At 42.7% G+C, this 144,179-nt stretch overlaps 2 protein-coding genes, 1 long non-coding RNA gene and 1 other non-coding gene across 9 annotated transcripts; 3 read left to right on the top strand and 1 right to left on the bottom strand.

Moving 5' to 3' along the window:
- The first annotated feature begins 5,630 nt into the window (after nt 1-5,630).
- NSMAF (neutral sphingomyelinase activation associated factor) lies at nt 5,631-74,043 on the top strand. Of its 5 annotated transcripts, none has more exons than XM_086336896.1 (31): nt 5,631-5,717; nt 24,693-24,782; nt 30,497-30,575; nt 30,674-30,741; nt 30,824-30,860; nt 37,545-37,595; nt 40,391-40,462; nt 40,747-40,794; nt 40,898-40,950; nt 46,383-46,512; nt 49,127-49,198; nt 51,117-51,225; nt 53,305-53,481; nt 55,098-55,177; nt 55,706-55,796; nt 55,893-55,956; nt 57,197-57,248; nt 57,348-57,468; nt 58,214-58,345; nt 59,062-59,104; nt 59,864-60,027; nt 61,554-61,662; nt 63,360-63,418; nt 65,862-65,929; nt 66,749-66,816; nt 67,397-67,520; nt 68,799-68,882; nt 69,680-69,830; nt 70,444-70,546; nt 70,662-70,771; nt 71,911-74,043. In XM_086336896.1, the coding sequence occupies exons 7-31, from the start codon at nt 40,394-40,396 to the stop codon at nt 72,003-72,005; spliced, it is 2,376 nt and encodes a 791-aa protein (XP_086193022.1). In that variant the 5' UTR covers nt 5,631-5,717; nt 24,693-24,782; nt 30,497-30,575; nt 30,674-30,741; nt 30,824-30,860; nt 37,545-37,595; nt 40,391-40,393; the 3' UTR covers nt 72,006-74,043. The 5 variants fall into 5 exon arrangements, 4 of the variants coding, with proteins under 4 accessions (XP_086193022.1, XP_086193021.1, XP_086193024.1 ...); XM_086336895.1 differs by lacking the exon at nt 5,631-5,717 and adding an exon at nt 6,060-6,452; XR_015140834.1 differs by lacking the exon at nt 5,631-5,717 and adding an exon at nt 6,194-6,452 and having other exon boundaries at nt 67,397-68,082; nt 68,503-68,882; nt 71,911-72,597.
- SDCBP (syndecan binding protein) lies at nt 73,136-107,843 on the bottom strand. Of its 2 annotated transcripts, none has more exons than XM_086336900.1 (9): nt 107,442-107,843; nt 91,769-91,834; nt 84,668-84,746; nt 83,292-83,401; nt 80,465-80,623; nt 78,727-78,902; nt 76,011-76,182; nt 75,267-75,358; nt 73,136-74,234 (listed from the first exon to the last, which is right to left on the bottom strand). In XM_086336900.1, the coding sequence occupies exons 1-9, from the start codon at nt 107,610-107,612 to the stop codon at nt 74,180-74,182; spliced, it is 1,080 nt and encodes a 359-aa protein (XP_086193026.1). In that variant the 5' UTR covers nt 107,613-107,843; the 3' UTR covers nt 73,136-74,179. The 2 variants fall into 2 exon arrangements, with proteins under 2 accessions (XP_086193026.1, XP_086193025.1); XM_086336899.1 differs by having other exon boundaries at nt 80,465-80,626.
- On the top strand, nt 74,654-76,291 carry LOC147359470 (uncharacterized). The gene is made up of 2 exons (XR_015140836.1): nt 74,654-74,799; nt 75,015-76,291. It is a non-coding gene; the product is annotated as an uncharacterized LOC147359470 (long non-coding RNA).
- A 32,813-nt stretch (nt 107,844-140,656) lies between the features above and the next one.
- LOC147359471 (U1 spliceosomal RNA) lies at nt 140,657-140,820 on the top strand. The gene has a single exon (XR_015141400.1). It is a non-coding gene; the product is annotated as a U1 spliceosomal RNA (small nuclear RNA).
- Nucleotides 140,821-144,179: the final 3,359 nt, after the last annotated feature.

Below are 144,179 nucleotides of genomic sequence, written 5' to 3' on the forward strand. Positions count from 1 at the left end.
GCTGCCATTTCCTTCTCCAATGCATGAAAGTGAAAAGTGAAAGTGAAGTCGCTCAGTCATGTCCGACTGTTAGCGACCCCATGGACTGCAGCCCACCAAGCTCCTCTGTCCATGGGATTTTCCAGGCAAGAGTACTGGAGTGGGGTGTCATTGCCTTCTCTGCAGAATTGCCACTAGAAATGTATAATTGCAAAGAAAGTAGATTTGACTCAGGCAGACACGGGATCAGATCTTGTCACTGTCACTTATCAACTGGCATTGTTACTTACTATTGGACATATTATTAAACTGCATAAAGCTTTAGCTGTTCTCTTCCAAAGAATGGAAATTATAGAACAGTCTAGAGATTTGCCAAGAAGGAAGTCAAATAGTTCCTCTGGAGTGGCAGGTGACAGCTGCTAGATGGGCTTGGCAAATGCCTCTAGATTTAGCAGGTACGGGGACAGTGTACTCATATGGATTTGGAGAGTGTGTCACTTACCAGGGAGCAGGCAACATGAGCCACTTGACCCTCACGTCCCACTGGAGCGATGAGGCGGTCAGTGGATGTGGACACACCGTGGTCCTGCATCATAGCTCAGGAATTCGCATCTTTGGAAATCCCCAGCCTTCTCCAGGAAAGTGAAAGTTGCTCAGTCTTGTCTGACTTTTTGTGACCCCATGGACTATAACCCACCAGCCTCCTCTGTCCCTGGGGATTCTCCAAGCAAGACTACTGGAGTGGGTTGCCATTCCCTCCTCCAGGGAATCTTCCCACCCAGGGCTCGAACCCAAGTCTCCTGCATTGCAGGAAGATTCTTTACTGTCTGAGCCACCAGGGAAGCCACAGCCTTATTCAGAGGCTGCTGGCAAACCTGCGCCCTCTGTCCTCTGGAGAGAACTATTACATTAATTATCCTGAGAGGTCGGCAAGTCTTCCCTGGGGCAGGGAGGGTGTGGTCCTCATCATCCCCAGGGTGTCTCTGGGCAGAGGATACTCTTGATCTCTACTCTCCTAGAATGGAAATAAATCTGAGCAAATTGACTGATGATGCCTAACACGGAGAAATGTAAAAGATTTGTGGAGAATTAGCTCCCAACGGGATTGAAGAATAAAATGCATGCAAAGTACTCAGCATCGTGTTTTCTACAAAGTAATTGCATCATAAATTCAGATAGCAATAATATTGACAATTACAATGATGAGGCAACACAGTGGGGGAAAAACAAGGCTTATTTTCTTTAAACCTGGCATCTCATGCCTCTTAGAGGGGAAACTGCTTATTGGGGGAAAGGTGCTGATAAGTGCTTGCAGTAAAATGTGAGCACACCACTCTCCCACCTGAGGTTGCATATTTGCTGATGCCAGGATGAAGAGAAGGGCAGGGGGTGGGGGTGGGGGGAGGTGGAGGTGCTGCTGTCTTTAAGACTGGGAAGAAATTTGTTCTAAAGCCAAGTTTCTCAGAGTGGTCTCTAGACAAGCATCAGTACTACCTGGGGGCTCAGGACTCTCGGTTCCCACCTCAGATCTGTGTGCTCAGTCACAGTCATGTCTGACTCTTTGCGACCTCATGGACTGTAGGCTCCTCTGTCCTTGGGATTTCCCAGGCAGGAATACTGGAGTGCGTTGCCATGCCCTTTTCCAGGGGGTCTTCCCGACCCAGGGATCCAACCCGCATCTCCCATGTCTCCCACTTTGCAGGAGGATTTTTCACCTGATTAGCCATTGGGGAACCCATCTAGTAGATCAGAAACACCAGGGTGGGGCCAGCAATCTGTGTTTCTAACAAGACCCCAGAGGATCCTGGGGCCGGACACTTTAGCCCTAGAAAGGCTGTGGGGTGGGAGAGGGGTAAGGAATTTGTAAGCCTGGACTCTTTGTGGAAGAAAAATGTGAGGGCTCCTCAGTGGTGGTAGACTTAAAACAGCTAAGAAAATATTCATAGTTTTTTTTTTTTTTTTTTTAATGTTTACTTATTTGGCTGCACTAAAGGAGATCAGCCCTGGGATTTCTTTGGAAGGTATGATGCTAAAGCTGAAACTCCAGTACTTTGGCCACCTCATGCGAAGAGTTGACTCATTGGAAAAGACTCTGATGCTGGGAGGGATTGGGGGCAGGAGGAGAAGGGGATAACAGAGGATGAGATGGCTGGATGGCATCACTGACTCGATGGACGTGAGTCTGAGTGAACTCCGGGAGTTGGTGATGGACAGGGAGGCCTGGCGTGCTGCGATTCATGGGGTCGCAAAGACTCAGACATGACTGAGCGACTGAACTGAACTGAACTGAAGTCTTAGCTATGGCATTCAAACTCTTAGTTGCTGCATATGGTATCTAGTTCCCTGAACAGGGATCGAGCCCAGGGTTTCTAACATGGGTTTTTAACAGCAGTTTGCACTGATGTTACTGCTGCCAGGATTCACAACTCTCCATTAACGTGGTGGGGAGGCAGGCAGATAAAATGCTCCCGTGGTGAAAGCAAAGACACATGTCAAGAAGCAGGATCTCAGGAGGCAGAGAGAGTCATGATGATGGAAGCCCTCAGAGAAAGGAAGCGACATGTTGGAAAGGGTGTTGAATTCTGTGAGCTTTGAGCCAATTTTATCTATAAATCAGTGGGCTGGAGTGGGCTTCCCCGGTTGCTCGGATGGTAAAGAATCCGCCTGCAATGCAGGAGACCTGAGTTCAATCCCTGGGTCAGGAAGATATCCCCTGGAGAAGGGACTGGCTACCCAGTCCAATATTCTTCCCTGGAGAATCCCATGGACAGAGGAGCCTGGCAGGCTATATAGTTCATGGGGTCGCAGAGTCAGACACGACTGAGAAACATTCTCACATGAGCTAGAAGAGAGAGAATCAGCTTACACATGGGCCATGGTAATAACATTTCAGTAATCAGATCATTCCCACAGAGATCTTGAGTACTGGTAAGGGAATACCAAGGAAGGATAAGAATAATTTTTCCAAAAAAAAAAAAGAATAATTTTTCCTTAAGAAAAATAAGGATTATTCTTCTTTAAGAATTGCAGGCAGATTCTTTACCAACTGAGCTACAAGGGAAGCCCTTTTAAGAATAAGGCTGAAGTCTAATGAGTGTGATACCACCCTGTTTAATTGAATCCTTTCTGTGATGAGACATAAAGAACCTGAGCTTCAGAAATCCGATGTTCTAAATTTCCTTGCTTCCCGGGTGGCTCAGATGGTTAAGAATCTGCCTGCAATGCAGGAGACCTGGCTTTGATCTCTGGGTCAGGAAGATCCCTTAGAGAACAAAATGGCAACCCACTCCAGTATTCTTGCCTGGAGAATCCCATGGACCGAAGAGCCTGACGCCAGTCCATGGGGTCACAAAAAGGCAGACACAACTTAGCGACTAAACAACAACAACACAGAGTGGAAACAGAAGTCCAGGTGGGGCAGACTGAAGACAGGCAGGGTGAGAAAGCACCCCGGGAGGCAAATGTTTCCAGAAGTCTGGCTAAGAATGGGGAGACGGAAGGAGATGCGGGGTAAGGGGAACATCGTTCGAAACTATATATTTGGATGGGAATGACTTAGTGAGGGAGAAAAAGACAAAGCAAGAGAGAAAGAGGGAAGAGAGAAGGGATAATTACAGAGGCTAAGCTGACTGAGTGGGAAGAGGAGGCTGATGTTGGGAAAATGCACTTGGAAATGGCAGAACGAAGTGAAGGGCACAGGTGTTGGGGGGCTGGTGGTTTGGGGTGGAAGGAGGAGGAGGGAACCACCCCCCCGCCCCCACAGTCCTTTCTTCATTATCAAGGAACACAACCGCCATAACAGCAGAAGCGTATCTGAGCTGTTGTTCAAGAAAGTCTTTTTGAGAGAGTTTTTTCCCTTCTCCTGTTAAAGGTAAGCTGGGAAGTGAAAAATCTCAGAGTGGATAGCTGTAAATGCAAGTCTTTATCTGCTGGCTGGCAGCTGCCTTCCCAGGGAGAGCAGGAGATAGACGCCCTCAACTTCCTGATGATATTTCAAATGGCTTTCGAGTCCTTTAGGAAGCCAATCCTGGGTTGTGGGAGACACATCTCAAGGTTTCAGAGAAAGAATTCACAGCTGTAAGCCCTTTTTGTAAATGCCCTAAGAAACAGCAGTCAGGGCCCATGTCAGATGTTGGCTATGTATGTACTCAATTGTGTCTGACTCTTTGTGACCCCCAACTGTAGCCTGCCAGGCTCCTCTGTCCAAGATATTCTCCAACAAGAATACTGGAGTGGGTAGCCATTTCCTCCTTCAGGGGATCTTCCCTACCGAGGGATCGAACCCACTTCTGCATTGCAGGCAGATTCTTAACCACTGAGCCACCAGGGAAGCCCCAGGTGTTGGCTACAATAAATAGTAAATCCTCTGGGAAGCCTTAAGCCTCCTCAGATAGGCACTTCAGGGGAGCTGGGGATACCCAGGGATGAGGCCTGGGTAGTCAGAAACTGCTTCTGTTTGTACAGGTCTTCTACTGTGGCAGGCAAAATCATATGTGCTGAAGAGGAACTCAAAAGCCTCTTGAGGAAAGTGAAAGAGGAGAGTGAAAAAGTTGGCTTAAAGCTCAACATTCAGAAAACGAAGATCATGGCATCTGGTCCCACCACTTCATGGCAAATAGATGGGGAAACAGTGGAAACAGTGTCAGACTTTATTTTTCTGGGCTCCAAAATCACTACAGATGGTGACTGCAGCCATGAAATTAAAAGACGCTTACTCCTTGGAAGGAAAGTTATGACCAACCTAGATAGCATATTCAAAAGCAGAGACATTACTTTGCCAACAAAGGTTCGTCTAGTCAAGGCTATGGTTTTTCCTGTGGTCATGTATGGATGTGAGAGTTGGACTGTGAAGAAAGCTGAGCACTGAAGAATTGATGCTTTTGAACTGTGGTGTTGGAGAAGACTCTTGAGAGTCCCTTGGACTGCTAGGAGATCCAACCAGTCCATTCTGAAGGAGACCAGCCCTGGGATTTCTTTGGAAAGAATGATGCTAAAGCTGAAACTCCAGTACTTTGGCCACCTCATGTGAAGACTTGACTCATTGGAAAAGACTCTGATGCTGGGAGGGATTGGGGGCAGGAGGAGAAGGGGACGACAGAGGATGAGATGGCTGGATGACATCACTGACTCGATGGACATGAGTCTGAGTGAACTCCAGGAGTTGGTGATGGACAGGGAGGCCTGGCGTGCTGCGATTCATGGGGTCGCAAAGAGTCAGACACGACTGAGCGACTGATCTGATCTGATCTGATCTGATCTGAGAGTCTGTGGTTTTCTAGGCCAAGGCCTGGTGGAGAGGAAGGCTCAAAGTGGCAAGGCTGGAGTTCGCTCCGGCAGGGAATCTTTGTCACTCTCCATCAGCAGGGTCACATCAGTCGCTAATGTTTAACTGAATGAAGTAAACTTGCAAGCTGTTTTCTGGCCTTTTTTCCAGCCGAGGTGACTCTCTTCTGAACTCAGAGCATCTATTTCTAGACCAAGTGGGTTTCAGGGAAGAGTGTTCATAGGCAAAATGTGGGCTGTGGGAGGAAGGGTGTTTGCCTTTCTTCTCATTGTTTGGTGGTGAGGGAAGAGGGAAGTCCCGTGGGCAGCCAGAAGTTAGCATCGTCCCCCTGATCCGGGGGCCTTATCCGGGTAGCAGAGCTCAGCTGCACTGGCTTCATCCTGAGGAGGAGCTAGGACTCTGCTCTGCACCGTGTTGGACTGCTTTCCCTTCGTCTCTGCTTCCCTCTGCCCTGGTTAGTAACTGCATGAAGCTGCCCTTGGGAACTCAGGGAAGGCCTAGGAGACTAAAGCATTTTTCTTCAAACATAAACAGGGACCCAGAAAGGCTTTTGTAGCCAGGAGCCACCCTGCCCCCTCCCTCCAGGGTCCTGCTGGATTTCAGCTGCACGAATAGTTGGACATATCTGTGAATATACTAAAAACCACTGATTGGTACACTCTAAATGGCTGAATTGTTTCGCGTGTAAGTTGCATCTCAAACACAGCTGTTAGCAAAAAGAGAATCATGTGACTAGTTATTTCAATTAAAGACTCAAATGTTATTTAGAACCTCCGTGGCCCACACGCTGACTTAGTTCAGGGTGGGCTTCCGTCTTCATGAGGAAAAGCAGTGAAATGGAGCCGCGGGGCGGCGATTTGGGGCGGAGGGACGGACCCCAGGCCGGGCCCTGGGTCCTGGGCGCCTCGGGCGAGCGCCCGCCCCTCCTCCGACCTGAGTCACGGCCGAGGCCGCACGCGGCGGGGATGCGGCGCTGAGCGCGGGCTCGGGACTCCAGGCCGCAGGCGCGCTCTCCTCGTGGGGCCCGCAGGCCCGCTGTGCCCGGCCCGCCTCCCGGGCTCCCAACCTCTCGGCCGGCGGCGGCGGCGCCGCGGAACCCGAGCTGGAGCCGCGCGCCCCGCCCGCCCTCCATGGCGTTCACCCGGAAGAGGCAGCGCGAGCAGCAGCTGCAGCTCTACTCCAGGGAGAGGTGAGCGCCCGCCGGGGAGCGCAGAGGCCGGGCCGCCGCCGGGACCGCGGAGCAGGAGCGGGTGCCGGGCCGGGCCCATCCCGCGCCGGAACCCCAAGCCCGGGCGGCCACGCGGGTCCCGCCGCCGCGGCCCGGCTCACCCGGAAGGGGTCAGGGGTCGGAGGGTGGGTGGGAGCGGGGTGTAAGCGGGCTCGGCGGGCCCTCTTCCCCCGGTCCCGGGCATCGGATCTCCGCACTCGGTCCCGGGCTGTTCGCTCGGGCGACACCGCGCGGGTTGGCGACCACCCGCCCGCGGGGCAGACGCAGGTGCTCCCATCCCAAGTTCAGCCCCAAAGCATATGCCCGGGCCGCTCTCTGCCCTCCTGGGCCGGGAGAGAGCCTCAAAGAGCGGCCTTATTCAGAGAAAAGCCGGCGTCCAGCTCCCCCGCGCCCCAGACGTCCTCCGCCGAGCAGTGGACCTTCTTATGAGTGCTTGTGAAAGCGCATCCCGGGGGGATTCGGGGTCCCGCGGGCGGAGGCTGAAATGGTCTCAGAGCAGTTAGGATTCAGAGTTTCTGATCCTCGGTTTCTCCAAGGGAAGCCCTTTATAAGCTCACTTCTGCTGTAAGCCAGTTTCCAGTGTATTTCGTGTGACGGAAACAGCTTGCTGGTCCCAGGTGCCGACAGAAACTGGGAATGAATCGTTTTACACGTATTTTGGTCGTGGAGCCGTAAGTGCTGCCAGCTTGTCACGTTGTGTGATCAGTGGAGACCCACAAAACATTATACATGAAATACAAGTGCAGGCGTTAAGGGTTACCTGTTCTTGCAGCATCCATGCTTCTTTTTCTAGAGATTGACTGGACCCGGTGCAACCATTCATACCTCTTTCCAATTGCTAATTTCCACCCGCCTCTGCCTGGGTGTCCGGAGGCTGAAATTCTATTTTCCACTGTAGGGAAGAAGACATACCAAAAGCTGTATCTTGGATGGGGCTTCCAAGAACGATTTTGGTGGCATCATTAGGTTTTATCCACAGAAAGGCTTGTTTATTGAATAATAATAACTGGATCCTCAATAAAGGAACTCACTCTCATAAGAGGCTGTTCTGACTTCCCCTTTGAATGCTTGTTTCATGTGGCGACAGCTTGAATAGTTTCTTTGTTCAGTGCCAACCACATTAAGACTGGGTATTCTGTATTAAATAGATGAATGTTCAAATTTACATTGTAAGAACTTTGAAACACTTGAATTGCCATCGTGTTCTATGATCTAAGAGTCATTTGTAACAATTCCAGGGGCCTCTTTGATATACAGGGAAACCTGTTTTCTGCCAGTTACTTCCATGGCAGTAATTTGTGTTTAATTTGGTTAGCTGGTACAGCTCTGCAGTATCACACAAATCTTTAAAGTCTGCACTGGCATTTCTCTGTATAATCCGCTTTGTTGCTATCCATTGATCACGCAGCATGACAGGTTAGCTGCGCTCTCTGTAGCTCGAACAACCAAAATACTTATTATTCATTAGTCAGGAGGTGGCAACTGTTCTTGAGCATCGGTAATGTGAAAAAGTCAGTGCCACAGTTTTTTCACTTGCCTCTTACTTACCGACTACCTAAATTCTCTAGTGCTCTGCTCTGTGGCTTTGCAACCTTGGCTTGATGGGCACACTAACCAGGATGGTTTCTTAGAATAGCAGTTTGAAGGACAGGAATATCTCACAATCAAGCAGTCTCTTTCTAAATCTTGGAATTCTTTCTGAAAGACAAGAGTGTTTTAAACCAGCTTTATTGAACTACTGATTTACTTGTGGCTGCACAGATTTTCTTAGCTTATCTCTTTGTAGCAATAAACACCATTTAGCAAGATGATTGATAGAGGTCATTGACTTGGACACACCCAAGAGAACTGCTACTTTCCTTGGAGCTGTTTCAGAGATCACCCCTGAAAAGTCCTCACTCTTCAGAGCTGCGATTTCATGGGTCCCTCTGATGCTGCTTAAGAGAGTTTAGGTTGCTGCTATTCAGCTACTCAATAATGACCCGGAAAGGGGAAACTTGAAGTTAGCTTTTATTTCTCTTAGTATAAAGTTAATGCTGATACTTTTAGAGAAAGTGGTATTTCTACAAAAGTAGAAGCAGAGAGGCAGTTGGGAAATTCTTAGATTGGTGGCTTAGACCAATGTGATGGCAGAAGAAATGGAGAAAAGTGGATGGATTTTAGATGTTTTTAGGAGGGAGAATCGATAAGCCTTGTTGGGATGGACTGCATGTAAGAGGTAACAGAGGGAGAATTCTAGCTTAGAGTTGTCTGGTAAAATACAGGACGCCCAGTTAAATTCGAATTTCAGGTGAACAGTGAAAAATCTTCCAGTATGTCGCATGTGATATGTGGTACATACTTGTACGAAAAAATTTTTGTAACTTATCTGAAGTTCCAACTTAACTGTTGTCCTGTATTTTTACTTGCTAAACAGCAGTCCCACTCTCAGGTTTCCGGTTTAAACAGCGGTAGAGTGGTATCAATTATTGATGATGCTTTAAAGTAAAGCTTTGGGTAGTTTTCACTATTAGAAAACAAAGAGCTAATTGGCTATTCAAACTAAATACTCTGTTCTTCTGGTTAAGACTTAGATGGAAGAAACCATATTGATCTCACTGGTGTTCTGAAATGTCCTTTGCATGTGTTAATGAAGATAAATGTAAAAATCTAAAGACAGTTCACATGTCTTGGAATTGTTGGGAATGGTAGATGTGTATAGTGGGTTAACATACGAGGGAATTCTACAAACTACCACTATTTAGATATTTCTATTTCAGGATTTCAGTTCAGTTCAGTTGCTCAGTTGTGTCCGACTCTTTGCAATCCCATGAACCACAGCATGCCAGGCCTCCCTGTCCATCGCCAACTCCCAGAGTTCACTCAAACTCATGTCCATCCAGTTGGTCATGCCATCCAACCATCTCATCCTCTGTCGTCCCCTTCTCCTCCTGCCCTCAATCTTTCCCAGCATCAGGGTCTTTTCAAATGAGTCAGCTCTTCGCATCAGGTGGCCAAAGTATTGGAGTAGCAGTTTTAGCATCAGTCCTTCCAATGAACACCCAGGACTGATCTCCTTTAGGATGGAGTAAGCTAATTGTTACATATTTTTTATCTTCAGGTCTAGGAGTGGTGTGGTGGGACCACAGCTATTTTCTTTTAAGGTGATAGAGAAATTGAGACAGTTGAGGCTTGTCCCTACTGGGAGAGAGTCAGTTTTCTGTCTACAGTTTCAGAACAAATTACTTAGCTATGGCTTGAAAGCTGTCCTTCCAGGCTAAAACATGACGATCATGAATACTATATTGGGCTCACAAATTACATTCATCATTTTACAGGCATATCTCAGATTTCAGCTTTGCTTCAAACATTCTATCTGTGCATAATTCTCTTGGTTATGCTGATGTTAAATTTCTTGCCTGATATAAAATCTGTTACTTAATATGTTTGTCAGTGTGTCTGTATTTGTTATACTAAAAATAATTGCTGAGAGGGAAAACTGATTTGTTATAGTCTGGTTTAATCATTCATTTTAAAGACTGTTCATCCTGTTCCTTTCATACCTCTGTGGAGTTTGCCAGGTGTCGAAAATAAACTCAGAATCAGCACTCAATTAGCCACCAGGAACACTGATGGGCTGAGAGAAATTGACATAACTATGATGTAAAGAAATAGGATTTATTTTTCTTACATAACCAAAAAACAGAGTAAAAATAAATGTTGCAAATTTTTTGGTTAACTTAAAATTTACATTGGCTTTACTGGAAATACCTGTCACCTTATTCCCTTCTTACTGTCTCAATTTAACTTCTTCCAAAGTGGCTACCATTTAAAAAGACACCAGAATCTACACACAAATGGATTTTGAGTGTGTTTGCTGTATGGTTTTTTAAATGATGTAAAATGGAAATGATCATTTAATGAATTCATTGCTTTTTTTCCCCTAAATACTGTTGTGGTATCATTTTTTACTCATCAGATATTTAACATTTCCAACTTCAGATTTTCCAACTTCATAAGATTTTTAAATTATCTTCTTTTAATTTGTTAATCTGTGCTCAGTGAATAAGGTCTGTATAATAGTTTGAAATTTTGTATTATAACAATATGTAGTCAGTTTTCACAAATATTCAATAGGATGTTGAAGATAGATTTATATTAATATTGTTACAATATCCTGTGTATGTATTAACATTAAGCTTATTAATTGTTTAGATCTTTTATTTCCTTAATGAATTATTTTTCTGATTGAGAGAGGGTTCATGATGCTAAGTTCATTTTGTATTTCTATCAACTTCACTGTAACTATTTTCAGGGTATGTTATTAAGTCTACTTAACCTTAGAATTGATGTCTTAGCAAATTAAGTTTTTCATCAACATACAATGAACTCCATCTAGTAATAATTTTTTTCTATTTTGTCTGCTATTAATATAGCTATATTTTCTTTGGGTTGTTTGCATTATATATGTTTTCATTCTTTTACTTTCATCTTTTCTTATCCTTAGATTTTAAGCTTATTTCTTGTAGTTTGTAGTTGAACTTTTTATTCTTTCTGATATTTCTTCACAGATTGGCCCACTTATATTTGTTAATATTGCAGATATATTTGGAATCATTTTTACTTTTTTATCTTATTTTTTCCTTTTCTTGGATTAACTAGCAAGATCCCTTTGTTCCCTTTCATTTTTCCTGAAGAATGTGGAAGTTATATATTCTGTTTCTGGTTTTTCTAGTGCTTTTCCTTGAAATTTTAACATTTATGTTTAACTTAAGGTCTGCCAAAGCCTTTGACTGTGTGGATCACAATAAACTGTGGAAAATTCTGAAAGAGATGGGAATACCAGACCACCTGACCTGCCTCTTGAGAAATCTGTATGCAGGTCGGGAAGCAACAGTGAGAACTGGACATGGAACAACAGACTGGTTCCAAATAGGAAAAGGAATACGTCAAGGCTGTATATCGTCACCCTGCTTATTTAACTTACATGCAGAGTACATCATGAGAAACGCTGGGCTGGAAGAAGCACAAGCTGGAATCAAGATTTCTGGGAGAAATATCAATAACCTCAGATATGCAGATAACACCACCCTTATGGCAGAAAGTAAAGAGGAACTAAAAAGCCTCTTGATGAAAGTGAAAGAGGAGAGTGAAAAAGCTGGCTTAAAGCTCAACATTCAGAAAACTAAGGTCACTGAGCGACTGAACTGAACTAAGGTCTGAGGCCAATCATTCTCTTTACTCTCCTTCCTAACAATATAAGGACCTTGGGACACTTAGCTCCTTTTGTCCCATTTTAAATTATAGTCTGCTATTGTCCAGTATTTGCAATCTATATTTTAATCAGACAGTATCATTGTCTCATTAATACATGTATAGTTTACATGCATATCTTTCATTGTCTTGGCATTCCTTCTTGCATGTGTCTTCCCTACAGAATTTTCTCTCTCCTGAAGAATGTCCTTGAGGAGTTCCCCTGATGATGGGGGTCTGATGATAGTAAAGTATGTTTGTTTTTGTCTGCCTGAACATGTCCCTATATGGCCCTTGTTTTGAAAATCAATTTTGCTGGTTGTTTAATTCTCTCAGCATTTTGAAGATCCTGTAATATGCATGCGACTTGTTGGAGCAACACTGGATGGGGGAGAGAAGACCCAACAAAGTACAGATAGATCAGTAACCTGTGTGCCCTGCCCTCTGGGTGTGGCTCTTAGCCCCCAGCAGGGTCAGGCTTCACACTTCAGGAGGAGCCTGGGCCCCGTGGGGTGACTGAGGGCCAGGATACAGAGGGGTTGTTATGCTGTGATGGAGCCTTGCTCTCCAGGTCCCATGCAACTTTAGTGCCATGGGTTGGCCTGGCCCCTCCCCTGGCTTGCTCAGGGGCTGTCTCAGCCTGGAACTTGAGTCTGCATGACACAGTGGATGAGGGCAGGGTCTGTGTATCTGTAAACATGGTTAGGGGCTTGCCAGCACTTTCTCTGGCATGATTAAGACACTGGGGTCCAAGCCTTGTTGACCCAGACTGTTGCCATAACACAAGACTGAACAGGTTTCCATGGAGCTTTGTAGGGGGCCACCTTCTATTTGGGGAGATTAGCCTGCAACACACCCCTGTTGTTCAAGTCTCATTGTTAGGAATCTGCCCTTTCTCTGGCTGCTTGTAAGGTCTTTTCTTTGTACTGTTTTGCTGTTTGTCTGCATAGACGCTTCCTTCGGTTCATCTCTGCTAGTTGGGGCTCCTCAAGCTGAAATAGTTTTGGAAAATTTGTAGCTAGATCTTCAGCTCAGGAAATATTGCTTCTTGTCACTCCTTAAGCCCCTGATCTCTCATAACAACTGTTTCATATGTATCTTGATTTTTCTGTGTTGCATGTAGTTTATTTAAATCCATCTTACCACTTACTTTTTCACTAGTTGCCTAATTTGCACTAAGGTTTTAATTTCACTTTCTTTTTTTTTTTTTTCCTGTTTTTGGCTTCCCTGTGTGGCTTATGGGATCTTAGTTCCCCAACCAGTGGTTGAACTCAGGCCCTTCCTTGGCAGTAAAAGTGCCGAGTCCTAACCACTGGACACCCAAGGAATTAACTAATTTCACTTACTATATTTTTAAATTCCTAATTTCATTTGGTTCACTTACAGCTGCCTTGATCATTTTTTTATAAAAGTCTGATCTTTTGTGTTTTTGATGTCCTATTTTCTTTAATTCTTGTAATGATCAGGCTTCCCCTGGTGGCTCAGATGGTAAAGTGACGTGAAGTCGCTCAGTCGTATCCGACTCTCTGCGACCCCATGGACTGTAGCCTACCGGGCTCCTTGGTCCATAGGATTTTCCAGGCAAGAGTACTGGAGTGGGTTCCCATTTCCTTCTCCAGGGGATCTTCCCCACCCAGGGATCTAACCCGGATCTCCTGCATTGTAGGCAGACGCTTTACCGTCTGAGCTACCAGGGAAGCCCGTCAGATGGTAAAGAATCTGCCTATAATGCAGGAGACCCAGGTTCAATCCCTGGCTTGGAAAGTTCCTCTGGAGAAGGAAATGGCAACCCACTCCAGTATTCTTGCCTAGGAAACTCCATGAAGAGAGGAGCCTGGTGGGCTACAGTTTGTGGGGTTGCAGAGTCAGACACGACTGAGAAACTAAGCACTATTCTTGTAATGAACAGATGCAGAAAATAAATTAACTGTAGACTTTACAGGTTTGACTAGTGGTCTGCTGCTTGTACTGACCTTCATTTAGTCATTTTACTTCTTCATTTGTTTAATGGTTTTCAATGGTGGCCTCTTTGAATTTATTCTTGGAGATCTCGGTTTAATGAGTGTTTTTCCAGAAAGTGTTTGCATGTGTATGTGCCTGGGATTGGGGGACACAGAACTGGTCTTGTTTGCTCTGAGTGTTACTGGGCTAAGTAGGTAGTGTGAATTCTAACCCTAATACGTGTTAAGGCAGGCTTGTAGTCTCAGGCTGTAAAGGAGACTTACTATGTCCCCTGCCTGGGGCCAAGGTCCTGCAGTATCCCTCTGGGAAGATACGGTGGGTGGTTTTTTATTTTCACCCTCAGTTCAGTCGCTCAGTCGTGTCCAACTCTTTGCGACCCCATGAACTGCAGCACGCCAGGCTTCCCTGTCCAGGCTCCCCACTATCTCCAGATCTTGTTCAAACTCATGTCCATCAAGTCGGTGATGCCATCCAACCATCTCATCCTCTCTCATCCCCTTCTCCTCCTGCCTTCAATCTTTCCCAGCATCAGGGTCTTTTCAAATGAGTCAGTTCTTCGCATCAGATGGACAAAGTATTGGAGTTTCAGCTTCAGTATCAATCCTTCCAATGAATATGAATAGGGTTGCCTGGTTTGCTCTCCTTGCAGTCTAAGGGACTCTCAACAGCCTTCTCCAAAATAACAGTTCAAAAGCATCAATTCTTCAGCGCTCAAGTTTCTTTATGATCCAACTCTCACATCCATACATGACCACTGGAAAAACCATAGCCTTGACTAGATGGACCTTTGTTGGCCAAGTAATGTCTCTGCTTTTTAATATGCTGTCTAGGTTGGTCATTGGAGAAGGCGATGGCACCCCACTCCAGTACTCTTGCCTGGAAAATCCCATGGATGGAGGAGCCTGGTAGGCTACAGTCCATGGGGTTGCTAAGAGTCGGACACGACTGAGCGACTTCACTTTCACTTTTCACTTTCATGCATTGGAGAAGGAAATGGCATCCCACTCCAGTATTCTTGCCTGGAGAATTCCAGGGACGGGGAGCCTGGTGGGCTGCTGTCTATGGGGTTGCACAGAGTCGGACACGACTGAAGTGACTTAGCAGCAGCAGCAGCAGGTTGGTCATAGCTGTTCTTCCAGGGGGTAAGCGTCTTTTAATTTCATGGCTGCAATCACCATCTGCAGTGATTTTGGAGCCCCCCAAAAATAAAGTCTCTCACTGTTTTCATGGCAAATAGATAGGGAAACAATTGAGTGATGGGACCGGATGCCATGATCTTAATTTTTTGAATGTTGAGTTTTAAGCCAGCTTTTTCACTCTCTTTCACTTTCATCAAGAGACGTTTTAGTTCTTCATTTCTTCCATAAGGGTGGCATCATCTGTGTATCTGAGGTTATTGATATTTCTTCTGGCAGTCTTGATTCCAGCTTGTGTTCCGTCGAGCACGGCATTTTGCATGATATACTCTGCATATAAGTTAAATAAGCAGGGTGACAATATACAGCCTTGACGTACTCCTTTCCCAATTTGGAACCAGTCTGTTGTTCCGTGTCTGGTTCTAACTGTTGCTTCTTGACCTGCATACAGATTTCTCAGGAGGCAGGTAAGGTGGTCTAGTATTCCCATTTCTTGAAGAATTTTCCATAGCTGGTTGTGATCTACACAGTCAAAGGCTTTCACGTAATCAATAAAACAGATGTTTTTCTGGTATTCTCTTGCTTTTTCTGTGATCTAACGGAAGTTCACCCCTAGAGGCTGTTACTTTAGGGACCCTAGCTTTTTCTGCTCCTTCCCTCTCCCCATCTCAGTTCCCTCCTGAATTCAGGCTCTGCTGCTCAGACAGTTGGGAAAAGCCTCCTCCAGTGCCTTGCTGACTTCTTGGTTTCTCTCTTCCAAGACCTTCCCTTACTTTTCCATCACCTCAGCCAAGCATGTGAAGTTTTCAGTAATCCAGCAGTTTTAGAGGCTCTGTATTGAGATTGTTTCTTTGAAAATTTAATCTGCCATGATGCCCAAAATGGAATTCCTGCTGATTCTTTAAACTCAAGTTTATTTAATTAATCTATAAACCCACTGGTACTTCCCTGGTGGCTCAGACACTGGTTAAGAAAGGACTTTTGAGGTCATCTAAGCTGTGGCTCCCTACCCCTCACTTTATAGTTGGAGGCCTGAGAAAGCAAAGTGGTTTGACCAAGAGTCCAGTAGCCAAGACATGGCTGTGCTGAGCCTAAAACAAATGTCCTCTGATCCAGCCCGGCCCCCTTTCCACTGCAGCATGCTGCTCCTGTTTTACATCCTGGGTCAGTGCTTGTTTTTATCGTATCTTTGACATTTAGAACAATTCAAGAATGCTCCAAGCCTGGTTCATGGAGACTTAGTACCTTGTTACACTAAGTGTGGTCTTTGGCTATCCCATCAGCTCTGTCTGGGAGCCTATTAGCAAATGCAGAATCTCAGGCTCCTATCAGATCTTCTGCATCAGAATCTGCATGTTAACAAGATCCCCGGGTAATTAAAGCATGAGAAGCCCTGCTGGAGATAACAGTAATCAAGCATTCATCTGGATTTCCTGTTGTTTGTTCCTTCAAACTGTCTCTACCTTTATCTTCTCGATGGTGTAGAGAACCCTCCTGGAAGCTTGCTCCCAGGGCTGTGACTCTTGGTGAAGAAACTGAAAGACCTTGAGAAACACAGGTTTAGTGCTCATTCTAGATTAGACAGATTATTTATAAACCGAAGAGGAAGTTGTCACCCATCTGCAGCATAAACTCCCTGTGAAGTCATCTAATGCTAATCTAATCTCTTTTGACAGGGTTCTGACTGGTGGGTTGGGAAAATGGAGTAGATTCGGTTCAGCTGAATTTTGGCAGAGAGTAAGCTTTCGTTTTGTGTTAATAGCAGAATTGGGAAAGGAGAAATTGACGTTCATAGAGTTAGGTGGAGTAAGATTCATTTTTTCAGAGGTTGCTGTCAAATGTACATTATTGGGGGCACATTTCTAACAGTGGGTCACAGAACTGTGTTCTCATCCTTGTCCGTTCAACGTTTTCTTCATTTCATTCCTTTCATTCATTTCATTCCCTGCAGTGGAATCACAGAGCCCTAACCACTGGATCACCAGGGAGTTCCCCTTAATTTCATATTTTGTTTCAGAGGCCATTTTAAGACGTGCTCAAGTTAGTTAAACCAGCTCTCCAGGTAGGTAGTGGAGTCCCTACAGTCTGGCTAAATCCAAGGATCGTGTTGAGGTATTCAGAGTAAAGATGGAAATAGAGGACAGCCGGCTGTGAACACACTCCTGACGTGAGCTGGCACATTTTCCCTTCTCTCAATCTCCTCAGCATCTCCAGCCTAGAAAATCGACTGACTGGCAAAATCTTTGGGCTCCATTCTAAACACTGTTTGTCAGTGGAGTGTTGAACAATCATTGAGCAGCTGTGAATGCAGCCTAGCTCTGAGGGCTGCCCACAGTGAACTTGTTTACATTGTTGGTTAAGTGTTGAGCAGGATGCTTTATGAGGATGGGCCAGAATCTTTCTCAGGAAAGTTCAGTTGCCGAATGAGTCAATTTATCTACAGAAAATGCCACTACAGCTCTGTAAACATGGATTGAACTAAGGAATACCCAGGAGCAGGACCCAGGGTCTCCTAAAGAAAGAATTTATAGTCTGTTATACTGATATAACACTATGGCTGAGATCATAAAATTATAAAAGGGTTTTTAGGTTCTCTTAAAGCATGGAAACTTTTACTCCATGGAATGCAGTTTGAAAATCATTGTTCAAAAACACAGTGTAAATTTATGGTAATAATTTTTACATACAAAAATTCTCAAGCAGGTATAATTGAACATTTCAGTACAAAGGAAATAACTCTGAAAGGTTTCTTAATCCTTTAATTTTGAATAATGCGATTGAGTTATATTCCTTCATTATGTGTTTTACATTTCTTACAAAATAGGCATATTGGTACATTAAGGAGGATATAAATTATTCACCAAAATAATGCCTTTAGTTCTATAGTACCTGATGTGATTATTTTGGCCAAAAAACCCACATACTTCAACAAAATAAAAAAAAAATTTAAAAACCCTTTTATAAAAAAAAGCACCTAAGATTTACTATTTTTTTACTTAAGTATTTACAGTTTTAAGTCACAGTATAGTAGTATTAAGTATGTTCACGTGTTGGGTGGCAAATCTCTAGAACTTTCAGTTCAGTTCAGTCACTCAGTCGTGTCTGACTCTTTGCAACCCCATGAATCGCAGCACGCCAGGCCTCCCTGTCCATCACCAACTCCCGGAGTTCACCCAAACTCATATCTAGAACTTTCAAATCTTGCAAAACCGAAGCTCTGTCCTTCCCCCAGCTCCTGGCAACCATTTTGTTTTCTCTTAGTAGGAGTTTGACTGCTCTTAGATACTTAGATAAGTGGAACAATGTGGTATTTGTCTTTTTGGGACTGATCTATTTCACCTGCAGCAGTGCCTTCAGGGTTCCTGCATGTTGTAGCATGTGACAAGACTTCCTTCTTTTTTTTTAAGGCTGAAAAATATTTTACTGTATGTATATGCCTCATTTTCTTTATCCACCCATCCATCAACAGATACTTAGATTGCTTCTATCTCTTGGCTGTTGTGAATAACGCTGCAGTGAACATGGGTATGCAAATATCTCTGATACGTTTTCAGTGCTTTTGGATATATATTCAGAAGTGTGACTGTTGGGTCATAGGGTAGTTCTGTTTTTATTTTTTAAATGTTATTGGAATATAGTTGATTTACAGTGTTGTATTAGTTTCAAGTGTACAGCTTAGTGCTTCAATTATGCATAAAGATATATTCCTTCTTTTTCAGATTCTTTTCCCATAGAGGTTACTGTGTAGAGTTCTCAGGCCCTTGTTGGTTATCTGTTTTCTATATAGTCGTGTGTATGTTAATCCCAAGCTCCTGATTTATGCCTCCCACCCAGCCTTTCCCCTTTGGTTACCATAAGCTTGTTTTCAAAATCTGAGTGTCTGTTCCTACTTTGTAAATAAGTTTATTCATATCATTTTTAAAAATTAAATTCCACATATGATTCATCTATGATATTTGTCTATCTCTTTATGACTTTCTTTGTATGATAATCTCTAGGTCTGTCCATGTTGCTGCGAATGGCACTTCATTCTTTTTTATGGCTGATTTATTTTCCACTGTATATATGTACCATATCTTCTTTATCCATTCTTCTTGTTGATGGATGTTCAGGTTGCTTCTATGTCTTGGCTGTTGTGAATAGTGCTGTGATGAACATTGGTGTGTATGTATCTTTTCAAATTATATTTCCAGGCGTGGGATTGCTGGGTCTTATGGATCACAATAAACTGGAAAATTCTTCAAGAGATGGGAATACCAGACCACCTGACCTGCCTCTTGAGAAATCTGTATGCAGGTCAGGAAGCAACAGTGAGAACTGGACATGGAACAACAGACTGGTTCCAAATAGGAAAAGGAGTATGTCAAGGCTGTATATTGTCACCTTGCTTATTTAACTTATATACAGAGTACATCATGAGAAATGCTGGACTGGAAGAAACACAAGCTGGAATCAGGATTGCTGGGAGAAATATCAATAACCTCAGATATGCAGATGAAACCACCCTTATGGCAGAAAGTGAAGAGGAACTGAAAAGCCTCTTGATGAAAGTGAAAGTGGAGAATGAAAAAGCTGGCTTAAGGCTCAACATTCAGAAAACGAAGATCATGGCATCCAGTCCCATCACTTCATGGGGAATAGATGGAAAAACAGTGGAAACAGTGTCAGACTTTATTTTTTTGGGCTCCAAAATCACTGCAGATGGTGACTGCAGCCATGAAATTAAAAGACGCTTACTCCTTGGAAGGAAAGTTATGACCAACCTAGATAGCATATTCAAAAGCAGAGACATTACTTTGCCAACAAAGGTCCGTCTGGTCAAGGCTGTGGTTTTTCCTGTGGTCATGTATGGATGTGAGAGTTGTACTGTGAAGAAGGCTGAGTGCCGAAGAAATGATGCTTTTGAACTGTGGTGTTGGTTCTCTTAAGCGTCCCTTGGACTGCAAGGAGATCCAACCAGTCCATTCTGAAGGAGACCAGCCCTGGGATTTCTTTGGAAGGAATGATGCTAAAGCTGAAACTCCAGTACTTTGGCCACCTCATGCGAAGACTTGACTCATTGGAAAAGACTCTGATGCTGGGAGGGATTGGGGGCAGGAGGAGAAGGGGATGACAGAGGATGAGATGGCTGTATGGCATCACTGATTCAATGGACGTGAGTCTGAGTGAACTCCAGGAGTTGGTGATGGACAGGGAGGCCTGGCGTGCTGCGATTCATGGGGTCGCAAAGAGTCAGACACGACTGAGCGACTGAACTGAACTGAACTGATGGTAGTTCTAGGTTTAGTTTTTCAAGGAACTTCCATACTGTTCTCCGTAGTAGTTGTACCAGTTTACGTTCCCACCAACAGTGTAGGAGGATTCCCTTTTCTCCACACTCTCTCTCCTGCATTTGTTGTCTGTAGACTTTTTGATGATGGCCATTCTGAGCCACGTGAGGTGATAACCTCATCGTGCTTTTGTCTCTTGCTCTAGGCATGGAGCATTAGAAGCCAAGCCTTTTAATGAATAGGAGTCTATAAACATATCCTGGTTGCTAGAGCAATTAGATGACTTGGAAGGACTAAAGAGTAGCTAAAGAAGCAGGTGGAGAAGGAAGTGGCAATCCACTCCAGTATTCTTGGCTGGGAAATTCCACAGACAGGAGTTGGTACAGTCTGTGGGGTCACAAAGAGTCGGACACAACTGAGTGACTAAATGACACCAACAGAGAAGCAGGTGGTGAGAGATGCCTGAGTCTGTGGGGCTGTGAAGGAGGATAGGAGTCATCTGCCCACCAGAGGGAACCTGAATATGATAGTTCTAGCTTTAATTTTTTGAGGAACCTCTGTACTGTTTTCCATAGTAGCTACATCATTTCACAATTCCACCAGCAATTTCCCCACATCCTCCCCAATGTTTATTGTTTTGTAATAGTGTATGAGATTTTGATTTGCAGTGTCCTGATGATTAGTGATGTTCAATATCTTTTTTATACACTTTCTGGCTATTTGCATATCTTTGGACAAGTGTCTATTTAAGACCTTTGTCCATTTTTTACTTTAATTTTTGTTGAGTTGTAACAGTTCTTTCATGCACTGGAGAAGGAAATGGCAACCCACTCCAGTGTTCTTGCCTGGAGAATCCCAGGGACGGGGCAGCCTGGTGGGCTGCCGTCTATGGGGTCACACAGAGTCAGACACGACTGAAGTGACTTAGCAGCAGCAGCAGTTCTTTATATGTTCTCAATATTAACTCGCTATGAGATGCATGGTTTGCAAATATTCTCTCCAATTTTGTAGGTTGCCTTCTCACTTTGTTAATGTTTGGCTACACTGGGTCTTAGTTGCAGCACGTGAAATCTAGTTCCCTGACTGGGGATCGAACCCAGGCCCCTGCACTGGGGGCATGGAGTCTGAGCCACTGGACCACCAGGGAAATCCCTCCGTCTCACTTTGTTGACTGTTTTCTTTACTGCAGAGTAGTAGTCATACTTCCGTGTCATAGAAGTCGGATGTGGTTACACTTATCTATTTTTGCTTTTGTTGGGCTTGCTGTGTCATAGCCAAGAAATCATTGCCAAATCCAGTGTCATGAAGCGTTCCCCTTATGTTTTCTCCTAGAGTTTTATAGTTTCAGGTCTTAAAATTAGGCCTTTAATTCATTTTGAGTTAATTTTTATATATATTATGAAGAGTTCAGGATCGTTCTTTTGTATGTCAATACCCAGATTTCCATTTGTTGCAGAGACAGTTCTTTCCTTATTGTGTGACTTTGGGTCCCTTGTTGAAGATCCATTAGATATGAGAGTATTTCTGAGCTCTCTATTCTGTTCCTTTGGTCTACATGTCAGGACCACATTGTTTTAATACTATAGCTTTGTAATATCTTTTGATAAGGAACTGTGAGACTTCCAGTTTTTTTATCCTCAATTATTTTAGCTTTCTGATTCTGTATGAATTTTAGGATTTTTTTTCTATTTCTGCAGTAATTGGCATTGAGAGTTTGTTAGGGATAACACTGAATATATAGATTGCTTTGGCTGGTATAGACATTTTAACAATATTATGCTTTGGCTAAGTATGACATTTTAACAATATTAAAGATACGATTATATCTTATTTATATGGAAGAGCTTGCTGTTTATGAAGGCTACTTGTGCTACAGCTAAGTCACTTCAGTCGTGTCCGACTCTGTGCAACCCCATAGACAGCAGCCCACCAGGCTCCCCCATCCCTGGGATTCTCCAGGCAAGAACACTGGAGTGGGTTGCCATTTCCTTCTCCAATGCATGAAAGTGAAAGTGAAATCGCTCAGTCGTGTCCGGCTCTTAGCCTACCAGGCTCTTCCGCCCATGGGATTTTCCAGGCAAGAGTACTGGAGTGGGGTGCCATTGCCTTACAGCCACAAAATTATGCCATTGTCTTACTGACAAATACTTTAGTTTACCCTCTCTCTAAGAGAAGTGGGGAGATGAAGGAGGAAGGGTTGCCTAGCTCCCGCCCAAGCAAAGCATTTCAGCTTATTAAGATATTAATACAAGCTAAAAGTAAGGGGCAATGTACTTAGTAACTATCTCTCTGATTTATACCTTCCTGGAAATTATCTGATGCATCAAAGGATGTTCCTAGCAATCCCAACTTTTGTGATTGTATTGAAATTCACAGTAGGTACTAATAGTGAGCATTTTACACTGAGCTCTGGCAGTTTAGCCTATGATTAATTCTTGTTCATGGATTTTACAGTGTAGAACAGGCCAATAAAAGTTGCCTGTTGTGATGGTAGAGCTGGTTCCTGCTGTCATTATTTTTAGTTTATGAGTTACTTTTCTGTTGGCTCAAAATTTTTAAGTGAGCCATATCTTGGTTTATGGATATAATTCCTTCTTTGTAAGGATGTTAATTATAGTCTTTGGACCTCTTTTTCTGTACACGTTTCTAGTCCTTCAGGTTGTATTCTTCTGCTTGCTTGGTCTATTTCTTTCACACTGGAAGCTGGTAATCCTGGGGTGTCTTATATTTAAGGGTGAAGCATGTAATTCTCGTGGGCAGGCCTCTTCTGCTGGGCTTCAGTGTGGGATGATGTTCTTTCAAATGCTGGTAGCCATGGGTCCTTTCTTTAGCACTAGTTTTTTCCAAAGATAATCCACCAGACTGCTACTTGGAGTGTGATATGTCTTCCTGATTTTTGTGTAACCACCTTCTCACGCTCTGCACCGTGCTTGATGTCTAGTTGGGAGCCTCTTGTTTAACTTTGTTATTGAAAAACTGTGTATCGGGAGAACTACCAGGGGAGGAATCTGGGTGACTAGCCTCATTCGGACTCTCAGCATCACCTTGGCTTCATCCCTGCCTTCTTGCTGCCTTATTCCTGCAGTCGTGGAACTTCTGGTTTTCTCCTGACTGGTGCCTTCTCTGGAGGCATCCGCTCTCCTGGTTTCTGGTCACTGCTGATTCCTCCATCCACTGGCTGTCCGCTTTCACTGTCTTGCTCACAAACTTACCGTTACTTCTCACTTGCTTGTGTGCCCCTCCAGTTTTCTTTAGTCTATGGCTTTTTACTATTTAAAAAATACTTCTGTTTACTTTGTATTGTTCCCAGAGGGAGCAGAAATAAACCATGCATATTTATTCTGCTGTATTTAATCTCGAGGTCTGTTCTGCGTAATCTAGGTTCTATTCTGCCATATATGATCTAGAGGTCTATTCTGCCATATTTAATCTAGAGGTCTGTTCTGCCGTATTTAATCTAGAGGTCTGTTCTGCCGTATTTAATCTAGAGATCTGTTCTGCCGTATTTACTCTAGATGTCTTTCCTCTTACACAGGAACTTCAAGACCCAGCTCAAGTGCCACGTTTTTCATGAGACCCTCTCCCTCTCTGTAACTCTGGTGCCGTCGGTGTTTCTGGGTCCTGACCACAAAACAAAACAGTTGCTTCCAGTTCTTTGCCATGTGTTTCTTTCTGTGGCCATACAACTAAATAATACATTTCTTTAAAGCTTTGTTTTTAAAAAAGCACTTCAAACTTTAAAAGCAACTATTTTTCAATCCCATTCAGTTTCAACTTGCTTATTTTATCTATAACATAGTCATTGTATGCAAGCATTAGGTTGGTTGTTGAGTGAGTCAGTCATGTCCGACTCTTTGCGACCCCATGGACTGCAGCACGCCAGGCTTCCCTGACCTTCACTATCTCCTGGAGTTTGCTCAAACTCATGTCCATTGAGTCGCTGATGCCATCCAACCATCCCATCCTCTGTCGTCCCCTTCTTCTCCTGCCCTCAATCTTTCCCAGCATCAGGGTCTTTTCCAGTGAGTACAGGGGAATATCTAAAGATCTACCTCTCAGAGGCTTGTGGTCTTGTGAGAGTAGCAGGAGGCACTCACCCACCCATGAGCCGTGACACTGGAGTGGTGTGTGTGGTACAGGAGCCTAGGGTGCAGTCACAGGGAACAGAGGGCGAGAACTCTGTAGGTGGGAAGGCTCCGAGCTTTGTTCAGGCAAGAATAAGTTTTGTTTCTTGAAATTATTGAGTTTCTGTAAAGAAATAATAGATCCACTTGGTAAACAAATTTGGAGAAGCAAACAGCAACCTACTCCAGTATTCTTGCTTGGGAAATTCCATGGAGAGAGGAGCCTAGTGGGCTACAGTCCATGGGATTGCAAAGAGTCAGAGGTGACTTAGTGACTGAGCAACAAAACAGTTTTACTTTTGACATAACTAGACAGGTCTTTCTGGATGGAGAGGCATGCCTGGCATATAATACACACTTAATAAGTATTTTTTGATGTTAAAGATGGAAAAGCACTTTGGGAACACGTGTAAAATATTCTGCTTTCTTAATATGTTAAAAAAATTAACCTTTTTTTTTTTTTCTCCCCAAATGTAGATTTTCCTTGCTTCTGCTTAACTTGGAGGAGTACTACTTTGAACAGCACACGGCTCATCACATTCAGCATAAGGGCAGCCAGAAGGAAAGGTAAGGAGGAGTTTTAGATCTCTGCAGACTTACAGACTTTTCTGTTGTCTGTTTTAAAATTAAATGTGTGATCACACAGTTTTCCCCTTCTTTTGGGAAAGTAATGAGAAGAAAGGGATTTATAAATCCAGTGTATAGATTGCCATAACTTAAGATATTTTCTAAAGCTGAAAGTGAAAGTTGCTCAGTCGTGTCCGACTCTTTGCGACTCCGTGGACTATAGAGTCCATGGAATTCTCCAGGCCAGAATATTGGAGTGGGTAGATTTATCCTTCTCCAGGGGATCTTCCGAACCCAGGAATCGAACTGGGATCTCCTGCATTGCAGGCAAATTCTTTACCAACTGAGCTATCAGGGAAGCCCTTTCTAAAGCTAAGTACTAATTCCTCAGAGGTTGGGTCTGGTTCCTAAATCCACCCGATGGGCCCCTGATGCATTCCATCACTTTTTTCTTGCATCCCTTTTGTCCTTGTATGCTCAATTATTTGGGTTATGGTGTTTTAGAGTAATGATCATAAAACATCAGTGCATGTGGTGTAAAAATCAGGACTTTCAAATGAATAATTTGATTTGAACTAGAAGCAAAATACTCTATATTTTAATTATTATTGTTTATTACTGTAAAAGTAGATTGTTTATTTGGCCACACCCTTTGAAAGGTATGTGCAAAAGTATATAATGAAGGTTTTTTTTTTTTTGGTTTAAAATGCCAACTTTGAATTAACTAAAATGTATCTGTTAATTCTCTTGGTTTGTCACTTAACAACTACAGGCTACAATTTAGAACGTGCTTTGGTATTAGATAAACACTTTACTTTTTACCATTTTAAAAATGAAATATCCTTTAATCCTGAAAGGATCAAAACCGTGTTCAGTTCAGTCCAGTTGCTCAGTCATGTCCGACTCTTTGTGACCCCATGGACTGCAGCACGCCAGGCTTCCCTGTCCAACACCAACTCCTGGAGCTTACTCAGCGAGTCAGTGATGCCATCCAGCCATCTCATCCTCTGTCGTCCCCTTCTCCTCCTGCCTTCAGTCTTTCCTAGCATCAGGGTCTTTTCCAATGAGTCAGTTCTTCGCATCAGGTGGCCAAAGTATTGGAGTTTCAGCTTCAGCATCAGTCCTTCCAATGAATATCCAGGACTGATTTCCTTTAGGATTGACTGGTTGGATCTCCTTGAAGTCCAAAGGATTCTCAAGAGTCTTCCCCAGTACTACAGTTCAAAAGCATTAATTTCGTGCAGTTTTTGTTTAAATCAAAACTGTGTACTATTTATATAAATACAAACCAAAGTGAAACTCACTTAGCTTTTTGTTTGATAGGTTTGGGCATATCTGTTTCCTTGGCGTTCAATCATATTAGATAATTATTTTTCTAATTGAAAGTGGAACCTTGCTTTTTTACCTCTAGAATTTTGAACATATTTTTTTCTCCAATTTCGTACCTTTTTTTTCTCCCAATGCTCCTCTGCTGTCATAATAATGTCCTGCTTAAAATTGAATACATTGGTCATTATTGAAGCACAAATATAATAAGCAAACTGAAACCTGTTTTTGTAATTTTCAAGTTATTAGGTTGGAATGGTACAGTTCCATGGAAGTGAATTTGGTAATATTTAGCAAGATTGCATGTACCTTATCCTATTGATCTAGCAATGCTACTTGTAGGAAACTACCTCAGAGATGCAGAGATGCACTAGAAAGTATATAAATAGACATATGTCCAAGATCATTTATTGTAGGACTACTTGTAATAGCAAGATGCTGGAAATAATTTAGTAGGTGACTGAATAACTTATGGAATGACCACATACTGGAGCATTATGAAACTGTAACAAAGGAATGAAGAGGTTCTGTGTGTTACTGTAGATTTTTCTCCAACACATATTAAGTGAAAAATGCAAGGGAAGAATATTTGGTGTTGGATGCCATCTTTCATATGAAAATGGGGCTGTTATATTGATTATGTTTTTAAAAGTTAAATATATATATATATATTTTAAAGCATAAGCAAAAAGCTAATGGAAATGGTTATCTACATAGAAAAAGGAGGATCAGGAGATAATACAGAGATGACAGCTAGATGCCTCTGAATGTACCTTTTTTTATAGCTTTGTTTTTGGAACCATAGGAATATTTATATGCAGTATAAAATTTATTTCTTTGTTAAATTTCAGGAGAGGCAGAAAACTCTAAAAATTAAAAAGAAAATGAAACAAATAAACCTAGCTATATAGAAAGCTGGACGATTAATCACAGAAAAGAATTGTTTTAATCAACTTCACAACACAATAATTTGTGTCTCTGGTGAAATATATTTTCAGTTAAGGAATAATTGCAAAAAATATTGTAAATTGTTTTAGTAGTAATATTAAGTATTTTTGTATTATTTTGGAACTGTTTTATACACACAGTTTTATACAGTTAGATAAAGAAAAATGCCAAGATCGAGATTTTCAGTACAAAGGAGATACAGATCTAATATTAAAGGAGTTAAGTAAAAACCTTGGGATCTTTGATTTGAGTTGGTAATGCTTATATGGAGTCATATGCTTTTCTTTTAAAAGAAAGTAGTTTCTAGCTCTGCCTTCTGAAAAGACCTAGAAACAGCTCAGTAGCAATGAGCTGCCCTGTGAATGCCTCTCTCCAGTAAAAGCAATGAGGGCTCTTTGGAGAAGTGCCTGAGTCTAAGTTAGGGGCAGGAAAAGTGAGGGAGGTGAGCCTGGAACATCTTATTATCCTTGCAGGTAAGGAAAAATATCAAAAATGATTGCATACTGAATTAAAAGGGCACAAGGCCACCCTGAAAAGTTGGGGAAAAAAAAAATGGAGCAGATTGAGCATCAAAAAAGAATGACTATAGGGGATTGGAATGTATCATAAGGGCTCAACTCCTATGAGTTCATAATGATATATATATATATGTGATATAAATAATTTCATACGTATATATATGTGTGTGTGTGTGTATCATTTAACTTCAAAGGATTATAGGACACCGACTCATTTTTCTAAAACTTGATAAAAAAGATCAAGCATTTTTCCTGCTTTCCTGGTACAAATTGTACTTCAGGGTGGCCAAATCATAGATGATTAAAGCTGTTCTTTGATAAATTCTAGATAACAAACACTGAAGGATTGTTAAAAATTTCAATCCCTAGTGAATCAGGGATCCACAGACTATGGTCATATCTGGCTGCCACTTGGGTTTTTAAATAAAGTTTTATTGGAATGCAGTCACACCCACTTGTTTACATCTTGTATCTGGTTGGTTTTCTGCGACAACAGGGAAACAGAGCTGAATAGAGACAGATACCAAATGGCCCACAAAGTCAAAAATATTTGCTCCCTGGATCTTTACTGAAAAAGTTTGCTAACCCCTGATCTAGACATACTCTTCAGTGGCTGCTAAACCAGCAGGTGAAAAGCTGCTGAGAAATATTTTAATGCACGTGTCAAGGTGGGTATTATGTGAATCCACTGGGGCCTCCTGATATGAGGGCAGTATGTGTGCACTGCCTCTGACATAAAGGAAGTGTGATAGATGAAAACCACAGAGATGTGTTTAGCAAAGTCCATAAAGCGGGGAAATGAACACTGTCTTAGATTAACAGATATTAGGAGCCATATCAGCTAAAGGAATTGTGGCTTTTTACAAACCAACTATAAAAAACAGTTATGAAATAGATTTGAACCCTGACTTTATCCTGGATGACATTAAGGAATTATTATTTTTTGTAGATGTGTAATGATGGTCATTTATTGAAGGACTTGAGGGATTCATGTTAAAGTATGTTTAGATGAAGTATTGGAGAAGGAAATGGCAACCCACTCCAGTGTTCTTGCCTGGAGAATCCCATGGACAGAGGAACCTGGTGGGCTTAGTCCATGGGGTCACAAAGAGGTGGACGTGACTGAGCACAGCACAGCAGATGAAGTATAGGAGTCTGGGAATTTATCTAAAATCCAGGAGGGTTCTAGGGTGTTAGACACAAAACAGAAATGACTGCATGTTAACAGCTGCAGGAACTAGTCGGTTGGTACTTGGGAGTTTTCTGTTCTATTTGTATTTCTTTAGCTTTTGCCTTAAAAGTACTTAAGTTATTATTAGGTAATTTAGGGTGTTAGAGAAGTAAATGCAATTAACAGCATGGAAAAAATGATATAAAAATCAACATTTAAAAGAGCCTTTGAGGAAGAAGAACTGTAGACTGTATCATGGCCTTTACCATGACCCTGCTCATCCGTTTGGTACATATACATGTGTACACAGAGGCAGGCCTTTCTCAGATTGCGATGGGGCTTTATCATGTGCGCTAGGAAGCCATTGGCATTTTTGTAAGCCAGGAAGGAGGTGAGATTTTTTTGGCAGAATGATTGACTCAGGGAGAGCAGGTGGGTCTTTCTAGAGTCCAAGTAAAATAATTGCTTCAATTAAGAGACCCCTGGGATGGGCAGAGTGAGAAGGGTTCACTAGGACACCAAGGAATGGCTGGAGGAAAAGCTCAAATGTCATACAAGTAATTTAAAAAAATCCATGGAGCTTTCCTTGTAGACAAAATATAGTCTTGGAAACTAAGATGATTTTTTTAAAAGGTTTCTTTTTTCCCAGTATTTCTTAACCTGTGTTCTGATTACATAATAAATTATTGCCTTGGTCTGATCATTGATAAAAGTCATTCAGTCAATAAAAGACAATAAAGTGTAGCTTTTTATTGGCTTCAGGCTAGTGAGGCACACTGGCCTCTAGCATGCTCAGGCAGGCGTCGCCCTAGACTCACTAGAGCCTTATCCATGTCCTAGAAAAGGAGAAAAATGGTCAACAGCTGATCTATTTGGTATTGTAGTAGTAGGCAGATCATCTTTAAAATTGCTTATTCTCAAAGAAGCAATTTTACCTTGAATTCCCATGTACTCCAGAATTACCACTAAAAGCATTTTATGTGCTAAATTCAAACTGTTATTTTCCCATGATTATAAATAAGGAAAAAAAATCCCTTACCCAATCAATGTCAGGTTTAAAAAGGATTAGGGTTACAGTATGGTCTTCTGAATAAGTGTTTAAGATGTAGGAAATTCAAAGTCAAAAGAATTAACCACAGACAGGATGGAATCAGCATTTCTTAAGGATCAGAAAACTGCTTCACATTCATGCAGTTGTGAGGGCCAAGTGAAGTGATAATGAATAAAAATTCCCGGACAGTCCTCAACCAGTGAGACTGTATTACAACACGTGGAGTTTCTTTAACCTCCAGGGAGGAGGTGATGGTTGTTGCTTAGTTGCTAAGTCGTGTCCAACTCTTGGCAACCTCACGGACTGTATGTAGCACAGTGAACTCTTCTGTCCTCCACTATCCCCCAGAGTCTGCTCACATTCCTATCCACTGAGTCGGTGATGCCATCTAACCATCCTCTGCTGCCCTCTTCTCCTTTTGCATTCAATCTTTCCCAGCATCAGTCTTTTCCAGTGAGTAGATTCTTCGTATCAGGTGGCCAAAGTATTGGAGCTTCAGCATCAGTCCTTCCAGTGAATATTCAGGGTTGATTTCCTTTAGGAGATGAGGATAATTATTTTGCTATGTTGTCCAACCTTTCATACCTTTGTCTTTGATCTTTTATTAGTTGATGCTTTAGTCATCTACATGCTAGTTAAAATGTGTTATGATTCTTCTGTGACTTGTTATGTTCATTAATAATATCCCTTTGTACTTTAGGAAAATCAGAGGCTCCTTAAAAATATGTTCAAAATCAGTTATTTTTGAACCGGATGCAATATCACAACCCATCATTAAGGTAAACACACTTTCAATGTGAAGAGAAATAGCCCTATATTTGTGTGCATTTTACCTTGTCTTATTTTTATAACCTCTCTCTCTCTCAATTTTATACAGATTCCTTTGAGGGATTGTATAAAAATAGGAAGACATGGAGAAAATGAAGCCAATAGACACTTTGCAAAGTATGTCACTGTCGCAACTGTTTGACTTTACTTCTACCAAAAAACTCTATATATATTTAATGACTTTTATCTGCATTTTTAGGACAGTATCTGGGGCGATTTCACTCATTTTCAGCCAGGTAAGGAGCACTTGGTAAATATTTTTTCTAACCTGAATGAACATTTAAATGAATAAATACATACATTATATATGTGTGTGTGTGTTTGTATGGGCTTCCATATACACACTTTTTTTTAGCATACTGAAATTATTTGTTCAAATCTCAAATGAAGACCGCTGGAAAAGATGTTTAAATTCTTTTAAAATTTAGTCACTGGGAAATACGTTTTAGCAGGTGTGATCCCTGCTGAGATCCTTAACATTCCTCGGGTAGGTAGGTGAGTGTGTGTGTGTGTGTTACCTGCCGGCTGTGGGTTCGCCCTTAGGAGTCCTGACTGTGTGTGAGGTTGAGGTGAAGGACTACAGGTTCTCCTGTAGCCTCGTCACCATTTAGGAGGTGGGAGGCCAGCGCCCACCACTTCAGTGAGCTCAAGGTGACTCGTGATGGCAACCCAGGCAGGACTCGGGTTGTGTAGCCTTGTCTAGTTATAAAGCTTGGAGTCGTGACTTTTTATTCATTTCGCGTTTACTCAGTATAGATTTTTGCATCCAGCACTGTGTTGACACTGGCAGTACAGAGATAAATTATGTTTTTTCTCCTGACATATATGACCGACCCTTGAGTAAAGCAAAAAGTTCAAGGCTCTGACAACCTCCAACACAGTTAAAAATTCGTGTATAACTTTTGACTCCCCCAAAACTTAACTACTACGAATAGCCTGCTGGTGCCTTGCTGATGACACATGCTTAGTTTCGTCCCACTCTGCGACCCCATGGACTCTAGCCCTCCAGGCTCCTCTGTCCATGGGATTTTTCAGACAAGAATACTGGAGTGGGTTGCCATTTCATCCTGTAGGGGATCATAAATGGTTATTAACACATTTTATATGTTGTATGTATTATATTATGTAGTCATACAGTACAGTGTGTTAGAGAAAAAAGGTTATAAGAAAATCATAAGGAAGAGAAGACACGTTTGCAGTATGTACTGGGTTTATCAATACTATAAGTTTGTCATCTGTTTACAAGTTTAGTAACTGCACAGCAGGGTGACTGTTTGCTAGTTATTAAGTAGAAATGGATGGTCACAAAGGTCTTCATCCTTGTCGTCTGTCTTTGTGCCGAGGAGGAAGAGGGGGTTTGGTTTTGCTGTCTCGGCGGGCAGAGGAGGAAGGGGTGGAGGAGGTGGGTGGGTGGGGGTGCAGGAAAGGCAGACACATTCAGTTTAAATTTACAGAAATACATCATAATTTCTGTCTTTTTCTGCTTTTTTCTCTAAAAGTGTTTCTCTACGCACCCATCTTTCTTCCACAGTTTGCTTTAGTTTCAGCGCCTGGGTCGTAGAAGGGTCCATGTTGTAAAAAGAAGTCAAAAGGCAGGAAAAAATAAAAACCCAGGCGCTTCTGCTAGCTTGTCTAATGTCAGCTTATTACCCAGCGCTTACAGCGTCTCCTTCCTCAGGTCTGGTTTGGGAGCGCTTGTCTGCATCAGGTTGTCTTCTGTTCTCTCCTCTGGTGCGGTGTCCATTAGTCCTTGAATCTCTCTGAGATCCAGGTCTCGAAACGTTTCAGCCCCCTTCTTTTTCGGCCACATCCATACTCTGATTGGCTCTGTCATAAATGCTGTGTGGTTGTGTGCAGCATTTGAACAGTTTTCTCTAGCAGGAACGTGTGGTTTTCAGCTTAATGGCATTCATGGCTTTTTCTTGAACAACCTGGGCATCTTCAGTGGTGCGGTCCTTACAGACTCTGAAGATATTCCAGCTGTCAGCATTGACAGCCCTTTCCATAGAGCACCATGCGCACAAACCTTAAAGGTTCTTATGACCCCTTGATCTGGAGTCTCAATTAGAGATACTGTGTTTTGGGACAAGTAGACCACTTTGACAGCTTTGGTGTTGAAATCGTTCGAGGTGGCCAGGGTATTGTCCAATTAAAAAAAATATTAAAGGGTAGTCCCTTACTGGCAAAATACTTCCTGACAGCATCAATGGGACAAAGCATCGATGGAACCAATCCAGGAAAAGGGTCCTTGCTGTCCAGCCCTCTTGCTGTGCAACCTAAAGACGGCAGCTGTGGTCATCTCTTCTCTTCAAGGCTGCTGCTGCTGCTGCTAAGTCGCCTCAGTCGTGTCCGACTCTGTGCGACCCCATAGCCAGCAGCCCACTAGGCTCCTCTGTCCCTGGGATTCTCCAGGCAAGAACACTGGAGTGGGTTGCCATTGCCTTCTCCGCTCTTCAAGGCTAGAGGTCAGCAACTTTATAGATCAGGACAGTCCTGGTCATCAACTCCACTGAACTTGTGCAAAACAGCAGACTTAGCCTATCTCAGCCTGCCGTATAAACTCCTGGTCGTCACTTCTCTTCCTAATGAATGTCCTTTGTGGATTCCCTGCTCACCCACCCCTAGAAGAGGGCACTTTCATCTGCAGTAAAAACCTGTCCAGGCAGATAATCTTTTCTCCTCAGAGATATTTTTCATGCTGTCTGGGAGCTCATCTGCTGCCTCTTGGTTGGCAGAAGCTGCTTTTCCTGTTATCTTGACATTTCTAAAGCCAAACCTCTTTCTAAAATTATCAAACCATCCTTTGCTAGCATTAAGTTCTCCAGCTTTAGCTCCTTCACCTTCCTTTGGCTTTAAGTTGTCATGTGATGACCTCATATTCATCTATAGGTGTGGCTTTCTTACAGCAATCCTGCACCCACATAAAAGCTGCATTTTAAACATGAGATAAAGAAGTATTTCACAGAAAGTGCCAGGTTCTCCTGCCTGCGGGCTAGCTGCGTGACCACTTCATGAATGTCCTTTTCCTTTCCACCATGGTCCTTAATGCAGGATCCGTTTATCTTGACACGGGGGCGGCCCCCGCTGTGGACCTCAGCTCAGTCAGCGGTACACACATCAAGTAGCTCGGCTGTTGCTTGTAGTGTCGTGACTTTTCTCGGCTCCTCTGGAGCACTGCCAGCATCACTAGTGTCACGTGGGTCCCGTGGTGTTATTCAAGGTTACGATCTGACACTGAACACGACGCACAAGAACCAGGAGAAACCACTTTGTACTGCAGTGGAGTTTACTGAAGAGATGACTGTTCACAGGGAGATGAACGGTGTCCTGTGGCCTTTTGAGGTTACTCTCAACACTTGACCTCTGCACAGGGGCTGGCTAGGAAGCTATGGCCGTGGTGCAGTGTGAGCTGCAGGGAGGGAGTGCTGTGGCTTCACGCTGTGTCTCTATATAGTTATTTACATTTTCTCTCCACTTCAGTTGGTGCCACGTCTGGTCAGGAAGTTTGCGCATTAAGTTGTGATAAATTTATCATGTATGTTTTATGGTTGTAAATGATATGATAGACTAGTATCTACATACATTTTATGTACTCATGACATACTTAGGTCTTAATTTTTCTGATATTTCTAGGCTACACAGTTCATCTTCTTTCCAATTGTCCGAAATCTCCACAAAATTTCCCAATGTATTTATTGAAAACAGTCCACATGTAGGTAGACCCACATGGTTCATGCCCATGTTGTTCAGGGGTCAGCTGTACTTAATTCACCTGTAGATCTTTAAAAAATTGTAAGAGTAGAGCTCATTTTTGTTGTTTAGTCGCTAAGTTGTGTCCGACTCTTTGTGACCCCATAGATGGTAGGCCGCCAGGCTCCTCTGCCCACGGGATTCTCTTGGCAAGAATACTAGAGTGGGTTGCCATTTCCTTCTCTGAGGATCTTCCCAACCCAGGGATCCTCTGCATTGTCAGGTGGATTCTTTACCACTGAGCCATCTGGGAAGCCCGTTAGCCCTGTCTTTTTGCTGTGAATCTCACCTTCTTCACCTTGAAAATGAAAGGGAGAGAGGAGAGCAGGGTTGCCTCCCCTCTGCAGAGCCCCAGATCCTTGAAGTGTTCAAAGAAAAGTATCTTTCTGTGAAATGTAGGAAGAGCCGTGGGAAACAGATAGAGAGGTTTCTTTGCTTCAGGACTTGACTCAAAGCCTTGCGAGTCTCACGGGGTGAATAGTCTGGAGCAGAGAGCCTCCCAGTGGTGTTCAGATCACGCAGCCCTCTTGTTCATGGCCCTTTTTAGTGTATATTGAAAATTATTTTATGAAAGCTGGGAGATATCAGGGTACGTGATATTCCAGATCTGCCTTCCATGGTTCTATTAATTTTAGAATGTCTGTTAGTTTTGACTGGCATAAATGAAAGCAGTTACCGCCATCTCTTACTTTGGGGAAGGAACACCATTATTGATAATTCTGGCCCACAGCTGCATGCTCATTATACTACAGTATCATTCTGCACTGTGGCTTTATTCTGGAAAGTCCATATCTTGAAAGGATTAGGTAGGTTTTAAATTGGAAGTGTGGTTTCTGTTATAAAAGTATCCATTTTAATATAATTTTAATAAACCTAGAACCAAAATCTTTCTATTGCCTTTCAATAGTTTATGTAAGATGTCTCATATCAAGCTCAAAATCAGCTATATTATATCAAGGGCAACTAGACATAAGCTACTCTTTCAAATATTAAGTTTCCTGGGTTAACTGCACAACCAGGAAAACAAAATGTGCGTGTGTGTGTGTGTGATTACTTACTAGGTCACAGTGCTTTAGAAATATGTTATGGTTCTTTGGGCTTTAGAGAGCTTTGCTTCTATATACTCTTTTGCTGGTAAAATAAAGAGGAAGGGGTGTGTGTGTATCAACAATAGTACTCATGCATCCTGGGCTTCCCCAGTGACTCAGATGGTAAAGAATCTGCCTGCAATGCAGAAGACCTGGGTTCAGTCCCAGGGTCGGGAAGATCCCCCAGAGAAGGGCATCCAACCCACTCCAGTATTCTTGCCTGGAGAATTCCATGGACAGAGGAGCCTGGCAGGTTACAGTCCATGGGGTCATAAAGAGTCAGACAGGACTGAGCGACTGACACTTCTCACTTTCTTCATGCATCCTGTAAGTATCACAGTCAAGGTTTTAGAGATAGAGGTGAAGTTGCTCAGTCATGTGTGACTATGTGTGATCCCATGGACTTCGGCCTGCCAGGCTCCTCCGTTCATGGAATTTTCCAGGCAAGAGTATTGGAGTGGGTTGCCATTTCCTTCTCCAGGGATCTTCCCGACCTGGGGATTGAACCCAGTTCTCCCGCATTGCAGGCAGACGCTTTACCCTCTGAGCCACCTGGGAAGCCCAAGAGAGAGGAGGGAGATAGAGGGAAGAATAAAATATCTGAAGTCCCTCTCTCCAGGGACTTTACCTCTCAGTGGGACAGCAGACAGTGAGCAGATGTCTTCTCTGACGTCAGGCAGAGACAGACGCCATGAGGAAGGTGAACCAGGCCAGAGGCCAGAACGTGAGAAGGCATGCACGAGCTACCGTAGTGCAGCAGCGGCGGATGCCTCGCTGAGAAGGGCCCCGGTCTGATTGGTCTCTGTCTGTGGTTCTCTCCAGTGCCTGGGGTAGCCGGGGACACCAGGCGAGCATCTGGGAGTAGTGACTCAGGCGTGTGGCCCAGGCTGGTGGCTGCGGGAGGGTGAGAGGGGTCGGCATCCCGGTGTGCTCTGAAGAAACCCTGACAGAGGTGCTGCTGGGCTAGTGGTGAGGCTCGATGTGGGAGCAGGCTTTGTAGATGTGACCTGGAGGAGGCGCCACCGACGTCTGGAGGCCTCTGTCTGGGCTTCAGGAGGAGGCTGGGCCTGGAATGACAGACACTTGTTAGGCCCCGGGGCGGCGGGGAGGGAAGCAGGGGCCCTGGGAAGCTGGAGGAAGCAGCTGGTGAGGTCGGGAGAACCTGGAGCAGGTGCCGCGCAGCCGGCTAGAAACCTGCTCCAGGAAGGGCCCGGCTATGTCGCGTCTGAGAAACAGAATCCAAGCCCTGAGAAGAGTGGCCTTGTGCATCCTCCCCGACCTTGTGTGTCCTCGCTGACCTCATCAGGAACGGCTGCAGTGACACAGATCAGAGGAAAACCTGCTTTGGGCCCTGGAAAGTACATCAGCTCTGGCAAAGAGTTTTACCACTAAAATGAACAGAAAAGGGGTAAAAGGATGTGAGACCAAAGGAGTGTTTTTTAATCTGTAGTGCATTTAAACGGGAGAAAGTGCATCGTGTGATCGTAGGAACTACGTTTTTGAACAGCTGATGGATGTGGGGGAGGCAAATTTTCTGTCCTAACTGGAGGGAGGGCGGGATTAGGGCGCACGTGCGAGGAGGTTGATGCTCTGGGGCGTGTGTGTGTGTGAGATATGTGGTTGGTTGTGTGTGTGTATATGTGATATGTGGTTGCTAGTGTCCCATGTGAGGACAAGTGGCCTGGTGCATGTGAAAACTGTGCCTCTAGAAAAGAGAGGTTTCTCTATGTTGATGAATGGATTTCATACCACAGTGACTGTCTTAATCATTTCTTAGACAATGAACACTTAGGTTAGCCTCCTTCACTTGTGTGGTTACTGGGCTCAAGTGATGACATTGACAAGCCATCTTAAACATTGTATCGATCCTGCAGGGGTTGCTACCTTGTTTCCTTGATGAATCTCTTTTTAATTTAATGTTTGTTATTTTAACATCAGAACTTTAAAGCCATACTAATATTAATGCAAATGCTTTTGGAAATAGAGGTTAAATAACAATGATTTAAATTTGATTCATAACATCCATCAGCTCATCACTGACAACGTTTAATTATTTTACAACTATTTATTTGTCTTTTTCAGGTGTATTTCATTAAAGAACACAACATTGTTGCACCATATAAAATAGAAAGGGTAAGTAAGGTTTTTCCTTCATCCCCAACAATTTCCATAGTGATTTTGAGCAATAAGGTTCTGTGTCTGTGTTAACTTCTTTGATGGAGTATAATGATAACAGGTATTTAAAGGCTTGTTACTTAGCAGTTATAACAAAATTATCCAAGGGAGCCACAGACTTCAGTTCAAAAGATTTCAGTTAACTTTTTAGCTTAAAAATAAGTGGGTCTATTAGTGGGGGAAAAGGCTTAAATTATTAGGTTAAAAATTGAAATCAGAAGATACATCGTATTTAATGGGAATCACTGAGGACTTCTTTTAAATGTTACAGAAATATTTATACTTTATAAAATACCCTTATTTAAGAGCTCAGGAGAAGGCAATGGCAGCCCACTCCAGTACTCTTGCCTGGAAAATCCCATGGACAGAGGAGCCTGGTAGGCTGCAGTCCATGGGGTCGCTAGGAGTCGGACACGACTGAGCGACTTGACTTTCACTTTTCACTTTCATGCATTGGAGAAGGAAATGGCAACCCACTCCAGTGTTCTTGCCTGGAGAGTCCCAGGGATGAGGGAGCCTGGGGGGCTGCCATCTATGGGGTCACACACAGTCGAACATCACTGAAGCGACTTAGCAGCAGCAGCAACAAGTGTATAAGTTCTCCTGATTGGGTAGAAGCTCTGAAGGACCATGAACACAGGACTCGTCACTAGACATCACATCCAACCACTCTGTGCTTTACTTAATGTTGTGGCTTCCCAAGTGGCTCAGTGGTAAAGAACCCGCCTGCCAAGGCAGGAGACGTAGGTTCAATCCCTGGGCAAGGAATATCCCCTGAAGGAGGAAATGGCAACCCACTCCAGTATTCTTGCCTGGAGAATACCATGAACAGAGGAGACTGAGCACAGACCCATGCTACAGTTTAGCATGTAGTCTACATGTAGCATGTAGCAGAGGAGACCTTACAGGACCTAGAGATGGGCCTAATGCTCCTGTCATGACTCCTCTGAATTAGGAAAAGCCCCACGTCTGAGCAGACTGCTGCTGGCTAGATGGCAGTCCTGGTCACAGGCCGGCCTGGCATGCGAGTCCTCGGCAGCAGCTGGGACAACTGGCCCCCAGTAGCCACCTCCAGGTTTTATGTGCAGGAAGCACCTGTGCACGCCGGTCAGTCAGGAGCAGTGAGTCCTCAGCGCTTGTTACTCACAGGCAGTGCCGTTGGCATCTGGGAAGGTTGCTTCTTCACTGTGAGGGGCTGTCCCTCACGTTACAGGCTGCTCCACCCACTGAGTGCTACCCCACACACACACTGTCCCCTGTTGTTGTGTGGCGCCTCCACATGTTGACAAATGCCCTGCAGGGGTGGCAGGACCATCCCCCTCCAAGCTGAGAACCACGGGTCATTGCACCCTCACTGCAGAGGTTCTCCTGACGCCTACTCAAGGTACAAATCTGCTGAAAAGTGACGTCAAAGGAAGTGGGTCAGGTTGTCTGAAGCAAAGAAAAGCTCTTTTGTTCCAGTGTGAATTAGGACACCAGAGGATTCTCAGGTTTAAAGGGGGGCATGATGACATTGACGATGGTGATGAGAGATGATAGACTGGGAAAACCCTTATTCCTCTGATGGGGAGACTGGTTCAGAAACAGTACATGGATGAATTCCCTTTGTGAGAAATCCAGAAACCGGTTCAGAGTGCCCTGTGCCCAGGTGAGAGTGAAGTGAGCCACACTGAAGGTGTAGGAATGTTGGAGCATCGTCTCACCATAGTCCCTCCCCTGGAACAGTGCACGTGATTGGAGGGAATGCCCAGTCCCCATCTTCTCACCTGTCCTGGAGCTCTGACAGGACCCATAATGCTCTAGATGTCTGGGGACCCTCCTCCCAAAACAGGAAAGAGCTGGGCTTGTGCAGCTGCTCCAGACTTTGAGCCAGAGACACAGGCAGATGCAGCCCAGCATACTCACCCTCGTGGGGAAGAGAAGAGTGCAGTTTGTGACACATAAAAAGTAACCGTCACAACAGTATGTGCACCCAGCCTCAGAGCACATGAGTGTGTGAAGCCGGCACTGACAGGCTGAAGGGAGAGACTGACAGCTGCACTGAACAGAGGAGGCTTCCACGTTCCACCTTCAATAATAGGCAGGTCATCCAGGCCGACGATCACTCGGGAAGCAGGACTCGACTGTACTCTAGCCAGATGGGCTTCACAGACACATGCAGAACATCCTGCCCAAGGACAGTAAGACACACTGTCTCACGCGCACAGGGGACATCCTCCAGGACAGATCACACGTCAGGTCACAAAAGAAGTCAGTAAGTCTAACAAGACTGATGTCATTCCAAGTATCTTTAACAGCCACCGTGGAGTGAAACCAGAAATCCATAGCAGCAGGAAGATTCATACGTATGTGGAGATTAAACAACCTTCTTGTGCAAACAGTGGGTCAAGAAGAAATAAAAAGGGAAATTTTAAAAATACTTCAAGATGATCAAAACGAAAACATACCTAAACGCCTAGGATGCTGCAAAAGCAATCCTAAGAAGGAAGTTTAGAGTGTTAAACGCTTACCTTAAGAAAAGAGGAAGATCTCAAATTAAAAAACCTAATTAGATACCTCAGGGACCTAGAAAAAGAAGAGCAAACTAAGCCCAAAGGCAGTGGAAGGAAGGAAATAGTAAACACAGAAGTAGATCTCCCAGGTGGGCTGAGGGAGTTGCCTGCACCTGTCAGCAGGGGTTGCAAATGTTCTCAAAATGATAGGTCCTGATGTGCTTGTTCTCCTCTGATTCAGTTCATCTTCCTCTTTTTCAGGGCATGATGGAGTATGTCTTCGAGCTGGATGTTTCAGGGAAAGTGGAAGATGTTGTGGAGACACTGCTTCAAGTAAGTCAGAGCTCTTCTCAGATATTCACTGGCAAACTTTTTTTAAAAAAATTTCATGTTCATACATCTCACCAAAACCATAACCTCTGGTATAAATCTGAATGAGATTTACTTGAATGTGTTGAACTTGAAAACTCTACATTAGGAAGAAGTCATAGATGTTTTAGAATGGCTCTTAGCTGTTACTGAGTAACAGAATGGTGGTTGTGTTTCATTGCTTCTAAGGAACTATCTTCTTATCATCAGAGAGAGAAATAAATCCGTGTATATTTCTGTACTCGTAGCTTCATAGAGCATCCTGTCTGGACAAACTGGGGGACCAAACTGCCATGGTGAGTTTCTAAAGACCTGTATCTTTATTGTGAATGAACCTGCATTGACGTGTCACTTACAGATACTTACAGCCATATTTTTTAAATGATTCTGTCTTAACAGATAACCGCTATCTTGCAGTCCCGTTTGGCTAGGACGTCGTTCGACAAAAACAGGTAAGTTTTCCATGATTTTGATTCCTGGTGGTGAAAGCAGCGGCGTTGTCATCTCAGGCCTCATTCAGTGTGTCTGCCATCGATGATGGGTGCTGGCGTCTGCCTCGCCCCAAAGCTGCTGACCTGGGGCAACGGCCCCGGCCTCAATGCCAGCGCAGAGTCCGGGGACTCCTGGCCTCTTGAAGGCCTGGGGAATGGTGTCCCCCAGAACCTCCCAGTCTGTGAGCTTCTATCCTTTCAACGTTACTACCTCCGTTCAGGCCACCAGCCCCCACTGCTCAGGTTGCTGTGACGGCATTTAGCTTGTCACCCCTACACTCTTGAGTCTTTCCTTCTGCAGTCCCCTTTTCTCTACTCTTCTGAATGCGCTTTTAAAATGCTTTCTTTCTAAAGAACTTACTTGTTTATATCACTTGTGAGTTTGAAACTCCTCCAGAGGGTAAAGTATTCACTTTTCTAAGTATACAATATATTTTCTGCAAGTAACTATACTTTCATATTAACCTGTTCTCTGATTTGTTTCTTCCCATATTTTAAGTAGATTTCCTTCTGTTAAGTAGATCTGGGCTATTTGTCTGTTTCCGTCTGCAGTACCACTGTGTTAATCACTGTGTCTTAGTATCTGGCATGGCATTTCCTTTCTAATTTATGTCTTCAGTGTTTTGGTCTTACACATCCTGCGTCAAGTTAGAATCAGCTTGTCAAGTTCCATAGAAGAAAAGTATACTCGGATTTTTACTCCGATTGCAGTGAAACTCTGTTTAAGTCTTCCTTAGTGTCTTTTTTTTTTTTTTTTTACAATTTTCTTTGTAAAGATCTTTCTTCTCTTGTGCTAGATTTATTCCAAGTACTTCATATTTTAGTGGTGTTTTAAATGGTATCCTAAAATATGTCATTTTCTCTTTATTGTTGACAAGTAGAATGAAGTATATTTTTGTGTATTCATTTTGTTTTTAGCAACCCTGCTAAACTTTGTTCAATTCCATTTACTTAATATATATGTATAGATTGTCTAATGTGTATAAAATCTCAGGTATGGATTATTGCAGTCTCTAGTCATGAGATGTCATTTTTACTTAAGATTTTTGTGTTTTGCTGTATCCTTGCAGCTTAGCAAAACAAAGTAGGACAAAGTAGAACATATTGGTTGAATAGATTATTCCGTGTTGGCTTTGGCTGAAAGCTTATGTGTATAAATGAGATTAGTTTGTAATACTCTGTTTTAGTGCTACCTTTATGAGATTTGTGAGCCTTGCACTATGTTTAAAAATGTTAGAGAGTTTGCTGGTAAAGTCATTTGCCAAGAATGTCTTTTCTATGGTTATGTTTGTTCTTTCTCTGTTTCACCTACATAGCATTACTTTTCATTTTTGTATTTGTAGGATGTTCCAGTTAAATGTGTTGCAGAAGGGCAAGTATAGCATTCATTTTAGAAAGGAAAAGAATAAGAATTATATAATAAGAATTAGCTTCTTTTGACCTACTTAGAATGGATAATTTTTCTAAGTAGCAATTTAGACTTTAATCCTGGGCTTCAGCATGACATGAATTTTAAAAATGGTTCACCATGAAAGTTTTAACTTATTCCAGTCTCCAGAGTGTTAGGCTGAAGAATTTGGGGGAGAAATATTTACAACATAAAGTGAAATATTGCAGGATTATATAATTCCTCTAAACGAAAGAAAATAAACTTTTGCTAAATAAATTTTCATCATACTTCCAAGGAAATACTTTTTTTTATTGAAGTATATTTTTTTTCCCTACTGTTCATTCTGAAAAATTTCAAATCCTCACAAGTCAAAAAGGTAATAGTGAACACAGATTCCCTGTGAGTCACGAAGTATTAATTTGTCAACATTTTGTGTAATTTGCGTTGGTCCTTGCATGGGCTTCCCTAGTGGCTCAGAGGTTAAAGCATCGATCCCTGTGTCAGGAAGATCCCCTGGAGAAGGAAATGGCATCCCACTCCAGTCCTCTTGCCTGGAGAATCCCATGGAGGGAGGAGCCTGGTAGGCTACAGTCCATGGGGTTGCAAAGAGTCGGATGCGACTGAGCGACTTCACTTTCACTTTCACTTTGCATGCTCGTACTGTTGCTTGCTGTGTGTGTGTACGTAAGTAACACACGTATGTCTATATGTTATATAAATAGGTATACATGTACAGCTGATGTGCATATGTATGTTGGTATGATGTATTTAAAATATGAGTATAACTTTTTCCTGAGCAATTTGAAATGACACTGCAAGACTCCCTCACACTTCACCCGCAACTACTTCAACATTTCTCCGTTACAGGAAGATCTCTGCCGCCCTCCATACTGTCACGATACTCACGCAGCAGTAGTCTGCATGCCAGGCAGCTCATGGCTCCATAGTCAGGTTTCCCCATTTACACCCCGAAATGTCCTTGTTAAAATACTTGGGATTAATTTTAGATTGAAAGATGTAAAGACAGGACAAAGAGTTCTTACTCTTCATCCAGTTCCCTGTACTGTTATATGTTTATATATAACATGTTTTATATATATACATGTTATATGTTTATATACAGCTTGTGTCAGAGACTATCACCCAGCTGAACCTCAGCGGGTACCGAAAGAACCTGCAGAGATCAGATGTCTCTACCTTAGTTGGAAGATGTCCCAATCTTGTCCACCTAGACTTAAGTGATAGTGTCATGCTGAAAAATGACTGCTTTCCAGAATTTTATCAACTCAACTACCTCCAACACCTATCACTCAGTCAGTGCTATGACATAATACCTGAAACTTTACTTGAACTTGGAGAAATTCCCACATTAAAAACACTACAAGTCTTTGGAATCGTACCAGACAGTACCCTTCAACTGTTAAAGGAAGCCCTCCCTCATCTACAGATTAATTGCTCCCATTTCACCACCATTGCCAGGCCGACCATTGGCAACAAGAAGAACCAAGAGATATGCGGCATCAAATGCCAACTGTCACTGGAGAAGCCCAGTTGCCTATGAAGCCTCTATTGCAAGATGGTGTCTCCTCTTTTCTTTGAACAGGGAAAGTAAGCAGGAAGCCCAATTGTGGAGAGCTCAGCTATTTTTATTCTTGGTTTTCTGTTGCCTTCCTTCTACAAGTATATTAGAGAACCATTGGAGACAGAAAACTATGAAGTGTTGCTTTTTAGAAATGACTGTGAAAGCTTTTATCACTGCTATACCCTTAAGAGCCTCAGCTCTACACTTTTTGAAATTTTAGGGAGAGTGAGCCTATAATTTCAAGATACCTTAAATAGCAAAATTTGAACCACATCTTCCAAGTGCCATTCTCCGTAAATCTATTTAGAATCAAGCTTAAAAATCACCAGCAAATCATTTTCGTAGCCTATATGGCAACTGAACATTCTTCTATTTAATTTTTCAGCACTGCTTTATTATAAGACATAGGTTGCAAAAAATAATAAGCTATTTGTATTGTAAGCTGAAAAGAATGAGAATCATAGAGTAGATCTGCAGCAGTCTCTTCTGAGGATGGCAAGAAAAATAGACATTTCAACTGTGCCTTTAGATTTGCAGTCAGGTTGATGGAAACAAATAGCCCCAGGTCATTTACCTTAAAACCTAAATAAAGAAACAATCTGCCAACCAGAGGTATAGAATTGGTATAGAATTTAAAGACTTAAAAGACAGTTTTCTATAACAGGTTAACCTGGGGTATCCTCTAATGCACATTAATGAAGTCTCCTTTATGTACAGTTGGGAAGGTCCCCTGGAGGAGAAATGGCAACCCACTCCAGTATTTTTGCCTAGAGAATCCCATGGACAGAGGAGCCTGGCGGGCTACAGTCCATGGGGTCACAAAAAGTCAGACATGACTGAGCGACTAATACTAATACTATATATATATAATATGTTTATATTATAGTATGTGGATGCTGCTGTCTTTTGAGCATAATCCTAGATTTTGATGCTATCAAAATTTTATTTTCCAATCATTTTTTACGGTATATAGAAAATAGGGTTTTTTTTTTTTTTTTTCATTTTTTTTTAAACAATGACCTTGTATCCTATGGCTTTTCCAAATTCAAAATTTACTATTAGTTGGCTTTGGCTAGAACCTTATGTGTATAAATGAGATTAGTTTGTAATATTCTGTTTTATTGCTACCTTTTTGTGAGATGTGTGTCTTATACTACCTTTGAAAATGTTACAGAATTTGCTGGTAAAGCCATCTGTTTTGGGGGGGGTTTTTGTAGATTCTACAGTGTTTCATCTGTCCATTATTGTTTAATCTGTGAATAATGACAGTTTCACAGAAATTCTTAAGGCTTTTATGTCTACTTCTCGCCTCATTGCACAGTTTGATTAACAGATGTGGTGAGAGCAGACATTCTTGCCTTGTTCTTGGTATTACAGGAAAGAGGTGTAATGTTTCACCACGAAAGAATGCCAGCTGTAGGTTTTCATAGCTGTCCTTTAATCAGGATGAGGAAGTTTCTTATTATGTGTGGTTTGCTGAGAGTATTCTCAAAAATGAATGTAGAATTTTGTGAAGTGCTTCTTGTGCATTTATTGAGATCATCTTTTTTCTTTCATTCTGTTGATAGTATGAATTATGTTGATTGGTTTTTCATTGTTAAAACAACCTTGTATTCGTGGGGTGAATCCAACTTGCTTATGATGTATTGCTTTTTTTGTTTACATATTACTGGATTTTCTTTGCTAGCATTTCATAAAGGACTTTTTAAATTCCTTTTTATTTTTGGCCGTGCTGGGTCTCTGTTGCTGCGCTCAGGCTTCCTCTGGTTGTGGCGAGCGGCGTCTACTCTTCATCTCGGGGCACAGCTTCTCGTTGCGGTGGCTTCCCTTGTTGGGAAGCCCGGGTTGGCTCTGGTAGGGTACACGAGCTTCAGTAGTTGTGGCTGTAAAGGATTTTACATCTCTGTTCATGGATATTGCTCTGTAAATCTTAGTGTATTTGTGAGGTTTTGCTATCAGGGTTATGCTTGCCATATAACATGAGTTTAGAAATGCCTTTAGTCTCTGTTTGCCAAAAGAATGTGTGCAGGACTGTATTTCTTCCTTAAATTTTTAGTAGAATTTATTGGTAAAGCCATACAGGCCTGAAGTGTTCTTATTCAATTTATTCACTCGACATAAGACTACTTAGGTTGTCTGTTTCTTCTTGTGCCTGTTTGACAAGTTTTTTCACTTGTCTGTCTTCTCTGCTGTGATACATAACCTCATTTATTTTTTCAAAATCAAGTACTCATTGTACCCATTAAAAGAAAGGCAGTTTTATTTAGGCGACTAGCTTACGTCACCGCTTTTCTTATATTAAGTGTTGTGTTTAGATACCTGTTCTGCAGAGTCACCCTGGAGCTCCCTCAGATAAAGTTAAGCCTAGAAAGTAGATTGATTTCTGATTTTTCTTGCTTTTGCTGGAAAACGTATCCTCAGGTTCCAAAGTGTTTCTGAAAAGCTGCACATGGAATGCAAAGCAGAAATGGTGACACCTCTGGTGACGAACCCTGGCCACGCCTGCGTCACTGACACCACCCTCTATTTCCAGCCTCTCAACGGGTACCCGGTAAGCGGACTGCGGGCCAGGGAGAGCTCCTTTGCACTGCAGTTTTCGTCTTCTGTGAACTTTTCATTCTCTGAACTTGACCTTACTGTGTTCTCACATTTTGGTGAGAGTCAGAATGACCGCCCCTGCTCATCCAGCATCTGGTATTTAACAGGCTCCCCGTGTGACCTTGACATTTGACCTCCCCTAACTTGTTTTCTGTGACTTCGGGGTCACTTGCTGTCAGCGATGCGAGAAGAAACCCCACCCCTCCCGATTTTAGTAAAGGGTCCTTAGAGATTTATGCGTTCTGCACTCATGCAAGTGAGCAGTGAAATCTACTAAGGTTAAGGAAAATGGATGTTTCCCATGTACCTGCTTATCTGTACCCCTGAGTCATATTTCTCGTTATTCCTTAATTATAAACACAATCAGTAGGTCTGAGTCTTGCCCAGAGAAGTGGTAGAAAGTGGTCCTCTCCGGCGGCGCAGAGGTGCGTGCTGAGATGCTGTCACTGGGCAGCTGCAGGGGTGGTGCTGGAAGCAGGCTTCTCTTCCACGATGCCTGTAGACTCACTTGGCCAGACAGTAGAGACTCAGATTTCTACACTAAACCTTGTTAAGATTAGAGGCTTTATCTAGATCTGGCCCCTTTTCAGAGCGGTTCATTGAAAGAGCAGAAATCCCAATACTGTGCTCGTGCGTTGGTCCTTTTGGCCGGCAGCTTTAAGAACAGGAGTGTTTTCTGCCATGGAAGAAGTTCTCCCAGTTGGTCAGTCATTGTATGTGCTTCCCTGGTGTTGCTAGAGGTAAAGAATCCACCTGCTAATGCAGGAGATGTGATAGACACAGGTTCCATCCCTGGGTTGGGAAGATCCCCTGGAGAAGGAAATGGCAACCCACTCCAGTATTATTCCCATGGACAGAGGAGCCTGGTGGGCTACAGTCCATGGGGTCGCAAAGAGTCAGATGCAACTGAGCACACCACACACACACTCACACACACACACTCACTGAAACGCAAATATATCCTTTTCTGTGCTGTGCTTAGTCGCTCAGTTGCATCCGACTCTTTGCAACCCCATGGACTGTAGCCCACCATGAGGATTCTCCAGGCAAGAATACTGGAGTGGATTGCCACCCTCCTCCAGGGGATCTTCTCAACCCAGGGATTGAATCCAGGTCTCCCAACATTGCAGGCAGATCCTTTACCGTCTGAGCCCCCAGGGAAGCCCTTTTCTACGTGGTGCTATAATGAGTCTGTCCACCAGGTGGTGCAGCACACCCACCGGGCCCTCCAGTGGACAGAGAACTGGCCTTCCGTGTGGTGTGATAAATTGTATGGGCCACCACAGTTGCTGTGGCTTGAGTCAGTACTTCTGCAAAAATATCTGAGTATGTGCCATAGCTTCAGGGTCCCAGGTGTCTGGGCTGGGGGCCTTGGCCAGTCTTCTTGCAGCTTCCACCGCTGCATACCCTGCCTCTGTGGGCTCCTCCTCCCTCTCATGTGGGGAGGAGGGTGGACCTGTAGCCTTTTGTAACCTTGTTCCTCTCTTACTAGCATTTCAAGGCTCCAGAGAAGCAAGAAAATTTCTTTCATAAAGTATAGAGGCTCTCGTTTTTACTATAGTTTATGAGCTTTATTACACTGAGGTTTGGGCTTCCCTGGTGGCTCAGTTGTAAACAACCTGCCCTGCTAGTGCAGGAGACGCGGGTTCGACCCCTGGGTCAGGCAGAGCCCCTGAAGGAAGAAATGGCAACCGCCTCCGGTGTTCTTGCCTGGAAAATCCCATGGACATAGATGCTTGACAGGGTACAGTCCATAGGGTCGCAGAGTCGGACATGGCTTAACGCCTGAACAGCACCACTGTAGTTTAAGGAGACAAAAGACAGGGCTCTAAAAAAGATGCATATTAGTTTCTGAGCAAACTATAGGTCTATAAAAGCAAAATTCCTGTGAGGTTGTACACACCAATCCTTTAATGCTCTTTATCACTCAACAGCTTTCCAAAAACCTGAAAGGTAGATGCCTAGGGATCCCCTGGTGGTCCAGTGGTTGAGACGTCAGCTTCCAATGCAGAGCGTACAGGTTCACTCTCTGGTCGGGGAGCTGTAAGATCCTATATGCCTCGCGGCCAAAAAACTGAAATGTAAAACTGCTTCTGCAGTATCGTAACAAATTCAATAAAGACTTTAAAAATGGCCCACATAAAAAAAAAAATCTTAAAGATGAGTGCATTATCATTCTGAGAAGTTGAGTACCAAAGCAGAGTGAGTAGAGGGACATGTCCACGGTCACAGAGCTAGTGGAAAGGGCAGGCTGGCACATAGTGGGGTGTGCCCTGTCCTAAGAGCCCCCTTTCTAGCCGTTCACTTGTGACCTGTTGGGAAGTTAAGATGGGCTCATCTTTCCCTTTCTGATACCGAAGGGGAGCTTCTAATTGCGTCAGAATGTTGCAGTTTGAGATCTCTCTTTTGTTGTTCAGTCGTGTCTGACTCTTTATGACCCCATGGACTGCAGCATGCCAGGCTTCCCTGTCCTTCACCATCTCCCAGAGTTTGCTCAGACTCATGTCCGTTGAGTCGGTGATGCCATCGAACCAGCTCATCCTCACTCTCTCTCTCTCCTTTTAAAGAAACCCGTGGTCCAGATAACGCTCCAGGACATCCGCCGCATTTACAAGAGGAGACACGGCCTCATGCCTCTGGTGAGTTCCCCTGGAGGATGGGCGTCTTGTCTCCGGGTTGGTCAGTGGTTCATTGACTTAAAGCCCCCGGGGCCACTCTGGAAGGTGCCTGCATGTTGTGTTGTAAGCAGATGGGCTCTGAGTCTCATGGCTCCTTCTTCTGGGTAAGCTGGCAGTTTTTAAAGGAGCAGCTCTTTTGGTAGGTGGGAGGGCTGCGGGGAACATGTTCTTGGCTCCCAGAGCAAGAGGACTCGAACACCCTGGGTTTCTCCCTCCCAAGTAAGTGCTCAGGGCTTTGGGTTTGTACATGTAGAACCGGTCCAGGGCTCCTTGCCGCCACCCTGTTACAGCCCAGCAAGGTCTCCAGGCAGAGCTTAGAAGTTCTTACAGAGCCAGCCCTCAGTGGAACTGTAGCACAGTCACTGTGGACTTAGATTACTTCTGCCTCCAGGCCTGGGGAGAGGGAGAAACGGATAAGGTAACCATTTCAACCACCAGGGCTGTCCTGCCTGCCATGCCTCTTATCTCAGGGATAAGCCCAAGTCCACCCTCCTGTGAGTCACACACTTATAATCTAGAAACCAGTCCCCACAAAGGATGTGACTCCAGGGGCTTGTCATTTGATGTCAATATCAATGTATTTGTTCTCCTTTGAAGATGAACCAGTGAGTTGGTGGCATTACAAAAGCATTGTGGATATTAAAGCAGCTTGTTTTGGTGTTTTATCTTTATGAAATTTAACTGTTTTCCTGCCTCTCTTACATAGAAGGTGATTCTCCATTTTCAGTACCAGTAGAGGATTAGGGAAACAGATGCTGTTAAAAATACAGAAATATAGTCATAAAGAGAGAAGAAATTGGCATTGATTAAGTACTTTGTGTGTACTGGGCAGTTTATGTACAGTATCTGTTCATTAGCACAGCCTCTCTGAGGTTACAAGATACCCTATTTTACAAAGAAATTGAGACTCCAGGAGTTAACTAGTAATATGAAAGCCTGTATTTGAACCTAGGACAATGCTTTGTTTTCATCCTTTCTGTTACTGTCCCATCTTGGCCTCACCAACACATCATCTATACAACTCAACAGTTTTCTTAAGAATAATTGCAAGTTCCTATTTGAATGAATTCAATTATCAATTTGTTAAATTGAAATAGTTATGGTTGAATTAGTTTTTCATCAATAAGAGGATCACTCAAGTAATTTATGTTTCCATGTGGCGCTTGTGGTAAAGTATCTGTCTGCCAATGCAAGATATGCAAGAGAGACAGGTTCGATCCCTGGGTAGGGAAGATCTCCTGGAGAAGGAAATGGCAACCCATTCCAGTATTCTTGCCTGGAAAATTCCATTAACAGAGGAGCCTGGTGGGCTACAGTCCATGGGAATACAAAGAATCAGATACGGCAGGGCACACAAAGTGAATTATATTCATTCAGTGAAATATTCCATAGTCGTTAAAATATAAACCAACCATGTATAAATCAACATACACAAATCTCAAAAACCTAATCAGAAAAGTATGTATTTTTTAATATACAAAAATGCTACATATATTTAGAGGCACATAAAAATGTACTTAAAAGTATAAAAAGTATGCCTGAGAGTTCTAAATACAAAAATCAGAATTATGATTGAATTTATAAAGGAAAGCTAAACATTTGTGTTTGAAAAACATATGTGAAGACACAAGTTGCCAATTTTGATTCAGCACAAATTCACAAATGTGATTACCAATAAAAATACTCAGCACTAAAAGCGATTTTATAAAGTTTAGCTGAAATACATGTCTTGTTCTCATGTTATATAAATTAAATGAAGAGCTGGGGAATATGCACACAAGACCTACAAATAAAAAATGCAAGTGTTGAATTGAAAGGCTTTTGTACTTGAGTCCCTCACACTGAGGTGCCCTTTGTTCTATCCTCCCTGGATTTGTAGGGCTTGGAAGTGTTTTGCACAGAAGATGACCTGTGTTCCGACATCTACCTGAAGTTCTATGAACGTCAGGACCGAGACGACCTCTACTTTTACATCGCTACATATCTAGGTTTGGTGCCCACCCGTCCTTGTATCTGTTCACGTGGGGGTGGTTCAACAGTGGAACAGTCGCTGTGTCCACTGTCACCTCTCCAGGGTCCCCTTTATCTGTTCTCATTGGTAACCATCATTAGCAGAGTGGCATTTTAAAAACAAAGGGAAATATAAATGAAATTTGGTAATAGTTCACTCAAATTCGGTTTTTTAAAAAACCCTTGGTGAGGTTTTTCTGTATCTTAACGACACCCAAGTTGAATGGATTATAAAGAATACACGTGGTCATTTTTTATGTCCAGTCCTGTCTTCCGTTGGTTTATGAATGCCAGGACTGGGTTTCCTCATGTGAGACAGTGGGGTATGCATTCATGTGTTTGCATTAATTGCGGTCCTAATCACAAAACTGGGAGACGGTACAAAAGGAACACGTGAGCCTGCGATGCTCTTATGGTACCCTGGAGCGAAGTTTGCTCCTAACTACTACTTCCTCAGTCTTCCATGGGAAATGTGAATTTTCCCACTTTTGTCGGAGAAGACACCTGTATTTTCTTTTTTTTTGAGCACAAACATATTAAGTTGTATGGTTGAATTAAGTTATTCTTGGTTTCAGAGTTGTCAGATGACTAGAATGGGATGCGTTAAGTACATGTTGGAATTTGATTAATACCATCTCAGTTTTGTTTGCTGTTCCAGTGTGCAGTGAACCCATTTATGAAGTAGTGAGTTAATTCCCTTAGAAAAGAAATTTTCTCTCAAGGAGGAATTGTTTGTTTTCACGTGAAGAACATAGTTTAAAGTTTATAAGTGAACTTTACTAAAGTTCATATTTGCTTATTCTCACATTAAGCTATTCAGTTTAACTCAGTCCATAACTATAGCTTTGCTTTGGGTTTACTGTTATCTCCTGCCTCCCAATTTAATTTTTTCATTTAATTTTTCTAACTGTAACAAGCTTGCAACAAAAAACTCAACTCTCATAGTGAGTCCTAAAATCTTAAACCCACCATGGTCTAGAAAGTCTGCTTCTGTGAAGTGTCCTTTCCGAGTTTATTCCTGAGATTGTTCAGACTTCCTCTGTGATGTTCTAAGAATGGAAAATCAGAGGATAAGTGTTCTGATTTTTTTTTTTAAGCCCTTTCCCGGTAGCTAGAGAAGAAACTTGGCAAAGTATTTAAGAATAAATATTGAATCAGCAAATGAGGGAAGTTGTTTTATGCTGCCAATAAAAAATTGAAAGCAGAATTTTCTAAACATAATAGAAAAATGGACTCATTTCTCAGGAAGATTCTCACTGGTGTCACACAATCTGTGTTTTCCTTCTTTTCTGAGGTTATTTCCAGGTGGTCTCTCTGGGCCTTCTAGTTGAGAAATCACGTCCTCCTGACAGACACCTGATTTCTTCTTCAGCAGTTTCTGTTCTTTTCTGTATTCCTCACTTGCATAAATAATACATAGTCATTGACAAATCAGCCGTGTGCCTGTCTTCCAGATCTAAAAGAGAAAGAAAAGATGGTTTTGTTTTGATTTCGTAGGAAATGGAGGAAATGACCTTTTTCAAATGGTAATGGCTTCTTAAAGACATTGAAATTCAAGCACATTGGGAACAATTCTTTGTTAGTAAATACATGTTGTAGACTACAGATAAATATAGTAAACATTATATGTTGCCATGTAATATTGATGTATTTGCTTTATATTTTCATGTTTGTTTTATGTCATATCTATTTAATAGATGTGATTCTTTATATCCTATATTTTATAGATGTGATATTCTATGTCATATCTCTCACAGATATGATGTTTTATATATTTAATAGATACAGTATGTTTCCTGTCATATATCTCATAGATATGTTGTTTCATATCACATATTTGATCATTTTCCCTCCTGGATCTTAGAGATGCTCATCCTTGACCAGACAACTCTTTTGTGAAAACGGATTAGCCTACTTTTCTTTTTTTGAAATGTGCTTTTCAACAGTGGGTTGAAGGGTCTACACTGCAAGCCCCTGTACGAACGTCACTTGCTGAGTGGCCGTGGCCTGCGTGCACTGAGCGTGGTGTGACCCGGCCTGTCCCCCTGTCCCCACAGAGCACCACGTGCCGGAGCGCACGGCCGAGGGCTACACGCTGCAGTGGCAGCGCGGCCTCCTGTCCAACTACCAGTACCTGCTGCACCTCAACTCGCTGGCCGACCGCAGCTGCAGCGACCTCTCACAGTACCCCGTGTTCCCCTGGGTCATCGGCGACTACAGCAGCTCCGAGCTGGGTGCGTGCGCGGGCCTGGCTTTCAGAGCAAAGAGCTCGCTCCGTCCTAGGACCACGTTGTGATTCGTGAGCAGAATAAAACCCATTCCATCTCGTGACTCTAGGTGGCCAGTTTCTGCGCCGTGATGCTGGATAACACGTGTTACGTGAATTACGTGTGTTCTGTGTGTTCTCTCTACTGTCTCTGAATTTTTTTTAATCCTAAAGAAACTACTCACATACGTCTTGAAAGCCATACCCAGAAAACACGCATGTGATCTTTAGCCAGTGTTACCATAATTACCAACAAGTATTGTTTTCAAATACTGAAGAGTTTACTTGGAAAATCGCATCTCAGGTTATCATATTAAATGTCAATTCATATTCAAAAATGTGATTATCAAAAGTAATAACTATTATAGAGCACTTAGTTCAGTTCAGTAGCTCAGTCGTGTCTGACTCTTTGCAGCCCCATGGACTGCAGCACGCCAGGCCTCCCTGTCCATCACTAACTCCCAGAGTTTACTCAAACTCATGTAGAGCACTTAGAAAGTACTGAAATACTCAAGGAAATAAGAATCATCAATAATCACATTACTGAGAGAGTATATTTCTTTCTCTCAAATTATTTTACCAAAATTATTGTGATTGCATAGTAATTTTATAATGGCTTAAAATTAGATATTGTGAAGATTTAATTACTTTTGACAGTTCACTGATTGCTCCCTTTTACTTGAAAGAGGTGACAGCTTTTCTAGGAATATTATTTATCTGATAATTTTCAGGTCCCCAGTTCTCCAATTATGCTATTATCATAGGATAATATTCACAGTAACTCAAACCTAAAAAATAAATTTTGATAGAATAATGGGCTTTGAAATTTGTTTACTTTTTTTTGCTGTCATTTTACTTGGAATATAATTTTTCTTAATCAGTAGGTCTTTTTTTAAAATCAATATTGTGAACATTTTCAAATTAGATTTTATTCTTGAGTGGTTGTAGCTAACACTCAAAAGTTCTAACCTTTACAGCTGTATAAATAACCACCAGAAATACTGTGATTCTAATGGATCTGTAACTTTTAGAAAGCTGTTTATTATTTGGAAATAAATGCGTGCATGTGAATCAGTTCAGGGGGTAATGTTATTAAGTATAAGCTTGCCGGCTTTCTATTTTCTTTTCTTTTTTTTTTTTTATTGAATTATCATTGGTTCACAGTGTTGTGCCAATATCTGTTGTACAGCAAAGTGTCTCAGTTTACACACATATGCAGTATTTTTTTATATTCTTTTCCATTATGGTTTATCACAGGATTTTGAATATAGTTCCCTGCATTATACTGTAGGACCTTGTTGTTTTTCCATTCTAAATGTAACAGTTGGCATGTGCTAACCCCCAGCAGCTGCTCATCCCTCCCACCTCCACCATATCCTTGGCAACCACTAGCCTGTTCTCTGTGCCCGTGAATCTGTTTCTATTTTGTAGATGGGCTCATTTGTGCTATATTTTAGATTCCACATATGAGTGATATGATAGACGGTATTTGTCTTTTTTTTTCTGACTCACTTCATTTAGTATGATCATCTCTAGTTGCATCCTTCATTTTAATTAATTTTTGACAATCTGTTTCTTTTGCAGATCTGTCAAATCCAGAGACCTTCCGGGATCTCAGTAAGCCAGTAGGGGCCCTCAACCAGGAGCGTCTGGAGAGGCTGCTGGTACGTGGACCCGGGGATTCCTGGTTTCTAGGCAACCCAGGAGCCATGGCCTGTGTTTTTATAGCTCCTGACACTCGTTTCCCCAAAACTTGGTGGAGGTGTATTCGAAGAGACCAAAGGTTCTGAGCATATTCTTTACCCTCCTCTGCCTTCCTTCCCCGAGGAATTTAGCTGCTTAGCATTTGCTTACAGTTCAGTGGGTAGGAGCTGAGCTCATCATAGGTTTGCCAATTTATTTTCACGATGAAGTTACCCTTTGGCGAATGGCACAAAAGATAGGTAAAATTTCTTCTTCTCAATCCCACCCCAGCAGACATTGTTACCACTGAGCCAAGAAAACCAAGATGCTTGTTGCAAGAATGCTGTGTTTCTTCAGTTTCCCCCCTCTTTTTATCTGCTCCTTTTCCTATTTAAGAGAGAAACTAGGGGCTAGGATGTGATCAGGTCATGGTTTCCTTAGGCTTTGCTCCCCGATCAGTTACTGTCTTCCCAGCCAGCCCTCACAGGCCTCCTCTCCCCATGCTGCAGACCCGCTACCAGGAGATGCCGGAGCCCAGGTTCATGTACGGCAGCCACTACTCCTCCCCAGGCTACGTGCTCTTCTACCTGGTCCGGATCGGTGAGCTGCTTCATTGTCACTCCCGGGGACGCACGTGTGCACGTGGGCTCTGCAGTGATTCTGTGAGCTTATTAACTCTGGTTTCTCCCCCTCCAGCGCCAGAGTACATGCTGTGCCTGCAGAATGGAAGGTTCGACAACGCAGACAGAATGTTCAACAGGTAGACATCTGTGCCTCACATTCTACTTTTTAAACCTTCTCATTTATACATGCACAATATGTTTATCTGGAAAAACTAGATATAAACAAAAATGGAAGGACATGTAAGAAAACATATATAGTGTAAGTTTAAAAACACTTCTGTTTATTCCATAAACTTTTATCCAGTATGTAAAAGATTGTAGTTTTCTATATATACATAAATGGTTGGACTTCCCAGGTAGCTCAGACGCTAAAGAATCTGTCCACAGTGTGGGAGACTTGGGTTTGATCCATGGCTTGGGAAGATCCCTGGAGAAGGAAATGGCAACCCACTCCAGTATTCTTGCCTGGAGAATTCAATGGACAGAGGAACCTGATAAGTTACAGTCCAAGGGATCACAAAGAGTGGAACACAACTGAGCGACTGACACACACACACAGTAATGTTATATCTGTTCCTCTTAGGCTTTGTGTAGTTGTGTGTGTGTGTGTGTAAATGTGAGAACATACCTTAAATAGTTTTTTGTCCTGCCTTTTGCAGTCTTGTATTAAATCTTAAAATTTTCCCCATATTGTTAGATGTTCTGCAAAACAGTGATTGTTTTTTTTTTTTTTTTTAATGACTGTATCCCTTCCTAATGTATGACATAATTTAACTGTTTATTTGTTGTTGGACATTTAGGCTGTTTCCAACATTTCATTATTCTAAATAAGCCTGCTATGAATTGAATACAATTCCCTGTGAGTGTTTAAATATTTTTTAGTTACAAAAGTAATTTTCTTACCATGAAAAGCAGAGAGTATAAAGAAGAAAATAACTTCGCTTGGCATCTGACCACACTGAGATAGAACTCACTGTTCATCTTTTGGTCTGTGTCTTTTCTAGTCTTTTTCTAAGCTCTGCACGTGTCTATTTATAATCCCTTTTTGAAATGAGCTGTTAAAATAATTGTGCTCATTTTTCATGTTTAAGCACCTGCCCGGAGTGGCCCTTCAATGAGGCCATGTGTGGGGGAGGCTCCTGTCTTAGACTTGTGGATGTCCCCACCCCAGGTCCATGTCCTGACCCTGTGCTCACACCCTGTGTGGACCCAGAGTTTTCTTGTCTGTAAAAGGGGAGTGGGGGGGACTCATGTGAATGTTGGGAATTATGAATTAATAAGAGAAATGATCTGACTTAGGTAAAGTGTAGAATAGCGCCCTGGCTATTTCCATACCCTCGATTTAAAATCAGTTGAATTTTTTTTTTTCATATTTAGTATTGCAGAAACTTGGAAAAACTGTTTGGATGGTGCAACCGATTTTAAAGAGGTAAGCAGTTACCAAGCTAATGATTCACTGGGCTTGTGGCTTCTAACTGCTTTAAAAATGTTTGCTGCTGTTCTTTTCTTTCTTCCGCAAAACTTTCAGCTGATCCCGGAATTCTACGGTGATGATGTCAGCTTTTTAGTCAACAGTCTGAAGTTGGATTTGGGGAAGAGACAAGGAGGGCAGCTGGTTAACGACGTAGAGCTCCCGCCTTGGGCACGGAGTGAGTACCACCTGGGAAGCGCTGAATCTCGGAAACCCTCCACTTAGTTGTGCAATTTCAGTATTGTTATTTAGTTGCTTAGATTTTTTAAAACAACAGTAGAATTCTCTGTCTGGAGGAGATGGTAAAAATCTACTCCAAATTGTAAGTATTCTGTGAGACCGTGATGTAAAAACATTATTATGTACTTGAGAGAGCTAAATGTAAAAATGATTTTTGCCTCTTCCTCCACCGCAGATTTATATTTTACATGATGGAAGGGGTGGGTGAGCCTCAGTAAGGACCATGTCCCTCTGGCCTGTCCCAGAAGCCCTGCCTGCATGCCTGCGTGTGTGCTTAGTTGGTTAGTTTGTGACCCCATGGACTGTAGTCCGCCAGGCTCCTCTGTCCATGGAATTCTCCAGGCAACCCACTCCAGTATTCTTGCCATTTCCTCCTCCAGGGGATCTTTCTGACCCAGGGATAGAACCTGCGTCTCCTGCATTGGCAGGCGGGTTCATTACTGCCGGTGCGCCTGGGAAGCCCCAGTGTCTGTCGACATGTGGATTGACAGAAGGAATGGGAGAGGTATCCCTGGTGGTCCGGTGGTTAAGACTGCACATTCCCAATGCAGGGGGTCAGGGTTCAGTTCCTGGTTGGGGAACTAGATCCCGCAAGCCCTACAGCCTGGCCAAAAGGAAAAAACAAAGGAATGGGAGGAAGTCAGGTGGCATCCCTGGGTGTTCTGATGGTGGCTTCCTCCTAGGTCCCGAGGATTTTCTCCGGAAGAGCAGAGCCGCGCTGGAGAGTGAGTACGTGTCCGAGCACCTGCATGAGTGGATCGACCTGGTGTTTGGCTACAAGCAGCAGGGCCAGGATGCTGTCGGAGCCCATAATGGTGTGTAGCAGCCATGGAAACTCCATTCAGCATTTGATGGAAGCAAAAGCAAACCCCCCACAATGGGCTCAGCACAGCCCAGCTTGTTTCCTTGGCCAAAGCATCTGGTCTCAATATATGGGGTCTCCTGGCTCAGAGACCCTGGATTCGATCCTGAGTAAAGAGGAGGAAGTGCTTTTGTCTAAAAACACCCACTCCTCTGTGATCCAAGGGGTCTATGCTGAAGTATCCTACCTTCAGCATGTCCACTACATCCCATTCAGTAATTTCTGCTAAAGCTCAGTCAGGATAGGATTGAACAGCTCCTGCAAGGGCCCTGGGGCTTCTGTGTTACTGAGCAGATGGGAGCCAGCTGCAGCCCTCCTCTTCACGGTCAGCTCTTGTCTCCTCCAGGCTCCTCGGCACTGGTGGCAGGAGGTGGTCTGACCCCTCACTTGTCCTCCACACACGGCACTCTGTGCTTACCCCAGGAGAAGGCGCCGACTGAGACACGCACCCAGATAACAGAGTGTCTCACCACCAGTTAGACTGCAGCTCAGAAAACCAACAGTCCTCATTGATGTTGGCCCAGGCTGGGTGGTATAAGGCTATTTTGCAAAGTGAAAATCAGTTTCTTTGAATACAACTTAAAATTTGTTGTTTTTAAAATTCTGAGCATTGTGAATTGGAAGAAAACAGTACAGCTTTCAATAGTGTTTTTGTGTCTCTTTTTCCAGTGTTTCATCCGCTGACCTATGAAGGAGGTGTGGACTTGAACAGGTATTTACGTGTCTGTAAGGAATTTTCTTGGGCTTCCCTGGTGGCTCAGACAGTAAAGCGTCTGCCTGCAATGCAGGAGACCCGGGTTCAATCCCTGGGTTGGGAAGATCCTCTGGAAAAGGAAATGGTAGCCCACTCCAGTACTCTTGCCTGGAAAAATCCATGGACGGAGGAGCCTAGTAGGCTACAGTCCATGGGGTCGCAAAGAGTCAGACATGACTGGGCGACTTCACTTAAGGAATTTTCTACTTGAGCCACAAATGAGCTCTGTGTCTAAATGATGAATGCAGTTATCTGAGGATATAAAGGCATGGGAATGTTACAGTGAATTATAGCCCGCTTTTACCATTATATAAAATACTGAGCCTCAGAAATTAAAGACATGTAATATGGTCTGGGGGCCTTCCCTGGTGGCTCAGTGGTGAAGAACCCACCTGCCAACACAGGAGATGCAGGTTCCATCTCTAGGTCGGGAAAATCCCCTAGAGGAGGGGATGGCTACCCACTCCAGTATTCTTGCCTGGAGAATTCCATGGACAGAGGATCCCCATGGCTATAGTCCATGGGGTCACAGAGAGTCAGACACGACTTAGCAACTGAACAACAAATAAACAATACAGTCTAGACAGTTCTAGCATATAGTTGCTGTTACTATTTGAGGGTTAATCTCTCTCCTGGTGATCTGCATTATTTGAAATGCACACACTCAGGGAGCTTGACCCCAGTGGTCACCACAGGGGTTTGTGTTCTGTCCTAAAGCATCGAGGATCCTGACGAGAAGGTCGCCATGCTCACCCAGATCTTAGAGTTTGGACAGACACCCAGACAGCTCTTTGTGACACCCCATCCTCGAAGGATCACCCCAAAGTTTAAAAGCGTGTCCCAGCCCTCCAGTTACAATGCCTCCACGGCAGATTCTCCAGGTAAATCTTGTAAAGAGAATAACAACATGAGCACCTTCTGTTTCTCTTTCTTGATTAAGCCATTTTCTGAAGGTTCTAGAAAAGAGACAAGTTATGAACCCTGAACAGCTTAGAGATGATTCTGTTTTACTGTCTCACTGAGTTTCTCCTACAAACAGACCTCTTTTTGTTGTTTTGTTTATTTTTTTTAATTTTTAATTTTATTTTATTTTTAAACTTTACAAATTGTATTAGTTTTGCCAAATATCAAAATGAATCCGCCATAGGTATACATGTGTTCCCCATCCTGAACCCTCCTCCCTCCTTCCTCCCCGTACCATCCCTAAAGGAAATCAACTCACTTTTAGTTTCTGGTAATTTAATGCAACCTGGCAGCGTTTGTTGTTGTTATGTTCTTTCTTTTCTGTTGTTTTCCAAGTTGGCCTCTGATTCTTAGCCATTCATGTTTTCATGTTGATCTGTCCTGGCTGTGGTTGCTGTTAACAGGGTCACCTAGCCCTGTCCCAGGAGTGACTTCCAACATCCCTGTTTTTCCACCCCCACGTACAGATCTTCAGTGCAGGGTGCTCTGTTTATTCGATTCTGGTTTTTTATTCAGTTATTTGACAGACATTTACAGAGCCTCTGTGCCAGGTGGTAAAATGAACTTGACCCTGTTCTCACGGCTGGTATTTAGAAAGGGAAGAAAGAATGAGTCCCTTCATCCAGTTATCCACGTTGTACATTTCACATAAAACGGCCTCAGACCCCCAGGCTCCCAGGAATCCGACCCTGCGTGGACCTTGGGAGCGGAGTGGTTGGGCTGCTTGTCATCTCCCAGTTCTACATTCTGTCCCTGGCACGTCCAGGCTCCCCAGGCCATACACTTGGGACCTGCTCGGCTCAGCGGTCCAGCTGCCCGCAGTCTTGTGACCTGAGAGAGAAAGCTCCACGGGTTGAGTCATGAAGACCATGGGATTATCTCGTGATGCCCTTGAACCCATGCTCAGTTTAATCACCAGACCCATCCACGGGGATTTTCTCAAAAGCGAAATTGTTCCAGCCCTTCTCAAAACAGAAGCAAAGGGATGGCTTAGCTAGTCCAGCCCAAGAGGGTGGTAGTAGCTGGTTTCATCTCTTCTTTCTCCTGCTCAAAACCGAAACCAAAACCCTGCAGTGTTGTTAGGGAACTGGCAGGTTTTTGAAAAGATTGCTGACAAGGAAATGGTTATTCAGTGCCGTGTTTCCTGAAGTTCCCAGCTTCAGGGTTGAGTGAAAACTCTGCAGACATTGCTAAAAGTGCACGAAGGCTTTAGTAGTCAAAGATACTTCTTAATCTTCAAATGATGTTTTATTTAGATCATACACCTGATTCTTTTTCCCTTCACTAACATGGAGCTGTCTAACAAGTGCATTTCAAAGTCGTTCTTTTTCGGTGGGCGTTTTGCTGTCTTAGTTGTTTGATTTTAATGGAAATTCTTGAGACTCTGACACTTGTCTCCAATGCTGGTTAGAAGCTTAGTTGACTGAGTTGCAATTTAATGTAGTCTCTCCAGGCGAAGAGTCTTTTGAAGACCTGACGGAAGAGAGCAGAACCCTGGCCTGGAGTAACATCGCCCGGCTAGAGCCCCAGGAGCAACACAGAATCCACAAAGAGTAAGAGTGTCCCTGCACTGGCCGTGCGCACAGTGGGGTCTCGGCCTGGGGTGAAGCCAGGTTAAGCTGAGTCACGGGGGGCTGTTGTCATTTAAAGCTGTCTTGGTTGGTTTTTATCCCCCTACACCGTCCACAGGGACCAGCCACCCGGGGTCAGTGTGGCACAGAAGGTGGGTGTGTGTTGTTTCGGACATCGATCATTCTGGAGCACAGACGGATATACTGATGGCAGGTGGCTGGGTGCTCCTCAGACAGGCTCACGGCCCTCGAGTCCGACGGTGTGAAGTTCTTGAGAAACAGGATATATCTCCCCCATGTGTCACATTTACTGTTATCATCTGGGAAAATGTGTCCTTTTTAAAAAATGAAAAACGTGTGTGCATACATGGAGAGAGAGAGCGTTGCAAAGTTCATAAGAATTTTTTTTAAACGCCCTCCCCCAAATCAGGCTTGCGTTGGCCCCAAAGGGGTCGTGAGCATCTGAGGCCCCTGTCTGCAGGGGTGGTGATGGACTCGGTGGGAAGGTTGGGAAGCACTGACCTCGCTGACCCGTCCTGCTCCAGAGAAGAAAACTCAGGCTGGGAGGAGGCCCCACGTCCTGCTCCAGGGCCACCGATGCCCTGTCTGACGCTTGATGCCATGTACACCTGGTTATGGGTGGAACGGAACAGGCCTGTCCCCGTCCGATCCACAGCCCCCAGTCAGAGCATGGCTTCCTGCAAAGAAACCTGTGGGTCCCCCTTATTCCTTGTAACACTGGCTATCCCTCATCACCCTTTCTAAACAGCAGGTAGAAAGGGGCCTCGACACCTGAGGCCATGAAGACATGAGGGAACCTTGAAGAGGACCTGCTGGGACTGATACTGACCTGGGTTCTTGACCCCCTCGATCTGTAGACATTGATCAGAGGCCAGACAGGAAATTCTGGCGAGGCTTTGTTGGGGCCCCGGCTGCAGCAGAGGGAGCAGGAACAAGCAGCAGGTTCCCTTGCTTGCTCCACGAGGAGGGGCGAGCTGGTTCCTTAAGTGGAGTGAGGGTAGGGCTGGGTCCAGGGGTCGGGCCAGAGGGGTGGCATATGTGGTTGCTCTACCCCTTGGGTGCTGTGTGCAGGGGACATGCGCAGTCCCCTGCTTTTGCTCCCAGCTTTTCAGAACTAGCATCAGATTTTTTTTTATCTTTTTCTATCTTCTTGTCCATAATTTGCCCCAGCTGCCCAGGCATGCAGTTATTTTTAGTCCGTTATAGTTTCTTTGCATTTTGTTGTTGGAGGAGATGTTTGTCCAGGTACCAGCATTGCAGCAGAGGGTCCTGGGTCCCAGCCCTTCTCAGGACCAAAACAGCATCATCATGGAACAGATGCTAAGTGACCAAGCAAGTGAAATGACCACACGGAGGCGTTTCCGTGGTGGTCAGCGAGCGTCACTGGTTCTCTAGTGGGCAGACGTGGGGCAGCCTTCCCGCAGGGCGGCCTGGGAGCTATGAGTGGGGGTGTTTTCCAGCCATAGGCGTCACCAGAACAGAATTAGGAATTGCCGAGCCATGACTTGCTAATGCCTTGTGGAAGGTGGGATGGGTCCAGCAGTCATGCTGTGAAGAAAACAGTCACAGGAATTTGCACTCAAATCAGGGCCTTTTGTAGGACGCCGGCGTCCAAGCACATGGTTGATGGTAATTCGCGACACTTTGTTTTCCGACAGGGCAGTCACTGGAATAGCCGTGTCCCGCAATGGGTCGTCCATCTTCACAACCTCACAAGGTGTGTTTTCCTACCTGAAAGCTGGGTTATCTTGAGTCATAAAGCGTCCAAGTGTCTCGTCGTCTCTCAGTCCAGGACTGTACCTGCTGTGTCACCGGCACGTAAAATTTGGGCAGTTAGTTTGCGGTATAATACGTAAAATTTCAGTGTTCATTTGCCAAAAACGACAGTGGAAAATGCCTTTCTATTGCTGATAAGCTTCCTAGAATTTTAAGGGGCGGGGCAGCAAGAGTGTGCGGCGGGCCTGTCCCTCCCTGGGGCGCGAGGGCGTGACCAGAGGCAGCACAGCAGCACGCGGGGGCAGACGTGCGATTGTGTTTTCCACTCTGTCACTCGGTGTGTAGTGTATGAATTCGGTTTTTTGATTAGGTGTTGATTGTAGGGTTAAGTTCAAAAATCTAATTCAAACACTGTTAATGTGCCTGTACATTGTCAGAATCCTGCAGAAGCCCTGCGCCGGCTGGTTGATAGTCTGGTAACTGTATCTTAGTGACACACAAGAACTTCACTGTTTTCATCCTAAAAAGGGGCTCAGCCTTGGGCTTTTCCTGCTAGCCACAGCTTTGTTTTTCCTGGAAGTCTACACGACATGCCATTAACTGATGCATGTCTCATCTGCGTCCCATTTGAATTGTGGCAGGTGCTCAGGAGGGATAGGAGATGAGAGGGGAAGAGCTTAGCTGCCCCTCATGGACTTTGAGATGCCTGGTTTGGACAGAGTTTGTAGTGGTAACTGACCGCCTACCTGTGCTTCAGTCTTCATCATAGGAAATTCTGTTTTTCTTCCATTAAGCTGAGGCCAGATTCTGTGCAGCCACACCGCTCCAGTAGGTCAGAGCTGCTGGTCTCAGATCCTGGGACCATGGCTTTCATTCCTTGGCATGTCATTCCTTTCTCTGTCAAATACAACCTTGGATTTCATAAAATAGAATTTCCACAAAGCCCAGAAAGGGATCCTACGGTGGACCAGGGAGTGCGCCTGCAGTGTGCACGGGCCACGCTGGGGGCGGCCAGATGGCAATGCTCATGGGAGGAAGTCGGCACGCTCGGCCAGGGTTCCAGTCCCCCCAGTCTGCCGTCATCACACCAGACAAAAACCCTTATTTTTTAGCAAAGCCTGCGTTCTTAGCTGGGTTTGTTTGTTAAATCCTTAGGTTCCCTGTACTTGTCTGACCTTGTAAACCATGAGTTTTACAGGCATCAAGGCTTTAAACCTCTGAGGCTTATGAAGCCTATGGCTTCTTTGTGAACCTGCCAACATCCTTTTTAATCAAAAGCTTTTGTTATTTTCTGTTTGTTTCTTCACTATTAATAGCTCATATTGCTGATCTGTGTGCATTTATATTTCCATGTGTATTACTGACTTACATGTACCCTGACGGTCACCCTGGAGTTGTAGCTTTTCGTCAGAGGTGCGTGTATCTAGGAGTGTGGGCAATCCCACAGGCGATCCCATCATCTGGGAGACCCACTTGTGGCAGCCTCTGGCGTGGGCACCCCCAGAACGAGGGGACCCTCTGATGTTGAGGAAGCATCTTCACATGCCAGGCTAGCTGGCAGTTTCCTGTCTGACACCCCAGCACACTTCTGCATGTGGTGTTGGCAAAAAGTAGGTTGAAATATTAGATTGTGCTATAAAGAAGAAATGATTTAAAGCTCATCTCACCTTTTATTTATTGTTTGTATGTTTTCAAGTTGGGAAACATATTGTTGCATATTTCAAATATGGGTGTTTGGAGCACGTTGCAATTTGCAGTCTTATTTAAGAGGTAACCTTGATGCACTTCTAAAGCTTCTGTTAGGCAAGAAAATTAAAAAGCTTGGACATTTTAATCCCCAGTTTATTATTTAGAAAGTTAGTGTTTCTCTTCCGTAAATGCTAATGCTGCACTAGGGTTGCTGTTTAGTCAGTCAGTCGTGTCTGACTCCTTGTGACCCCCATGGACTGTAGCCCGCCAGACGCTTCTGTCCATGAAATTCTCCAGACAAGAATACTGGAGAGGGTTGCCATTTCCTCCTCCAGAGGATCTTCCCAACCCAGGGATCAAACTGGGGTCTCCTGCGTTGGCAGGCAGATTCTTTACCACTGAGCCCCCTGGGAAGCCTGCAGTACATCACTCTATAATGTGGCTACTTAAAAAAAAAGGCAAAAAAAAAAACCTTACATTGCCAAGATCTTTTGGTTCTCTTTAATACTAAAATTTGTCTTTTCCTCATGTGTAACTTTAGAGTCTTATCAGTTATTAGGTTTAACTCTGCCTCTGGTCATGGCTCTCAGTTGACCTCCTCGTCATGGCGCCATAGGTCATAGACTTCACAGACTAGAGAGTCCTCGTGGGGGACCCAGCCCTCGGACACCTTGCCCATTACCTCAGCACGTGCTGGTCATGTCTAAGGGTCAGGAAGCCTTTCTGATGCGTTTGTTTTGTTGCTGTTAAATTAGATTCCACCTTGAAGATGTTTTCCAAAGAATCCAGGATGCTACAGAGAAGCATATCATTCTCAAATATGGTGAGTTGAGTTCGTTTTCATTTTGTATCAGTGTTATGGTGGAAATTCATGGAGCAGTTTGCTTTATACACACACACACACGTGACATTTGTTTCTTCCCAGATAATTGGGTTTATTTCTGTGTGGTAGCTACAGAATGCCTTAGGTAGATGCCTTGTAAATTAAATCAGAAAATTTTCAGGTTACCTCTTTCTCGTGTTATCGTGGTTTTATTTGTAGCCTAGAAAGCTTACATTGCTATCCAGTAGAATTCTCAACAGATCATTCCTTTTTTGGAACTGTCAGACTAAATGTATGTGTGCCACTTATATAACTTTTAATGCATTTCTAAGTTGATATCTAATACTAGAAAGTCAGTTCTTCTGCAAAAAAAAAAAAAAAAAAAAAAACACATTTTATTGTTGATGTAAAGCATCCGAAAGATTTTGAAATTCCCTAAAGATTTTAGAAGTTTTCCTTCCCCACCTGAGTCTGTAACCCAGAGTGGGTGTTGGGATTCTTAAGGACAGTCCCTACCTGCACCCCCCCGACTCTGATGTAAGTGGGGGTCCCTCAGCCCAGGGCAGTGAGGGCGCCTGGACCCCATGAGAACCATCACGCTAGATCCTTGCACACTCGACCCACTTTCACTTTTCTACATTTGGGAGGAAACGAGGCATCTGGAATTAGCCAGATGAAGAGAAACTTCATGAATATGAGGAAGACCAACATAACCAGAATTGGGGGTTAATTTTGGGGGGAACTTGTCAGATAGTTTTATCACATTAAGGAGTCATTTAATTTTTGTAAATTATTAATGGTGAGTCACTTGTATTTCAGGCTTTATCATCCTGTTTGCTTTTACCAGGAGATGCCACTGTCATAAGCTCTTCCTGGGATAATAACGTGTATGTATCTGCGGGCCCCTCCCTCACTCCCCACGCCGTGTAGCCCCCTATGTGGACCTGAGGGAGGGGAGCACGGGCTCCCTGTTTTCAACAGGGAACGGACGAGGATGGTTGGATTTGAATGGGATTCTTTGGCAGCTCAGTGGTAAAGAATCCGCCTGCAATGCAGGAGATATGAGTTCGATCCCTGGTCCAGGAGGATCCCCTGGAGAAGGAAATGGCAACCCACTCCAGTAGTCTTGCCTGGAGAATCCCATGGACAGAGGAGTCTGGTGGGATATAGTCTAAGGGGTCACAAAAGAGTCAGACATTATTTGACTTTAATAATTTCTCCAGTTGGATTCTATTTTTCTTTAAGTTTTTAAATTGAGGGGAAAACACAGATGAGCCAGACCCAGAAATTTCTAGTTTTAAATTCACATTTTAAGTATTTGGTTTGATAACATGAGAACAAATGATTTGTAATTCCAGTGGGCCATAGTAAGCGTAGAATTAAACAATCTAATGCTTCTTGAAAATGTGTTTAAGAATCTTAACATTGAGCTGGAATGCTGTCTTAATAATTCTCATTATCTTTTAGCTATTTTTATTCCATAGCATTTGGAAGACGCCAGGACACATTAATGGGACATGATGATGCTGTTAGTAAGATCTGTTGGCATGACAACAGGCTGTATTCTGCATCGTGGGACTCTACTGTGAAGGTTTATATATAATTTCTAGATTAAAATGTTTGGATAATATAAATAGTATAAGCCATTCAACTCCCTGCTGTTGATGTGTTCAGTCACTTTTTCACTGCTTTTCATAGAGTGGTATGGAAGGATATGGAGGTTATCCCCTTCGTGTGTTTAGTGTGCAGTGTGGGGAGATGTTTTCCTGAGCTTGCCATGTGCGCTCCACTGGGGGTCTAGTGGTTCATTAGAGAAACACGCAGCGGCCCATCTGAGCTCATGCAGCTGTGAGCTAGCAGTTGACCAGTGAATCAGAAAGTATCAAAATAAGTGGAGAATCGTTGAAAAATACAGACACACTCCTTCATCGTTACTGATACAGGGCCACACTTGGCCTTTTCTCTGAAATCTTGCACAACTTTGCTGCATGAACCACAGCAGCATTCATCATCCTTGGTTTCCAGTTTGCTTTTATGTAAGCAGAAAGCAAGAACCTAAAACCATTAGAATTCCTTCAAGTTTTTCATCATTTCTGCTTCCCCCAGAGGGGGCACTTTTGTTGGTAAATTTTCTTGCCTACATGTAAAGTCAAGTCGCTCAGTCGTGTCTGACTCTTTGCGACCCCATGGAGCCTACCAGGCTCCCCTGTCCATGGGATTTTCCAGGAGTACTGTAGTGGATTGCCATTTCCTTCTCCAGGGGATCTTCCCGACCCAGGGATCAAACCCGGGTCTCCCACATTGTAGACAGATGCCTAACCATCTGAGCCACTAAATTTTTTTGCCAACTTGCCTTTTTGAGTTTTCTCAAAACCTTAATGGGGCTTCCTAGGTGGTGCTAGTGGTAAAGAATACACCTGCCAATGCAAGAGACATGAGACGTGGGTTCGATCCCTGGGTTGAGAAGATCCCCTGGAGAAGGGAATGGCAACCCACTCCAGTATTCTTGCCTGGGGAATCCCATGGACAGAGGAGCCTGGTGGGCTACAGTCCACGGGGTTGCAAAGAGTCAGACACGACTGAGCACTCAAAACCTTAATAGACATGACTACACTTCTGCACTTCAATTTTAGTTCACAAAGTACTTAAGTCACAACAGTAAGTGCAAGGGGTGGAGCAGACCCGGGCACAGCGGACCCTCAGGAAGCACGATGGCAGAGTTAAGAGTGCAGGCACAGGCCAGAGAAACAGCCTTAAGACGCTTTGTTTTGTTGGGAGCTATTAAGTGGGAGTTGGTCAGTCAGGAGAGTGTTTGCTGCGCATTAGCAGTGCTCTTAAAGGAAGTGTTCTGCGATGCATCCCATCCCAGGTGTGGTCCGGGATCCCCGCAGAGATGCCGTGTGCCAGGAAACAGCACTTTGAGCTGCTGGCTGAGCTGGAGCACGACGTCAGCGTGAGTACCTGGGCCCAGCGGAAACCACCAGGGGAAGCGGGTTCTTGGCTTGATCTTTTATTTTGCTCACTGGAAGAGAGCACGGGGGCTGTCAGTTCAAGTTGATCCTTTGGGTTTCCAAGTCCACTGTGCCTGTTTTTCCCTGTTTTGCTGTTTAAGAATTGGCTGCCCTCCAGCCAGATTTCCACAAGACCAGTTTCCTAGCATGACATTGAATATCTGGGTATCCTCAAACTATTTGGGCAACCGGATGTGTTTCTGACACCTTAAGTGGAAGAAGCTGTCTGTCTAGGGTGAGGACACCGACGTGTCTACTCGGCCCTGTGCTCGCAGCAGGGGCAGAACTCAGCTGGCACCGCGCCCTCTTCACTCAGTCCGTCTCCTCGTGGGCATGGTGCATCTGGCACTGAGGCCTGTGGTATTGTCTTCCCTCTAGGCTGTGAACTGTTGCCTGATCTTCATGGTCAGCAGAATAACCAGGGTTGAGGAATATTTATACAGGATGTAGTTTAGCCAACCTTGAGATTCCCCAGTTCCCCCAAACCCCCCACATCCTCATGGAGCCCCTGTGCTTCAGGCAGCCTGGCATGCCCTGCCACTTGTCACGCATGGAGTCACTATTCTGAGTCGGTCAATTTTAGGCTCTTTGTCAAACAGCATTTTCCAGTAACACTTCATTGTAGTCACTGGCCTATGAAGATTTCACTTGTAAATAGGTGGTGCTGAAAGAACGGGCTGAGAAACACAGCTTCATGACCGTGGCTCTGATGGACTACTGCGTGTGCTTCCTTCTCCAGGTGGATACGATCAGTTTGAACGCTGCCGGCACACTGCTGGCCTCGGGCACCAAGGAAGGCACACTGACCATCTGGGACCTCACCACGGCCACCCTGTTACACCAGATTCCATGTCATGAGGGGACTGTGGGCGACACTGCTTTCAGCCCAGGTAGCATCCTTTTTTAATACAGATGATACCAGGGGAACTGGAATTACTATTTTGAAATAAATAAGAATGTAAACACAGTTTTCCAGGAGGCTCAGTGGTAAAGAATCAGCCTGCCAATGCAGGAGATGCAGGTTCGATCCCTGGGTCAGGAAGATTCCCCTGGAGAAGGAAATGGCAACCCACTCCAGTATTCTTGCCTGGAGAATCCCATGGACAGAGGAGCCTGGCAGGCTACAGTCCATGGGGTCACAAATAGTTAGACATGACTGAACAACTAAATGACAAAAATGCTATTTGCTGATAAAAGGGGTTTTGCCTGTGGGTTAAGGCTGCTTTGTGGGAGAACACAGTGCATATAGCATGTGTACCTATTAGAAAAGCTGTATCAGATATTCTTGTTAATTGCTCAAATCACTGGAGAAATTAATTTATGAATTCACACCAAAGGGTCATCAGCCCAGTGCCTTAAACACAGAAGCTTTTCACAGAGAAGTTAGTCCTCATTGGTTAATACAACAAATAACTCACGTGAACATTGGGCTCCTGGACTCAGAAGTGAAATCTCAGATGGTCTAAAGCCGTAACCTGCACCCTGTCCTGCCCTGTGTTGCAGACAGTCGCCACGTCCTGAGCACAGGAGCCGACAGCCGTCTGAACGTTATCGACGTGCAGACAGGAATGCTCATCTCTTCTCTGACTGCGGACGAGCCCCAGAGGTACTCTCGGGTTACTCATGATGAAGACGTTTACAGACAGGCTCGCAGTCACCACTCTGGGCCTGCTCTAGCCCTTCCTTCCTGACGAGGGATGACTTCCAAATCCTTCTTGCAGGTGCTTTCTCTGGGATGGAAACTCCGTCGTATCTGGGAGTCAGTCTGGGGAGCTGCTCGTCTGGGACCTCCTTGGGGGAAGGGTCAGCAAGAGGATCCAGGGCCACTCGGGTAAGGTGTCTCCCGCTGACCTGCCTCTTCTCCCTACATGCTCCAGTGCCTCCTTTCCCACCAGAGAACACGCTCTTCGCAGGTTACAAGCCCCCGGGGACCTCTGTGCTGTGAACGTTCCCCTCCAGGTCCTGGCCAGCCTGGCCACCTGAATCTCTTGGTTCTTTCAGGATTTAGATCTGTGTTGGCAGACATTTGACTCCAAAATGGAAAGTTTTTACATTAACTTCTATATAGAGAGGAAAAAAAAGTAAAAGGTATAGATTTTTTAAACACATGCATAGAGATTTTTTTATATATATATAAAAGCAACTTTCTTAGTGGTTCAGTGGCTAAGAGAATGCAGAGGGACCAGGTTTGATTCCTGGTCAGGGAATTAGAGCCCACATGCTTCAACTGTGACCCAAATAAGTTTTTAAAAAACAGGCAACTTCCCTGGTGTCCAGTGGTTAGGACTCAGTGGTTCTGCCACATGGGGCACAGGTTCAATCCTGGTCCAGGAACTAAGATCCTGCATGCCTTGTCACCAAAAAAAAAAATAATAATAAATTACAGAGAAAACAGTCTTGCTCCCAGTGACTTCCACCTCCCAGGTCCCCTCCTTGGAGGACTTCTCCAGCTGGTGACCTGGCGTGTCTATTATCCAAGGATGTTTTCTTGTGTACGTCTGTGTCCTTCTGCCTGTTGGCTTCTTAGTTTTCTTTACATTTTCAAGTTTGCCCTTTGAGCATTTGGAGGACAGTTAATTCTTGGGTCGATGCTTACAAGTAACTGTTGACAGCCCACCTTCGTCCACTTCCCACCGTCACTGCTGTGTGGTCATTTCTTCTCAACACTACATTCAAGTGAGGTCTGTGCCTGCCTTCCTCCGCTCACCTGATAGGAACGGAAATCAGCACACTCACACCAGTTCCCCACTTGTCCCTCATGATACCTGACTTGTTGTAGGTGTTAATATTTGTATGTTACACACCTGTGACTCCCAGCTGTTTTAGCTGTAGCTTTACATCTGCGTGGTCTCCTAGTCTTCCCAAGTTCCCTGTCCTAAGCACTTGAGTTCAGGCAAAGATTGTTTCAAAGGACAAGACGATGTGGTGGCAGCTGGGCAGCTCACCCTAACCCCGTGTCTCTCCTCGCAGGTGCCGTGACGTGTATGTGGATGAACGAACAGTGCAGCAGCGTCATCACAGGAGGGGAAGACAGACAAATTATGTTCTGGAAGTTGCAGTATTAAGTGCCTTTTCCTCGAATGTTTTTGAACTCTATTTAATGTACTTTTAAACCAAACTTTTAAAGGAATTGGTGAATGTGCAATTACAGTAATTACAAATTTCACCACATGAGAAATTTGTGGTTTTAGACTTTATAAATCATGGTGACTTCATTGAAAGCTGTTAGTTGTCATCCTCGAAGGCGGACAAGGATGTGGGAGATTTGGGGAGGGAACATCTGTGAGGCAGGCGGTTGTGCCAGGGTTATGACGATCAGAAAGCGAGTCTGGGTGAAAGAGCAGCTGAAAGATAACTAAACCAGCTGGGGGAAACCTCCCGAAAGCACTGAACAGTTTAAGGACTTTGCAAGAAAACCTGAGTATTCTCCGCTGTTGCCAAGTCACTCTAATTGACACACTTGTGGCATGCCCGCTGGATTGGGGATGTGTGTTTTCATGGAGTGGTCACTTTCTATTACCTGCTAGCCCCAGATTCTGAGAACCTGGGCAAGGATTAGCAGTTCTTATAACAGTTTACTGTGTATAGCAATGGTTTATTTCATTATGGCTGTTAAATGCTCATCTTTTCTATGACATTAAAAATATTTTTCTGTAATGAAATTCTCATTTTCTTATTTAAATAACTTGGCACAAAGTACTAGGTACTTCAAATGTTGATCCTTCTAGAAAACCATCCTTAGTACTGTGTAATCCTGTACTTCTGGAACTATCTTCAGAGCCAAGTCCAGACAGATAACGAGGAACATCATCACTGAAAAACCTGAGTGGGTTGGCTTTTCTGAATTCCACACAAGATAAGCCATGAATCAGTAGCACTGATTTATTTTGTATTCAACCTCTGAACCACAGAAAGCATGCAAGGTAAGATTTTTCTCTGTTACTTAAAAACCACTGGTGTATCCTGAATGTTAAACATGGCTTGGGTGTCGCCAGGAAAATCAACAGGCTCGCTGAGGCCTTGCTGCTCGGCCTCTAGTGTGTCTGGGCTTCCAGGCTGAAGGTACTTCTCTGGACACTCAGGGCCTCTCAGCACAGAGGGCTTGTCCCAGGCTCCTGGGTGTTAGCCACTCTGGGAGAGGACTCTCCTACAAGCCTGACATTTTCAAATGATGCAATAACAGACAGACTAGAACTTAACTTTATTTATACATTTTTAATTAAAATAGAATAGGCATAAGCCAAAGAGGGGGGAAAAAAAAATCAGGATAATGTGTCATTCTTTGAGCAGGGAGGAGGCAGGAAATGGAACACATGACCAGGACAGTGTCCGGAGACCGTCCCGGGGCAGCTAGGTTACATACTGTGTAAATGCCACAATCAGGTCTTAGCCCACTTAATCTACACATGAAAAGAAGAGTCAAGGTTCATTCTATTTAGTACAAGAATTTTTACATTAAATATATAGTGCTTCATTTCTCAAAAAGTGATATCAGTTACTTTTAGAAGAAAGAAGTTCCATTACACAAGGAAGGATTAGAAAGTCTCAAATGCACATCGGCAGCTGTGCTAGCTCGGGAGGTACTGTCAGGCTGCGCGGGGCCAGTGCACATCTCAGGCGAATGCAGAACTGCGTCTGGGTTTAGAAAGGCAGCAATCGTTACATTTTGGCTTTTATTCTAGATGCTTAACTTAGTTAAGGCGACAGTTCAAGCGTATTAAGTGAAGGTAGATAAAATGTAATGACAATCATCGATAAGTCTCTTGCAGCTACACACACTGTCTAATAATGCTTACATGGAATGAAACCAGTGTTACTTAGCTGGTGTTACACATAGAACTGAAGAAAAGTAATTCTAAATGCACTATGGTGACAGTAAAAATGCAAATACAGCACAGAACTAAGCACTGCTCGATATCAAGGTGATGGTTCTAACAGAGCTGAGCCTGGAGCAGTCATTCTACTCACAAGGCTGTGAAAGCATCAGGTTTCCAGTAAAGAAGCTAGTCTGTAAAAGTCTTTTCAACTGTAAAACCAGGGTAAGGCTACAACTATCTTGATGTCTGAACAAGATATACTGGATCGAACAGTAAGATTCCCAGCCCTACTGTAAGACAGGAAGTCCTCATGCAGCATATGCTCGCTGGCTCCTAGAAAGCTTCAGGTGCATAATAGAAAGGTCAGTTGCCCAAGACGTAAACGGGAGAACTTCTGGGAAGTTTCCACTGTGCCGTGACTTCTAAACCTCAGGAATGGTGTGATCCATCAAGCTTTTCATAATGCTTGGCGCCATCCTACAAGACAGTTACTTTTGTTAGATACTGAGGGTTGGGTTTCTTTTTTCAAAACTGCTACAATGATTCAAGAAAACTCTAATTCAAACTCAGTACTGTTAGCATCAGGTGGGAATGGAGCAGGTTTTATAATGAGTTCAGCTCTAAGGGTCTCAGGTAATCTAGCTGATTACAAATAAGCTATCTATCCTGGCCAGTAAGATACAGGTCCTTGAATCCTTATATGTTAAGGCTGAATGGTTAAAAAAGACAATGCTATTAATGCTATGAACTAGAGGGAGAAGGCAATGGCACCTCACTCCAGTACTCTTGCCTGGAAAATCCCACGGATGGAGGAGCCTGGTGAGCTGCAGTTCATGGGGTCGCTAAGAGTCGGACACGACTGAGTGACTTCACATTCACTTTTCACTTTCATGCACTGGAGAAGGAAATGGCAACCCACTCCACTGTTCTTGCCTGGAGAAACCCAGGGACGGGGGAGCCTGGTGGGCTGCCGTCTCTGGGGTCGCACAGAGTCGGACACAGCTGAAGCGACTTAGCAGTAGCAGCAGCAGCAGAGGGAAAGGTGTGTACAGGGGTTTTTTTGTAGGGGGTTGGGGGGCGGTGGGGAGGCTATCACTGATTTAAGACAAGTGAGCTCTTCAAGGATTAGTCCTGACAATTCTCCCCCCAACAACCCCCAAAAGGAGCTAGCTGCATTCTATTCCAGCTTCTGGGTAAACAAAAATTCCATTACAGGAGTTACATTTTTTAATGTTTTAAATATCATTTATCTTTCAGGTAGATACCGAAAGGACTGTGCTGGCTGAGCCAGGACAGAACGTAAGATGCTACCAGACAGACAGCCCCAGCCACCCCTGTTTTATTCTCTCTCAGCTTCCAGCCAGGACTTCCAAAATGTTCAAATGTCTAAATAATGCCAATGTCATCCACTAAAGAACCAAAGGTTTGAAAAGCTTGAGAATTAAAGAAGTACAGAGACTCTATGAAATCACATGAGCACAGAATCAAGTCAAAGAATTCTCTACTTACCGTTTAATAATGTGTTCAAAGATAAAAGCAGGCATGATTGTAATAGTAACTATATTTCCAGCTGTGGACAATATGTCTGCGATCTGAGAGTCCTGTTGAAAACAACGAAAATTCTGAGAGACTTTATTAAATATAAAACTAAGTTATTCTTGGTAAAGAAATATATATGTTCTGAGGTTTTGCTAATGTCTCTAAAATCCTAAACTCCTGGTATTTAAATTTTTTCCAGTTTCTTTACCAAGTTTTAATTCATTAGAATCAACTACATTGAATATATTAGCCAACAAAGCATTCTTTTTCTAGAGATTAAATAACTGCCCCCATATACAATATTACCACACCCCTCTGCTAACATTAATTCTTAATGAAAACCTTTAGACCTCAAAATAGTCCTATTTAGGAATTTGTAGAGGGCATAAACCATAAAAAATGAAGTACTAATTTGACCATAAACTATTACTCATTTCCTACAACCCCTGGACTAAAAAAAGCAATTGGACAAAAAAGCAACCATTCATTCAGAATCTCATCAACATCTTCACTGCCCAGGTCTTCACAGAATTCTAGTTCAAGGGACTTCAGAGATCTCACCCATACAGAGGCCACAATTCTAGAGGTTAACATGAGGGCACAGCCAGCGCCCCAAAGAATGTCTCCATTTTGGTCAATAACAGCACCACCCCGAAACACAAATGAAAAAGAGACTTCTAAAACTAAACAATATGATGTAAGTTCTGCTCTGACCTTCAGTCCGATGACGTTCTGTCCGTTGATCTCACAGATGTTATGTTCCGTGAGAAGACCATTTCTAGCTGCAGAACTGTCTTTCACAATGGATGTGATTTTTCCATTTTTAAAAACAAAGCCAACGTGTCCAGTACTGTCCTTATGCATGGTAATTGTCCGTTCAAAGGGCCTGTGAGCATAACAGTTTCAATTAAAATTGTAATTCCAAGGTAAACATTTCAATGGATTTCCACTATGTTGTACTGGATACTTTGTTACCATAAATTATTTCAAAACTATTTTACTTGGTATGTACATCTTGTGTAAAAGTTTAAAAATTCTCTCCATTATGGCTGGACTAACTAATCAAGATTTCCTTCCTTTAAGTATCAAAGAATTAACACAATGCTTCATGCAGTTTATCAATGTGCTTTTTCCTTTAACATTATGTTTGAACAAAAATCAGTGTTAAAAATGAATTAACTTTTTAGTATTTCCTGGAGCTTAATTTTTCTTAGGAAGTACTTAGAACCTTTATAATATTTCTCACATCTTGATTTTGAAAACTTTACAACGGTATTTTTGCTGCAGCAGCAGCAAGACGGAAGCCCCCAGTCCCTTAGAAAGGGAGGAGCTTCAGAAAGATGGCGTCCGCTCTTGAGCACTGACAACCTGTTACTGCACACGTTTCATGACAAAATACAAATTTTACATTATAAAGTTCACAGCAGTCATGTCTTCCTGGTGATCCAAGTTACTTTTTGAAACTTTGCTCACCTAAGAGCAAAAGTGCCATTTGTCTGCAAAATGTTTACTTAATACCTACCATGTATTATTCAAAGTGAAAACACAAAGGTAGATAAAAGCCAGTTGAACCAACATGAACAAAAATGCCAAAGCTAAAAATGTGTTACAAGGTCTGCCCTTCAACCCCTGCATGGCTGAGAAGGTGGTGGTGTCCGTAGTACAGGTACCGCAAGCTCCATTATAAATGAGCTAAAGATGATGTTCCCACCAAGGACTACAGCCTCAGCCACCCAGAAGGCCAGGCTGGTTTTTGGGAACTGGTAGGCCCCCATGTATTCACCCTGAGCAGGAAACCGGGGGCAAAGTCCAGACACCTGTTGCTGTTACCTTTCTAACCTCTTCTATTTTCCAGAGAAACGGATTAAGACAGGATAGGAACTTCTCAAAGGACAAATTTCTGTAAGCTCTGAATTAAGGTGTAGGCAAAACCGGAACACTGTTTTTAAAAAGTCAAACTATGTAAGAAAGTGAAAGCAACACAGAACTGCAAGAGTATAAATATAAAACTCATCAGTAACATTTGATTATTTTCTGCAACAAAATGCTGTATTTAGTTCAGTTCAGTTGCTCAGTCGTGTCCGACTCTTTGCGACCCCATGAACCGCAGCACGCCAGGCCTCCCTGTCCATCACCAACTCCGGGAGTTCACCCAGACTCACGTCTGAGTCAGTGATGCCATCCAGCCATCTCATCCTCTGTCGTCCCCTTCTCCTGCCCCCAATCCCTCCCAGCATCAGAGTCTTTTCCAATGAGTCAACTCTTCACATGAGGTGGCCAAAGTACTGGAGTTGCAGCTTTAGCATCATTCCTTCCAAAGAAATCCCAGGGCTGATCTTCAGAAAGGACTGGTTGGATCTCCTTGCAGTCCAAGGGACTCTCAGGAGTCTTCTCCAACACTACAGTTCAAAAGCATCAATTCTTCGGCGCTCAGCCTTCTTCACAGTCCAACTCTCACATCCATACATGACCACAGGAAAAACCATAGCCTTGATTAGACGAACCTTTGTTGGCAAAGTAATGTCTCTGCTTTTGAATATGCTATCTAGGTTGGTCATAACTTTCCTTCCAAGGAGTGTCTTTTAATTTCATGGCTGCAGTCACCATCTGCAGTGATTTTGGAGCCCAGAAAAATAAAGTCTGACACTGTTTCCACTGTTTCCCCATCTACTTCCCATGAAGTGATGGGACCAGATGCCATGATCTTCGTTTTCTGAATGTTGAGCTTTAAGCCAACTTTTTCACTCTCCACTTTCACTTTCATCAAGAGGCTTTTGAGTTCCTCTTCACTTTCTGCCATAAGGGTGGTGTCATCTGCATATCTGAGGTGATTGATATTTCTCCCGGCAATCTTGATTCCAGCTTGTGCTTCTTCCAGCCCAGCGTTTCTCATGATGTACTCTGCATATAAGTTAAATAAGCAGGGTGACAATATTCAGCCTTGACGTACTCCTCTTCTTATTTGGAACCAGTCTGTTGTTCCATGTCCAGTTCTAACTGTTGCTTCCTGACCTGCATACAGATTTCTCAAGAGGCCGGTCAGGTGGTCTAGTATTCCGATCTCTTTCAGAATTTTCCACAGTTTATTGTGATCCACACAGTCAAAGGCTTTGGCATAGTCAATAAAGCAGAAAGATGTTTTTCTGGAACTCTCTTGCTTTTTCCATGATCCAGTGGATGTTGGCAATTTGATCTCTAGTTCCTCTGCCTTTTCTAAAAGCAGCTTGAACATCAGGAAGTTCACAGTTCACATATTGCTGAAGCCTGGCTTGGAAAATTTTGAGCATGACTTTACTAGCATGTGAGATGAGTGCAATTGTGCAGTAGTTTGAGCGTTCTTTGGCATTGCCTCTTATTTCCAGAATATTAAAACCCCAAGAAAATGGAAAACTAGTCCTGAATGTCCACATGTAGTGTTTAGTCAGCTCACCTGTCCCGAATGGTCATGGTGATCTTCTCTCCGAAAGCCTGTTTGAGCACCTTGTGCGCCCGGTCCGAGCTCCAGCCAGCACAGTTCTCGCCATTTATCTGCAGCACCTGGTCCCCAAACCGCAGGCCCACCAGGGAGGACGGAGAATTGGCCTGGACAAGCTGAACAAATATACCCTGGAGGACGGAAATCACTAAGTAAGTGCTGGAAAATCAGGAACCAGCTCTTTAGGCAGCTACTCTAGTAATTTTTTTTAAAAAAGGAAAAACTACACAAGTAATACCCCCAAGAAGGAAAGTGAAAATGCTATCAAGGCAACAGGAAGATGTGAGTGGTAATTTCTAGCTCACATCATGACTCACCTGACCAACTTCCATCACCCCCTCCACCTTGGAATAAAAAGACTAAGGAAAATAAAGGCAGATTACTATAATAAATGTAAGGTTCCATGAGTCTGATAGTATACCAAACAGGTATTATTGCACCTGATCATTATTTAGGGGGAAAGACAGTAAAGTGTTGGAAGTTTCATTTAAAGAAAGTGATAGGTTAAGGTCAGAAGTTTACCTTTTGGGCTGAATATTTCCTTTACCCACTTGCTAAATTACACATAATCACTACTATTAAACAGCCTAAAAAGGTGGGTACACAGAATACAACCCCCGTTCTTAAAAATCTACAAGGTAAATACAGAGAACTCAAGTACAGGTAACTGAGAACTAAACGGGGTCTTTTTATTCATGTAAACTAAATTTCAGATGCTGAACACTATAAACAGGCCAAGTATAAAAGGCATGCGCCAGTAAGAGATGAAAGCAACCACAGTCTGCACCCCTCTCCATCCTGAGCTGCCTGAGACTTGGCGCTGCGCATCCTGTACTTGAGGGCGGCACCCAGCAGAGTGGCCACTGGACAAACCACTGCAAGGATAAGTGCTGCAGGGGTGGAGCTGGAGAGAGAGTGGTCTCTCTCTAGGATGGAGAGAGGGCAGTGAAGCGCGAGCTTCCCAGAGCAGCACACTCAATGAGGGTCTCACAAGAGCCACAAGTGTGCAAAGACACAACGCCCTCAGCCTCTGAGGGGCACGTGGGGCGGGGACTGGCCTCAGCCATCTTCCGCCAGGCGCCACATCTTCTACGTGCAAAGGCTGGATGCGCTGAGCTATGAGACCAAAGACCGAAAAGAAGCCCAATAACTACCTTGGAAACCCACAAATCAGGGTAAAGACTCAGCACCTCCTTAGTGATCCTAAGTGCCTCCCCAAAGAGTAACCAGGTTTCGTTTCTTCCATCTGGTAAGGTGAGAGGTAAAGTAATGTACTTTAGAAAGTCACTGTTGCCTAGAAAATGCCCCATGAAAGTCAAATTCAAGGATAGAAATAACAAACCCAAAACCACATTACAAGTCACATGATCCTCTTTTAGTTTAAAAATACTCACGACCACTGACCCCACCTATCAGTCTTAACTTGTACACGTTACCCTATTTCAATGCCAGCATTCTTGTATGAACTATGTTACGATACACGCAGACTAGTGAACTTTATTCCAGAAAAAGGACTGAAAAAAGAAAAAACTTCATCCATGGTCATGCTCAAGTCCCAGCTCTGCCTCTTCAGAAGAGGGTAGCATCTCACGTGGAAAAGCAGATTAAAAGTAGTCCCGATCAAGGATTTACATTTTAAATTGTAACTCAGTCACGTAACAGCTAATCAGACAAGAGTACTGAAAGTGCTTACGTTGTCTATGGATTTCAGCCTGAGCCCAATCTTCCCGTCTTGATCCTTACACAAGATGACTTCCCGGATCCCTTGCTTGATCTCTGCCCTGCGGATCCCAATGTCGCCACCAGTGATAGGGGCCACCATGTGGTTCATGCTGGAAGGCCGCGCCACCACCTGCTGAGAGAGACACATACAACACATCAGTATTCGCAAACACACGCCCTGAGAAAATCCAAAATGATAACTGAATATATTCTGCTGTGGTTTCCTAAAATGTAATTTGCCAATTATTTCCTTCAGATCTGAGTTTTGCAAAAATGACCCTATTTTGTTTTTTAAAACTAATTCTGCAGGTTACTCACCCTCCCAGACACCATCTCCAGCAGACTCAATGACTCTCTGTTGCCGATGAATTCGCTGGCATTGGTTTTATGTGTACCCTGGCTTGTTTTCAACTCAAATATATTATCCTTGAACTTTATAAAGGCTGTACCTTACTTTTAAATTCACATAGCATCTTCCTGAGGGTTCTTTTATATGGCCTTATCTTCAACAATGTACTTAGCTTTTATTAAAGAGGCAAACTTCTTACCTCACAGCTCCACTACAAGGACTAAAAGTACCTGTTATTCAAGTGCTGACACACACAAGACAAATGTTATTTTTCGTCCCTTTAGTAAACATCTGTGGATTAACCAACTGTATGGAGAACAGCTGTACTAGGGACTCCGTTAGGTACCAGGCCTCACATTCCTTATTTTTTTTTCTTGACCAAAATCAGTTTATTGTTTTAAGAACCAAAGACAGTGAGGGAAGAACATATTTGTTACCAAGGCATCTTAACCAGAACCTGTCATAAAAAGCTCTGGTCTGACACCTGTGATGCTCAGAGCAGCCATGATGGGGGAGAGAAACCTCAGCCGCACACACACACAGGCTGCGAGTGTCTCCTTCAGAATCACAGTCACTGGGACACCACACACACACAAGGAACCATACTACGAATCAAGCACAAACCCAGAAAATACAACTTTTGAAGAATTACAAAACTTCAATGCTTACAGCTATAAAAGCATAGAAATCAGGCAATGGGACAGAAAAAATTAAGCAAATGAATTTAGTTTAGCTGGAATACAGGACAAAAGGGAGGAGCTTTGGAGTATAACTTTTGGAAAAGAATTTTTTTCCAGCAAGTACAATTAAGTGCTTACTCAGTGTTCTTACTATGATCCATATGACCAACACATGACCACTGCCCCCTCCTGCTAAGGCCTACTATGACCACCATCTACTCTTGCCCTTCTATTTGCCCTCCACACAGCAAGCACAGAAACCCTTTTTTTAATCAATTATATCTATCATTCCCACAACTCAGACCCCCAACCCCTTACCCTGTCCACAAGGCTGCAGACTACCTGGCCTGACAGCCCTTCCAATGCCAACCCCCCAATGCATTTGCTACAACATTCTGTCTCATCTGCCCATCACCTAGGTCTTGTCTCTCAAGTCTCTCAAGTTCATTTCTGCCTGAAAGCCTTTCAAGGTCTCTGCATATACTGGCTAGTAAAGCTGAAAGTATGTACTATGGTTTCTTTACCAGAAAGTATCTGTTGAGCATCAACTGTATGAAGAGAGAAGCTTGTGGGCACACTGAAGAGAAGAGAGGGCAACAACAAGTGTCACAGACTCTCTGTCCCTTCCAAACCCACCCTATGCGGTGAGCCCTCTTCTGTCACTGGCTTTCTGGTCAGGACCCCTCAAGAGGAGGAGGTGCCAGGGCCTGCCCCTTCCTGTCTGCTTCCTGCTCCTGCCAGTACTACCTGGGGCAAGCCCTTCGTGCTGCTGGCAGCAGGTGACCAGTCTCCAGATTCCAGACACTCCCAGAAGAGCCTCCGTGCAGCCCCCAGAGGCACCAGCGCCCGTCACAGGGCCCCTCCCCTGAGGCCCAGCTCACGGGACTCCTCCACCATCACTGTCGCTCTGAGAACTACGACCCCCATCCTGCGCGCCCCAGTTCTAGAAGCAGCTTTCTAGGTTCCGCTTTTGCTTTTTTCAGTTCTTCAACCTCTCTGATTCTTGTTATCTCTGTTAAAAAATCTAGTGTGATTTCTATTGTTCCAACTGGACCCTGACTGACGTAAGCAAGTTTCAATAAATATTTGGTGAATAAATTGAAAGCCAGGTACTGTATTAAGCATGGGGGTCATGGGAACAACAGAGACATAAAGGCTGTCTTCATGAAGTTATGCATTTACCTACGACAAGTACTATAAGGTATTATAGTCTTATAGCAATAATCTTAACACAAGACTGTGACGCACTATATTTAAGCCAAGAATTTGGGGTCAAACTATAAGAAGCTTTAAACTTAAAAAGATTATGAGCAAAAAAATGGTAACAGACCTGAATCTCAGAATGATAAAGTTAGCAGTAGCTCAGTATTCATTGATATACCAAGTTCCTGGAGGAGTTACTGGAAAAAGAGACAACTGTAACAATCTAGGTTAGAGGTAGAAACACAGGGACGGGGCCACAGCAGGCTACAATGAAGAACATGAGTATAAGAAACGCGGCAGCGGCAGAATCACTAGGTCCATAACTAAATGCAGAAGACAAAGGAGAATGTGCCAGTTAAAGGCACCTGAACCTTTAACTCCTACTCAATTAGGAAAGTGGTAACAGCGCAGAGGAAGCAGACTGTAAAAAGCAATACCAGAAGACGGTCCTGAGAGGAGATCAATGCTAAGGCTATACATTTGTGAGTCTGCCACAAAGATGGTAGCTTGTATCTCTCTGTAAAGTATGATTTTATATAATTCAGAACGAATTACATTATACATACCCCCTGACTTGGTGCTCCAGGGACCAAGGCCATATTTGCACGTATTTCTTCTTCATTTAAACTCAGGCCCATGTACTGAGAGAGCTCCGGATACAGCTTAGGATAGAGATCTAATAACAAATGAATGAGTAGAGGAAAAATATTAGTAGAATATTTTTAAAAACCATTGTTATTATGGAGTTTTACTTGTATTTTAAAAAATCACATTTATTTTATAAAATCTAGGGTGAATTTAAATTAGTAATCTAGAAAACCCCTTTCTCTGTAATGACAATTAGAAATGGAAAACAGAAAAATAAAAGTGAAAGTATGAAGACATTTTAACTGAAACCTCAGACTTCTAAATACTCAAGACTTGAAATAATTTTCCCAAGTTATCTTGCCTTTTCTTTCTCTTAAACCTATTAGGAATTTTCTACACATATCACTGATTCTCCACTTAAGAACAACTGACCAAAATGTACACTTCAAATCAGCTATGTTTTAATTCATTCAGTAAACACAGCTATAAAATGATTCTTCTACCAAAAAAAATGAACTGTGGGGGAAAAAAAAAATTAAAGCTTGTAAATTTATTTAGTGTCCTATCATTTTAAGAATACACAGCAATGAAATCTTTGAAACAGTACATTTAAATATTAACAGTATTTAACTGAACAGTAGAGTTAGACACTATTTCCAAAAGCTCTTTATGTGATTTATGGATTTTCTAAAGGAAACAATGTTATAAGCCAACAGGCCATAAAAACCTATTTAACACTCCTGTTGTATTTTTTTTTCATTTTATACTGGAGTAGAGCTGATTAACAATGTTGTAGTGGTTGCAGGTGGACAAGGGACTCGGCCATACACATACATGCATCCATTCTCCCCCAACTCCCCTCCCATTGAGACTGCCACACCTTTTGTATCTGAAGTCATATTATTTAAGAGTTCTGTCCTGAATTCCTATGAATTTAGAAGGAAAAGGAACCAGGGAGAAGGGTATGGAGTCAGAGTAGAGACTCCAGGATTTGGGAAGTTCCCCCAAAGGAGAACGCTATCAATCCCCACAGCCCTGAAAGACAGGGGAGGGGACAGTTCAGTGAGTTACATCTTTTCATAAATGAATCACTCCTAAGTCAAGGACTTACAAAGGGTGAAATTTAAGTAACAATTTTTATAAAGTCATAAACATACTTTCATAGTCACAGTTCACTTTCTTGATTAAAGGGTTGTTTTGAAATAAACATTTGTATTTTCTTACTACTAGAGCAAGACAATTTCATGCTGTGTATGTTAAAAAAAAAAAAAAAATCCTGGATTCTCTATTTCAGTAAAAGAAGGCTTAACAGGTATCCCTGTTCAAGGAGAAGGAACCCAAAGAATAAACCTACTTCCATCTTGAGAGACGGGAGCAGAGGCTTCAGATAAAATCGCTGGGTTGGCAGGGTTTGCAGAAAATGCAGTCTGAGCCTAAAAAAAAAAAAAAAAAAGAATTCTAACAACACTCTATAGAGACTCACTTAAACTTCTCATATAACTTAAATCCAGTAATTAAAAAAAAATCTAAAACCCTTTACTTTTAATTAAGAAATTCTAATTTCAAACAATTAAGCAATATATTTTCAAAGAAAATACATATAATTAATATTTCATAATGCTACTGCAAATATTTTCACAATGCATTATGAAATGATAGTTACACTTTAGTCTAAGTGAAAGTACCTTCTTTACCTAAAGAAAAAAGCTTAACCATATTTACATTAAGTATATACCAGGAGAACACCTAAAAATTTAAATACTTAAGTTGCTAATATTTATTTTGCCATTTCAGCATATCCCAATGAAATGTTTATCTACATTTTACCAAGTATAAGAAGGTGTTCAGTCAGTCAATTCAGTCGCTCAGTTGTGTCTGACTCTTTGCGACACCATGGACTGCAGCACACCAGGCTTCCCTGTCCATCACCAACTCCCGGAGCTTACTCAAACTCATGTCCATTGAGTCGGTGATGCCATCCAACCATCTCATCCTCTGTCGTCCCCTTCTCCTCCCATCTTCAATCTTTCCTAGCACCAGGGTCTTTTCCAATGAGTCAGTTCTTCGCATCAGGTGGCCAAAGTATTGGAGTTTCAGCTTCTGCATCAGTCCTTCCAATGAATATTCAGGACTAATTTCCTTTAGGATGGACTGGTTTGATCTCCTTGATGTCCAAGGGACTCTTAAGAGTCTTCTCCAACACCATAGTACAAAAGCATCAATTCTTTGGTGTTCAGCTTTCTTTATATTAAAACTCTCACATCCATACATGACTACTGGAAAAACCATAGCTTTGACTAGACGGACTTTTGTTGGCAAAGTAATGTTTCTGCTTTTTAATATGCTGTATAGGTTGGTCACAGCTTTTCTTCCCAGGAGCAAGTGTCTTTTAATTTCAAGGCTACAGTCATCATCTGCAGTGATTTTGGAGCCCTCCCAAAATAAGTCTGTCACGGTTTCCATTGTTTCCCCATCTATTTGCCATGAAGTGATGGGACCAGGTGCCATGATCTTAATTTTCTGACTGTTGACTTTAAGCCAACTTTCACATTCTCCTCTTTCACGTTCATCAAGAGGCTCTTTAGTTCTTCTTCACTTTCTGCCATAAGGGTGGTATCATCTGTATATCTGAGGTTATTGATATTTCTCCCAGCAATCTTGATTCCAGCTTGTGCTTCATCCAGTCCATTATTTCTCATGATGTACTCTGCATATAAGTTAAATAAACAGGGTGACAATATACAGTTTTTCCGTAGTCCTTTCTCGATTTGGAACCAGTCTGTTATTCCATGTCCAGTTCTAACTGTTGCTTCTTGACTTGCATAAAGATTTCTCAGGAGGCAGGTCAGGTGGTCTGATATTCCTATCTCTTTAAGAATTTTCCAGTTTGTTGTGATCCACACAGTCAAAGGCTCTGGCATAGTCAATAAAGCAGAAGGAGAACTTCTGTAACTCTCTTGCTTATTCGATGATCCAACAGGTGTTGGAAATTTGATCCCTGGTTCCTCAGTCTTTTCTAAATCCAGCTTGAACATCTGGAAGTTCACGATTCACGTACTGTTGAAGCCTGGCTTGGAGAATTTTGAGTATTACGTTGCTAGCATGAGTGCAACTGTGTGGTAGTTTGAGCATTCTTTGGCATTGCCTTTCTTTGGGATTGGAATGAAAACTGACCTTTTCCAGTCCTGTGGCCACTGCTGAGTTTTCCAAATCTGCTGGCTTATTGAGTGCAGCACTTTCACAGCGTCATCTTAGGATTCAAAATAGCTCACCTGGAATTCCACCACGTCCACTAGCTTTGTTCATAACGATGTTTCCTAAGGCTCACTTGACTTTGCATTCCAGGATATCTGGCTCTAAGTGAGTCATCACACCATCCTGGTTATCTGGCTCATGGGGATTTTTTTTATATAGTTCCATACCATTTCTGTCATTTACTGTGCCCATATTGTGTACCAAGGGCATGAAATGCTCCCTTGGTAACTCAAAGGGTTACCTTTTCTTGAAGAGGTCGCTAGTCTTTCCCATTCTATTGTTTTCCTCTATTTCTTTGCATTGATCACTGAGGAAGGCTTTCTTACCTCTCAGTGCTATTCTCTGGAACTCTGCATTCCAATGGGTGTATCATTCCTTTTCTCGTGTGCCTTTAGCTTCTTTCTTTTTTTTTAGTTCTACCAGTTTATTGCTACCAACACGTCACCCTCCACCCTCATGCACACATGCTCAGTCATGTAACCCCATGGACTGCAGCCCGCCAGGCTCCTCTGTCCATGGAATTCTTCCAGGCAAGAATACTGGAGTGGGTTGCCATTTCCTTCTCCAGGTAGCTTCTCTTCTTTTCTCAGCTATTTGTAAGGCCTCCTCAGACAACCATCTTGCCTTTTTGCACTTTTTTCCCTTGGGGATGCTCTTGATCACTGCCTCCTATACAATGTCACGAACCTCCGTCCACAGTTCTTCAGGCACTCTGTCTATCAGATCTAATCCCTTGAATCTGTTTGTCGCTTCCACTGTATAATCATAAGGGATTCGATTTAGGTGATACCTGAATGGCCTCATGGTTTTCCCTACTTTCTTCAATTTAAGTCTGAATTTTACAATAAGGAGTTCATGATCTGAGCCACAGTCAGCTCCCGGTCTCGTTTCTGCTATCTGTAATAGAGCTTCTCCATCTTTGGCTGCGAAGAATATAATCAATCTGATTTCAGTTGACCATCTGGTGAGGCCCATGTGTAGAGTTTTCTCTTGCGTTGTTGGAAGAGGGTGTTATGTTATACTAAGTACAAAAATATTACAAAGTATGCAAAATGCATACTTAATCACCGACATAACAATCATGGTAAAGTAATGTAATTTATGTGTTAAAACTTGCCAAAACTTTGAAAACATATACACTTAATACTAGTCAGGGGCAGGTATGCCAGGAGCTCCCCTCAGGGCTGCCTTCACAGCCCATGCTGTACGGACTGTTCCTTTTTCCCTTACAGATATTATCTGAGCTCCTCAAGCAGACATGTCTCTACTGGCAGTTAAGCTGTAAGATCCAGATGTAAAATTTTTACTTAATCAAAAATATACTGATTAAGTGATAGGAGTTTAAACCTATACTCTTTATCACCAAGCTCTGAAACTGATGCTAAGAGCAGTCCCAAAGATGCCTGGAGAGATGGTAAGGAAGTCCACAAAAGTACTGCAAGTACATCACTCATCTGGATTCCAAATGTTCTGATATGACTTATTGAGTCATTCTTTATTACTGTTTCATAATGTCACAATCTAAATTCAAATAAAATGCAGCAAGCAAACCTTTTTAACTTTAAATATATCCACAAACTCAAAATATGCTGAATTTTGAAAATTCTCTCACCAACTATCAACTAAAAGGAGCTAGTGGCCAGTGGATTGCTTCCTGGATAAACTCTAAGGAAAAGAAAAAAAAATACTGTTCCTCACTAAAAAGAAAGGAGCTATCAAAGCCACGAAAAGACATGGGGGAACCTAAAATGCACATTACTAAGACAGTGAAACCAATCCGAAAAGGCAAATTACGGTATGAGTCCAAGCCTGACATTCTAGAGGAGGGAGGGAGGCCTGGACAGAGCGTGGGCACTGTGAGGGAGTGACAGTGCTCTGCGTGACACCGAACGGTGGCTCCACATCAGCACACCTTCGTCCAAGCCCACGGAGCGAGCACAAGCGTAGCTGTGGACGTGGGGAAGCAGCAGCAGGTCAGTGACTGTCACAAGTGTACCACTCTGGCGAAGATGCTGCTGGTGTAGGGCGAGAGGTGTGTGGTGTGCAGGTCAAGCGGGGGAGGGCGCACAGGGAAGGGTCACTGAGATGGAAACTGTACCTTGCATCACTTCTGCTGTGAACCTAAAACCGCTCTGAAAAACAGAATTTACTAACTTTAAAAAATTGATCCTTTTTACACTGGTCTATTATTTCTATTCTTTCATTCATTGCTCTTGTTCTTATCCAAGGAATACTGAAGTAAGCTCTCCGAACACAAAGTTACATATTTAATTACTATATAATTTGTAGTAAAAATGAAAGATGGTACAACAAAGGCTTAAGGACTATAAGCCATTTAAAAGCAGCAAAATATTCCACACTCACTTGAAATCTCAAACTAGTGAAAAAAGCGGGGGGGGGCATGTTGTTTCTACAACTACAGAAAGCATGAGAAGACACCGTACTCATGGAGCCACCACAGTCAATCTCTGCTCACTGTGTCGGGATGCTGATGACTGTTTCTCAGTCTACTATGCACAGGCGTGGCTCCTGTTTGAGACTCACAGTGGACAGAGAGGCGCAGGGGCTGCACCATGCTCAGAGCCACAGCCTGATGGTTCCTGTGAAACACTTTACAGAATATGAATTGCCAAGTCACCGCTGCGGTGTGAAAGAAGAGATCAGAAAATAAATACTACCTTTACAGAAGCACCTCAAAAACAAAGACTCAAGTAACACTACCACAGAAAATGAAGAAAAAATAAAACAGAAGCAGTCCAAGATGTTAGTGGCTAGGCTGGGAATCTTTTTAAATCCAGCGAGAATTTAAAAACCATGTTCCCCCCTCCTTACTCTCTGTCACATCTCCAGGCAGCTAGCTTTGTGCTCAGAATATAAAAGGCTTTGAAATGGAAATATCCATACAACGAGCTGCTCCTTGAAGAGCTCAGCCTGAGGTGGACTGCAGCCGTGTTCATTTTCTGATCCAACATTTGCCAATATCAACTCTTGCCTTCTTTTTCTGCTGCTTTTGAGATAAAAAAAACCTCTGTTCAAAGTCTACGGTGGTTTAGGTTCAATTTCATAAAAACTAACAAAAAAGGACGAAAAGGAAATGAGCCATCCTCTCATATCACTTAGTGCTCAGATGTCATAGTAACAGCTTAACTGTTATACTTCAAGGTAAATATCTCAAATAAAAGCTTTTTAAAAAAGAAAGTATACTTGTTCAGGTGTCCTGGGTGGAAATAAAAACCACATGAGAAAAATAATAAAATAGCAAAGAAAAAACAGATTTGAGATGACTGAATAAACCACTTAAAACTGTCAGGCATCAAAGCCTTGGCAAGCGAACAGATTTCAGAGATTTTACAAACCACCCATCAATACCCAGAGAAGGGATGAGAAATACACGCTCATGAACTCCCCCACATTCAACCAATCACTGCCAGGGGGCTAACAATTTCAGCCACACATTTGTTACTATTTTTGCTGATTTCTTTCTACCCTTAAAGAACATTTTGTCTAAAAAACACTTGTATTGTGTTCTCACAAGTTTGTAATAAATATTTTATGCTAATTAATTAGGAAGTCAATCTCACGTAGAGTAAACTGAGGCCAAGATCTCTAGTAAAATGATCTTTAGGGTAAAAAACTTTGAAGTACTTTAGCAACTTATATGGAGAAGGCGATGGCACCCCACTCCAGTACTCTTGCCTGGAAAATCCCATGGACAGAGGAGCCTGGTGGGCTGCAGTCCATGAGGTGGCTAAGAGTCGGACACGACTGAAAGACTTCACTTTCCCTTTTCACTTGCATGCACTGGAGTAGGAAATGACAACCCACTCTGGTGTTCTTGCCTGGAGAATCCCAGGGACGAAGGAGCTTGGGGGGCTGCCGTCTATGGGGTCGCACAGAGTCGGACACGACTGAAGCGACTTAGCAGCAGCAACAGCAACTTGTAACAGAAAAGAATTTCATCACATTTATCATATCAAAAAGATTTCCAGAATAAAGTGTAACACGGAGTTTAATTTATCTTGTCAAATTAGAAAAACAAATAACAGCTGAAGAAATTCAGAAATAAGAGTTTATAAAAGACCAAGTTGAAAGTAAACTGGAAACAGGATGGTTCACTAAACACTACAATTATCTCCAGTTAAAACCAGTAACGAAAATTCACAGAACAGTGAGACTTGATCCCAATCCCAAACTTTCTTAAGCAGAAGAAACTATCTTACAAAGCTAATACTCAAAGGAGTACAAAAATGCCTGACTTAATGAGTGTTAGAATCACTGTACTGTCTTACATAGCCACTTGGAGCAGGACTCTCTGTTGCTGTAGCAGAGACTGTCTGCTGCTTACGTTTAAAAGACACATATGCACCACATAGATACACACAGACCTAATGTCCTTGACTGAAATATGCTACTTGCATTAATTTTTTGATAAAATTGTTATTAAAAAGCAATGGCATAAATTATAGTTCTTATTAGAATAAACACACGTATATAAAGTTGACATAGAGATTCCATGTGTCATGGAAAAGACAAATAAAACTTTCTAAAAGTAACCAAAAAAAAAAAAAAATCCATAGGATTCATTCTCTTAATCCGTAAAATAAAAGGCTAGTGCTACATAATAGTGTCCCCTTTCTACTTCTAACATCCTCTTTCTCCAAGTGTACAATTTAGTGGTATTAAGTATATTCATATTACTTCTCTATTACTAACATTCTAATTGTATGATTAACAATTTTCTGCATCTGAAAAAAAAAAAAAAAGACACATTGCTCGGCTTTCACTGAGCTCTTCTTACACTCCTCTTCCTCCTAAAACAGTACGTGCCGCCCCGTTTCGATAATGTTTAACTTTGGAGAAGACAATTACTTCAAAGACTGGTCATCCCTGAAAACCCAACAGTACACATACTAATTTTAAACAAGACAAACTTTAAAATGTACTTAAATTAAAACTAGTCATGAAACCAAGTTATTTCCGAAGCGTCTTAAGTCCCATTTCAAAGAAAAAATATCTCGCACCCATTAATTCACAGTGAAATGAAGAAATCTCTAGTTTTCTAACGTTCTAGTTAGAAAAACTGAGTTTATACAGTGTAAATTGAACAAATACATCTGCTATTTAAGTTTCTCACTTCACTTCACCTATAATCAGAATGTATGGCAGAGGACATGGAAGAAGAAAAGTATTTAAAACATACCTGAATCACCTTGTCTACCTTCAGGTCTTCAAGAGATGGGTACAGAGACATTTTTGCAGGATTTTTCTAAAGAAAAACAACAAAAAATGTCTATGATTCAGACTTCATTGAAATTTAAATAGTGCATGGAGCCAGCAGCATACACATAAACATATGTAAGTCGTTTAACACAAGATTTAAATTGCAAAACAAAAGAGTATGACCATCTAGCTATACTAAAAATTGCTGACTGATGGTTGCCAACTACCTTTCTCTCGAGCTATATCCATTACAAATGTGAAACTTCCCTGAATACAAGTCCCTTCATTTCTATAGTTTAGAAAATCAAAGAACAATTATGTGACTCATCTAGTTTACAAGAACAAGGGCTTAGCAACTGAGAGAGAATTATATCCTTCTAACAGAAATCTAAAACAGCTGATACATGTTATCTATGTACAAAACCTCATTATTACAAAAAAAAATATATACACACACATTACATAAGTATATATATAAAATAATATACACCATAGGAGACATGAATGAAATGGAGGAATAAAAGGGAAAGGAATTTTTATATTCTAAACACTCCTATATTGTTCAACGACTTTTAGTGACCATGAATTGCTTTTTGTAGTGATTTAAAACAAAATTCTCAAAGTATTACAGGCATACATACTCCAAAACTTTGTTTAGGTATTTTGAGATGAATACTTCCTTGAAGCCCAACAAAACAGAACATGTTCTAAATTGATATAGGGGTTGATACTCTGACTGCCTCCCAATGAAAACCCACCCACGACTGGCTGCTCTGTGAAGATGGAGACAGGCCCTTTAAATGCTGCTCTTCTCCAGCTGGGAAGATGCTAAGCTTTGTCAATGGGGAAGCTGGAGGTACAGTGAGGAGAAAAGGGTGTTTTCTCCCAACTTGCAGTGTCCTCCTCCAGCCAGGCCACTGCAGGGAGCAGCAGCGACAGTCCCCAGCACTGCTGAGCAGGCTCCCAGCACGGGGGCAGCAACAAGGCACTCCCCATGCCCTTCCCCACTCACTTCTGGGATCCAGTCAGTCGATGATGTTTTGGATGACTTTTCACTTTCTAACTTATGAATAATGCTGCTAATAAGGCTAACAAGCATTTACACCCCAGTTTTTACATAAACATATAATGTTCAACTGTCTTCAGACACAGCTAAGAATAGAACTGCTAGGTTATATGGTGACTCTGTATTTAACTTTTTGAGGAACTGGTTTCTGAAGTGACTGCACTATTTCACATTCCCACCAACAGGTGTGAGGGTTCCAATTTTTCCCTAACTTGGCCACTACAATACCGTTGTCCCTCGGTCTCTGCGGGGCACTAGTTCTAAAAGTCTCCCCTGCATACATGGAAGTCTGTAGATGCTCAAGTCCCTTATATAAAAGGGCTCATACACACTTGCTATTGTCGGTCTTTTCAATTACAGCGGTCCGAGTGGATATGCAGCAGCACTTCACTGTAGATTTGACTCCTAATTCCTTAATAACTAAGGATTTTCATGAACCTAGATGGCCAATCTGTGTATCTTCTCTGAAGAAACATCTATTTAAATCCTTTGCCTATGTATTCCTTTTTCTTGCCTAACCGCCCTGGAATAGAACCTCCAATAAAACGCTGAAGAGAAGTAGCATGATACAGTTTTGAAGAGGAGAATAGGGCCTCGGTTTGTGAATAAAATGCAAATTCTTAAAAAAGCACAATCAAATACGTCTTAACCCTATTAATCCAGGAAAACAAAAGTTACCTTTTGTGTCTCCAAAGATCAGTTCTCTAGAAGTTTTCTCCTTTATCACATTTTATTGACACTTTCCACCCATGTATCAACATCATAAACAAAACCATTCTAAATTCACTGAGACTAATGCTGACTAGCAATCCAGGTGTTAGTTCTATTCTTGGTTCTGCCACTGGTCAGGGTCTGCCACTGGTCACCTACAAGATCCTTTTTTTTTTTTTTTTCCCCCATCAAAAATGAACTGGATGAATGGTTTAAAACTCAGAGTAGTTTTCTAAAATTTTTTTCCCCACAGACGCTTTTCTTCAAATATTAACTGACGTTGTTTGAACAGCTTTGAGGTCACTCATTACTCCCCCTCCCACCAACACACACACATTCAGGCCTAGAAAAGATACAGCATCTTTTAAAACAGCAGCAAGTATCACCCCAACTTACACTCTTTAAAAAGTCAGTTTAAGTAAGCTGACCTTAAATCTCACTATTCTTATAAAATACAAAGGATTCCTCAATCATTTTACCTGAAACGATTTTTGTGGTCTCATCTCATCCAATTTCACTCCAAGCATTACGTGCTTCTGTGCCTCGGGATCTTTGTAAAAGCTTTGTCTTCTCCCTGGAATGTCCTTCCAGGGCTTTTCCATCACAATCTTAGTCAAGAGCCCCTTCTGTGAGGTCACCTTTGATGACCTTAGTCTGATATTTCTCTCAGTTCAGCAGTTTCCCTCTGCCTTTCAGTATAGCTATTTTATGTTTAACTCTGGCTATTTGAGATCAAGGACCACATTTGTCTAACACAATGTCTTATTCTGACAGAAAACAAATGTTTATTAAATATTTTAGACAATATCATCAAAATAAGGGAGAGCAAAATAATTGTCTTGTAAGTCTACTCCTTCATTGGGTTTTTGGGTTTGTTTGGTTTTTTTTTTTGCCATGCAGCTTATAGGATCTCAGTTCCCCAACCAGGGACTGAACCTGGGCCATGGCCATGAAAATCCAGGATCCCAACCACCAGGCCACCAGGGAATTCCCAACAAGTCCACTACTTTGCGGAGAAGGCAATGGCACCCCACTCCAGTACTCTGGCCTGGAAAAACCCATGGATGGAGGAGCCTGGTAGGCTATAGTCCATGGGGTCGCCAAGAGTCGGACACAACTGAGCGACTTCACTTGCACTTTTCACTTTTATGCATTGGAGAAAGAAATGGCAACCCACTCCAGTGTTCTTGCCTGGAGAATCCCAGGGACGGGGGAGCCTGGTGGGCTTCTGTCTATGGGGTTGCACAGAGCTGGACACGACTGAAGCGACTTAGCAGCAGCAGCCACTACTTTGAACAACACTATTAACAGCTTTCCATGAGAACAATAAATTCTTGCATTATTTCTGAATCACTTGTATGGTGTATTTAAATCTTTGACCTAATGCGAAGTGTGAAAAACACTCAGACCTCTGTGAAGAACCACAAAGCTACTGGATATCCTTTCAATTATGGTTGGAATTTCAGAATGACCACTAATGAGATTTAAGAGGATTCTGAAAATACCTGCATTACATCAGTGTCAAAATTCTCACTTCACTCTCACTTAGGACTCGATCAGATAAACACTACACTGTAGCAAGTGAAGAAAGGAGTCTCGGTCCAGGCCTTCCCTTCAGCTGCCTGGAGAACCAGGAGGAGGGGAGCTTAGCTCTCAGTGCTCCAGGCCCTCTGCATCTACTCCAGTCATCACATTCCTCACTGTGACAGCATGGCTTCACTGGTCTAACTCCTGGAAAGAACTGGTGCTCCTCACTGACCCCAGCCCAGATCTGGCTCGCTCTACGCTTTCTGCAGCCTCCCTGAATCTCTCCATGCCTTGTTCAAGGCCTCTGTACCCCTGTGCATCCCACTGCCGTTGTTCAGTCGTGTCCAACTCTTTACGACCCCATGGACTGCAGCACGCCAGGCTTCCCTGTCCTTCACCATCTCCCAGAGTTTGCTCAAACTCATGTCCATTGAATCGGTGATGCCATCTAACCATCTCATCTTCTGTCGTCCCCTTCTCCTGCCTTCAATCTTTCCCAGCATCAAGGTCTTTTCCAATGAGCCGGCTCTTCACATCAGGTGGCCAAAGTATTGGAGCTTCAGCATCAGCCCTTCCAATGAATACTGAGTGTTGATTTCCTTTAGGATTGACTGGTTTGATCTTCTTGCTGTCCAAGGGACTCTCAAGACGGTCTTCTCCAGCACTGGCCCCCAATTTGGATTCTACTAAGAAGCTTCTCAATGCTTGGAACAGTCTCAGGGTTTTTCCAGAACATCTGAAGACAAATAATACTTGAGGATTCTGCCTCAGCATTAAGATTTCTGACCTCTACCTCCTCAGGGCAATGTTGCAGTAACTTCCTTTAAATATGCACACAGACCAAAGACCTCAAGGACTCAAATACCATAGCGGTTTATCTGTGAATATCTTTCTAGCTGCGATGCTTTGATTCTTGAAGTAGGAAACCTGCTGGTAAAGTCATCTAGTTAGTATCACCTGAAATGGCAGTACTCATCATTTTCTGAGTTACTGACTCATTCCTTCCCTCAAACCACCCACCAAACTGGTCTCCCCTTTGACTCCCCATGCAGGCAGTCCGGGTTCAATGCCTGGTCAGGACACTAGATTCCACAAGCAGCAACTAAAACATCCTGAGTGCTGCAACTAAGACCCAGCACAGCCAAATAAATAAAAATAAATTTTTTAAAACCATGCGATCATTTTAAAGTTAAAACAATACTTATCTACTTGTTTAGTCTTAAGGTTTTTTTGTTTTTGTTTTTTTTTTAAGAAATCTTAGGATGATGGAAATTCAGGATTGCAGAACCAGTTATTAAAAAAAAAACAACAGCGCAACACATCAGGTGCTCTGGTTTTTGTAGCTGCCACCAGGGATGCCTCCTGATAGCCAGGCTCTGATGGTCAGCAAGACGTCCGTTCATGGGTCCCACAGGACTGCAAGTGCTCCTACGGATGAGGAGCAGGCAACTGGTCTAGAGAGCGGCTGTCATGACGGACACCTGGGAGGGACTGAACCCATATGACACACTCACCCCAAAGGCAGCTTCAGGTATCCAGGGAGACCCTAACTGAGTGCCCCATCACTGACAAGCCAAGAGTGGGCTGTGTCTGTTGAGGAGGACAACAGGGCTTTCACTTGGTCCTGGTTGCACCCAGGTGCGACCCCGTGATGGTCTAACTGTGAAACCCATTTCAAGTTGGTGCCCCATCAGCTGGCCTACTGAGAAAACAGTTCTTCACAGGTTCTCTCCAGGGCACAGTGTGAAGACAGCAGACTGAATACACCCCAGACTCTCTAGAAGAGATCTATTACCTTATCTTCATAGCTGGGGCCTGAAGAGCAAGCAGGCTTCTAATTAAACATACACCCAGGGGCTATAATTCTCTCCAAAGACTGGAAGGGCCAGCAGGCCCCATCTCTGCACCCCCCTCTGCCCCATCTGTGGTAGCCAGTGTCTCTGAGAAAGGACCCAGTGCCAAGGTAGTCACCTATAGGGAACATCCCGGGACAGCCTCGCTCCGGAAGTCAGTAGGGCTTGTCTTCCTCAGCTCAACAGGACTGCAGCAAACAGACACAGGAAACTGGCTCTCCTGCCAGGCTCAGTGTAGAGGGAACATTTGTATACTTTAAAAGCTGCTGCCTGAGGGTCTGGGTCTGGCTTCACACCAGCCTGAATTTAGGTGCTGACTGGGATCCTCCCCTTTGGGCCAGTGACAGACCCGGGCACAGCCTCAGCTACTGAGAGCCAAAAGCAATACAGTAGGCTGCTTGGAAAATTAAAAAGGTATGAGATACAACAAGGTACAAGTGCAGGGCTGAATGAGAAAGCTCATCTCCTATGAGACTAGTCATTCAGGATCAGATGGGGTGCCTGTTTTATCTAAAAAAGGGTGTCAAGAAAAATGAAGAAACAAAAGAACAGAATCCAAACAAAAGACCAAGATAAAGCCTCAATAAAAAAAATTGGGCTTCCCAGATGGCACTACTGGTAAAGAACCTGCCTGCCAATGTAGGAGACGTAAGAAACATGGGTTTGATCCCTGGGTCAGGAAGATCCCCTGGAGGAGGGCACGGCAACCCACTCCAGTATTCTTGCCTGGAAAATCCCATGGACAGAGGAGCCTGGCAGGCTGCAGTCCATGAGGTTGCAAAGAGTCAGACATGACTGAGGGGACTTAGTACACACAAGCGATTTACCCGATAAGGTTTTAAGTTACAATAGAGGCTAAGTTCAGGAGAACAACATATGAACAAAGTAAGAATTTCAAAAGACACAGAAAATGTAAGCAAGCAGAAATCTTAAAACTAAAAAATATGAAAACTGAAAAAATATGACAGAGGGTTCACCAGCAGACTAGAGGAAGCAGAATGCAGGAAGAAACTAACTTGGAGAAGAGAAGAAACAAACCAGTAGACAGGGCGGTGCAAGTCAGAGCAGCAGAAAGAAAAAAGGATGAAAACAGCTTAAAGGACTTAGAGACACCACCATGCTACCAACATTCGCATGGTAAGGGTCTCTGAAGGAAAAGAGGTAACTAATTTGAAGAAACAATGGCTGTAAGTTTCCCTAACTGGAGGAAGGAAACAGACACTCAGATCCAGGAAGCTCAGGGAGTTCCAAAAAGAGATGAAGACACCCACACCATGACATGTTATAACTCAAACGTCAAGACGAGGAAAGACTCTTAAAAACTCACAAGAGAACAACTTGTTATGCACAAGAGAACCCCCAAAAGACTAAGCAGTTCTTCAGCAGAAACTCTAGGACAGAAGGGACTAACAGCTGAAAGAATACTCCACCCTGAAAGTCCTTCAGATTTGGAGGTGAGGTAAAGAATTTCCCAGACAAGCGAATACTGGAGTTTATCACCACTAGCCCAACCTCAAGAGAAATTTTAGAGATTTAAGTTGAAACAAAAAGGTGCTAATTAGTAACAGGAAAACACAGTTTAAATCCCAATGGTAAAAGTAAATATAGAAAATTTAGAATAGCCTAAAGCTATAAAGATGGTGGACTAATTACTTATAAAGCTAGAATAATCATTGAAGACAAAAAATCAAACATCTGTAACTACACTCATTTGTTAAGGGCAACACAGATAAAAGGATGCAAACTGTAACATCAAAAGCATAAAAAGGGTAGGGGGGTATAAAATGCAGTGACAAGAATCCCACCTTGCCACTTTTACTCAATACACTACTAGACGTCCTAGCCAGAACAACTAGGTAAGCAAAAGTTAGAAAAGGCACCCTTCCAAAAGGAAGGGAAGAAGTAAAACACTTACTATTTACAGGTAACACATTATAAATATGAAGAAAACCTAAGATTCACCAAAAACTATTAGAATTAATAAAATCAGTAAAGCTGCAAGATACAAAATCATACACAAAACTGTTGCATTTCTATACACTAAAAATACACTATCAGAAAGAGAAATTAAGAAAATTCCACTTACAATTGCATCAAACAGAGGTATCAATTTAAATAAGGAGCTGAAAGACCTGTACACTGAATCCAATTAAAAACTGGGCAGAGGAGCTGGACAGACATTTTCACAAAGACAGCCAGCCAACAGATACAGGAAAAGGTGTTCAACACCATCAGGGAAATGCAAATCAAAACCACAACGAGGTATCACCTCACAGCACAGGAAACAATTGAAATGTTCTATAGAAAAGTAGCCCAGAGTACTACCATAGTAAAAAACCTGCTTAAGGTTCTCAAACATCGTGTCTTAAGGCGAGTGCAGAGAAAAAGAGTAAGCTGAGCAGTCAGGCAATAAAAGGGAAATTTATTAGAGGAAAAAGAGAGGGTGACTGGCTCTTATGGAGAACCAGTGTCCTCCCTTTCTGATGGGGTCCTTCTTATACCCCACCAATGAAAAATTCTCTGAAGGGATGGTTAATTTTTAGCCTGTAGTTGAGTCCTGTGGTCACGCAGCTGAAGGTCTGGAATCTGGTGGTCTCACAGCTTTGAAAAGATAGGGGCCAGTGAGAAAACAAAATGCCATTTGGGCAATTTGGTCAGTCTCGCAGATCACCGTGATTTTATTCTTCATTTGCGAGGCAGACATAATGAGCCATCTTATCAATTAGACCCCATGTGAGCCCTAGCATCTTCAATTTTTAAGTCCATAAGGATAATCTGGAAATCTTGTTAATAACAGAAATTGAGTCCTAGACCCAGAAACTGAAACATAAGTCTGAAACAGAGTCCAGAAATCTGCCCCTTAACCCTCTTGTGCTGCTTCTAAGTCACTTCAGTCGTGTCCGACTCTGTGTGACCCCATAGACGGCAGCCCACCAGGCTCCCCCGTCCCTAGGATTCTCCAGGCAAGAACACTGGAGTGGGTTGCCATTTCCTTCTCCAATGCATGAAAGTGAAAAGTGAAAGTGAAGTCGCTCAGTCGTGTCCGACCCTCAGCGACCCCATGGACTGCAGCCCAGCAGGCTCCTCCATCCATGGGATTTTCCAGGCTAGAGTACTGGAGTGGGGTGCCATTGCCTTCTCTGTTAATCCTCTGTATCAGGGTCCAAGGGATACAATTTAAAATTAAGATTTTTTTTCTCAGAAGTTCTACTTCAAAACTTTCATTCTTTCTTAGGAATAAGGGAAGGAGGAAGGAATTGGCACCTACCTACTCAAGGCTACGAGACCATTGGATTCCAGACCTCCAGCTACATGATTACAGGACTCAGCAACAGGCTAAAAATTAACTATCCCTTCAGAGAATTTTTCAATGGCGGGGTGTAAGAAGACCCCATTAGAAAGGGAGGACACTGGATCTCCTTAAAGGCCAGTCACCCTCTCGTTTTCCCTCTAATAAATTTCCTTCTCTTGCCTGACTGCCCGGCTCACTCTTTTTCTCCACATGCGCCTTACAATAGCAAGGTAGAGAAATTTTTGAAACTTTGCTGCACTGATTATTCTAATTGATGTTTATAAAAGTATAAGTGAAAATTCTCTGAAAATAGAGAAATGGACAGTCATCGCCACAAAATTTCACACACAAAAATTCTCTGCAAATATAAATTGTCATCCCCACAAAAAATATTGCTTTTTGACAACACAGGTACAAAAGTTACCAGACAGTAATGTTAGAACCTATTAGAGATGAATATGAAATCTAAAACCAGTAATGTAAAAGTTTTGATAACCAACTGCAGGAAGAATTAAACGCACTAGTAAGCTGTATTAGAAATGTGACTGAAATCTGGAAGAGTATAAAATGGGTTATCTCTCAACTTTATGGATGACATCCGATGAGCGATCAGTTGTCCTCAAAGACAATGCCCGTTTCATCTACATATACCTTTAAATGCTGCAAAAATTTAGAATAAGATTTTGGGGTTCTTATGTTCAAGTTGATTCATACAATGAATCATACAATCATACATTTCAGACGACTCCAGATGGTGTCAAGGAACACACTTTGATGCAAAGTCTTCCACAGCTATGTTTCTAAACCTGGCAAATCACCAAATCACAAGTATTTGAGCACTAGTTAAAAATACAGACACAGATTGCATGAAACGGCTTAGGAATTTAGGAATTCTTTCAATAAATATCCAGGGAGATTGTTATGATAAGCCATTGAGAAATATGGTCATATGACATCTACTCTAAATAGAATAACATTTTTTTACCCATTTCCCACCCATTGAACAGACAAAAATACAAAGTTTGACAATGCTCTCTGGTAATGAGGCTTTGAGAAACACATATATTACTGATATAAGTGTAAAGTAGTACAATTTCCATAAAAAGTGAGTTGCAGTATCTACCAAAACTGTAAATGCAGATACTCTCCAACCCACAAATACCACTTCAGGTTTTAGTCTATAAATATATCTACATACAAAAAGCAACATATGTAGAATTTTATTCACTGAAGTACCAACTATAATAGCAAAATTCTTGAAACAAAAGAGGAAGTACTAAACAGACAAGATAGTGAAAGAGATCCAAAATATTATCACTACCTGGAAAAAATACAGCACCATTTAGGCCAGTATATAAAGCACGCTCAAATTTGTGATAAAATAAGGGGGAAATAAACAACCAGAAAAGAAAACACAAACTAAACCCAAAGCTAGCAGAAGTAAGCAGCCGAGATGAGAACAGAAACAAATGAAATACAGAACAGAAAAAATAAATTAAAATTACTGAAACCTAAATTTGGTTCTACAAAAAGATCAACAAAATTGACAAACCTTTAGCTAAATGGACTAAGGAAAAAAAAAAGAAATATATGCTAAAATGAAAGTGGGAATATTATCACTGTTTCTACAGAAATAAAACAGACTATATGAAAAGTGCACTATGAACAAATGGACACTAAAAAACTGAATAACCTAGATGAAATGGACAAATTCCTAAAACACAAAACCTATTAAGACTCACAAGGAAACAGAAAATCTGAATAGGCCCAGTAACTAGTGAAGAGATTGAATCAGTAGTCAAGTCTCTCAAGAAAGAAAAACCCTGGATCTGATGGCGTCTTTGGTGAACTCGACTAAATATATAAAAGAGAACTATACCAATCCTCAAAATTTTGCTAACAGTTGAAAAAGGAACACTTTCATTCTATGAGGACAGTATTACCCTGATACCAAAGCCAGACAACTACAAACCAATATCCCTTATGAACACTGATGCGATCCTCACCAAAATACTAATGAACAGAACAGCATATTAAACAGATTAGACATTTCTTAACAAATGGGGTTCATTATTGGGAGAGAAAGTTAGTTCAACATATAAGAACTGTTCAAAGCAATACATCATATCAACAAAATGAAGTGGAAAAAAACACAATCATCTCATTGATATATAAAAAGCACTTGACAAAATTCAGCACCTTTTATAATAAAGACACAAAAGGCACAGGAGGAAGCAAAGGCCACATAATGAAAGCCATATAATGCAAAACCCATGGCAAACGTTATACTTAAAGGTGAAAGACTAATTATTTTTCCTCTGGGATCATGAACAAGGCAAGAATGCCCACTCCCAACACTACTCTTCCACACATAGTACTGGAAGTTCTAGCCAAAGCAGTTAGGTTAAGAAAAAGAAATAAAGGATATCCAGATTAGAAAAGAAGTAAGTGTTAAGTGTTAGTCGCTCAGTCGTGCCCGACTCTTTGTGACCCCATGGACTGCAGCCCACCAGGCTCCTGTGTCCATGAGACTTTCCAGGCAAGGATACTGGAGTAGGTTCCCATTTCCTTCTCTGAAAAGAAGTAAAATTATCTACATTTTCAGATATGACCTTATATGCTTAGAGTTTAGCAAACCTTAACAACTTCACAAAAAAGCATTAGAACTAATAAATTCACCAATGGAACAGGATAGTCAGGGCACAAAAAACAATTGCAATTCTACACATAAATAGTGAACAATCAGGAAAAAACACAAAGACAATTCCATTTTCAAGAGCATCAAAAATAATAAACTACTTAGGAATTTATTCAATCAAGGAAGTAAAAAACTTGTACAATGGAAACCACAAAACACTGCTAAAAGAAATTAAAAACAATCGTAGAAACAAAACTGGAGAACTCGCATGTCCTGATTTCAAAACTTACTATAAAGCTATGGTATTGAAAATGGTATAGTACTGGCACAAAGACAGACAGACAAATGGAAGAGACAGCCTAAAATAAACCCTCATATACATGGTCAAATCATCTCTGACAAGGGTCTAAAGACCATTCAATGGAAAAAGACCATCTTTACAACAAATGGCACTGGGAAAATTGGATAACCACACACAGAAGAATGATGATGGACCCTTATCTAACACCATATAAATATATATGCGTGTGTATACTTTGTGTGGATCACAATAAACTGTGGAAAATTCTGAAAGAGATGGGAATACCAGACCACCTGACCTGCCTCTTGAGAAATTTGTATGCAGGTCAGGAAGCAACAGTTAGAACTGAACATGGAACAACAGACTGGTTCCAAATAGGAAAAGGAGTACGTCAAGGCTGTATATTGTTACCCTGCTTATTTAACTTATATGCAGAGTACATCACGAGAAACGCTGGACTGGAAGAAACACAAGCTGGAATCAAGATTGCCGGGAGAAATATCAATAACCTCAGATATGCAGATGACACCACCCTTATGGCAAAGTGAAGAGGATCTCAAAAGCCTCTTGATGAAAGTGAAAGTGGAGAGTGAAAAAGTTGGCTTAAAGCTCAACATTCAGCAAACGAAGATCATGGTATCTGGTCCCATCACTTCATGGGAAATAGATGGGGAAACAGTGGAAACAGTGTCAGACTTTATTTTTTGGGCTCCAAAATCACTGCAGATGGTGAATGCGGCCATGAAATTAAAAGACGCTTACTCCTTGGAAGGAAAGTTATGACCAACCTAGATAGCATATTCAAAAGCAGAGACATTACTTTGCCAACAAAGGTTCGTCTAGTCAAAGCTATGGTTTTTCCTGTGGTCATGTATGGATGTGAGAGTTGGACTGTGAAGAAGGCTGAGCGCCTAAGAATTGATGCTTTTGAACTGTGGTGTTGGAGAAGACTCTTGAGAGCCCCTTGGACTGCAAGGAGGTCCAACCAGTCCATTTTGAAGGAGATCAGCCCTGGGATTTCTTTGGAAGGAATGATGCTAAAGCTGAAACTCCAGTACTTTGGCCACCTCATGCCAAGAGTTGACTCATTGGAAAAGACTCTGATGCTGGGAAGGATTGGGGGCAAGAGGAGAAGGGGACGACAGAGGATGAGATGGCTGGATGGCATCACTGACTTGATGGACGTAAGTCTGAGTGAACTCCGGGAGTTGGTGATGGACAGGGAGGCCTGGCATGCTGCGATTTATGGGGTCGCAAAGAGTCAGACAGGTCTGAGCGACTGATCTGATCTGATATATATATATATATATAAACTCAAAATGGATCAAAGATCTACACGTAAGACCTAAAACAATAAAATTCTTAGAAGAAAACATGGGACAAAACATTCCTGACATTCAATTTGAAAATGATTTCTTGGACATGACACCAAAGGCAAAGGTCACAAAAGAACAAACTAACATACTGGACTTCATGAAAACTAAAAAACCTTTTGTGTCAAACAACATTATCAACAGCATAAAAAGGTAACTCATTGAATGGGTAAAAATATTTGTAAATCATATCTGATAAGGGACTAATGTCCAGAATATTTAGAGAAGTCCTAAAACAACAAAAACAAAATTGGCAAAGAACATGAATAATCATTCCTCCAAAGACTATAGAGAAATAGGCAACAATCACGAGAAAGGACGCTCAACACCACTAATCATTACGGAAATGCAAATCAAAACTATGAGATACCACCTCACATACACAAGAGTGACAACTACCCAAAAAACCAAACAAGTTTTGGTGAGGATGTGGAAAATTTAGAACACTTAATTCACTGTTTGTGGGAATGTAAAATGGTGTGTGTTCACATGTGTGTGTTCAGCTGCTCAGTCGTGTCCGACTCTTTGCAACCCCATGGACTGTAGCCCACCAGGCTCTTCTGTCCATGGGATTCTCCAGGCCAGAATACTGGAGTGGGTTGCCCTTCCTTACTCCAGGGGATCTTCCGACCCAGGGATGGAACCCAGGTCTCCTGCACTGGCAGGCAGACTCTTTACAACTGCATCCCCTGGGTACAGGTGCTTTAAAAAACAGTATAGGAGACCCCCCTCCCCCCAAATTAGCTCAACCTTGGAAGCAACCCAAGTGTCCATCAACAGATGAATGGATAAGCAAAATGTGGTATAACTGTGTGTACAAATGTATGCCCGCACACACATACACAATGGAATTTTACCCTGCCTTAAAATGGAAGGTGATTCTGCAATATATAACATGGATGAACTCTGAAAACATGAACCAAGTAAAATAAACCAAATATAAAAAAGACAAACACCCTGATCCCACTTACATGAGGTTGCTGCACTAGTCAAAATCGTAAGAGACACAAAGTACCAAAATGGTTGCCAGGGGCTGGGAGGAGGAGAGAATGGGGCATTACTGTTTACTGAGAACAAGATGAAAAGAGCTAAGGGAATGGACAGTGGTGATGGTTGCATGACAACGTCAGTATATTTAATACCTCTGAACTGTACACTTGTAATGTTTACATGCACTTGTGATGCCTGCTGTTCAGTCACCAAGTTGTGTCCTTTACCGCAATTAAAAAAAGAAAAGTAAAATATCCCTATAAAGATACCTAAGAAATGCAAAACAGCTGTTTCCTACAGTGAGAGAATAAGGCTGGCTAGAGGACCTTGAAGGAAGGGAACAGTACACACTATGTACCCTGCTTTTCTTCACTTAAATGTTGAGTCACGTTAACTGATTACTTCCTCAAAGACTAATACACAAAAAAATCTTGGCAGCACTTGGAAACATTAATAATTGTGAATATATCTATTACTACACATAACAGTTGAAGGGGTGGGAATCCTTTTAGAGACTTTTGGCATTTGCTATCTAAAAGTACCTAAATCCGGCAAAAACAGGAAAAAATATAGTTGAGTCATGCTCAACTTAGGGAACTGTTTATTGAAAAGTAGGTTCAACCGCCGACTATTAGTAAATACTTCCTCTTTTAGTCACGATTTTCACATCCTTTCTTAAAATGCCCAAACATAACGAAAAATTAATGCTGCCAAAGATAAATATGTACTATAACAGGATGACTATTTCCTGAACCTATTAAAAGACATTCCCTTAATTCTGTAGCACAATCTGATTTATAATGTTTACATACCATTTAAAGAACAAAAGTTTGTAGAATTAAGTTGGTAACAGAGCAAATGAAAACATACATTTTCACTGTTTGCCCTCAACCTCAAATAGAAAAGCTTAAAGGAACAAACTTTAAACTGACCATTTATATACATTTGAGATACAGCTAACCAGCCTGTGGCTCTTCTTCCATGTCATTTTCCTTTTTAGTCAGGAGTTTTTTCTTCGAAACACTGGATGTTATGAGCTTGGTAAACCAAACCTACTTTCTAGGAAGTGCACACGATATTTAAAATAACAGTAAATGTACATGATATTAAAAATAACAGTAAATGGGTGTGCGGACCACATACACAACACAGACTAGATAAACCTAGACATTTCTTTTTAAAATCGGCATCATACAAGACTCCACGATGATATAAGCACGTTTTGGTGAAAGGGGAAACTTTCCGTAGTTGTTAAGTTTCCGCCTTCCCGTCATTATAGGGAAATCCTGGAAGGAAAGCTCGGAAGGCTCTGAAAGGCGAGCCCTCCGGGAACGTTTCCTGCCGCGCTCACCCAGCCAGGAGCTCTTCTCCCTTTCCTCCAACTTCTCTACAAACCAGCGCCGCGAGCAGCCTCCCCACCCCCTTCCAGAAAGTCAAGGCTGCGCCCGCCGAACACCACCTCCCTCCAACTCCGGACGTTCGGACGCGGCCGCCGCCGCCGAGGGCGACTCCGCACACCCGGATCGCGGCACAGGGACCAGAGCCGGCGGCTGCCCCCGCACCGGCCCCGGGCCCACCCAACACGAACAAAAAGAGTCGCGGCGGACGGGGGGCTGCCTGCGTCGTCCCCGGCCGGGCCTCAAGCTCCCTCCCCGGCCCCCTCTCCGGACGGGGACCCAGAAACCCGCAAGGCCGCGGGCGGGCAGAGGGGCGCCGTCGCGCAAACTTACGCCCCCGGGCCGGCTGGGCGCCGCGAGGGGCGCGAAGCGGAGCCCACTAAGGAAAGGCCGCCGCCGAAATGTCCCCAGCCCAGCGGCCCCGACTCCCCCAGGTTTCCCGCTCCCCGTCCCCGCGCCCGAGACGCCGCGCGAGCGTCCCCCGGTGCCCCCCAGGGCTGCTCACCGAGGCCGCTGAGACCCGCGCTCCGCCACCGGTCACTGGCTCGGACTTCTGAAACCCAGAGGGAAGAGGGCGGCGCGCTCCCGAGGACCGCCCGCGCCGCGCGTCACCGCACCGCCCCCGCTTTCCGCCCGCGCAGGCGCGCGGCGCCCGGTCAGGTGACCCGGTCCCCATGGTAACAGGGCGGGGGGCGGCTCTCACCTCCTGCCGCTCTAGCCCACCTGCTCCTCTCCCCACAGTTCCTGCACTTCGGCCCTGTACCACCTGCCTACTGCTGCTGTTCACCTGCGCACATGCTCACTTGGTTCCCATCACCTCCAACAGAGTCCTGAGAACCTGTCGTTCGGCGATTTCCTGGCCAGCGTTAGACTTCCACCACACTCACAGGCTGTTAAACATTCCTCCCACTAACCCTTCTGGACTCCTGCCTTCTTTGCGCTATAACTTTTCTCTTTGGTTTTTATTACTCTTTGTCTGTCTGATTTAAGTTTGCTGGTTGTTGAAGGTTATGTGTCGTAGTCCACAAAAGTAATACCTGTATCCTAATCAAAAACTGAAAAACTATTAGGAACTGTCCTAAGAACATAAGGTATACGGTAGTCTTAATTTGGTGCTTACATCAAAGGTAGATACAACCATCTTCTTTAGGGGGCAAAGACACTGAGGCACATTTTACCTACGTTTTCCATACTTACCATGGAATAGCAGTACTTGAAAAAACAGCATTAACTTAGAAGCATTTTATTTCTAGCTAAATTATTTAGTGCCATGATAATTTAACCTATGGTTAAATAAAAATCTGAGCATAAAAGAGATGACAATAAGATGAAAACTTAAGACTTCAAAGAGTTGTTGGTCTAACTAATAGACATGTAAAAACAACTGGAACGGGAAGAAAGAAATAAAATTGCTTTTGTTCACAGGCGACATAGTTACTTAGAAACTCCCGAAGAACTGACCCCCCACACAAAAAAACCTAAAACTAATAAGCAATTACAGCAGGGTCGCAGGATTCAAGGTTAACATACAAGAGCCAATTGTTTTCCTATATGACAGCAATGAACAACTGGAATTTGAAATTAAAGACAATATCACTCAGCACAAAGAATGAAACAATACTTAGGTATATCTAACAACATATGTAAAAAATCCATATGGAAAAAGCTAAAATTCTAATGAAAGGAATCAAAGAAGATACAAATAAATGGAAAGAAAGTCTGTATTCATGAAGAGGAAGAATCCCTACTGTCAAGACATCAGTTTTCCCGAAGTGGATAGATTTCACAAAACCTCAGTCAAAATCCCAACAAGGTATTTTTTGAACATCAAGAAAATGATCTAGAAGTTTCTTTGGGAAGACAGAAGTCTCAGAAGAGCCAACCCAAAATGGGAGAAGAACAACAAAGTCACAGGCTTGTGTGTGCCAACATCAAAATGTATTATAAAGCTACAGTAATCATGTAGTCAGGTATGGATGTGAGAGGTGGACCATAAAGAAGGCTGAGCACCGAAAAATTGATGCTTTAATATTGTAGTGCTGGAGAAGACTCTTGAGAGTCCCTTGGACAGCAAGGAGATCAAACCAGTCAATCCTAAAGGAAATCAACCCCAGATATTCACTGAAAGGACTGATGCTGAAGCGCCAATACTTTCTCCACCTGATGCAAACAGATGACTCATTGGAAAAGTCCCTGATGCTGGGAAAGATTGCGGGCAGGAGAAGAAGGGGACAACAGAGGATGAGATGGGTAGATTGCATCATTGACTCAATGGTCATGAATATGCACAAACTCCTGAAGATCATGAAGGACAGAGAAGCCTGGCATGCTGCCGTCCATGGTGTCACAAAAAGTTGGACACGGCTTAGCAACTAAACAACAACAGCAGTAATCAAGGCAGTGACTTCCCTGGTGGCTCAGAGGGTAAAGCGTCTGCCTACAATGTGGGAGACCTGGGTTCCATCCCTGGGTCAGGAAGATCCCCTGGAGAAGGAAATGGCAACCCACTCCAGTACTCTTGCCTGGAAAATCCCATGGACAGAGGAGCCTGGTAGGTTACAGTCCATGGGGTCGCAAAGAGTCGGACACAGCTGAGCGACTTCACTCACTCACTCAATCAAGGCAGTATGGTAACTGCAAAAGACTAAAAATGTAGATCAATGAACAGAATACAGAACCCAGAAATAGACTCACACAAGTATATTCAATTGATCTTTAACAAAGGAGCAAAGGTATTCAACAGACAAAGGGTAGTCTTTTCAACAGATGGTACTGGGGCAACCGGGCCTCCACATACAAAAATTTAATCTAGACGAGACTTTACACCTTTCACAAAAATTAACTTGAAATAGACCATAGATCTACATTTATAACTCAAAACAATAAAACTTCTGTAAGGTAACATAGGAGAAAATCTAGGTGACCTTTGGTTTGGTCATAAATTTTTAGATACGACACCAAAAGCACAATCCATGACAGAAAAAATTAATAAGTTAGACTTCATTAAAACTTAAAAATTCTTCTTTGTGAAAGACAGTGTTTAGAGAATTAAAAGACACCAACTCTATTCTATCCCATGGACTGTAGCCTGCCAGGCTCCTCTGTCCATGGAATTCTCCAGACAAGAATACTGGGGTGGGTTGCCATTTCCTTCTCCAGGGAATCTTCCCAACCCAGGGATTGAATCCAGGTCTCCTGCATTGCAGGCAGATTCTTTACCATCTGAATCACCAGGGAAGCTCTTATAGAGAATGAAAAGACAAATCACAAACAGAGAAGATATTTGCAAATCAAAAAATCTGATTACACATCTAATCAAAGACTTGCACATAAAATATTTAAAGAACACCTAAACTTCAACAATAAGAGCCCAGTTTAAAACTGGGCAAAAGAGCTGAACAGACACTTCACCATAGATAGCAACTGAGTGTATGAAAAGAGGGTCCACAAGCATGACATTAGGGAATTACAAATTAAAGCAACACTTTGAAATACACTACTGCACACCTTTTTAGAATGGCTACAATCCACAACACTGACAATGCCAAATCCCAAGGAGGATGTGGAGCAACGGGAACTCTCATCCATTGCTGATGGAAACGCAAAATGGTACAACCACTTTGGAAGGCAATTTGGAAGTTCTCACAAAGCTCAACAAATTCTCAGCATATCACCCAATTATCATGCTTGTGGATATTTGCTCAAATGAGCTTAAGACCACACAAAACTCTGCATAGGAATATTCATAGCAGCTTTATTCATAATCGTCCAAAATTTTTGAAGCAAGTGTGATATCCTTCAATAAAGGAATACATAAACCATTCTACATCCATAAATGAAATATTATTCTGCAATAAAATGAAAATGAACTACCAAGTCATGGAGAACAGGGAGGAATCTTAAAGGCATGTTGCCATTTCCTTCTCCAGGGGATCTTCCTGATCCAGGGATCAAACCCAGGTCTCCTGCATTGGCAGGCAGGTTCTTTACTTCTGAGCCACCTGGGAAGCACTTAAATGCACATTGTATGTGAAAGAAGGTAGTCTAAAATGGTTACATCCTATATGATTCCAACTATATGATGTTGTGGAAAAAAGTAAAATGATAAAGGCAGTAAGAATATCAGCAATTGCCGGTGGTTTGGAAAATAGGAGAAGGATGAGGTATGTGAAGCAGAGGGGAATTTTTTTTTAGGATGATGAAGCTATTCTGTATGCTACTGTAATGGTAGATCCATGACATTCTGGATACCAGGTAGTATAATTATGTATGTATATATATTAAGTCTTCATTTCCAGTTCCATGATTGGAGCATTAAGAACCCTTGGAGTTTCATGCGTGACCAATGTGTCCTTGTTATGCTAATAATGTGGCTCCTGATTGGAGCAGGGCTCGGGGGAAAAGGGGCCCTAGAAAACTTCATGATGGAAGCTGATCACCAGAAAGACCAAGCCTGAGATTAGAGGGTTGGTGCTTTCAGCACCACTCCCCAACCTTTGGCAAGGGGAGGGTGCTGAAGAGTGAGTTCATCTATGGGCTAGTAATATTATCCATTGTACCTAGGTAACGAAACCCCAAATAAAAAATCTAAACACCAGGGCTTGATGGAGCTTCCTGGTTAATGAACATATCGAAGTACCAGGAGAGTGAAGCACCTCCAAGTCTACAACGAGAACCTCCTGCCCTGGGGACTCTTCCAGACCTTGCTCTATGTATCTACCTGGCAATTTATTTGTGTATGCTAATGCTATGTCACTTCAGTCGTGTCCGACTCTGTGCGACCCCATAGACGGCAGCCCAACAGGCTCCCCCGTCCCTGGGATTCTCCAGGCAAGAACACTGGAGTGGGTTGCCATTTCCTTCTCCAATGCATGAAAGTGAAAAGTGAAAGTGAAGTCACTCAGTCGTGTCCGACCCTCAGCGACCCCATGGACTGCAGCCCTCCAGGCTCCTCCATCCATGGGATTTTCCAGGCAAGAGTAGTGGAGTGGGGTGCCATAAAACCACAATCCAAAGTACAGTGCTTCCAGTGACTAGTAGCTAAGTACCAAACTTGAAGGGGCACTGTGGGAATCACTGAATGTGTAACCAGTTGGACAGAAGTGCCAACATCATGAGGATGCCATTTGGGCTCTTGTGTGATGTGAATGCAGTCTTGTTAGAGATCTTGTCCTTTGACTTGTAGGATCTAACAATAATTCTGGGTAGTTAGTGTCAGGTTGAATGAAACCACAGGACACCCAGTTGGTGTCAAATAATTGTTGATGGAATGGAACTTGCTATACAATGGCCAAGAACCCTGATGTGCAGTGATGTATCAGTATTGGCCCATCATTGGTGACAGATGTACAATACTAATAGTCAGTTAAGTTCAGTTGCATCCAACTCCTTGTGATCCCATGGACTGCAGCATGCCAGGCTTCCCTGTCCATCACCAATTCCTAGAGCTTATGCAAACTCATGTCCATTGAGTCAGTGATGCCATCCAACCATCTCATCCTCTGTCGTCCCCTTCTCCTCCTGCCTTCAGTCTTTCCCAGCATCAGGGTCTTTTTCAATGAGTCAGTTTTTCTCATCAGGTGGCCAAAGTATTGGAATTTCAGCTTCAACATCAGTCCTTCCAATGAACACTCAGGACTGATTCCCTTTAGGATGGACTGGTTGGATCTCCTTGCAGTCCAAGGGACTCTCAAGAGTCTTCTCCAACACCACAGTTCAAAAGTATCGATTCTTCAGTGCTCAGCTTTCTTTATAGTCCAACTCTCACATCCATACATGACTACTGGAAAAACCAAAGCTTTGACTAGACAGACCTTTGTCAACAAAATTCTGTCTCTGCTTTTTAATATGCTGTCTAGGTTGGTCATAGGTTTTCTTCCAAGAAGCAAGTGTCTTTTAATCTCATGGCTGCAGTCACCACTAATTCTATAGGTTAGGAAAAGGGTGAATTGTGATTACGGAGATAGAAGTACATGAAAACAATCTGTGCTATTTGCTCAATTTTTCCGCAAACCTAAAACTGTTGTAAAAAATTAATTTAAAATACAATAATTACACAAATAGAGTGGTGATGAGTGTTTAAGAAAAAGCTCAAGGGTTTATACAGAATGATAAACAACAAGGTCCTACTGTATAGCATAGGGAAGTATATTCAATATCCTGTGATAAAGGCAAAGAATATGAAAAATATATTTATGTACAACTGAATCACTTTGCTCAGCTTTCTTTATAGTTCAACTCTCACATCCATCCATGACTACTGGAAAAATCACAGCTTTGACTAGACGAACCTTTGTTTGCAAAGTAATGTCTCTGCTTTTTAGTATGCTGTCTAGGTTGGTCATAGTTTTTCTTCCAAGGAGCAAGCATCTTTTAATTTCATGGCTGCGGTCACCATTGGCAGTGATTTTGGAGCCCCCAAAAATAAAGTCTCTCACTGTTCCCATTGTTTCTTCATCTATTTGCCATGAAGTGATGGGACTGCATGCCATGATCTTAGTTTTTTGAATGTTGAGTTTTAAGCCAACTTTTTCCTCTCCTCTCTCACTTTTATCAAGAGGCTCTTTTGTTCCTCTTCACTTTCTGCCATAAGGGTGGTACCATCTGCATATCTGAGGTTATTGGGTGTTTCTCCTGGCAATCTTGATTCCAGCTTGTGCTTCATCCAGCCTGGTATTTTGCATGATGTACTCTGCATATAAGTTAAATAAGCAGGGCGACAATGTACAGCCTTGACGTACTCCTTTCTTGATTTGGAACCAGCCAAAGAATTGATGCTTTTGAACTGTGGTGTTGGAGAAGACTCTTGAGAGTCCCTTGGAATGCAAGGAGATCCAACCAGTCCATCCTAAAGGAAATCAGTCCTTAATATTCATTGGAAGGACTGACGCTGAAGCTGAAACTCCAATACTTTGTCCACCTGATGCAAAGAACTGACTCATTGGAAAAGACCCTGATGCTGGGAAAGATTGAAGGCAGGAGGAGAAGGGGATGAGGATGAGATGGTTGGATGGCGTCACCGATTTGATGGACATGAGTTTGAGTAAGCTCTGGGAGTTGGTGATGGACAGGGAGGTCTGGTGTGTTGCAGTCCATGGGGTCACAAAGAGTCAGACATGACTGAGCGACTGAACTGAATTGAATCACTTTGCTGTAGGTTAGAAATCAATGCATCGCTGTAAATCATCTATACATCAATAAATTTTGAAAAGAAAAAGGTCAAGGAAAGATATTATAAGGGAACAAAAATTAGTCTTAAGAGTTCAAAGAAGCCATCTTTGAAGATGTGTCTTAAGCTGAAGAGTAAGAGTTTGCCAAGTGACAAATGGAGGGAGTGTTTCAGGCAAAGAGAAGATCAATCAAAAAAGCACTTTGGTTAAAATGAAGCTTGATGCATTTCAGGAGCTGAAAGGCCATTTTGGCCATCACACAACAGGAAGAGAAGGATGGCTTATGATGAACCTGGAGAAGGAGGCAGGGATGTTCAGAAGCTCCTGAAAAAGAGGTGATTGGATTTACATTTAAATGATTTTGTTGTTGTTGTTTGTTGTTGTTGTTCAGATGCTCAGTCGTGTCCATGTCAGACTCTTTGCAACCCCATGGATTTCATCACACCATGCCTCCCTGTCCTTCACTATCTCCTGGAGTTTGCTAAAACTCATGTCCAATGAGTCGGTTATGCCATCCAACCATCTCGTCCTCTGTTGTCCCCTTCTCCAGCCTTCAATCTTTCCCAGCATCAGGGTCTTTGGTCTTTTAAATGACTACTACTCTCCTTACTGCTTGAGGATGGACAGGATGTGTGGATAAGTCTGGAATGTGCAGAGTCACACTAGGACACTATTGCAGTAGTCCTGATGTCAACTACAGAAGAGATGGAGAAAATCAGAGAAATCCCAAAAAATGTTAGGATAAAGAAAATCAGGAAGACTTAGTTGTTGGTGGGATGAGCAAATAGGTAGGGTACATTTGCTGAGGTGGCACAGAAAGATGAGCTGACTCAGAAGCTGGGAAGATGGGAGGACTGTTTTTGCCTTTATTAAAGTTGAAGTGACATGAGCTCCCAGTGGTGGTAGGCTGAAAAATGACCCCTCCCCAAAGATGCCCATGTCCTAACCCCCCACTTGTAAATATGTTACCTTATAAGGTAAAGGGACTTGGCAGATTAGGTTAAGCATTTTGAGATAGGGAGATCTTTCTGTATTATCCACTTGGGTCTGTTGTAATCACAAGGGTCCTTTGGTGGGGTGAGGGGGTGGCTAGAGAATCAAAGCTGGCAGTAGATGATGCAAGGAAGAGAGTAAAGATTGAAACTATGTGGTTGTGGGTCAGAGGACTCATGTGGGCAGCCTCTAGACTCCAGAAAAGATAAAGAACACATTCTCCCCTGGAGGCTCCACAAGGAATCAGTCCTGTCAACATCTTATTACACGGATCTTAATGTGTCCACTACCTGAGTCTGGAGAAACTGAAGACCTGCTCTCTAGTGAATGAAGGGAGAGGGAATGGAAATATGTACCAACTAGTGAGACCCCCCAGCCCCACTGTCCACCTGTCCATTAGCTTCAAGGACAACCCACAGTCAGACTTGAAGCCATCCCTGCCTCCAGTATGCTGTTGATTCAGAGATTCCTCTCAGGAGAAACTCAGGAGGAAAGACCTAAAAATACCCAGAGTTGACCTAATTACTCTGTAATGTAGGCCCTCGTTAACAAGGCCCATCTTTGTTTTGGGGCTTCCCTGGTGGCTCAGTGGTAAAGAATCCACCTGCCAAGGCAGGAGACACGAGTCTGATCCCTGGGTTGGGAAAGTCCCCTGGAGGAGGGCATGGCAACCCACTCCAGTATTCTTGCCAGAAGAATTCCACAGACAGAGGACCCTGGCAGGCTTCAGTCCACGGGGTTGCAAAGAGTTGGACACAACTTAGCAACTAAACCACCACCACCACCACTGAGAACCCAGAACAATTCATCATCAGAAAGACACCACAATGCAATATTTTGAAACGTTAAAGATAAGATCCTATAAATTCCCAGGAAAAACAGGTCATATACCCATGATTGAGAATCAGAAGAGACTGGACTTCTCAACAGAAATGCCTGAAGCTAGAAAGCAATGGAACAATGCCTTCAAAGTGATTAAAAAAAAAAAAAAAAAGTGATGTATAACTGGACCAAACTAGATCATTCCTGTGTGATAGAATGAAGACATTCTGACACCAGCAAGAATCCACAAGCTTCTCTCTGAAGCTGCCTTTTTCAGGAAGTAAATGACAAATGTGCTATGTGCTTAGTCACTCAGCCGTGTCCAACACTTTGTGACCCCATGGACTATAGCCCGCCAGGCTCCTCTGTCCGTGGGGATTCTCCAGGCTAGAATACTGGAGTGGGTTGCCATGCCCTCCTCCAGGGGATCTTCCAGGGATCGAAACCAGGTCTCCAGCATTGCAGGCTGATTCTTTTTTTTTTTTTTATGATTTTATTTTTTTAATTTTTTTTAAATTTTATTTTATTTTTAAACTTTACAATATTGTTTTAGTTTTGCCAAATATCGAAATGAATCCGCCACAGGTATACATGTGTTCCCCATCCTGAACCCTCCTCCCTCTTCCCTCCCCATACCATCCCTCTGGGTCGTCCCAGTGCACCAGCCCCAAGCATCCAGTATCGTGCATCGAACCTGGACTGGCAACTCGTTTCATACATGATATTATACATGTTTCAATGCCATTCTCCAAAATCTTCCCACCCTCTCCCTCTCCAACAGAGTCCATAAGACTTCTATAAATCAGTGTCTCTTTTGCTGTCTTGTACACAGGGTTATTGTTACCATCTTTCTAAATTCCATATATATGCGTTAGTATACTGTATTGGTGTTTTTCTTTCTGGCTTACTTCACTCTGTATAATAGGCTCCAATGGATTAAAGATCTAAACGTAAGACCAGAAACTATAAAACTCCTAGAGGAGAACATAGGCAAAACACTCTCTGACATACATCACAGCAGGATTCTCTATGACCCACCTCCCAGAATATTGGAAATAAAAGCAAAAATAAACAAATGGGACCTAATTAAACTTAAAAGCTTCTGCACATCAAAGGAAACTATTAACAAGGTGAAAAGGCAGCGTTCAGAATGGGAGAAAATAATAGCAAATGAAGCAACTGACAAACAACTAATCTCAAAAATATACAAGCAACTCCTACAGCTCAACTCCAGAAAAATAAATGACCCAATCAAAAAATGGGCCAAAGAACTAAATAGACATTTCTCCAAAGAAGACATACAGATGGCTAACAAACACATGAAAAGATGCAGGCTGATTCTTTACCATCTGAGCCACCAGGGAAGCCCTGTAAATGACAGAGGAAATGCACACTGTGCTGCACTTAATAAGAATACAAGAAGAAAGGAAAGTAGGATGAGAAGGTTCCCATGACAAAAAGGCGTCAGCACTGCAGAGAGTCCCAAAGAGCTGACGGGTGATGTTGACAGGAGACTCCGGGATGTGGGCTATGCAGTCCCAGAGAAAACTGGGTGGCAGACACTCTAGGATGAGTGTCTCCACAAAAAGTCACAGTTAACTTGTTGAGTTTTGCCTTGCTTTATTTTCATATCTTTTTTTTTTTTTTTTGGCTGAGCCAATGTGTCTTTCAGGATCTCAGTTCCCTGACCAAGGACTGAACCCATACCTTCAGCAGTGAAAGCATAGAATCTTACCCACTGGCTCTCACAGGGAATTCCTCAAAAAGTAGTAATTTGAACATAGTGAAGGATTCTTGCTTCTGGGGGTGGGGAGGTGAAAATGATAAGAAATTAGAGTATAAATCACTGCAAAAGAAGTGAGGGAAATTAACCAAGAAATGTAATCATGTCATTCTACATGATTTATCTTTGAATAATATTTATGAAAACATAGTAAGATCAAAATATCATTGGTTTAAGATTAAACCATGATCATACATTAGCTATAACATGAATGTATTGATAGCTATTTTCCAGAACATGTTACTATTTTTTAGAACTTTCAGTTGTCTGATGTAAAAACAGATCCACAAATATGAATATATGCTAAGAAGTACTTTGGTAGGGTATGACTACCCAAAGGTATTCAGTTCAGTTCAGTCACTCAGTCATGTCCTGCTCTTTGCGACCCCGTGAATCGCAGCACGCCAGGCCTCCCTGTCCATCACCAACTCCTGGAGTTCACTCAAACTCATGTCCATTGAGTCGGTGATGCCATCCAGCTGTCTCATCCTTGTCGTCCCCTTCTCCTCCTGCCTCCAATCCCTCCCAGCATCAGGGTCTTTTCCAATGAGTCAACTCTTCACATGAGGTGGCCAAAGTACTGGAGTTGCAGCTTTAGCATCATTCCTTCCAAAGAAACCCCAGGGCTGATCTCCTTCAGAATGGACTGGTTGGATCTCCTTGCAGTCCAAGGGACTCTCAAGAGTCTTCTCCAACACCACAGTTCAAAAGCATCAATTCTTCGGCCCTCAGCTTTCTTCACAGTCCAACTCTCACATCCATAGATGACCACTGGAAAAACCATAGCCTTGACTAGATGAACCTTTGTTGGCAAAGTAATGTCTCTGCTTTTGAATATTGTCTCCGAAACTGTCCTGGAACACTGTGTGGCCAGTTGACTACTCTACCCAAAGATATTACTGTACATTAAAATCTCTTTAGTATTCCATGTACAGTGGAAACCTAAAGTACAGTGAGTGCTCTGACTTAAAAGGATGCCTCTTAGATATCTTTCTGGTTGATAATGTTGCTCATAGGAAGAAGTAAGGAAGTGAATAATTACTATTCATTTTTATTCAATTTTCAGCACTGAGAATTTTGTCTTTTTAAAGGTCCCTGAAATATGAATAGTACTATCATAATTAGTATTGTTATTTCTAAAGATTTAACCTCACCCTGAAGACCAAAAATAGTCAAACCCTTGCAGGCCACTTGCTCTACTGAATTATGTAACTTCCTCTTCCTTTTAAAAATCCCAGCCACATGACAGACCGGACTGCCCTAAACTCGTGACATTAGCCTTCATTCCGGATATGCTTCCCTCTGCAGGGTTTTATATCAACAAAGTTATGAACAATGCTTTGTTGAGGAGTGAAACCGCCACTCAGCATACTCCCCAGCTGACTTTCCTGGGACAAATTTGTCTATATTACCTTCTAGACGATCTCACTTTAAAAGGGAATATGTCCTTGCAAAAAAAAAAAATGTAAATGATTATTTTGTCAACTTGATCACTTTTTAAATGCCTATGGGGGGCTTCATATATAAAAAGAACATTGAAAGAAATCATTTTGTTAAGCCTAAACATTGGTGAAATGTAAGTATTCCTTGCTAAGTATTACTTTTCACATTTGCATTTAGTGAAAGGGGTTATCTGATAATGGAACATTCCTGTGTAAATGATGCTAAATTACCATTCCCCTAGGTGTTTACCATTTTTACAAAGCTATTTTTACAGTTCTTTCATCAGAGGTTCTTTTGCCCACAGTTAAGTGATTATCTGTAACAATAATTCCATCACAGTCACGAGCCATGTCTCTTAACATTTGATAAAAATATAGCTGGTTGTTGACATGCCACTAAGTTAAATATAACTTGCAAATGTAAGTTAAATTAACTTACAGTATGGCATTTGGCCCCCCTTTCAAAGGTGTCTGTTGAGTTCTGCTTTCCTAAAAATTAAAACACATTTTACGATGTTTAGAGATTTCTTTCCTCCACAAAATAGTTTGTGGGGCTGCTGAAAAACTTTAAAACAAGGTAAAATCACATGTGACTTTAAAAATAGGGAGTTTCAATTGTCCATTGGCTTATTTTCAAGGTTCTATTTTCTACCTCCTTACACTGACCATGATGATATTAATAACTACAAGGCAAGAAATTTAAATATCTTACCCCCGTTGATACAGGATTTTTATAACAGAAAATATTAAAAAGTGATCAATAATACGTAAAACTTGAAAGAGATTTGAAAGAATCATGCTGATGAAAGGATACAGCTCTTTGCACATCAGTGTTCAAAACTAGTATATGAGCTCCTTGAATGAAAGACCTGGCTGGGTCCATCTCAGGTTTTTTTTTTTTTTTTTTTTCAAATTTTATTTTTTTTTTAAAAAAAAATCCTTTCATTCAAGGAGCTCACAATCTAGAAGTAGGGAAAGAGCTCAATACCAGTATAAGCCCAAGTTTAGCCAGACCAAGATCAACGTTGAAAGAGAGGCAGTGACAAATGCTATGAGGGTTTGGGAGGGTGAGATGTTGATTTTTGTTGCTGAAAAAGGTCAGACTCTTCAATAGCATTGTTAGTACTCTATACTCTGTACATATTAAACTACAGACTTTGGGAAAAAAAAAAAAATAAAATAAACAGAAGATGAGTTCACAAAAAAAAAAAAAAAAAACTAGTATATGAACACTAACTACAATATTTTGTGGCCACCGCTATTCAGCTTCATTTTTAATAGTATCTGGAGTACTTAGGTGCATCAGGTTGCATTAAGAACATGAAATCACTGTAGTCTCTGAATACACCCACATTCCACAGGAGATGTGCCACGTGGGCAGTTGGGTTGCCCTGGGTTCCATCGATCACTGGCTATTTCTCTACCACACAGGACAGTACTTTTTCAGTTTGCTAAAAGATGTTTTTGATTTTAACTGTGAAATTCTATTTGAGATTCCTCACCAAGCTGTGAATATACACACCCTTAGAAAGGATGCCAAACGCTCTGTTCCAAGTTACACGTGGCCAAAAGCGTTCCAGATGATCCGAATCAACCCAGTTAGCTGTGTTTACGTAGCCAGGAAAAGGCATAACTTCTGAAGCCTGGTCCTATGGAAAATTACCAGAGTTTCTATCACTCCTTTAGCTTCCGGAGTGTGTGAATAATAGGCAATTGTATTCATCTGACCTTTGGACAGGCACCTTACAGTATTTTACAGAAATGTCCTTTGCTTTTCTTCCCTGTGGTTTCTTCTGTGTTAATCATTACTTCCTGAGGCCTGGAGCTATGCTTTAAATGGTCTTTGATGCCTGGCACAGTGCCCGAGGAACAGAAAAGTATTATGGAATTCTAGAATGTACCGTATTTTCCTATTTCTAGAAGCCAAGTTGTTTTCCACATTTTAACAACTCAGAACTAAAGATATTTATAATAATCGGTCTTGGTAGAATATTTCAGCTGTCAGGAGAAGAGGAAGTTGGGACAGTCTTCTTTGCAGGCTCAGCGTTCCTTTCAGCTCCCCAGCAACCTCATGAACAGAGGTCACCTAGCTGCTTTATTTGCACTCCAACTGTTACACTTTCATCTTAAGCTTGCATTCCTTGTTGTTACTGAAAACTGCCTTCAGAAAGGTTATGCAATGAAGTAACTCAAAACCATGAGGGAGGAAGCAAATGGCTTGTGCAACGAAAGGCACAATCACAAGGCCAGAGAGAGACAGAATTTCTTATCATTGCCCTGCCTGGTTTTCAGGAGTTCTCCTTTCCTCCCTGAGAACTAGCCTCTTCTCCAGAGACTGACCCTAAGCAGGCCACCCTCTCGGGCCAGCGGAGTGGGGGGGAGGTGCGTACATGATTGTAGACCTAACATCTGTAAGAGAGGTAGATCAAATCAGCAGGGGACTCTGAGGTGTCAGGCCTGACATAGGAAACTGGGAGAAAGAGGTGCTCTGCTGTTGTGTTTGCTCAGTTGTATTCAGCTCTTTAGGACTTCATGGACTGCAGCCCACCAGGTTTCTGTGTCCATGGGATTCTCCAGGCAAGAATACTGGAGTGGGTTGCCATTCCCTTCTCCAGGGGATCTTCCAGACCCAGGGACTGAACCTGAGTCTCCTGAATTGCAGGCAGATTCTTTACCACTGAGCCACCAGGGAAGCCCTTGTTGTTATCTGAAGCCAAAGATCTGGGTAAGGATACTGAGATGAGCAACATGAATGATTGGAATTTTATGCCCATAGGGAGGTACAGTGATGAGGTTCTCCGACCAGGATTTTGGGAGGTCTAGCTGCCCTCTGTGCTTGGTCACCAGCACAAAAGCAGGAAGGATTTCATGTCCTTACTGCAGGTAAAAAAAAATCTACCCCTGTTTCATCTACTACGCCAAACCTTTTGACTGTGTGGATCATAATAAACTGTGGAAAGCTCTTAAATACCAGACCATCTTACCTGTCTCCTGAGAAGCCTGTATGCGGGTCAAGAAGCAATAGTTAGAATCCCGTATGGAATAACTGATTGGTTCAAGATTGAGAAAGAACAGCTGTCTGCTGTCACCCTGTTTAATCTATACGCTGAGCACATCATCAGAAATGCCGCGCTGGATGAGTTACAAGCTAGAATCAAGACAGGAGGGAGAAACAACCACCTCAGATATGTGGATGATACCACTCTAATGGCAGAAAGGGAAGAGGAACTAAAGAGCCTCCTAATGAGAGTGAAGGAGGAAAGTGAAAGAGCTGGCTTAAAACTAAATAGTAAAAAAACTAAGATCATGGCAAACAGAGGTGGAAAAGGAGGCAATAGTGACAGATTTCCTCTTTTTGACCTCTAAAATCACTGCGGATGGTGGCTGAAGCCATGAAATCAGATGTTTGCTTCCTGGCAGGAAAGCTATGACAAACCTAGACAGTGTCCTGAAAAGCAGAGACGCTACTCTGCCAACAAAGGTCCATACAGTCAAGTCTTCCCAGTGGTCACATATGGTTGTGAGAGTTGTACTGTAAAGAAGGCAGAGTGCAGAAGAGTTGATGCCTTCGAACTATGGTGCTGGAGAAGACTTCTGAGAGTCCCTTGGACAGCAAGGAGATCAAAGCAGTCAATCCTAAGGGAAATCAACCCTGAATACTCATTGAAAAGACTGATCCTGAAGTTGAAACTCCAGTATTTTGGTCATCTGACACAAACAGCTGACTCACTGGACAAGTCCCTGATGCTGGGAAAGACTGAGAGCAGAAGGAGAAGAGGGCATCAGAGGATGAGATGTGTGGATGGCATCGCCGATTCAATGGACATGAACTTGGGCAAACTTGAGATGGTGAGGGACAGAGAGGCCTGGCATGCTGCAGTCCATGGGGTCTCAAAGAGTCAGACATGACTGGGTGACTGAACAACAACAACGCCGCAGGTAAATCTATTTGAAGTTCAGGGTTGTTACTAGAACTCTTGAAAAGTAACAGGATGACATCCTGTTTTCTTATTCTTTTATTATTAGTGTAGTATTTTATTGGAGTATAGTTGCTTTCCCCATGGAAAAGAAATGCAAAAAAGCAAAATGGCTGTTTGCGGAGGCCTTGCAAATAGCTGTGAAAAGAAGAGAAGCGAAAAGCAAAGGAGAAAAGGAAAGATATAAACATCTGAATGCATAGTTCCAAAGAATAGCGAGAAGAGATAAGAAAGCCTTCTTCAGTGATCAATGCAAAGAAATAGAGGAAAACAACAGAATGGGAAAGACTAGAGATCTCTTCAAGAAAATCAGAGATACCAAAGGAACATTTCATGCAAAGATGGGCTTGATAAAGGACAGAAATGGTATGGACCTAACAAAAGCAGAAGATATTAAGAAGAGATGGCAAGAACACACAGAAGAACTGTACAAAAAAGATCTTCACGACCAAGATAATCATGATGGTGTGATCACTGACCTAGAGCCAGACATCCTGGAATGTGAAGTCAAGTGGGCCTTAGAAAGCATCACTACCAACAAAGCTAGTGGAGGTGATAGAATTCCAGTTAGCTATTTCAAATCCTGAAAGATGATGCTGTGAAAGTGCTGCACTCAATATGCCAGCAAATTTGGAAAACTCAGCAGTGGCCACAGGATGGGAAAAGGTCAGTTTTCATTCCAATCCCAAAGAAAGGCAATGCCAAAGAATGCTCAAACTACCGCACAATTGCACTCATCTCACACACTAGTAAAGTAATGCTCAAAATTCTCCAAGCCAGGCTTCAGCAATATGTGAACCGTGAACTTCCTGATGTTCAAGCTGGTTTTAGAAAAGGCAGAGGAACCAGAGATCAAATTGCCAACATCCGCTGGATCATGGAAAAAGCAAGAGAGTTCCAGAAAAACATCTCTTTCTGCTTTATTGACTATGCCAAAGCCTTTGACTGTGTGGATCACAATAAACTGTGGAAAATACTGAAAGAGATGGGAATACCAGACCACCTGACCTGCCTCTTGAGAAATTTGTATGTAGGTCAGGAAGCAACAGTTAGAACTGGACATGGAACAACAGACTGGTTCCAAATAGGAAAAGGAGTACGTCAAGGCTGTATATTGTCACCCTGTTTATTTAACCTCTATGCAGAGTACATCATGAGAAACGCTGGACTGGAAGGAACACAAGCTGGTATCAAGAGTGCCGGGAGAAATATCAATAACCTCAGATATGCAGATGACACCACCCTTGAGTCAGAAAGTGAAGAGGAACTCAAAAGCCTCTTGATGAAAGTGAAAGAGGAGAGTGAAAAAGTTGGCTTAAAGCTCAACATTCAGAAAACGAAGATCATTGCATCTGGTCCCATCACTTCATGGGAAATAGATGGGGAAACAGAGGAAACAGTGTCAGACTTTATTTTTCTGGGCTCCAAAATCACTGCAGATGGTGACTGCAGCCATGAAATTGAAAGACGCTTACTCCTTGGAAGGAAACTTATGACCAACCTAGGTAGCATATTGAAAAGCAGAGACATTACTTTGCCAACAAAGGTCCATCTAGTCAAGGCTATGGTTTTTCCTGTGGTCATGTATGGATGTGAGAGTTGGACTGTGAAGAAGGCTGAGCGCTGAAGAATTGATGCTTTTGAACTGTGGTGCTGGAGAAGACTCTTGAGAGTCCCTTGGACTGCAAGGAGATCCAACCAGTCCATTCTGAAGGAGATCAGCCCTGGGATTTCTTTGGAAGGAATGATGCTAAAGCTGCAACTCCAGTACTTTGGCCACCTCATGTGAAGAGTTGACTCATTGGAAAAGACTCTGATGCTGGGAAGGATTGGGGGCAAGAGGAGAAGGGAATGACAGAGGATGAGATGGTTGGATGGCATCACTGACTCAATGGACGTGAGTCTGAGTGAACTCCGGGAGTTGGTGATGGACAGGGAGGCCTGGCGTGCTGCGATTCATGAGGTCGCAAAGAGTCAGACATGACTGAGCGACTGATCTGATCTCATCTGATCTGATAGTTGCTTTACAATGTTGTGTTAGTTTGTAGAATTGCAAATGAAACTACAGTAAGGTATCACTTCACACTGGTCAGAATGGCCATCATCAAAAAAATCTACAAACAGTAAATGCTGGAGAGAGTGTGGAGAAAATGCAACCCTCTTGCTGTTGTTCAGTTCAGTTCAGTTGATGGGAATGTAAATTGATAAAACACTATGGAGAGCAGTATGGAGGTTCCTTTAAAAAAAAAAAAAGAAAGAAAACCAGAGCCTACCATATGATCCAGCAATACCACTCCTGCCATAAACCTGGAGAAAACTATAATTCGAAAAAACACATGCATCCCAGTGTTCCTTGCAGTGCTACTGATGACAGCCAAACAACCAAGATGTCCATCAGCGAGGTATGGATAAAGACGATGTGTTACATATACACGATGGAATATTACTCAGCTGTTTTCTTATTCTTAAATACCACAAGCTGGTGCAGGATAGGTGACCTGCTCTCCCTTGTGGGAGGTGCAAGAACTGTCCTGTTTCTTGTTTCTGAATCAAGTTAGAACTGGCTTTGCATGGTCTTACGGCTAATTCTTCCTGGTTTCCCCAACAGAGCTGCAATAGACCTACTGACGTCACTTTTCCACATGCATCATATCCTCTCCACCCCATTTCCCCTGGAACCTCCCTTCCCGAGCTCCATCTGACTAATCTGCTCCACTGTCAGCCTGGGGACTCTCCATCCCCATCATCTGGTCCTCACCTGCCTGGTCTCCTGTACCCCCAACTCCTGTATCCCCTCAGGCTCCTCTTTGGAAGAGCTACATGAGAAGCTTCCTGATAAGAAGAGCATGAAAGGAAAAACATTTAAAGCTTTCCATTTTTCAAGATTTTATTGTCAATGACAAAAGAAAATAAAATTATGCAAAGAGGCAGGTTGGAGAGCCAACCCTGACTGAAGCATTGGTGTTAAGATGTGAAAGAGGAGTGTATTTTTGCTTCTAGTCTGCCCTGATGCTTACTGTTTCCTTTGAACAACCAGCTGTATATAAAGTCATATATGCATTCACTTAAAGCTTTTCATTCTCCAAACGCATACACTAAAAATAACAGGGCACATGGAATAAACAGGGTTGGGGCAGACCACACCACCCAACTTTGTAACAGGAGCAACAACAAAAACAATAAACATCTATTAAAAAAAAAAAAATGCTCAGTCAACCTCCACTAGAGCCTGCCCTATGCTGCGTTCCCGCTCCTCCTTAGTAGTTTTTTTGGACACGCCAATGCAGCACCCGTATCTCCAGGTCTCCTGGGAGTTTCACTTAGGCACCTGGCCCCAAGTTGTAGCAACATGCTTGTCACAGAGATAAGAGATATCTTATTTCTCCTTTGGATAAAAGCAATTAGCTAACAGATGTGACCAGTTACCCAATTACAGGTGAATTTTGGGTGAACTATGTATGACACAGGAGGGCATGGCAGCCCACTCCAGTGTTCTTGCCTGGAGAATCCCCACGGACAGAGGAGCCTGGCGGGCTACAGTCCATACAGTAGCAAAGAGTCGGACATGACTGAGCGACTGACCATAGCATGCAGCAGCGGATCTTACTTACCCAATCAGGGACCAAAGCTGTGCCTCCTGCATTGGAAGCGTGGAGTCTTAACCGCCAGAGCACCAGGAAGTCCCCTTAGGCAGCCTTTGAACTTGGGGGCTTGCATTTCCACTTTGAGATATAGAGGCATGTGTTTCTAAGAGACCAGTTTCTCAAAATTGGAAATCTGATCTAGGAGTCTTTTTTTTTTTTTCCCCCAACACAAAGGAAAATTCTTTTGCAACTTCCTTGTTTGTCTTCATGGTTTTACCAGATAGCTTCATGTTGGGAAATGTAGAGCAATTCTTGAAGCCACTAACCCAGTCCTTGCTTTCACTAAAGAAAGGTACTGCGGTAGGATTTCTTTCCTAAGGAGCCTGTATATGGCTATGGCTTGCTTTCTAACTGTGGAGAAAGTTTGCTCCTAATCTCTTGGAAATCCCATATCAGCATCATTACACTGACATCACTCCCATTTATCAACTGTGCATGGGCTAACTCCATTCACGAAACAAATGTGACGGTACCACAAACCGCACATTTTGTTCTTTGAAAGACTTCATGGAAAACACCACCCCTAAAAGCCTAAGATTGTTTTGCTTTTTTCATCCCTGTTTCCTCAATCCTCCATGTTTTTCTTCTTTGTTCTAACAAGCAAGAAAAAAATAGGCTTGACTTAGTAGTATTGTGTTTAGCTGTAAAAAGAAATCTAAAATAAAGTAGCTTAAATAAGACAGACATAAATTCTTTCTCACATAAAAGAAATCCAGAATCCACAAACAACAAATGCTGGAGAGGGCGTGAGGAGAGGGGAACCCTCCTGCACTGTTGGTGGGAATGTAAATTGATACAGCCACTATGGAGAGCAGTATGCTGCTGCTGCTGCTGCTAAGTCGCTTCAGTTGTGTCCGACTCTGTGCGACCCCATAGATGGCAGCCCACTAGGCTCCTCTGTCCCTGGGATTCTCCAGGCAAGAACACTGGAGTGGGTTGCCATTTCCTTCTCCAATGCATGAAAGTGAAAAATGAAAGTGAAATCGCTCAGTCGTGCCCCACTCTTAGCGACCCCATGGACTGCAGCCTACCAGGCTCCTCTGTCCATGGGATTTTCCAGGCAAGAGTACTGGAGTCGGGTGCCATTGCTTTCTCCGAGAGAACAGTATAGAGGTTCCTTTAAAAAAACCAAAAACTAAAAATAGAACTACCATATAACCCTGCAATCCCACTTCTGGGCATATATCCAGAGAAGAACATGGCCTGAAAAGATACATGCACCACGATGTTCCTTGCAGACTGTTTACAATAGCCAAGACATGGAAGCAACCTGAATATCTATCAACAGAGGAATGGATAAAGAAGATGTGGTACATATACAATGGAATATTAGTCATTAAAAAGAATGAAATAAGGCCATTTGCAACAACATGGACGGACCTAGAGAATGTCATACTGGATGAAGTCAGTCAGACAGAGATGGAGAAATATCATATCAAGCCCATTTATGGGTGCAGCACCAAAAGCCATATTTGCTTAACTTTTGGCTCCGATGGTAAAAAATCCGTGAGGTCACAAAGAGTCAGACTGAACAACTACACACACAGACATTGCCACGCGCTTTACAGTCACAGCCAGGGATGTAAAGGTCATCTTGAAGAAGCAGATTTTTCTTACACGAGGAGGAGAAAGAACCAGTTCTGGTTAAAGAAGTCAGATTTCTTGCAAGAGAGGACTCTATAGTCTAGTCCTCTAAGATATGAAGCTATGGAGATCTTCCAGAATCAAAAAGGATGATCTAGATAAAATTTCAGGGCTAGCTATCTAAAATGGGACTACCCAAACACTTAGGACTTCCCTGGTGGCTCAGACAGTAAAGAATCCACCTGTAATGCAAAAGACCCAGATTTGATTCTTGGGTTGGGAAGATCCCCTGGAGGCAGGCATGGCAACCCACTTCAGTATTTTTGTTTAGAGAATTCCATGGACAGAGGAGCCTGTGGGCTATAGTCTATGGGGTCGCAAAGAGTCTGACATGACTGAGCGACTAACACACACAAAGAGAGGCACTATAAGAGACTCTGTATCCCACCAGCTGGGATACAGAGTCAGAGAGAGACTCGAAGGGACAGTGTATCTGAGGCTGGTGAGGTTTGAGTCCTGAGACTGAATTCACCCAGTCTCCAGCCAACAACTTGTGCTTGGGAAGTACTCAAACATCGGAAAGAGCATGTTGCTTCTAGATATAAGAGCTGGGGTGCAGAACTGTAGTATCATAATCCTAGAGATGTCCTTCCCCCGAGACCCACAGCCAAGAGTCTCGAGGGGAGCAGCTGGAGCAGAGGGGTGAGGCAGTAGAGCCACGCCTTCCTCCTAGCTCGCAGGGGTGGTTCCATCAGGGTAGAGGACCCTTCTTTTCCTTGCTGTGTTTCCACCATGTTTCTGAACAATATTTCACTTTTCACCAGCCTCCGTTCCACGCCTGGACCATCTTCGCCTTCCCAGAAGCCAACAAAACACAACCGCATTGTGCCACAGAAGTGCAAACCTCCCCCGACCCCCACCTGCGAGGTGACTGGCGCCTGTCCCTTCTCTTGAGTCTGGGCAGGGAAGGAGGAAGCAGACCTAGAGAACTTTGGCTGGCTTGGCTGGGACAGCCCTTCACTGAAGATAGCTTGGAGAAGAGGAAACCCACACCTGACGGTCACTATTGCTGGGGAAAGACACCACCTGCCTTTGTTCCCCCACTACTGCTGTAGCAAAATAGAACAACCTTAGTGACTGTTGTTGTTACTGTTCAGTCACTAAGTCGTGTCTGACTGAGACCTCATAGACTGTAGCCCAGCAGGCTCCTCTGTCCATGGGATTCTCCAGGCAAGAATACTGGAGTGGGTTGCCATTTCCTCTTCCAGTGGATCTTTCCAACCCCAGGATCAAACCCATGTCTCCTGCATTGGCAGGTGGATTCTTTATTGCTGAGCCAGGGGAGCCCTTAGTGAGTTACCCAGCACAAATGTATCATCTTGCTGTTCTGGAGATCAGCAGTCAAAAGTGGGTTTTATGGGCTGAAGTCAAGGTGTTGGCAAAGTTGTGGCCCTCCTAGAGGTTCTAGGGGTGAGTTCATTTCCTCTTCTTGGCCCAGGGACCCTTCATCTCCAAAGTGCATCCCTCCAAACTCTGCATCCAGTACCACATCTACTTTTCCCCTCCCTCTTACAAGGAATCTGGGATTACGGGACGGCCTTCGAATCTCATGACCAATGACTTAATTACACCTGTCAAGTCCCTTTGCCATGTAAGTCAACATGTTTTCAAGTTCTGGGGACTAGAACATGGACATCTTTAGGAGGTCATTATTCTGTCTACTGTGCCACCCTAGCACACATGACCTCTGGAAAACAAGAGATTGTTTAGCTTCCTGCCTTGGACACCACACTCCCCACAGCCTCATGGGATTCAGCTTGCAACTCTGCTGCTGGGAGCTCACTGAGGTGGGTCCTAGGGGAACAACTCCTCCCTCCAGACACTCAGAAGCACTTAGACAATGTGTACAGGTGCTGAGGTGGATTTCTGCTCCACCAGAAAAAAGCCCTGAAGATAGGTAGATGAGAAGGCAAGCTTATTTTCACAGCAACTCCAAGCCCAAATAAGTGAACACAAGAAGCAAAAGAGCACATTGACACTGAAGCATTAATCCGTAACAGTTAATATATATTAGCTGTTAGAATGTAACTGTCTGAGAGAGCAGGTTGTTTCTAGGTATAAGAATTGGAGTACAGAACTATTAGGACATAGAAGATTTGCCTCTATGTATATATTCTCCTTATATATAATTTCAGTAATATATACATTATTTCAAATATATGTAATTTCAAATACATATATGTGCACATATACATGTGTATCTTCTATGCCACAAGAGAATGAAAATTAAATATAGAGAGAAAGAAACCTCAAGCCAACAGAAGTATGAAGGGAATAAGAAATAAGAAAATGATAACTGGAAAACAAAAAGTAGGATGGACAGATATGAGAAAGCAAAATAAACATGAAAAGGATAATTTCATTCCATTAAAAAAAAATGTATTCATACTGAAATAAAAACAAATTTCAGCTCTTTTGTGTTTAAAAACTACACACTAAAATTTTTTAAATTACAAGAATGGAAAAGATATTCAAGACAGATACTAATATATAGAAGACAACAACATAAATACAAAACTAATTAGACTACAAAGCAAAAGGCTTTATTAATGAGATAGTCATTCCTTAATCATGAAGCTCTTCATTTGTCCCTCTAGGTTCCAAGATCCCTCATAAATGCCAAAATCCGTGGATATTCAAGTCCCATATAAAATGACGTGGTGGTTTAGTCGTTCAGTTGTGTGACTCTTTTCAACCCCATGGACAGTAGCCCACCAGGCTCTTCTGTCCATGGGACTCTCCAGGCAAGAATACTGGAGTGGGTTGCCGTTTCCTTCTCCAGAGGATACTGCTCACCTAGGGATTGAACCCGGATCCCCTGCATTGCAGGTAGATTCCATATAAAATGACAAGTCCCATATAAATGACATAGTATTTGCATATAACCTACATACCCCCTCTAATATACTTTGTGTGTGCTCAGTTGCTCAGTTGTATCTGACTCTTTGGCGAGACCATGGACTGTAGCCTGCCAGTCTCCACTGTCCATGGGATTTCCCAGGCAAGAATGCTGGAGTGGATTGCCCATTCCTTCTCCAGGGAGGAGGGACCCCCAACCCAGGTATCAAACCCTCATCTCCTGCATTGGCAGGTGGACTCCTTTACTACTGTGCCACCTGGAAGCCCCCTTATATATGATAAATCACCTCTAAATTACTTATAATACCTGATACAACATAAATGTTATGTAAATAGTTGCAAATACAATGTAAGTAATATGAGGCATGCAAACTCAAGTTTTGCTTTTTGGAACTTTTCTGGAAATTTTTTTTCAAATATTTTTGATTCCAGGCTAGTTGGTTCTACAGTATCTACAAATCACGCAGACACTGAGGGCTAACTACATATGCCTATCATCACAACTTCAAACATACAGTGAACAACAAAGAAAAGGATACAACTTAAAGAATCATGAAGAGAAACTGACAAATCCTCAACCATAGTAGGAAAGTTTATTATAACTCAGAAATGAAAATATCAAACTGAGAACAGAAAGGATATTAAAATTTTTTGTATAAGTAATAATTCTTCCTTAAAAAGGGATACAGAAATTATTTTTTATAAATTTATTTATTTTTAATTGAAGGATAATTGCTTTACAGAGTTTTGCTGTTTTCTGTCAAACCAAAATCTACTCTTAACATGTAAAAATATATAGTACTTAATTGTGAAATCCACATGAAGTACTCACCAAAAACTGATAATATATTATTAGATCACACTGAAAATTTCAAAAAGAGCCCTAAAAGCAGAGTTCATAGAAGATCATATTTTCTGACCAGAATGCAAAAATGTGGAAATTCACAACAGAATAATAATAAAAACAAACACACTTCCTTCATTTGGAACTTTACAATCACTCTTATAAATATAGTCAACCTTCTGAACAATGTTGTGGGGGGGTCCTCATTGAGTCAAAAAATCTGCATATAACTTTTGACACCCTCAAAACTTAACAACTAATAGCCTGCTATTGATGGGGAGCCTTACCGATAATATAAACAGTAGATGAACATGTTTTGGATGCTATATGTGTTGCATATTGATCTATTGTACTCTTACAATAAAGCTAGAGACAGTGCTAAGAAAATCATAAGGAAGGAAAAACACATTTATAGTGCTGTGCTGTACTGTATTTTTCGGGCTCCAAAATCACTGCAGATGGGGACTGCAGCCATGAAATTAAAAGACGCTTACTCCTTGGAAGGAAAGTTATGACCAACCTAGACAGCATATTAAAAAGCAGAGACATCACTTTGCCAACCAAGGTCCGTCTTGTCAAGGCTGTGGTTTTTCCAGTGGTCATGTATGGATGTGAGAGTTGGACTATGAAGAAAGCTGAGTGCAGAAGAATTGATGCTTTTGAACTGTGGTGTTGGAGAAGACTCTTGAGAGTCCCTTGGACTGCAAGGAGATCCAACCAGTCCATCCTAAAGGAGATCAGACCTGAGTGTTCATGGGAAGGACTGATGTTGATGCTAAAACTCCAATATTTTGGTCACCTGATGTGAAGAGCTGACTCGTTTGAAAAGACCCTGGTGCTAGGAAAGATTGAAGGCAGAAGGAGAAGGGGATGACAGAGGATGATGGTTGGATGGCATCACCAACTCGATGGAGGTGAGTTTGAGAAAACTCCAGGAGTTTGTGATGGACAGGGAGGCCTGGCGTGCTATGGTTCATGGGGTTGCAAAGAGTTGGACATGACTGAGCAACTGCACTCAACTGTATTTTTTTAATATTTATTTTAAAATTTTTTTTGGTTGTGCCTCGAGGCATTCAAGATCTTAGTTCTCTGAGCAGAGATTGAACCAGCACTCCCTGTAGTGGAAGTGCAGTCTTAAGCGCTGGACCGCCAGGGAAGTACCCTGTACTCTATTTATCAGTACAATACGTTTACATCCTATGCTTAGAAAATGAATCAACTGCCAGTATCTATATCAACACTGTCTTACATGATAGAAAACTCTGTATGTTATATGTATTACTAACACTAGACGTCACAAATAAAAGATAAATGTTTCTTTGTCACATTATTTACAAGTGTGTTACCAATATGACTGCTTCAGTAGGAAAGCTTCACAGTGGCTCAGCTTGTACACTAATGAATGAATCATTATAAAAATTTCATGTCTCCCAGTATTATAGTCATATTTCATAATACAGCACCGGAAATGTTCCACTTTAAAAAACACTTGTGATGGTAGGCTGAGATGCAGTTCTTCCAATTATGAGAGAGAGGCATACTGTATAGTAATGGAATTCTTTGAAAACAAAGTTATAAAACAGTAATAAAATATTAAACATCACTGACCTTATGCCTCTGTAAGGATAGGCCATCCACTTCAAGTCTTGCACACTGTTTTTGTTGTTTAGTCGATAAGCTGTGTCTGACTTTTTTTCTTTGAAGTTTTTATTGTAGTAAGATACGTATAACAGGGAATTACCATTTTAACCATTTTTTAGTGTATACAATTCAGAGGGATTAAGTGCATTCCCAGTGTTGTGCAACCAGCATCATCCATCTCCAGAACTTTCTCATCAGCCCAAGTGAACAATAACTATACATTATCCCTGCTCCTCAGTCTCTAGGAACTACTGCTCTCTACTTTGTCTCTATGAATTTGCCTAATCTATGCATGTCCTATAAATAGAATAACATACTTTTTAACCTCTTGTATCATGTCCGACGCTTTTGGGACCCCACAAACCGTAGCCCAGGAGGTTCCTCTCTCCATGGGATTCTCCAGGCAAGAATACTAGAGTGGGTTGCCATTTCCTCCTCCAGGGGATCTTCCTGACCCAGGGATCAAACTCATGTCTTCTGCATTGGTAGGCAGATTTTTTACCACTGAGCCACCTGGGAAGCATCTCCATGTGTATTTCTGTATAGTTATTGAAAATAATCTGCATATGAGTGAACCCACGCTGTTCAAACTCTGATTATTCAAGGGTCAACCGAAACACTTGGGTAAAAAAAAAAATAGAAATAAGCATTTTAAATTACATTAGTGTGTTATTTTTTCTATATCAATTGAATGTAAAAACAAAACACATTCCAAACATTGACAGTTCAGTTCAGTTCAGTTCAGTCGCTCAGTCATGTCTGACTCTTTGCGACCCCATGAATCACAGCACGCCAGGCCTCCCTGTCCATCACCAACTCCCGGAGTTCACTCAGACTCACGTCCATCGAGTCAGTGATGCCATCCAGCCATCTCATCCTCTGTCGTCCCCTTCTCCTCCTGCCCCCAATCCCTCCCAGCATCAGAGTCTTTTCCAATGAGTCAACTCTTCACATGAGGTGGCCAAAGTACTGGAGTTGCAGCTTTAGCATCATTCCTTCCAAAGAACACCCAGGACTGATCTCCTTTAGGATGGACTGGTTGGATCTCCTTGCAGTCCAAGGGACTCTCAAGAGTCTTCTCCAACACCACAGTTCAAAAGCATCAATTCTTCGGCAGTTACTATTTTTAACAAAGCTGATGGACTTGATTTTTATCATTCATTATCGGGATTAGAATCAAACTTTGTTTGCTTAATCCTTATGCATTTTTGTTTACATAAACCAGGGAAACAATCTGATAGCAATTGAGTGAATAAACCAGAATATAAGTTCACAACTTACTATGTGCCAAAAAGATTTATGTAAAAAGGGAAACCTACCTTTGTCCAAATGAATTATCTAGGAACTATGCCCCAAAGTGCAAAATTAATGGTCAAGTAATACTGAATAAGAAGAAGAAAGAATGCATGGTGAAAATAACTTAAGATTTGGCAATAAAAAATTTTTTTTGCCACACGGAGTAGCATGCAGGATTTTCATGCCCCAGCAAAGAATGGAACCCACACCCTCTGCAATGGAATTGTGGAGTACCAACCACTGGACTGTCACAGAATTCCGAAGAGCTGGCAGTCTTTTAAGTTGATCCTTTAATATTAATTTCCTTTTTCAGTATGTTTTCCTAATCTTGCATTTGATAATAGCAACTCCTCTTCAAGGCTGGACTTCCATGTGTTATATCTAGAAGAGACTCTTTCCTTTACTGATAAGTTATAGTATAACTATCTGATTAAACACTTATATTTAGAAAAGACTGGATTTCTACCAGACTTCTCAGGAGGCACTACTGTTTAAAGATTCTGCCTGTCAATGCGGGAGAAACCTGCCAAGAGGCATGGGATTGTACCAGTCTCCCCTCATTGGGTGGCCTCTATGTGGAGAACCAACCAAGGACTCTTCATTATGTACTAAAAATGCCTGGAAATATGTTTAGGAGGTTTCCAGTGGGAAGAGGCTGAGCTGTATGGTAGCAAACCCATCTAGAGAGAAGTGATCAAACTCTTCTTTGAAGTAACTGATGAGAGGAATCAATGCACTGAAACAAGTAACATTGGTAATTGGTGTCTACACATTCAACTTTAAAGCGATGTCTAGATGACTGGTGTGTGAACAGAGTGAGAAAGTATACCAGAATATACCCAGCAATATTTGACTATAAATAAGTTTATCCCAGCAAGGCAATGAGTGAATGAGTGAAGTCGCTCAGTCGTGTCTGACACTTTGCAACCCCGTGGACTTGCTAAATGTTTACCAATACAATTCAGAGTGATAGAATCTGTAAAGAAATTAGTTTTCAACTTTAAACTAGTGCTGTATAACAGGGATGCCATGTGGAGACATAAATTCATTGCAGCCAATCCTTTAAAAAGATGTCTTTTTCATCATAGGGGACTGGAATGGAAAAGTAGGAAGTCAAGAGATACCGGAGTAACAGGCAAATTTGGCCTTAGAGTACAAAATGAAGCAGGGCAAGGCTAACAGAGTTTTGCCAAGAGAATGTACTGGTCATAGCAAACACCCTCTTCCAACAACACAAGAGAAGACTCTACACATGGACATCACCGGATGGTCAATATCAAAATCAGATTGATTTTATTATTTGCAGCCAAAGATGGAGAAGCTCTATACAGTCAGCAAAAACAAGATTGGAGGCTGACTGTGGCTCAGATCATGAACTCCTTATTGCCAAATTCAGACTGAAATTGAAGAAAGTACGGAAAGCCACTAGACCACTCAGGTATGAACTAAATCAAATCCCTTACAATTATACAGTGGAAGTGAGAAATAGATTCAAGGGATTAGATCTGATAGACAGAGGGCCTGAAGAACTATGGATGGAGGTTCATAACACTGTATAGGAGGCAGGGATCAAGACCATCCCCAAGAAAAAGAAATGCAAAAAGGCAAAATGGTTGTCTAAGGAGGCCTTACAAATAACTGAGAAAAGAAAAGAAGTGAAAGGCAAAGGAGAAAAAGAAAGATATACCCATTTGAATTAGGAGTTTCAAAGAAGAGCAAGGAGAGATAAGAAAGCCTTCCTCAGTGATCAATGCAAAGAAATAGAGGAAAACAATAGAATGCAAAAGACTAGAGACCTCTTCAAGAAAATCAGAGATACCAAGGGAACATTTCATGCAAAGATGGGCACAATAAATGACAGAAATGGTATGGACCTAACAGAAGCAGAAGATATTAAGAAGAGGTGGCAAGTGTACACAGAAGAACTATACAAAAAAGATCTCTATGATCCAAATAATCACCATGGTGTGATCACTCACCTAGAGCCAGACATCCTGGAATGCGAAGTCAAGTGGGCCTTAGGAAGCATCACTATGAACAAAGCTAGTGGAGATGACAGAATTCCAGTTGAGCTCCTTCAAATCCTAGAAGATGATGTTGTGAAAGTGCTGCACTCTATATGCCAGCAAATTTGGAAAACTCAGCAGTGGCCATGGGACTGGAAAAGGTCAGTTTTCATTCCAATCCCAAAGAAAGGCAATGCCAAAGAATGTTCAAACTACCACACAATTGTACTCATCTCACATGCTAGCAAAGTAATGCTCAAAATTCTCCAAGCCAGGCTTCAACAGTACGTGAACCATGAACTTCCAGATGTTCAAGCTGGATTTAGAAAAGGCAGAGGAACCAGAGATCAAATTGCTTACATCTGCTGGATCATAAAAAAACAAGAGAATTCCAGAAAAACATATACTTCTGCTTCATTGATTACACTAAAGCCTTTGACTGTGTAGCTCAGAACAAACTGTGGAAAATTCTTCAAGAGATGGGAATACCAGACCACTTTACCTGTCTCCTGAGAAATCTGTATGCAGGTCAAGAAGTAACAGTTAGAACTGGACATGGAACAACAGACTGGTTCCAAATTGGGAAAGGAGTACATCAAGGCTGTATATTGTCACCCTGCTTATTTAACTTATATGCACAGTACATCATGAGAAATACCAGGTTGGATGAAGCACAAGCTGGAATCAACACTGCCAGGAGAAATACCAATAATCTCAGATACACAGGTGACACCACCCTTATGGCAGAAAGTGAAGAAGAACTGAAAAACCTCTTGATAAAAGTGAAAGAGAGTGAAAAAACTGGCTTAAAACTCAACATTCAAAAAACGAAGATCATGGCATCTGGTCCCATCACTTCATGGTAAATAGATGGGGAAATAATAGAAACAATGACAGACTTTATTTTGAGGGGCTTCAAAATCACTGCAGGTAGTGATTGCAGCCATGAAGTTAAAAGACATTTGCTCCTTGGAAGAAAAGCTATGACCAGCCTAGACAATATATTAAAAAGCAGTCTTATTTTGCCAACAAAGGTCCTTCTAGTCAAAGCTATGGTTTCTCCAGTAGTCATGTATGGATGTGAGAGTTGGACTATAAACAAAGCTGAGCGCCGAAGAATTGATGCTTTTGAACTGTGGTGTTGGAGAAGACTCTTGAGAGTCCCTTGGACTGCAAAGAGATCCAACCAGTCCATCATAAAGGAAGTCAGTCCTGAATATGCATTGGAAGGACTGATGCTGAAGCTGAAACTCCAATACTTTGGCCACCTGATGCGAACTGACTCACTGGAAAAGACCCCAATGCTGAGAAAGACTGAAGGCAGGAGAAGGGGATGACAGAGCATGAGATGGCCGGATGGCATCACTGGACAACTCAATGGACATGAGTTTGAGCAAGCTCTGGGAGTTGGTGATAGACAGGGAAGCCTGGTGTTCTGCAGTCCATGGAGTAGCAAAGAGTCGGACACGGTTGAGTGACTGAACTGAACTGAATCCTTAAAAATTCTATGGGCCAGGAAAACATGAAAAACTAGAACCAGGGGATGTCCACGGTGGTGTAGTAGATAGGAATCCGTCTGCGAATGCAGGAGACATGGGTTTGATCCCTGATCTGGGAAGACTCCACATGTCATGGAGCAACTAAGTCCATGTACCACAACTACTGAGCCTGTGCTCTAGAGCCCAGGAGCCACTACTACTGAGCCCAAGGGCTGCAACTATTGAGGCCCACTCACCTAAAGCCTGTGCCCTGAAACAAGAGAAGCCACCAGAATGAGAAAACTGTGCACCACAACTGGAGAGGAGCCCCTGCTTGCTGCAACTAGAGAAAAGTCTGAGCAGCAACAAAGACCCAGCACAATAAAACAAACAAACAACAGAATAAGAATACGTGTGAAAGTCACTCAGTGATGTCGTTTGTGATCCCATGGACTATACCGTCCATGGAATTCTCCAGACTAGAATGCTTGAGTGGGTAGCCTTTCCCTTCTCCAGGGGATCTTCCCAACCCAGGGATTGAACCCAGGTCTCCCGCATAGCAGGCGGATTCTTTACCAGCTGAGCCATGAGGGAAGCCTAAGGAATAAACTCTGACTTGCTGTAGGAATGGATGCAGGGCTGGAGAAGGGGTGGGGTTAGGGGAGTAGGAGTAGGGAGGGGGCTGTGGAAATCTCTGGGTAGGGCTGCAGCTGTGCACAAGGTCACAATGCAGTGAGTCAGAGTTTTCAGTATTTAGTTATCCGTGTGGGTTAAGTTGTCCAGCATAACACCTGTGCCCAATCAATACCTGTGGTGGACCAGGTACAAAGGACCTATAAAGTGATGAACTAGACAGTGATGTGTCATAGTGAGTCACAGCATGCTAAATATGCATGTCACAAGGAAGCAGAGCTGATAAATCCAGATAATCAAGAGCAGGACTTCCCAGGTGGCTCAGTGGTAAGACTCCGCCTGCCAATGCAGGAGACCTGTGTTCAATCCCTGGTCAGGAAGATCCCCTGAAGAAGGAAATGGCAACCCACTCCAGTATTCTTGCCTGGGAAATCCTATGGACAGAGGAGCCTTGGCAGGCTATAGTCCAGTGGGTCGCAAAGACTCAGACATGACTTAATAACTAAACAACAATTAAAAGAAGAAAACTATCTCAGTTCTAGGGTCTGATATCAGAGACCCATTGCATATAAAGATCGGAGATCTGCCCATGAATTTTCCACATTCTTAGAAGTATCAGTTCTCTGTTTTTCTTCTAACCAGAGTGTGACTGAGGCCAAGCTCGCTCTGTTCGCCCCATGATAGGCCAATGAAACTGAGAGATGAGGTGTTGAGGCAAGGAAGAGACTTTAACCTGGGAACCAGCAGACCGAGAAGATGGCAGCCTATTGCCTCAAAATAACTATTTTATCAGGGTCTGAATACCAGGGTCTTTTATATATTACAGATGACGGGAGGTGAGGAAGCAAAGTAAAAAATCCCATTAATCTTGCAAATGTCTCCTAGAATGGCAAGCCTCAGGCAGGGGACGTGTTAATTCTTCCTTCCTGCCATCCACAGGTGGCCAAAGTTCTGAAGAAAGGCACTTTAGTTTAACAGTTAGGCAGAGGGGCAGGATTCTGAGGCAAATCATTCTGTATGATTATAATAACAAAAGCAATGAAAAGCAAGTCAAAGAAACAGTTCCAACATGGAGTCAGAATTGACTTCCTCCCTGCAATAAGAGGTCTTCGATTTTAAACTTTTGCTGGTGATTCACAGCTAATCCTACAGGAGATCTGACTGGCTCAATTTGGCAACCCTGTCATTCTATCAACGCAACTTCTGAAAAATATCTGCCTTGCTCAAAGCCTAAGGGGCAGTGGGGGCCACATCATATCACTACTGGGCAGTTCTTACATTGATCCCAAGAACAAGGAATGATGATTAATGAAAGTAATGAATATCATTATCAAAATTGCTTTGAAGGTCATAGCCTGAGAAGCTATGGGAAATACCCCCCAACAGCTGAAGGAAAGTCAGACACCTAGAAAGGAGAATTCGATATGTGGATCAACACTATTAGAGCCAGAAATAATATCACTGGGCTCATCGGCTTAAAATGTAGATCATACTTATCTGGCAGGGGAGATACCATGATCACGAAGGTGGTTTTCCCAGGGCGAGGCTTATCCATTGCACTCCGGATGCGCTGACCCCTGCGATTTCCCCAAATGTGGGAAACTCGACTGCATAATTTGTGGTAGTGGGGGACTGCGTTCGCGCTTTCTCCTGAAAAAAAAAAAAAAGAGAAAAAAAATAAAATAAAATGTAGATCATCTTTATTAGTTTAAACCAAAATAAAATAACGTCATCTACTGCTATATAAAAAGTCAATACAATATACAGAGTCCATAAAGTTATTCATTAAACAAACCTAAAGACAGGGTGGACACATTGCCTAATTAGTAACCAGTTTTTAAAACTCAAATGGTGATATTTAAGCAGCAGGGTAAACCACTCATGCATGTCAGCCCTGCCCTTGCATATAATTATGTCACTGCTGCAGCTGAACCAGATAATGGCTGTCTTTCACTTTGTCTTGCTTAATGGCTAAATACAAGGATTTATCATGCCCTAAATACACCCAACAATTTCTAATCAATAAATGCTGAAAAGTAGACTAAGATAAGGAATAGTTAGAAACCACTTCACGAGCTAAGGTTTTTTGGTGATCTGCCAAGTCACAGTACTGCCTTCATTTGGGGAAAAAGGTAGAATACATGAAGTGTCACTGAGGAGAGCAGTGCGTGTGTTAGTTGCTGCTCAGCCGTGTCTGACTCTTTGTGACCCCGTAGACTGTAGCCCACCAGGCTCCTCCGTCCATAGAATTCTCCAGGCAAGAATACTGGAGCCGGTAGTCATTCGCTTCTCCAGGGGATCTTCCTGACCCAGGAATCAAACCCAGGTCTACCACATCGCAGGCAGATTATTTACCATCTGAATTCCACACAATCTGAGGCTATTTCCTTATGAGTTGTGTTGCTGAGTCATTATAGCATGTTCTAAGTCATGAAAATTCACACTTGCTTGATGATTCGGACCACATCTGTTAGAAACTTGAAGAAATCTGTCTTCTAGTAGGGCTTCCCAGGTGGCACCAGTGATAAAGAACCTGCCTGCCAGGGCAGAAGACTAAAGAGACATGGGCTCGATTCCTGGGTCGGGAAGATCCCCTGGAGGACGGCATGGCAACCCTCTCCAGTATTGTTGCCTGGAGAATCCATGGGCAGAGAAGCCTGGCAGACTATAGTCCATGGGGTCGCAAAGAGTCGGACATGACTTCTAGTACTCCTGTAGAAAAAGTGAAAAGTTATGCAGTTAAACATTATCACTGTCAATTATCTCTGGATGCAATGACCAGATTGTTACACAAATTCGGTCTGTGAAGATCTCTCTCCTGTCTGTGTCTCTCCTAATTTAGGAAGAAACCGAACAGACTCTATCTTTGAAAGCAGGGCTCCATCTTGGGCCAGACTGTGGACTTTGAGCTATATGCCCAGTATCTATGGAAACACACACCAGCCTGGAAAACCAGGCCCCCGGAAGGAAGAGTCCCAGGGCTCGTACCTAGACTCTCTGTTGCGTAAAATAATACCCTAATTATCTGTATAACTGCATAGAATCATACATTCTATTATGCTTATTGGGGTATGACCACAGGCCTAATGATAATTCTCCACTGTTAACTAATTAGGCTTAAGGCATGTGAATCACAGGTTAACTTTGACTGTATCTTTCTTTTTCCTTTGTTCAGACCAGTTTCACAGAATTTGGGGAAGCGGGTTTGTGCACGTACACTTAGGGTATATAATGTTTTCACAAAAACTGGTCAGGGTTCTTGGCTAAGAGGAGACTCTGCCTTGGGCCCTCTGGTGTAATAAACTGCAGTCCACTCTCTGCATCGTCCTTCTGAGTTCGTTTCCCGGAATGTGTGGCTACAACACTAAGACATAAAAAGGGAAGTTCCTTCATTGTACACAGCTCTGAAGTAATGTTGGAGAAGTCTAAATAAAAGATGGTTGAGAAATCACGGCAGAGAACATTCAATTATGTAATGATCCTAAGTAAAAAATAAATGGGACTGTCTTGAAAAACATTCATCTGAGGCCTCCCTCTTGGCATTCTGATTCTCATTACTTTATGGGAAAAAAAGTAACTCGAGTACTATTAAAGAAAAAGGATGCTTCTGCAATCTTGGGTTAGCAACTTAAATATAGCTTTAAAATGGTATGCAAGTGAAAATATAGCCTTAAAAACAGATATTAGAAAGATTGAAAATAAACTAGGCATACAATTCAGGAAGATAGGCAAAGTATATCAAATAGCCACCACCCCCAAAGAGAAGGAATCAATAAACACAAAAGCAGAAATGAAATCAGAAACAAAAAACTGATCTTGTTAGGAGAAGCACACTGAAACCCCCCACCCTGGCCAGGCACCATAGTAACCATTCACATGAGTTGTTTTATGACAGGAGATCCTGATAAGGAATACGGAACTAATAAGCCACCACCAACCGGAAGAGTTTGGGAAAGGTTGAAAGGAGACACCACGTGTCCATCCACTTCCCAGAATCCCTCTTGCTAGCATTCATCTTGGCTGAGCGATGCATGTGCCACCAGGAAAGACTCTGAATTAGAATGATTGGCCAAAGACCCCCCGGAAACTAATCCTATCACCATAAAACCCGAGACTGCGAGCTGTGCAGCAGAGCAGTTCTCCTGGGTTCCCTTACCCTGCTGCTCTCCAGCCGGGTGCCCTTTCCCAATAAAATCTCTTGCTTTGTCAGCGGATGTGTCTCCTCGGACAATTCATTTCCGAGTGTTAGACAAGAGCCCAGTTTCGGGCCCTGGAAGGGGTCCCCCTTCCTGCAACAATTTGACCAATTATCATCAAAAGTTTGTTAGTTGAATAAAATAGATAAATTTGATCTAGAATTAAGATACATTTAAACAACAGTAGAAACAGGAAAGATATATAAGTACTGGGCACAGAGACTTTTAAAGTTATAAAAAAAATTACCCAGAGAAATGTATTGAACTGGCTTATTGATAAACTCTAAATTTATTAGGACTGATGGACTTGCCTGGTGGCTCAGACAGTAAAGAATCTGCCTGCAATGTGGGAGACCTGGGTTTGATCCCTGGGTTGGGAAGATCCCCTGGAGGAGGGCATGGCAACCCACTCCAGTATTCTTGCCTAGAGAATCCCCTTGGACAGAGGAGCCTGGTGGGGTTCAGTCCATGGGTTTGCAAAGCACTGAGCGACTAAGCACACATATTAGGAATGATAGTTTAAAATAGCTGATTTTTTGTTCCTGAATAGCGGACATCTGCCAGCAGATCCACAGTTCCTCTCTTAGTTGTAGATTTCAGTTTGACGTTTTTGTGTGCAATTTAAGCCTCTCCCCTTCCACCTGAAAATGTCTGACCTAAGAGTTGACTCACTGGAAAAGACTCTGATGCAGGGAGGGATTGGGGGCAGGAGGAGAAGGGGACGACAGAGGATGAGATGGCTGGATGGCATCACTGACTCGATGGACGTGAGTCTGAGTGAACTCCGGGAGTTGGTGATAGACAGGGAGGCCTGGT

This window comes from Bos grunniens, chromosome 14 (assembly GCF_055505025.1).
Source record: "Bos grunniens cultivar Pamir isolate PY7600 chromosome 14, Bosgru_T2T1.0, whole genome shotgun sequence".
Taxonomy (NCBI): Eukaryota; Metazoa; Chordata; class Mammalia; order Artiodactyla; family Bovidae; genus Bos; species Bos grunniens.

Bases quoted from the DNA above. Each gene is read 5' to 3' on its own strand.
- NSMAF (XM_086336895.1), top strand. From the start codon at position 6,394: ATGGCGTTCACCCGGAAGAGGCAGCGCGAGCAGCAGCTGCAGCTCTAC. The intron at 53,482-55,097 runs GTGCGTGCGCGG...TTTCTTTTGCAG, and splicing joins CTACAGCAGCTCCGAGCTGG to ATCTGTCAAATCCAGAGACC. The intron at 61,663-63,359 runs GTAAGAGTGTCC...GTTTTCCGACAG, and splicing joins CAACACAGAATCCACAAAGA to GGCAGTCACTGGAATAGCCG.
- SDCBP (XM_086336899.1), bottom strand. From the start codon at position 107,612: ATGGGGACCGGGTCACCTGACCGGGCGCCGCGCGCCTGCGCGGGCGGA. The intron at 91,835-107,441 runs GTGAGCAGCCCT...GTTTTTCTTTAG, and splicing joins CGCGGGTCTCAGCGGCCTCG to AAAAATCCTGCAAAAATGTC. The intron at 84,747-91,768 runs GTATGTTTTAAA...TTTTTTTTTTAG, and splicing joins AGGTAGACAAGGTGATTCAG to GCTCAGACTGCATTTTCTGC.